The 144,179-nt window shown below is 44.1% G+C and overlaps 1 protein-coding gene across 1 annotated transcript; it reads right to left on the bottom strand.

Moving 5' to 3' along the window:
- Positions 1–71,415: 71,415 nt before the first annotated feature.
- Positions 71,416–143,834, bottom strand: LOC124789965 (alpha-amylase 1-like). The gene is made up of 11 exons (XM_047257500.1): positions 143,607–143,834; positions 131,704–131,855; positions 126,748–126,916; positions 109,645–109,760; positions 97,969–98,099; positions 88,074–88,196; positions 86,454–86,578; positions 79,476–79,692; positions 79,094–79,209; positions 77,025–77,180; positions 71,416–71,661 (listed from the first exon to the last, which is right to left on the bottom strand). The coding sequence occupies exons 1-11, from the start codon at positions 143,793–143,795 to the stop codon at positions 71,521–71,523; spliced, it is 1,635 nt and encodes a 544-aa protein (XP_047113456.1). The 5' UTR covers positions 143,796–143,834; the 3' UTR covers positions 71,416–71,520.
- Between the last annotated feature and the right edge of the window lie 345 nt (positions 143,835–144,179).

The raw sequence follows: 144,179 nt of genomic DNA, 5'->3' as shown, positions 1-144,179 counted from the left end.
GTGTTGCCGCTAGAGGGGACGAGACGGGGTGGTTACACTGTGTATAAATGTAACTGCCGGCCGTGGTGGCCAAGCGGTTAAAGGCGCTACAGTCTGGAACCGCGCGGCCGCTACGGTCGCAGGTTCGAATCCTGCCTCGGGCATGGATGTGTGTGATGTCCTTAGGTTAGTTAGGTTTAAGTAGTTCTAAGTTCTAGGGGACTGATGACCTTAGAAGTTAAGTCCCATAGTGCTCAGAGCCATTTGAACCATTTTTTGAAATGTAACTGTTTGCGCACTCTTCACTGGGACATGAGTGCACCTTGCTGCACTCGCTGAACAGTGTTTCTAAGGTGTTCAGCCTGACAGAGTTGCCTCTAAACACGTATCCGAGACTGGTTGATTGAAGGCGTATGCGACACTCATCGGTGAAGAGAACGTGATGCCAATCGTGAGCGGTCCATTAGGCATGATGTTGAGCCCATCTGCAACGTGCTGCATGGTGTCGTGGTTGCAAAGATAGGTCTTGCCATGGACGGCAGGAGTGACGTTGCGCATCATAGAGCCTATTGCGCACAGTTTGAGTCGTAACACCACTTCCTGTGGCTGCACGAAAAGCATTACTCAACATGTTGGCGTTACTGTCAGGGTTCCTCCGAGCCATAATCCGTAGGTAGCGACCATGTACTGCAGTAGTAGCCCTTGGGTGGCCTAAGCGAGGCATGTCATCGACAGTTCCTGTCTCTCTGCATCTCCTCAATGTCCTAACAATATCCCTTTGGTTCACTCCGAGACGCCTAGACACTCCCCTTGTTCAGAGCCCTTCCTGGGACAAAGTAACAACGCGGACGCCATCGAACCGCGGTACTGACCTCTTAGGCATGGTTGAAGTACAGACAACACGAGCCGTACCTTCTTCCTGGTGGAATGACTAAAACTGATCGGCTGTCGTGTAAGTAGGCTATTTAGGTTTTCGCATTGGTAACGCCACGTAGCGCTCTGTATGAAAATCACTGGCTGTGCTGTGTGCAGTCTGTGGCTAGTTTGCATTGTTGTCTGCCATTGTAGTGGTGGGCAGCTGGATGTTAACAGCGCGTAGCATTGCGCAGTTGGAGGCGAGCCGCCAGCAGTGGTGGATGTGGGGAAGTGAGATGGCGGGTTTTTGAGAATGAATAATCTGGAGGTGTGTCCATCAGAAACAGTACATTTGTAAGAATGGATGTCATGAACTGCTATATATATTATGACTATTAAGGCAAATACATTGTTTGTTCTCTATTAAAATCTTTCATTTGCTAACTATGCCTATCAATAGTTAGTGCCTTCCGTAGTTTGAATCTTTTATTTAGCTGGCAGTAGTGGCGCTCGCTGTATTGCAGTAGTTCGAATAACGAAGATTTTTGTGAGGTAAGCGATTTGTGAAACGTATAGGTTAATTTAGTCAGTGCCATTCTCTTGTAGGGATTACTGAAAGTCAGATTGCTTTGCGCTAAAAATATTGTGTGTCAGTTTAAGCACAGTCATGTATAATTTTTCTAAGGGGACGTTTCAGTCGGAACCCCTCCGTCCAATAGGCGTTGCTCATGCATGGTTGTTCACATCTTTGGGCGGTTTTGGTGGCATCTCTAAAACAGTCAAAGGGACTGTTCTGCGATACAATATCCACAGTCAACGTCTGTCTTCAGGAGTTCTGGGAAACAGGGTGCTGCAGAAGTTTTTTTTGATATGTATATGTAGGCCACCCCCATTGTGTGGAAGGCCTCATTGACTCACTCATCCAGTCTGGCGTTTGTCAGTACCTTCGCAGGAAGGGTTTTGCAATGAGAGTACATAGGGACCAGATTGGTGCCTATAGCGGAGCGAACAGTAAGACTAAAGTTTGTAGTAGCAATATTACTGATGCTGTCTGCAAGAGGACTATTACAGATGAGCTTGTATCACAACACCTGGACTCTATTCAAATTAGGTTCCATTTCATGTAAATAAAGAACTGTATTAACCTATGTTCGCATTTGTGTTGTAGAAAGAGGATACGGATCACACATAACAAACATCCGCTCGCTTGCTTCCTTCTGGTACAAGGCTCTATAGGCTGGATCTGTCAGTATAGGCTGGATCTGTCATTCGGGTTGATTTATAGTAATGCTCCCTGTTTACGAGATATTGTGCTGTTCCAAGGTATGTATCTCCGGAAAATATAAGCTGCGATCAAAACTTTTCCCTTCCAAGGTCGTAGAGTCAAGAATCTTTGTGCCTATCAGTCAAAATCGCCGTGAACATTGAGACACTCATCCCACCGGCGAACCGTGGTGAAGATAACCATTTGGTGAAACGCTGTGTCCTACTGCGTGAACAAGTCAGTAGTTACCTGGCGCACGTCTTCGTCTGTCGTGAATCGTCAGCTCTTCAAGTCCTTTTTTAAGCAACCGAAGGTGTGGTAACTGCATGGGGAGAGATCAGGGCTATAGGGTGGGTACTCGAACCTGTCCCACTAGAGTTGGCGTAGCGATATTTGCGATATGGGAACGTACATCACCATGAAGCAGCAGCACCCCTTTGGAACTTGGCGCACCATTCCTCAACGGTGGGTTTCGACAGGCTTGCTGCCCCATACACATTCTTCAGTCTCGTCTTTCCACAGCCAAGGAAAGAGTAATTGGACGCCGATCCTGTTTGGACGCATTTGGTAATAGCGTCGCCATAGTTCACGTTTCCTTATTTATCTCACGACACGAAGGCCACACTAATCCCTTGACAACATGTCGGTGATTATAAAGGTGGACCATTGATCGTGACCAGGCCAAATTTCTCACGGAATAAGCGTCAAACGAAAAAACTACAAAGAACGAAACTCGTCTAGCTTGAAGGGGGAAACCAGATGGCGCTATCGTTGGCCTGCCAGATGGCGCTGCCATAGGTCAAAAGGATATCAACCGCGTTTTTTAAAATAGGAACCCCTATTTTTTTATTACATATTCGTGTAGTATGTAAAGAAATATGAATGTTTGAGTTGGACCACTTTTTTCGCTTTGTGATAGATGGCGCTGTAATAGTCACAAAAGTATAAGTACGTGGTATCACGTAACATTCCGCCAGTGCGGACGGTATTTGCTTCGTGATACATTACCCGTGTTAAAATGGACCGTTTACCAAATGCAGAAAAGGTCGATATTTAGCCACATGTAAAACGTCAACCAATACCTGCAACAAATGATGAGGCCCAAGTAGGTGTTTCAGCTGCTTTCGCAGCTAATCCTCACGTCAGTAGCGGACAGATTGCGCTAGAATCGGGAATCTCAAAAAGGTCGGTATTGAGAATGCCACATCAACATCGATTGCACCTGTACCATATTTCTATGCACCAGGAATTTCGTCGCGACGACGGTTTTTCTGCCACTGGGCACAAGAGAAATTACGGGACGATGACAGATTTTTTGCACGCGTTGTATTTAGCGACGAAGCGTCATTCACCAACAGCGGTAACGTAAACCGACATAATATGCACTATTGGACAACGGAAAATCCACGTTGGCTGCGACAAGTGGAACATAAGCGACCTTGGCGGGTTAATGTATGCTGCGGCATTATAGGAGGAAGGATAATTGGCCCCCATTTTGTCAATGGCAATCTAAATGGTGCAATTTATGCTGATTTCCTTCGTAATGTTCTATCGATGTTACTACAAGATGTTTCACTGCATGACAGAATAGCCATGTACTTCCAACATGATGGATGACCAGCGCATAGCTCGCGTGCCGTTGAAGCGATATTGAATAGCACATTTCATGATAGGTGGATTGGTCGTCGAAGCACCATACCATGGCCCGCACTTTCACCGGATCAGACGTCCCCGGATTTTGCTATCGTGATCCACCGACAACGCCTGACAACGTGCGTCAGCGCATTGTCAATGCATGTGCGAACATTACGGAAGGCGAACTAGTCGCTGCTGAGAGGAATGTCGTTACACGTATTACCAAATGCATTGAGGTTGACGGACATCATTTTGAGCATTTATTGCATTAATGTGGTATTTACAGGTAATCACGGTGTAACAGCATGCTTTCTCATAAATGATAAGTTCACAAAGGCACATGTATCACACTGGAAGAACCGAAATAAAATGTTCAAACGTACCTACGTTCTGTATTTTAATTTGAAAAAAAGACCTACCTGTTACAAACTGTTCGTCTAAAATTGTGAGCCATATGTTTGTGACTATTACAGTGCCATCTATCACAAAGCGAAAAAAGTGGTCCAACTAAAATATTCATATTTCTTTACGTACTACACGAATATGTAATAAAAAATGGGGGGTTCCTATTTTAAAAAAACGCAGTTGATATCCGTTTGACCTATGGCAGCGCCATCTAGCGGGCCAACCATAGCGCCATCTGGTTCGCCCCTTAAAGCTAGACAAGTTTCGTTCTTCGTAGTTTTTTTCGGTTGACGCTTATTTCGTGAGATGTTTGGCCCGGTCACGATCAATGGAGCACCCTGTATATCCGCATCGGAGTTATGTTACATTGCATATACGCTGTAGCAACTTCCTCCAACGTGAAATTTTTGAGCACACTTTTCGTCTCTACAAGAACGCGATGTTTAAAGTGTTGACTTGAGGTGTGTTTACACCTGCGCGCCTTGCGGCTAATCGCCGTACGGCTGTAGCTTCTCCCACACAGAAGCAGAAGCAGACATGTGGGTCCATGCCCCTTCCTCAATACGTGTGTGCGAGTGATTGCATTGACACGTTTGTTTACACGGGGCGCCAGTATTTCCGCGTGGGTCATGCTACAGTCACGCGGTGACTAGCTGCAGGGCGCACAGGTTTAAACGCACTTTTGCACACACACACACACACACACACACACACACACACACACACACACCACTCTCAAAACACAAACGCGCTGTAGTCACATCGATATACGGATTACAAAGGCGACCCAGAAGCCACGATATGGTATATGTAGAGGGTAAGTACTGCACCTACTACCTGCTATCTATCTATCTACCTATATCCGGATCCCGCACCAGCTACTGCCGGGTCTGGGTGCTGACGAGTCCTCTCCGTTTGGCTCTGTCCTCCCACCACTTTTCTTCCTCCACTTGCTGCCAGGTCGCACCTCTCCTTTCTACAGAATTCTCACTCCCATTTTCCACCGTGTTCTTGGGCGCCCTCTATGTCTTTTCCCATCCATCTTTAGTTCTTCCATAATTTTGGGGAGTCTCTGCCCATGAATCCTCTTAACATGTCCATACCATCTTAATCTCTTTCTTTCAATTTCTTCTCTCATACTTTCTTGTTTAAGGTCCTTTCTAATCTCTACATTCCTTACTCTGTCCATTCTTGTTTTTCCCTTAACTGCTCCGAGAAATTTCATTTCCCCTGCCTTCAGTCTGCTCCAGTCCCTTTCTGTCAGTGTCCATGTTTCTCCACCATAGGTGACAATAGGGATGTAATAATTCTTATACATAAGGAGTTTTGCTTTTTCTGAAACTTCCTTATTCCAAATCAGGTGTTTCATTGTTTGGTAGAAATTGCCTCCCTTCTGTAACCTCCTATTAATTTCGTTGGTTATTCTTCCATCCCTAGATATTTCACTCCCTAAATTAGTGAAACTTTCTACCATTTTGAGGCGTTCTCCATTTAAGGTAATATCCCTTTCTCTCTTCCAAATACCATTAGTTCACTCTTATCTTTATTTACTTTTAATCCACATCTTTTATTATTTCCTTCCACGCATCAAGTTGAAAATGTACATCTAGCTCTTTATCACCCCATATTACCATATCATTTACAAAAGTCATCTTTTTGTCTTTTTCCTTTACTATATCTATAACTCCCTATTCATTCCCTCAAAAAATGATTCAAATGGCTCTGAGCACTATGGGGCTTAACATCTATGGTCATCAGTCCCCTAGAACTTAGAACTACTTAAACCTAACTAACCTAAGGACATCACACAACACCCAGTCATCACGAGGCAGAGAAAATCCCTGACCCCGCCGGGAATCGAACCCGCGAACCCGGGCGTGGGAAGCGAGAACGCTACCGCACGACCACGAGCTGCGGACCATTCCCTCCATCACAACATTAAAAAGTGTAGGAGATAGAATATTTCCTTTCTCAAGTCCTTGTCTTATTTCGAAGTATTCAGAGATCTCCAATGGTGTTCTAATTCTACGATTGTGACCTCTGTACATTGTCTTTATTACATTAATGTATCCATCTTCTATGTCTATCTTCTTCATTTCTTACCAGAGTCTTTCCTTGTTAACTGAGTCATATCCCTTTTCTATGTCTATAAAAACCACCTACTATCCTCTACATTTCTCGTTGTGGTCATTATGCGATATTATGCAGCGCACCCACAAGACTTGGTGTGCGAACTGCGAGAGCAGAGGTGCTGACGTCAACCGCTACTTGTACAACGCCGCCCTCACCTCGCAACAGGCCGCCTATCTGGGAATCAATCTCTACGGCTCGATTCCGCTGAGCTCTTCTGGCAAGTGCACTGCAATCAAGGCCTCAGCCGTGACCCCTGCCCTGGAGGTGCTCGACCCATGTTTACGGAACGCTTCTATCTTTGGCACCTGATCACAACTGCGATGCGATAATCGCTCAACACCGGCCGTGATCTTCAACATCGCTGCTATATTAGATGAGAAACTATTACGCTGTTTCTATTTCTAACCAACACTAGTACATTCCTCATAATGCATTCGCAAATATGGTTTCAAGGATCTCCGTTTCAGGTACGCTGTAAATTCAGCCTAATCCCATGAACTAATATTCTCGTTTTATACTGTCCTCTTAAATGCTGAAGGCATGCAGTTAGGGTGCGACTGTTGTCTAAGTATTTTCAGAGTGCCTCCTCCTACAACAGATCTCAATATCTTCGGAACAAATACCTTCTGTTAAGTGCTTCCCCCTCGTCAGAGCCTAAATTAATGTAAAGTACACTACTGGCCATTAAAATTGCTACACCACGAAGTTGACGTGCGACAGACGCGAAATTTAGCTGACAGGAAGAAGATGCTGTGATATGCAAATGATTAGCTTTTCAGAGCATTCACACAAGGTTGGAGCCGGTGGCGTCACCTACAACCTGCTAACACGAGCAAAGTTTCCAACCGATTTCTCATATACAAACAGCAGTTGACCGACGTTGCCTGGTGAAACGTTGTTGTGATGCCTCGTGTAAGGAGGAGAAATGCGTACCATCACGTTTCCGACTTTGATAAAGGTCGGATTGTAGCCTATAGCGATTGCGGTTTATCGTATCGCGACGCGGCTGCTTGCGTTGGTCGAGATCCAATGACTGCTAGCAGAATATGGAATCGGTGGGTTCAGGAAGGTAATACGGAACGTCGTGCTGGATCCCAACGGCCTCGTATCACTAGCAGTCGAGATGACAGGCATCTTATCCGCATGGCTGTAACGGATTGTGCAGCCACGTCTCGATCCCTGAGTCAACAGATGGGGACGTTTGCAAGACAACAACCACGTGCACGAACAGTTCGACAACGTTTGCAGCAGCATGGACTATCAGCTCGGAGACCGTGGCTGCGGTTACCCTTGACGCTGCATCACAGACAGGAGCGCCTGCGATGGTGTACTCAACGACGAACCTGGGTGCACGAATGGCAAAACGTCATTATTTCGGACGAATCCAGGTTCTGTTTACAGCACCATGATGGTCGCATCCGTGTTTGTCGACATCGCGGTGAACGCACATTGGAAGCGTGTATTCGTCATCGCCATACTTGCGTATCACACGGCGTGATGGAATGGGGTGCCATTGGTCACACGTCTCGGTCACCTCTTGTTCGCATTGTCGGCACTTTGAACAGTGGACGTTACATTTCAGATGTGTTACGACCCGTGGCTCTACACTTCATTCGATCCCTGCGAAACCCTACATTTCAGCAGGATAATGCACGAACGCATGTTACAGGTCCTGTACGGGCCTTTCTGGATACAGAAAATGTTCGACTGCTGCCCTGGCCAGCACATTCTCCATATCTCTCACCAATTGAATAGGTCTGGTCAATGGTGGCCGAGCAACTGGCTCGTCACAATACGCCAGTCACTACTCTTGATGAACTGTGGTATCGTGTTGAAGCTGCATGGACAGCTGTACCTGCACACGCCATCCAAGCTCTGTTTGACTCAATGCCCAGACGTATCAAGGCCGTTATTTCGCCCATAGGTGGTTGTTCTGGGTACTGATTTCTCAGGACCTATGCACCTAAATTGCGTGAAAATGTAATCACGTGTCAGTTGTTGTATAATATATTTGTCCAATGAATACTCGTTCATCATCTGCATTTCTTCTTGGTGTAGCAATTTTAATGGCCAGTAGTGTTGCATGGGGGCTTAATTAAATATAATGCTAATAATTTTAATTTTAGTACCTGTCTGTCCGGTTACGACTAGTATTACTCCGCAATCTGACTGACAAAGAATGAAAGGAAATTTCCGTTAACACAATTAATTAATTAAGTCCGCAGCAACTATAAAAGCTACGAAACAACAAAGCACAAGTGTAACTGTTCTGTGTGTGGAAGTGTGATTCAATGTACACATCTGGCACGGTTCTTCCTCAATACGACTAGATGCTTTAAACGCCATTTACAATGAAGTAGTTAAAAAAAAAACAGAAACACTATGATTGCACAAAGAAATCAGAATTACACTCTGATACATGAAAACAAGCCAGATGCTTTGTTGACTGAACCTGTGACCAAGAAGCGTTGTTATTTAGGAAATTTGAAATACAAAAAAATTTTTTTACCTTCATATATATTGACGAAAAATACGCTCTGATCATTACAACATCCCCATTCGAAGAGCGTCGGCTGTCTACCCCATCAGAACAACTGCACACGACATGCTCACAACTAGTACTGCTATCGACATTCTCTCAACAAGCACTGCCCACGGCAACCTCCGAACTACCACCGCCCACTGCAACTTCCGAACTACCACTGCCAGTGGAGGCGGCTGAATAATACTCTTTGGCGCAATCTCTGGCGCTGTGACTCAGTGTAGCCAGCTTTCAGTGTACAAAAACCTAGACTTTGTGTGAATTTCTGGAAATTATAAATAATGATATTGGAAGTAGTAAAAGTCAAAGTCTTTATTCTCACTATCAGAGCCCAAACATTAGCCTAGTTAAGCAGAGATCAGTAATACCCCCTCCCACAACCCCCATTCTTTAAGAAATCGAATTCCCATCTATAAAATAGCTTCAAATGTCTGATTAATTCACAAATGAGTTAGTGTGTTGAATATTTTACGATTATCGTGTAAGACGTTCATGGTTGAAGACACTGTAGTTTCTCCGCAACTCATTGTTTATACACTGTATCTCCCGAACTATGTCTCATAGGATAATATAATTTTGCAGGTCAATTCAGAGTTATATGTTGATACCGTCTCCAGAACGTGTTAACCGTAGAGTTAGTAATAAAGAAGTTATAAATTAAATCGTCGTGCCTGATGTTCAATCTTTACTACACGAACAGTAAAACTGTACTAAGAGATGGACTGTTTCCTTTCATTAGCCTGTGGAAGATTTTAGCAAGAAAATTTTTGAAAAGATTAAAAATTATGTGTAAAGTTCGTTGGAAATTGCTAAGTGCTCTTATTATCAAATACTGGATGAATACAGTGTGGGTATTTTCGAACTGTGAGCTAAGCTGCCTCATGACATACACTCTGTTTCTAACTTTATTGATTATCTAATTGTGTTAAACCTATAACATAAGATTATACCTTTTAATAGGCTGATTACGATAGCATTTTACTTTTTCTAAAATTCGGTAGATAATTACGTGAAATACGGTTAATCGAATTGTTGTTGCCCTGGGAAGCTTTTAGAAAGGCAACCTTCGACTATGAGTGGGTACTGTGTTACCGTCTTATCTATTCAGTAATATAGACAGAGAACTACATAAATGCTCTCGGGCGTCCATGTAAATACTAAAACAGAATGGGTGTGCAGGGATTTGAAACTTGAACTTCCTGAATACGAGCCAGGGTGGTTATCACATACTTGATTCCATCAATTTAATTCTCCTGCAGATGAGATCCCAAGGCCACGAAGACATCTGAACTGCCAAGCGTAGAGTATAACACTGACAGTCATGGTAACTTGTCTTTTCCGGTTGTTTTGAAGCCTTCAGCGCCACAACGCTAAAAAGGGAGAATTGGAAATTAACGTGCCTCGAACATCAAAATATACTATGTTCACAACATGCCCATTTCATTTAGGAACAATACTGGCACAGTTCAACTAGTACATATAATGGATAGATGGAAAAGGTAAACGAAGAGGCAGATAAGGCTAGCCCATTTTATTTCGAACTTACACAGGAAAAAGTTTACAAGTGTATTTCCCAGGTGTGAGGAAGAGGAGCGACTATAATCCAGGTAAAATTTTTTGCAACTACGTAGTTACACTATAGCCACTAAAACTTGTCGAAAGTCCATTAAACTTTGAATGAAATAACTTCGTAATTGATCTTTCAGAGAGCCGAGTTTGGAGGGCTAGCCACCAGTCGATCATAGTTGTTTCTCGAGTGCCGCGTGTTGGCTGTATTGCTGGTACACTGACCCCCTCCTACCCCCGCCCCCTTCCACCCAACACGGCAGTTGGTCAGCCACAAAGTTCTTTCATTCAAGCTATACCACGCACACAACACAGGGCCCTCGTATGTACGAGTATGTTATATACTGCCAGCAACAGTTACACTGCAGACACTTCCTTCGAAAGGACGCTTTACTTTAAAACTGTCACAATGGCACCAGTCCACACCAAAACTGGATAAGGAGCTGATGGACCTGCATTTAGAAACCTTCAGAAACCAAATCGTATAGTGCCTTACCGAAGTTTTTACCACTACCGTTAGGTACCGTTAATGTCACGATTACACTGAACAAAGAGGGTCCTAACCAGTTACTTCTTACTTGATTTCTCCGGCTTCATAATGCGGTAAAATGTTACGAAACTATCTACTTAGAGTGCTCGCGACAATTAGTGACAACTGAACCTAATTACGATTCTGATAATGTACCAGATTCAATGACATAATAACCAGTTATTGACGAGAGGAACATACATTCTCTGTTTTCAGCTTTCGAGTTCCTTCAACTAGCCAAATTCTTTAAATAGTCATATACACAAAAACCTCTGAGGCACTAGTCATAGACGGGCAGCCAACCTGCAAACTTTTTCCTTCTGCTGCAGAGTAAGGTCCCTCCAGCCCTCGCATTTAGCTGCGGCTTGTGATATGTGGGATTTCGGGTGAGAAGATTTGGGATCGGGTCACCCTAATGGAAGGACTGGGGTCCCCACATAACTGCATTCATTATCTTTAATACATGATATATTTAATGCATAAAAAATTCTCTGCAATTCCCTGCTATAAGTAATGGAGCATTATTACTTGCTAGGACAATCAGTGGTCCAAAGACGGCAAAGATTTTGGTTAGGTGCTGTATAGATAGACCTCTAGTGACGACGTGACTGGGAATTAAAAAAAAAAAAAAATTGGAAAACCCATCTACCACCACCAAGGTGTGGAAGTCGCCCCCCCCCCCCCCTCTCCCTCCAGGAAAGGTTCTACGTAGTCCACTAAAAGACGATCCACGGGTCTGCTCTTTTGGGTAGACTCGAGAAGACCCTTGTGTGAGTTAGGAGTTCCCTTGTTTGCATCACTAACACCTCCCTCCCCTCCAAAAACCGTCGTATATCCTCAAATACAGACGTCAAAACCACAATTATCATTTTAGCCAAGACCTTATAGAAATCTATATGACCGGCCACCGGCGAGCTATAAAAGTACCTAAAAACAGCGGAAACCAGAGGCAAAATAGTTTTCAACGTGAGGTCGCCTTCCCCATTTGACACACAATACCCTTATTCGGAACATACCCGTCTATGTGCTAGCCACTTAAAAGCCTTTTCTTATTTGTTCTCATTTGCAAAATATGTGAGTCTTCTTCTTGTCTCTGCTCGAGATCGCTAAATAGTTCAGGAACTTCAGTCAACTCAGCACCTCGCAAGGAACTTTGCCACCGTCTTCCACATATTGTGTCGAGTCACAATCTTCAAAGATGCGACTTAAAGCATCGACTCGGGTTTTGTCAGCATCCCTGATATGATGAACCTTAAAACGAAGTGCGGAGATGCAGATGCCCAACGAACAACCCAACTAGTTTTTCTGCGGTGGGCCAATACCCAACTCAACGCCTCGGGCACAAATTCCCTATGCTCTAGGCAGAACTTAAACTTGTTCAAGGCGAAGAGAACTACTAAAACTTCCCACTCAAAAAATGAATATTTTAATTCGGCGCGATGCGCAGGTGACGGGACGCCGCCGCCTCCCCCCCCCCCCCCCCCCCCCCGCCCCCCCCCCTCCCGATGTACTGGTAAGAGTACCGCCGCTACCCCTGAATTGGATGCGTCGGTCTGGATAATAAAGGGGTCTCCGAAATCCAGGATAACATAGGAGGGCTACTACTAAGGGCAGCTTTAACTGCCTCAAACGAAGCTTAACGACTCTCCCCCTAAAGTAAGGGCTCGCCTTTGTTGCGCAAGTTATTCAAGAGCGCCGCCAACTGGACGAAAATAGCAACGAACTTTCGAAAGAAAATCGGCACTCCAAAAAATCTCGCCTCTCCATTCTTGCTCTTAGGGGTGGGGAGGGGGTGTCGGGGAGGGGGAGTCATGCAGGGAACGTGTCCGCTCCTGATCATTTCGGACACTTTTAGCTGAAACCAGATGACCCAAAAAGGATGTACAAGGAAGAGCCTAGGTAATCTTAGAAGGCTTAAAAATAGGCCTGGCCTCCATAAGACGTAAAAAAAAAAACTTCAAGGTTGTCCAAGGCTCCGCGAACGTGGCACTGTAAGCCACCATATCATTAAGATAGCTACAAGCGGATATGAACTTAAGATCCCCCAAACATGGTCCTAAAGACGAGACCATACGAAAGGAACCAGATTAAACTCGCAAGAGTTCGAATCAGTACAAAGGGCAGTTGCCTGTTTGGAATCTTCGGTAAAGGGTATCTGACGGTGGGCTTGATTGAGGACCAGCATAGAGAGCCAACGGGCACCCACGAACCAGGTGAAGCAATTCTGGAGGTCGGGCGACTGAACTGATTGCAAGGCGATCTTCTAGTTCAGTGCCCCATAATTGACGACTGGCCAATAAACGCCACTCTGTCCTTTAGGAACAAGAAAAATGAGTGAAGCATAGGGAGAAGTCGAAGGTCTAATGACACCATCCCGGAGCGTGTTATTAATTAGCCCGCGCAAAATCTACATCTTGGGTGGGGATAGTCCATAGGGATCCTGACGAACAGGAGTATGATCAACCAAGCGAATCTTATATCGAATCTTGCTAGTGACACGTAGTTTATTACTCAGGACGTCGGGAAATTGGGATAGCACTCTCAACAGTTGCCTGGACTCGCCGAGTTCCAGATAGTCGCAAACTTGGACGACCACAACCGCACATCGGTTGTGTACGCCGACACGAACACTATGCTACGCTTTCATTAGGGCAAAAGTTGAAATAAGAGGCACGAGCTTGATAATAAAAAACCAGACCGGTCCACTCACCGAAATCACAGCCGATTGTGAAGATAACTGACAAATTCTTAGCAAAGACAAAGTTGACAGGCCGTGTAAAATCCAGTATGCCTAACTTCCGCCGAAACTCTCCTACCAGAGCTAACTCTTGTCCATTAACCACACGACATGTCTGAGATTGGCGGCACGCAGGACGTATTCTACATAAATTCCAAACTTTGAGGAACCAGTTTAATCAAGTAGTGAAACAGAACTCCTACAATCCAAAATAGCACATACAGGCTCGTTATTCAAGTGGGTACACACATAAGGAAACATCGGATTTTTCACTGCTCTAATGTGGGAGCAATTCTTAACAGGATGACAGGTATATGTTCCCACCAGTGTCCTAGGCGTCAGATGCCCGGGCCGCGCCCCGCTTCACCGTACGTGACCGCACAAAATGTCTGTCACCACACCTGAGACAGACCTTGGGCTTAACCTTCCGAATGCAAAGCGCGCCGACCCACTTGCCGGTTCCCCTCAGACGGAGTAACTAGGCGACCGCCTGCCTCCCGTTGCTCATAGCAAATCTTAAACCTTCCCTCTCGGCAACCAAGCTATCTAATTCCACTAAGGTGGGAGGTTACCTAGAAAAATCCACAAGTAGCCAGTCCCGAAGCTTTGTCTTCTGATATTATCTTACCCACATCACCGTCAACTACCTGCAACGCCAGATCTAGAAGAGCATTGCTTCTACATCTACATCTACATCTACATTTAAGTGCCTGACACAGGGTTCATCGCACCATCTTCACAATTCTCTGTTATTCCAATCTTGTATAGCGCGCGGAATGAATGAACATCTATATCTTTCCGAACGAGCTCTGATTTCCCTTATTTTATCGTGGTGATCGTTCCTCGCTATGCAGGTCGGTGTCAATAAAATATTTTCGCGTTCGGAGGAGAAAGTTGGTGATTGGAATTTCGTGAGAAGATTCCGGCGCAACGAAAAACGCCATTCTTTTAATGATTTCCAGCCCAAATCCTGTATCACTTCTGTGACACTCTCTCCCATATTTCGCGATAATACAAAATGTGCTGCCTTTCTTTGAACTTTTTCGATGTACTCAGTCAGTCCTACCTGGTAAGGATCCCACACCGCCCAGCAGTATTCTAAAAGAGGACGGACAAGCGTAGTGTAGGCAGTCTCTTTAGTAGGTCTGTTACATTTTCTAAGTGTCCTGCCAATAAAACGCAGTCTTTGGTTAGCCTTCCCACAACATTTTCTATGTTTTCCTTCCAATTTAAGTTGTTCATAATTGTAATACCTAGGTATTTAGTTGAATTTACGGCTTTTAGATCAGATTGATTTATCATATTACCGAAGTTTAACGAGTTCCTTTTACCACTCATGTGGATTTCCTCACACTTTTCGTTATTTAGGGTCAACTGCCAATTTTCGCACCATTCATATACCTTTTCTAAATCGTTTTGGAGCTTGTTTTCATCTTCTGATGATTTTATTAGTCGATAAATGACAGCGTCATCTGGAAACAACCGAAGACGGCTACTCATATTGTCTCCCAAATCGTTTATATAGATAAGGAACAGTAAAGGGCCTATAACATTACCTTGGGGAACGCCAGAAATCACTTCTGTTTTACTCGATGACTTTCCGTCGATTACTACGAACCGTGAACACTCTGACAGGAAATCACAAATTCAGTCACATGACTGAGACGATATTCCATAAGCACGCAATTTCACTACGAGCCGCTTGTGTGGTACAGTGTGAAAAGCCTTGCGGATATCCAGAAATACGGAATCAATCTGAAATCCCTTGTCAATAGCACTCAGCACTTCATGTGAATAAAGAGCTATTCGTGTTTCACAGGAACCATGTTTTCTACACCCATGTTGACTGTGTGTCAAAAAACAGTTTTCTTCGAGGTAATTGAAAATGTTTGTACACAACCAAAATCCTGCTGCATATCGACGTTGATGACATGGGCCTGTAATTTAGTGGATTACTCGTACAACCTTTCTTGAATATTGGTGTGACCTGTGCAACTTTCCAGGCTTTGGGTACGGATCTTTCGTCGAGCGAACGGTTGTATATGATTGTTAAGTATGGAACTAATGCATCAGCATACTCCGGAAGGAACCTAATTGGTATACAGTCTGGACCAGAAGACTTGCTTTTATTAAGCTATTTGAGTTGCTTCACTACTCCGAGGATATTTAGTTCTACGTTACTCATGTTGGCAGCTGTTCTCGATTCGAATTCTGGAATATTTTCTTCGTCTTCTTTTGTGAAGGCATTTCGGAAGGCTGTGTTTAGTAACTCTGCTTTGATCTCATTATTTAGGCAAGGTCTCGTGCTGGTAATGCACATGCTAAAAACGCTTGCGCTCTTAATCATGTCTGATCCGGGGTGACAACGTCAGTTGAATACTGCACTGCCTCATATTACGAAGGGATCCTTCACTCTGCATAATTTCAGAGAAAATCTTCCTTAAAATCCCTGGGTTAATGGGTAAAGAAGCTGAAAAACAATGCATGTCAAATGCACAATGCATCAGCACAAACCGTTAACCATAACACAAATTCAACCTGTTCAAGTTGCTCGCTAGAAATCTCGTTAATTGTTTGCAGCATATGCAAAGTGTTGTTTCGCAACGTAGAAAAAGCATATCCGGAGATCACATTCACTAGTCGCTCGATTTCCTGCCCACTCTATCTAGTGCAAGAAGACTCACAAACTCACAGCTACCTGTAGTTCCCTAAATTGACTAAATAAGCTGTCAACGGCAGCACTTTCGTCGGGATTTAGGAATGCCTGCTTTAAATTGGCAAGACGTGTGACGCAATGTGTGACCTGTACCTGAACGCTGTACACCCGTTTGAGCATAGGCTGACTGTCCCCTAAGAAATTCACATTTCCCCACAGTCCTGCCAACGCCGCTGGATCGTCACCGAGCACAACACCTACCTCAGCAGTGGAGCGCACGCTGAGGTCCAACACTTTGCCCATGGTGGCGCGCAAAAGAGCAGCCAGTCCAGGCACTGCGCCCTCGTCCGATTGCTGCCTAATTCGTAACTTGTACAAAAAGTGGTCTTTCTTGTGGTAGCCTACCCCTGGGACGACCTGGCTTCTGTGCTGGCGATTGTACCTGGAAAACAGTACGTAATTTACCAAATACAGCTTACAGTTAACACGACTAAGGTAGTAACTGAGAACGCTGTTGCAAGAGCAGAAGGATGGTCACTCCGCCCCCGCCCCTGTCCACCACTGGTTCTTCCCAGAAAAGGGAAAATAACCGTTCCCTGGGGTACCAGTTGATAAGTAAGAATTCGGCGTCACCATACTGGTAGCACTGGTGTCTGACATAACTGTTTCAGAGTTCATCATCTTTGATACGGAAGTTACGTTTATTCAAGCTTTCAAAAGGATCAGCAGTAAAACTGACTGAGCAGACTTAAGAAAAATGACCTTTAAACAGCTGCCACTAATTATGAACTTGTAATATACCTAATATACAAAGACTTAATGAAAAATGCGATTCCATGACATTGTGTAGTATAATACCACACTTTAAAATGATAGGTATTGAGGTGATTCGTGAATTTCATAAAAATGACACTAAACTGGAGACTAATTAGCATGTTGTGTTGTTGTTGTTGTGGTCTTCAGTCCTGAGACTGGTTTGATGCAGCTCTCCATGCTACTCTATCCTGTGCAAGCTTTTTCAACTCCCAGTACCTACTGCAACCTACATCCTTCTGAATCTGCTTAGTGTATTCATCTCTTGGTCTCCCTCTACGATTTTTACCCTCCACGCTGCCCTCCAATACTAAATTGGTGATCCCTTGATGCCTCAGAACATGTCCTACCAACCGATCCCTTCTTCTGGCCAAGTTGTGCCACAAACTTCTCTTCTCCCCAATCCTATTCAATACTTTCTCATTAGTTATCTGATCTACCCATCTAATCTTCACATTTCGAAAGCTTCTATTCTCTTCTTGTCCAAACTATTTATCGTCCATGTTTCACTTCCATACATGGCTACACTCCATACAGATACTTTCAGAAATGACTTCCTGACACTTAAATCTATACTCGATGTTAACAAATTTCTCTTCTTCGGAAACGCTTTCCTTGCCATTGCCAGTCTACATTTTATATCCTCTCTACTTCGTCCATCATAATTAGCATACACTATTACAAAATAAAACAAACGACGATGCATTTTAACAAACTGTGGCATTCATTGCAGTAGTGGGAAATACTTGAATTAGTGAAAATGGTAGAAATATAAAATATGGTATTAGTCCCCAACTGTAATTATTCAAATAATTGGAGTTTTACGAATGTAGTTTACTCATTCAAGAAGTTATTCTGTCGCTTGCAAATGAAGGCACATATTGCAAGACTAAAATTTAGGATGAAAGCTGAAAAGAACATTCAGTCTTAATGACTTTATTAATTAAACTCGTTTCGTTGTAACCAAATATACGCCTAATTATAAAACTCTAGGCATCTGTTACAAATTCTGTCAATCAAAACCTCGCTTTACACTCTTAACTTCAATTACTGTTAAGAATGGGAGTCGTTGTGTAATTGGCATGTATTAATTAATTTTGTGAAGTTCATTATTGTACTCATATTTAGATGGAATTTTCACATTTAAAAACATTTTTACATTAGAAATTTCGCATATTATTCAATTCTGCAATTTTAGACGTATTATTCTGTGTAATCAGAACATCTTAGCTTTGGAACTTTTAATTGTAAATACGATGAAAAATATGTTGACATTATTAAGTAATAATGGTCCAAGTGACCATCCACTATTGAGAATATATAAATAGGGAAGGAGCGAGGCTGCTGCGACTGGCAGTTTGAGCTGATATCTCGATGCGTAACCGGTGTTAGTTACTTGAATATTATTTCACTAAGGTTTAAAGTTGTGAAAAAGTATGTTTCTTGATTTGTGAACCAGTCAGTTGTTTTACGAAGACTTACTGTACAACTCGGCCTCTTTGCAATGTGTTATGATGGATTTGATCAGCTGTTACGAACGGAAGAATAAATGTTTAAAAACTGGATCCGATCACAATCATTGTAAACCACACAATTCATGAAGATCCAGGCAATCTACGAATATTTCAGTTATGTGGAGAAAAATTTCGTTTTAACCTTCTACTTATGATTCTAGATAACATCAGAAGATAAGTCAGTTCACCTGTCTTCGAAGTTTTGAGGATTACCTTACTGACGAGTAGATAATAATTAAGTAGAAGTGTTAAAACCTCACTGTCACTCAGTAGACAGCAAAGGTGCAGAACTTTAAAAACAATGAACAGTCACTGTACAGTTCGCTACAGTTATACAAAATTCACTCATCATATCTGAAGTAAATATTTTTAAGCAATTGTTATTGCTTATGAACCAACTGTCACTCAGTAGACAGCAAAATATAGAATACAGAATTTTAAAAAAATTAACAGTCACTTATTAAGCAGCTACAGTTAGCCAAAAGTCAGTGATCCTATTTTAAGCAAATGACTTTTAAACAGCTGCCACACATTATGAAACCACTTTTATGTAGTATACACACAAAGTACAGAATTTTAAAATGATTAGTAGTCACTGAATATGCAGCTACAGTTAAACAAAATTCACTGATCAAGTTTTAAGCAAATGGTGATTAAACAGCTACTATTAATTATGAACACACTGTCATTCAGTAGACAGAAAAATGAAGAATTTAAGAAATAATGGACATTCACTGAATAGGGAGCTACAGTTAGCCAAAATATACTGATCAGTTTTAACCAAAGTTGCTATTAATTATTAGTGGTGGTTCCATAAACCCCACTTAAAGTAGTAGATAAGTTTTGCTATTTGGGCAGAAGAATAACTGATGATAGCCGAAGTAGCGAGGATATGAAATGCAGACTGGAAATGGCAAGAAAAGCGTTTCTGAAGAAGAGAAATTTATTAACATCGAGTATAAATTTAAGTGTCAGGCAGTCCTTTCTGAAAGTATCTGTATGGAGTGTAGTCATGTATGGAAGTGAAACATGGACTATAAAATAGTTTACACAAGAAGAGAATACAAGCTTTTGAAATGTGGTTTTAAACAAGAATGCTGAAGATTAGATGGGTAGATCACGTAACTAATGAGGAGATACTGAACAGAACTGGGGAGAAGAGAAACTTGTGGTACAATCTGACTAAAAGAAAGGATCGGTTGTTAGGGCACAGTCTGATGTATCAGGTGATCAATAGTTTAGTACTGGAGGGAAGCACGAGGAGTAACAATCATTGAGGGAGACCAAGAGATGAATACAGCAAACAGATTGAGAAGGATGTAGGTTGCAGTAGCTACTCGGAGACGAAGAAGTCTTGCACAGGATAGAGTAGCATGGAGAGCTGCATGAAACCAATCTTTCGACTGAAGATCACAACAACATGTTAATACACAAAATGTCGTACACGTTACATCAAGACCTGAAAGAAAAACCGTTCATAGCTTGACACGAATACCTTCCGCATCACACGTTTGAGTGGAAAACATGCTTACATTACATCACTTGAGTAACAATCTGCAAAAAACAACGGTAATAAAACCGAGTTCAAACACTCATATAGAAAACTGATCGGTGCACAGTAGACACTATACCGTTATACAAAATAATATATGGCTTTCTGTACTGCTGTTGTATGCTCTTTACATAATGTAAAAAATACCGGTCTGAACAGTTACACGACTTATAAAAGTAGGTCTGACATATGGAAATGGTGCTTCTGTTGCCAAACATGACAAGAGTGATATCACAAACAAGCGCGTTTCAGAGAGTGTAATACAGGCTCTGTCACTGATGGATTCTCTAACTACTCCAGCCAGATACATCCCATCCCTCATTGTCGCGCTGCGGGTTGCATGCACCACAGGCAAGGCTGTATTCACAAGAGTCTTGGTAAGAGTCTAACAGAGGTCGTCTTCGACAGGGGAACTTCGTTGTCACACCAACCGCAGACACCAACCAGGCACGACAGTAGTAAGTGGGCCTCTTCAGCGCACTCTTAGGCAATTTTGGGTTAGACAATTTAGCGAGCAAACCCAACGCACCCACAAAATTAAAATTGAAGAAACACTCTCGACGAAGCACGAAAGGCCCGCCGAAAAGTTACTTCAGAATCATACAACGAACTCTAGATCATGAAATTCATTATGGCTCGGTTATGGAATGCTGTAGAAAAAATTATACGTTGATGGTGACAAATGTTCCTGCTTTTTTTGTTCAGACACGAGTGTTACGCTCAAGGAGAAACATGAGGTACAACGTTAGTAAGACGACAGAGACAGATTATGTGGAAATCTATGAGCTTGTATGCACATAGCCAGTATAGGTATGCGTTAGGTAGTACAGTTTCATAAAAGAGTCGAATGTCACAGATATATCGAACGAAGGTGTTCTAGTTCAAGATACATTGAGCTTTCCTGTGAATGATCTGCTACGGTAAAATGACTGTAATAAACGACGTTTGTACAGTTTTCTTTTCCGTGTGAGAAGGGAAGGGCCTTCTACATTTCTGGAAGACATGGAGAGGCATTGATCCCATCTTCAATATTGCAGTTATCTGCTCAGACCAGTTTAGCTTTTCAGATATTATTACTCCTAGACTCTTTACTAATGTCATGTCACAGATTACGCGGCATCTCCCGCCGGAGGTTTGAGTCCTTCCTTGGGCATCTGCTGTGTGTGTGTTGTTCTTAGCATAAGTTAGTTTAAGCAGTGTGTAAGTCCCTTAAGAATTCACACACATTTCAACATTTTTTACTAACGAAGGAACGTTAAACCGCGAACTTCCTGCCACCTTATTGCTACAATAAGGTAAAGTTAAGCAATCAGTAAATACATTATGCGGGCTTTCCAAAATAATAAATGAAATTAAATGATGCTGGTGGCCCTCAACTACGTACCCTCAGAACCAGAGTTGAAATACTAAAAGTTTTGGCTGGTTTCGTTGTCTAGGGCCTGGGATACGTAGATGCCGCATTACAGGCCAAATACTGCTGAGTCTACAGTATACGATGGGAATACGCACATGAATCGAATGGTCGAAGGTTTCTGTCACTCGGCAATTGCGAATTATGAATGTAACATATAAACTTATAAATGAAAGATTGCAATTAAATAAAGTCTGCAGGTACTATCTTAACGACTTTAAATGATGAGTACTATAGGAGAAGTACTTTTGAGAATGCGGTATATTTCTGCAAAACACTTATTGGTGTCGATGGTCCAGCAATTAAAGAAAATATAAGTTGAATAACAGGGAAACAATAGATTCCTACTTCGCGTAATTAGTTACGAACAACAACACAGCTCGCGAGATATTCACTTCTGAACGCATACTACGGCTTCACTGCAGAAGCCACGGAAATCACACAAGACCACAGGTCAGCACTCCAAAATATTCCTATCCTCCGCGACCACGCGCAAACTGCTCCACTGTCCAAGTCTTTCTGCCGACTCCGCGTCCGTCGCGCCGTCGCGTCCAGAACTTCCCATGTCCTGTGCCGTACTCTCCATCGCACTGCCCAAAACTACCTCGTGTCCTCCCCCCCCCCCCCCACTTCCATACAGTCTCACCACTAACGAGCCCTCTGATTGGCATGAATGATCCCTCCATGTCTCCAAGCCAACGCACACTCACAAACAAACTCGTATTTAAGCACATACGAAATACTGGATTTACATTTAAATACTTAAAATTAAACAAATATCCTACAGCTGGACAAAAAACACTCTCTAACACACATTATTAAATATATAAACAAATTAAATACACATATATCAAAGGAATAGCTGCAAACGGAAGGCCATTAGCCTAATGTCTGTGCTTTCTAAAATACAGTAAATATTTAACCAATTTCTTCATGAATACTATATATCGGATATAAACAAAGACATAGATGAATAAAAATATTTATAAGTGAATAAATATATTTATAAGCACACTGCTACTGTTTGTTCGTGGAACTGTGAGCAACTTATGGCCTGAGGCAATCGATAGTAATCAGCCACTTTGACTTCGAATAACTAATGTACTATTTAAGTTACATGTCTGTAATTCAAACCAGTTTAAGTTTACACTAATAACTTGAAATACTTGAAATTAAATAAATTTTCCTACGGCTGGAACATAAACACGCTCTAACACACATTATTAAATATACAAAGAAATTAAATAAACACACATCAATCGTATAGCAACAAAAGGTAGGCCAGTATCCTAATGTCTCTGTGCTTTCTAAAACAGTAAATATTTAACCAGTTTCTTCATGAATAGCATATATCGGATATAAACAAAGGCGTAGATGAATAACGATATGAAGTATGCTGCTACCGTTTTGTCGTGTAACTGAGGAGTACTTATGGCCTGACGCGATCGATAGTAATCGGCGACTTTGACCTCCAATAACTCATCTACTATTCGAGTTACATGCATGTAATTGATACCAATGTAGGTTTACACTAATAGCTTTCTGAAGACACGTCGATCGATGAAATCGGATGAAGCGTTTATATTTTGTAAAATCGTTGCTGGGTGTTACTTGTATAATTTACCGTCAGATACTAAACTTTACACTAATAAAGATATTGAAAATTTGATTACATCATCAGAATCGTGCAAATAATGGTAATGTTCATGTTTCTCTTTGCGGTATCATGATTCATCGACATCTACATCTACATTTATACTCCGCAAGCCACTGAACGGTGTGTGGCGGATGGCACTTTACGTGCCACTGTCATTACCTATCTTTCCTGTTCCAGTCGCACATGGTTCGCGTGAAGAAGGACTGTCTGAAAGCCTCCGTGCGCGCTCTAATCTCTCTAATTTTACATTCGTGATCTCCTCGGGAGGTATAAGTATGGGGAAGCAATATATTCGATACCTCATCCAGAAACGCACACTCTCGAAACCTGGCGAGCAAGCTACACCGCGATGCAGAGCGCCTCTCTTGCACAGTCTGCCACTTGGGTTTGCTAAACATCTCCGTAACGCTATCACGCTTACCAAATAACCCTGTGACGAAACGCGCCGGTCTTCTTTGGATCTTCTCTGTCTCCTCTGTCAACCCGACCTGGTACGGATCCCACACTGATGAGAAATACTCAAGCATAGGTCGAACGAGTGTTTTGTAAGCCACCTCCTTTGTTGATGGACTACATTTTCTAAGGACTCTCCCAATGAATCTCAACCTGGCACTCGTCTTGCTAACAATTAATTTTATATGATCATTCCACTTCAAATCGTTCCATTCATCTGGCTACTATTAATTTCTATACAAACTGTGAAATGCTGCCATTAAGGTTTCACAAAGTCCGCCATCTTTGCACTCTCGGGATACAAGTCTGTTTCATCGACACAGCGTCACCATGGAATTCCCAGCCACGCGGTCAGGCTGGACCCCTCTTGCTTCGGCCAACGCCGGCACCACGTGGTTGCTGCCGGGCCGTGGCTTTGACGAGCGTCCTGTGCGGCCGCCTCAACTCCGAACACAGAATATTTCCAAGGCGGCAAAACTCGCCCGTTACGTGACAAGTACTGTGGCTGACGATACGTAGAATGGTACAGAAGCTCCCCTTGCGAACAGGCAGTCAGTTTTACGTTACATGCTACAAGACATAATGGGACGTAGTCAGAGCGATGGGGATTTGTAGCCTGTACGAAACAGCCCAAGATTGATGTAGGCGTGCTTGTTGGCCCTTTCAAGCCGGCGCCGTGATTGTTGCGTCGTGCGCTGCGGACGAGCTCCAGTCCCGCCCAGCCGTGGCCGCAGTACGGCGCTCTTCTCGCACTGCCCGTGGCGCTACTGTGTCCTGCTTTCACACTCGTAGCGTTGTCGCAGTTATTGTTGTTGTTATTGTGGTCTTCAGTCCTGAGACTGGTTTGATACAGCTCTCCATGCTACTCTATTCTGTGCAAGCTTCTTCATCTCCCAGTACCTACTGCAAACTGCATACTTCTAAATCTGCTAAGTGTATTCATCCCTTGGTCTCCCTCTACGATTTTTACCCTCCACGCTGCCCTCCAATACTAAATTGGTGATCCCTTGATGCCTCAGAACATGTCCTACCAAACTCCATACAAATAATTACAGAAATGTCGCAGTTATTCGACTTTATACTATATATTTATTTGGGAAAATATTTATACAAATCACACATGTTTTTGATGTTGTGGGTCATGTCTGTGCTCAAATCCAGTTCTGGGGACGTCAGTGGAACAGCTGTAGCAGCACTTGTACCTGACACAGAAGCGGCTACAATAGATACTTCGTGTTCATCGTCAGATTCGGACGATGATTCGCTTTCATTTTCAAAGTCACTACCCAGTATGAGAGAAAGAGCTTCCTCCACAGTTTATCTCTTATCTGTCATATCACTTCTAATAGAAACTAACTGACGTTAACAACACGTCACTTCAGATTAGAAACAAGGCGGCAAATGAGCAGTTGATCACGTTGAACAAAGCCGCTAGATGGTGCGCTGGTCAAACTTCGACACAAATCGAGAGTAGTGAATCGGAAAAATATGACGCGAGGCGGAACTGCTACAGCAGTCCCCGTGCTGGCAGCACATTCGCTCCCGACCGTAGCGAAAGGGTTAGAGCCATTGTCACGACGAAAGGAAATAAATGACGTCGTAGGTTGAAACAAATAAAATGGACAGTGACTGGGAAAAAGACTCGTGGTTCCGAACAGACGTAGCATATGGCTACGTTTATTCAAGGAAGTAAGGTAAACTATAAAGCCTTCAAAGTAGTTTCGACATGCAGGAGCAAAGTGGAAGAGACGTTTCCCTCCGCGTCGTTAATATGCTGTTCCAATTTAACATCATCCTGAGCAGTGGTTCCCTTTCTGCAGCGTTTGGAAACTGGAATTTTAATTACGGACATTCTGTGTTTCACAGTCCACCCCGATAGCTGAGTGGTCAGGGCAGCGGTCTGTCACGAAAAGGGGCCTCGGTTAGATTCCCGGCTGGGTCGGAGATTTTCGCCACTCTGGGACTGGGTGTTGTGTTGCCATTATCATTTCATCATCTCCAGTGGAAGGCAACGGGAAACTACCACTGGAATCACTTCCCTAGACGCTCATCAGGCGGACCTCTCTGACGAAGCTTCCCCCGTGACAAGACCTGTCGTAAGACAGAACACAAAGTTTGCTTATAACAGAAAGAGAATTCAATATTTCGATGAATAATAAATACAATGAATGATAGTAATAGGTATTTAAAATGTTAAAATAACTTGTACTAAAATCATGTATCGTAGGCATGCGTCTTACTACAATGTAGGAGTTCTGAGAAGACGAAATCATACGTAAGCTGTAAACTTATTGTTCCGCAGTTGCTTGGAGCCAAAAATATGGCGAGGACCCCACTTCCAACATTATTTCTCTCGCGAAATAAACTGAAGCAAAAATGCATTACTTACAATGACTGAACAAACATTAACTACAAAAAAGGCTCTGAGCACTATGGGACTTAACATCTGAGGTCATCAGTCCCCTAGAACTTAGAACTACTTAAACCTAACTAACCTAAGAACATCACACACATCCATGCCCGAGGCAGGATTCGAACCTGCGACCGTAGCGGTCGCGCAGTTCCGGACTGAAGCGCCTAGAACCGCTTGGCCACCACGGCCGGCCATTAACTACAAATGATTACTCAACGAAACTAATGTTTACCTTATTTAAGTTGCATCACATTACGTGAGCGGCCTGATACCTAAGCACACTTTTTCATCCATACGTACGCTTAAATGTGCTGTGGGAACAGTCGAATTTTGCGTCCTCGTATGGAGATTCCGACCAAAAGGAATATGACTACAGAAGGCGAGAAAATCTCGCATCGGTAAAACAAGCTCTAGGCGACGCCTCGCGTCAGCGATTTAACATTATTTTTACAATGGTAACTTCTCTGTCATCAATTACGGGGAGGTTTACTATCTTTTGGTTCAAAAAATCGATTTTTTAAAATTGCACTTTTGGATCCATGAAAGTGTTTAGAATCCACCCCTGAAACGGTTTTTCCGAATACGGAACAGAAATGTTTGTTATTCGCGGTTGAACAAAAAAAATGCACCTGCCTGAAATCGGCCTTTTCCACGCACCAGTTTTTTTCTTTCGGAGGTGGAGTTATTGCACCGGTGCTTGGAAGGAAACACACAAAATTCAAATGAAAGATTGAACGTGTGTGTTTCGATATTAGCCCCCAAGCATTTACATTCTGGTGCGAAGACTATGGAGATCGCGAATTTCCTGGCAGTAAGCAGCTTCAACGAATGGTATTCAGCAATTCTGAAGACCATCGCAACGATGGACGCCACCCTGGGACTCTATTCGACGCAGTTCGCCAAGCATTCGGACGACCACCGGACTCAAGTGGCCGAAAACCGCTTGTCACCGGCCGTACGAGCGGCTCTGGAGCAGCGCAGGATGGCCCAGATCGAGCAGAACGCCCTCTGTGAGGAAGAGGAAGGACTAGTTTATGGACCCGGAATAGCAGATTGAACGCAAGTTGCATAATATTGCATTTCTATGTAGTCAAAACTTCGAACGAGTTTTTCTCGAAATGACTATTTTTTTTTTTTTTTTTTTTTTTTTTTATAGCGCGGTCCGGTAACTTCAAATCTACTAAAGCGATTGGCATGTTTCTTTGTTTCCGACGAAACTAACTAAATTGTCACGGAGTTGTACTACTTTTATTCCGATCCATCAACTATAAATACTTTTACTTGGCCGACGAAGCCAAGAGAAGAAACGCCCTATCTCTCAGCACAGCAGCGCCCTCCCACGCAGTCAATATAGAGCCGTGGACGGAAGTGCTCTGCCCCATTTCTTGACCTCGGCTGAAGCGGCCAACATCAGCCAGTTGGACTAGTGTTATTCAGGCCTCAAATGGAAAGGCTCAACATTGTACTTCAAGAGAACAGTTTGTTAATCAATGTATCAGGTGATGATTTAATAGTCAGTGAAAGCTGAAAATTATGAAGCAGTCCTGTGGGAAAGGATTGTATCAACTTAAGTAACTCTTTTCATCATTCATGTAGTAAACTCCTTCATCCGAACAGGCCTTGGTAGGCCCAAAGGTACCGACCGGCAGCCATGTCATCCTCAGCCTACAGGCGTCATTCAATGTGGAGATGGATGGGCATGTGGTCAACACACCGCTCTCCCAGCCGTAAGTCAGTTTACGAGACCGGAGCCGCTACCTCTCAATCAAGTAGCTTCTCAACTTGCCTCACAAGGGCTGAGTGTACCCCGCTTGCCAACAGCGCTCGGCAGACCGGATAGTTACCCATCCAAGTGCTAGCCCATCTCGACAGCGCTTAACTTCGGTGATCTGACGGGAACCGGCGTAACCACTGCGGCAAGGCCGTTTGCATTCATGTAGTAAAGGGGACTAGTATTCCTTATGAAACTTCCTGGCAGATTAAAACTGTGTGCCCGACCGAGACTCGAACTCGGGACCTTTGCCTTTCGCGGGCATATCAGCGCACACTCCGCTGCAGAGTGAAAATCTCATTCCAGTATTCCTTATGTTTTAGCTAAAATAAGTCATCCCCCAGAGCAATCAAACAAACCATATTTATTGCTATGAAGATGGCATCTGTTCTTTCGGACATGACCGAAAGAACAGATGCCGTCTTCATATCGTTTAAGGCTAACCGGCTGATGACCTTCTTCAGTCCGGATGCACACGATTTGCCTGAACTTGTACGGGACTCGGTAGATTGTCTGCCGCGAGTAATGAGCATAATGGCAGGGGCACTACGAATGTAGTGTGTGGACTGTAAGTTGAGAATGTGGGTCTTACAGGGAGAGTGCCGGCGATAAATCCCTAGAATCGCAGTATCCTCTGTGCCCTCGGTTTCTCAGATGGGTAGGGCGTCTGCCCTGTAAGCAGGAGATCCCGGGTTCGAGTGGAGGTCAGGGCACACATTTTCAACTGTCCCCCATGATGTATATCAACGCCCTTCTGCATCTCATGGTATTGATTTAATTGTAATTTCATATTTATTGCTGGACGATTGTAGTTTCATCTGGCCATAACAATATGTCCATCAGAAAAGAAAACATAGACTACAACATCGGCTTATGCTTAAGTTTCTCAGTATTCCACGGCGAAGAGTATATAAGTATGTCCCATACTGTATTAGATAAACTAAACAATGCATGATAGCCGGGCCTTACATGCTACCTCCATCTGTCCCAAGGCATACAGGTGAAATCTGCTGACGAGACTGTGTGTGGCTGTCAGGAAGAAGCGTGGCGGTAAGCTGTAGAATGGAGAGTATTTGCCGCAGCTGATTCTGCACACGCCTCTTTTTAGGGCAACCAACTTTTGTCTCTCTCCCTCCATATTCTCCTGACATGGCACCCAGTGACTTCTCGCCTCAGGTGAAGAAACCAGTGCGTGACAGGCTTTTCCAGAGTTAGGTGATTTCCGAGGTAGAAGGTTTCCTGAACTGCTGAAGTGCGGACTTCGGCAATCAAGGTCTCAGCCAAGTAATCGACCATTGATGTAAAATGTGCAGTGACGCATTGGAGGGTGCATGTCTAGAATAGAATTAGCACCAAGATTCATGTCCGTTGTTTAATCCTTAGAGGTAAGTATTAAAATGTTGTGACTACGCCTCGCGTTAGTAGCAAGATAGGTAGAGGTTAAGGTATTGTACGAACAGCGGGTGTAGTTGAATGCGGTTGGGCGGAAGTGTGGCGGCGAGTATGCTGACCAGCGGTTGGGTGCTGTTGCCAGAGGGGAACAGCAGCCAAGATAAACATCAGCAAGCAGTCAGACAGGGAGAGAGGGAGAGAGAGAGAGAGAGAGAGAGAGAGTGTTAGCAGGCGCCGCTGGGCAGAAGCCGGCCGCCTGCTTCCGTTCGCAGGGTCACGGGGGCAAAGCCCGGACGCAACAGACTAGAAATGACTCGGTAGTTCCGGTACACTACATAGACGATGAAGTAAGCGGTAGGCTCACTGTTAGTATTGGTAGAATTGGTAGGGAAGGAAACATAAATGAATGTGTAAGATAGAAAATGGCCGACGACTTCTGTTTTTAGAATGAAATTAGAACTATATTAATACCTTCAGCGGTTGACCGGCGTTGATATACAGGGTGTTACAAAAAGGTACGGCCAAACTTTCGGGAAAGATTCCTCACCCACAAAGAAAGAAAATATGTTGTGTGGACATGTTTCCGGAAACGCTTACTTTCCATGTTAGAGCTCATTTTATTTCTTCTCTTCAAATCACATCAATCATGGAATGGAAATACACAGCAACAGAACGTACCAGCGTGACTTCAAACACTTTGTTACAGAAAATGTTCAAAATGTATATTGTATTTGATAATACAGAAGTAGAAACGTTAAATAAGGCATTAAAGTTTAATATTGAGCCGTCATTTAACAAGAAGATCGCGAAAGAAGTAATTGCCCTCACTAAAATGACAACAGAAATTGCCAAATTAAATAATAATGAAACCGGGCATGTCGGTCATAAGCTACATAAAATAGTAAAAAATGAACTAAATAAGCGAAGTAGTGTTAATCATAAGACTAGAGCAGACCGACTAACTGCTGATTCTATAAATAAAAAACTTAATGAATTGAAAGCTATTGCTACAAAAGCGGATAAGGGGAATACGGTCGTAATATTAAAAGAGGAGGAGTATATTTCGAAGACCTTAGCGTTTTTTGTCGAAAATAGCATCACGGAAATTCCGAAAGACATAACAGCCAATTTCCAAATTAAACTAAAAAATGTTCTTAAACGCACACACTTCCTGCTGACAGAAGCCGAAAAAAGAAGATGTGTTATCATGAATCCAACGGGCCCCAAATTAAGATCACAGGTGAAGATACATAAAGATCTGCATCCGGTTCGTCCGATTGTTAACGGTCGAAATAGTCCAGCATATAAAATAACGAAATTGTTGAACCAAATTCTGAAAAAGACTTACGTGTATAAAAATAACTATTCGGTGCGTGGTAGTATGACCATGATAGGTGAAATTAAAGACACGCCAGTCACTGACACTTCCCGTTTGGTTTCGTTGGATGTTAAGAACTTATACTCCAGTGTTCCGGTTAACGAAACTATAGAAATCATTAAGAGACATTTCCTTAAATACGGTAAAATTTCAACGCAAGAGACAATTGAATTTATTGAATTCCTACAGCTCATTACAAGTTTTAATTAGTTTACGTTTAATAACAAATTTTATATTCAGGACGATGGGTTAGCCATGGGGTCCAGTATTTCAGGAACTATGGCGGACATTTTTATCAACGACCTTGAAGATAAAGTTCTAAATTCTGACGATAACATTATGGATAAAATTGTTTATTACAAACGTTATGTTGACGACACTCTGTTACTTGTCGATGGTTCCCGTGAGGACATTGAGGAAATAGTAAAAAAGTTCAACGACGTACATAATAAAGTAGAATTTACCGTGGAGTATGAAACTGACAATTGTTTACAGTTCCTCGACCTGAATATAAAAAAGCAGGGCAACAAACATGCGTTCTCCGTTTATAGAAAACAAACTACGACTGATGCCGTGATCCCGAATGGTTCATGCCATCCGCAGGCTTATAAAGAAGCTGCTTTCCGTAGTCTCGTGCATAGGGCAGTCAATATACCTATGAGCGAAAAAGATAGGGAGACTGAAATTAATACCGTTAAGAGAATAGCGATGAAAACAGTTACAGAATAGATATGGTTAAAAATCTGTTACGAAAAAGTAATAAGCGCAAAAAGAAAAAACCTGATGGAGAGAAAGTGAAAATTATCACGATGCCATACTACGGAACAGTCTCACAAAAGATAGCAAATATTTTTAAGCCATACGATGTTAAAATGGCTATTCAGACTAATAACCTAGTGAGGTATAGCCTTAAGCACGATATTGGCGAGAAGAGAAATAAGTTTGAAAGATCGGGAGTTTATAAGATTCAGTGTAGAACTTGTGATGCAAAATATATAGGGCAGACAGGAAGATCATTCGCGATCCGGCATAAAGAAGATAAAGATGCGTTCAGGTTAGGAAATTATGACAAATCAGCTGTTGCGAACCATATATATGAAACAGGCCATCCCCCTAATAGCATAGAAGATAACGTGGAAATAGTGCATGTAGAAAAGAAAGGGAGGAAAGTTGATTTACTAGAGGAATTCGAGATAGCTATCCATGAAAAGAAACAAAGCAATGTTCTAAATGCACAAGATAACTTTAAAGAAATGAGATTTTTTAGCGGGTTTTTAGTATTATTTTAGGGTAGGTATGCGACTTTAAACTTGTAGCATGTCACTGACGGAGTTGCGAGAGGCTGACGATGGCAGACCAATGCAGTAAGGAAATAAGGCGCCCAATAGCATAGCGCTACCGTCAAGCACACGGCTGTAACCACGCCACAACTCCTAGGCACGTCAGTCCACAACAGCTCCTGAGCCGGCGCAGTGCGACAGCATACTTGGTAGCTATGGGACGGCCATCGACTTTTGTCAACAACTTCAATGTAAGACGAGGACCCACAGTCCAATATACTTTTAATTCTGTTTTACTCTATGGACTTCCCAACTATTTGTGATGGTATTTTGTCTTTTTAGTCCGTTTAATTTCATGACTATCTGATGATGAGAGCATTGTCTCTTGAAACGCGTTGTTAAAATATATGTATAAGAACCGCGGTTGAATGCTAACAGTGATAACCAGCGTTGGTTATGATGTAACAGCCGATCAGTATGCAACCCACCCAACATACATCTAACACGGCTACGACTTTAACTGACAAAATCTACTGAGAAAACCAACGTTATCTACTCGTACGTAATGGTACTCTCAGGTTTCCCACGGCAGTTTCACAACTCTAAGCACAACAGAGTTTTCAGTACGCAAGGCTCTGAGGGTGCAATTTCTCCCAATGTATTACTAGTATTGTAAGTAGGCGCAACGTCATTTTCCTTTCTTTCATCCATTTCATTCATCATAAATAGGAAACAGTTCCAAATTGATATCGTCGGAAATGGTAAATAAGATACTAAAACGGAAACGTAATAAAGTTGGTTTAAATAAGAGTAAGTGGTGCAAATGGAAGTAAATTGATTGTTTTCTGTTTATCTGTAAATGACTCTATTTTGGCGCGGAGTGACGAGAAACTTTTTACAGTGTCGATGGAAGCACGCTCTATGAGTAATATCACGAAAGAAAGATGTGGATTACGCCAACATGGAACAGCACCGGAGACAGTTTAAATTATGACCCGAAAGCGGAAATTTCAAACTCTTCCAGACCAGCCTGCTACTCACGGAAATCATGTCGAAAACAATGGTTGTGAAAAATGAATGGAACGTAATGTCGTGTCTTGGTTATTTAGTTAGATAGTTACACGTTCCATAGATCATTTTAACAATTCTTTTATTGAAATAATTTGGAACTAGTCAGTTTCAGGACATGTGTACGATTAGTGTTAACACTGATGAATACATTATTATTTGTAGTCCTACTCGTGGAGCTGCATTTATTCTTTTTTCTGGCTACCAGTTTTTAAGTAGAAAGTCATCAATACAATGGAAGTTGTTGTCCAGGGAAAATAATTTTAAATTAGATTTAAAACTTGCTTGGCGGGCTGTCAGACATTTTATGGTATAGTGCAAAATACCAAAAATTTTTAATGCTTCATATTGAACTACTTTCTAAGAGTGACAGATTTGAAAATCTGAATAAAGGTAAGTTTTTCCTCTAGTTTTGTAGGGTATGTACATCACTCTCTTCCCAAATAGCTCTTCCCAAATAGTGATACATTATTTATTCCGATTTTGATTAGCGAATATATGTACTGTGACGGCACAGTTAGGTGCCTATGTCCTTGAAGAGGTAGCTACATGACGTCCGTTCGTGAGCACCACATATTGTTCTTCCTGCTCGCTTTTGTGTATTCAGTACCTTCTTTCAAAGTAATGAATTACCATAGCAAAGTGTACCGTTATTGAGTGGAGATATGCTAAATATGTCAGGAGGTTAATACGTTCGTTTCCAAGATGAGCAATTGTACGAAGAGCAAAAGTAGCTGAACGCAATTGTTTGATAAGCTCAGTAACATGCTTCTTCCAGTTCACGTTTTGATCAGTTTGTACACCCAAAAATTTGGAGCATTCTCCCCTATTTACTGACTGCTGCTCATGTGCTACATCCCTCCATAGCTGTTAACCATAACTGCTGCAGACATACTAGACTTTGAGTCTTATCTGCAACAACAACATTTGATCATGCGGCACAAGTTGCGGCAGGAAATATGTTGAGCGGTTACAAAAATTTTTTATCATCTGTCTTGGTTTGTACTGAAGAGGAACACAAGTTGTAATTCAACAAGGAGCAACGGCACTATTGGAGCGCTAATGGTTCTTACTGGACAGGGAAGACTATCCTAATCCCGAAGAAGGAATACATTTTATGTTGCGCATTGAGAAATTTAATTTCAAGAATTAAGATTAACGAATAAGAAGAGGGAAAAAGGGAAAAACACGTTTAATAATATATCGTGAGTAAAAGAATGTAGTCGAGGTCGCTAAGGTACACGCTCGATTCAGACATAAGCCTGTTCCAATACCACTGGTAGAAAACTTTCAGCACCAGTATTTGCATCTACATCTACATCTACATTTATACTCCGCAAGCCACCCAACGGTGTGTGGCGGAGGTCACTTTACGTGCCACTGTCATTACCTCCCTTTCCTGTTCCAGTCGCGTATGGTTCGCGGGAAGAACGACTGTCTGAAAGCCTCCGTGTGCGCTCTAATCTCTCTAATTTTACATTCGTGATCTCCTCGGGAGGTATAAGTAGGGAGAACCAATATATTCGATACCTCATCCAGAAACGCACCCTCTCGATACCTGGCGAGCAAGCTACACCGCGATGCAGAGCGCCTCTCTTGCAGAGTCTGCCACTTGAGTTTATTAAACATCTCCGTAACGCTATCACGATTACCAAATAACCCTGTGACGAAACGTGCCGCTCTTCTTTGGATCTTCTCTATCTCCTCCGTCAAACCGATCTGGTACGGATCCCACACTGATGAGCAATACTCAAGTATAGGTCGAACGAGTGTTTGGCCGGCAAATATAGGAGAGAGGGTGGCGTAAGGTTCCTTACCAGTTTTTGTGCTAACGTCCTGGGTTAACTTGCAAACCCCTACGCATTGACTTAATACGGATATGGTGTCTGTTCTTTCGGACTCTTACGGGACTTGGTAAGAATGTCTTCCATGAGTAATGAGTGTGTTGGTGGGGGACAGTACGAATGTGGTGTGTGGACATACAAGGTGAGAATATGGGTCTCAGGGGAGCTGTGCGCGAGATAGTCCCTGCAGTCGCACTATCCTCTGTGCCCTCGGTGGTTCAGATGGATAGAGCTTGTGCCATGTAAGTAGGAGATCCCGGGTTCGAGTCCCGGTCGTGGCACTCATTTTCACTTGTCCCTGTTGATATATATCAACGTCCGTCAGCAGCTGAAGATATTAATATAATTCTAATTTCATTCTACGCATTGAGGCTCCTCCCGCCGGAGGTTCGAGTCCTCCTTCGGGCATGGGTGTGTGTGTGTGTGTGTGTGTGTGTCCTTAGCGTAAGTTAGTTTAAGTAGTGAGTAAGTCTAGAAACTAATGACCTCAGCAGTTGGGTCTCTTAGGAACTCACACACATTTGGACATTTTCTACGCATTGACCCATGAAGTGAGAACCATAATAAACTTTCTTGAGACTGAGAAACTTATGTTCATGAATGAGCATGGTTTTAGAAAGCATAACTCGTGCGAAACTCAGCTTTCCCTTTTCTCACATGACATTGCAAACTATGGATGAAGTGCAACAGGCAGAGTTCGTATTTCTAGATATCCGGAAAGCGTTTGCCCCGGTTTACCACTGCAGGCTGTTAACGAAGATACGAGCATATGGAATAGATTCACAGGTATGTTAGTAGCTCGAAGAGTTCTTAAGTAACAGAACCCAGTATGTTGTCCTCGACGGCGAATGTTTATCAGAGACAGGGGTATCGCCAGGAGCGGCCCAGGGAAGTGTAGTAGCACTGCTGTTGTTCTCTGTATACGGAAATGATTTGGCGGACAGGGTGGGCAGCAATCTGCTGTTGTTTGCTGATGACGCTGTGGAGTACGGTGAGGTGTCAAAGTTGAGTGTAAGAGGATACAAGACGACGTAGACAAAATTTCTAGTTGATGCGATGAATGGCAGCTTGCCCTACATGTGGAAAAATGTAACTTAACGAGGATGAGTAGGAAGATCAAACCTGTAATGTGCAGATACGAGGGGCGTTTGAAAAGTCCGTGCAAAAGTAAAAAATACTTACGTGTTTGGGGTAAACCTTTTGTATTTTTCGACATAGTATCCTTTTAGACTTACACACTACGTCCAACGCTGTTCTAATTTGTTGATCCCTTCAGAATAATAGGAATTCTCCAAGTCTGCAAAATAGCTATTAGTTGCTGCAATCACCTTCTCGTTTGAATAAAATCTTTGTCCTGCCAGACATTTCTTCAGATTGGGGGAGCAAATAGTAGTCCGAGGGAGCCAAGTCTGGAGAATAGGGGGGATGTGAAAAGAGTTGCAGTCCTATTTCCAGTGATTTTGCGACCACAGCTGCAGAGGTGTGCGCTGGTGTATTGTCGTGATGGAAAAGGACTTTTTTGCGGTCCAATCGCCGGCGTCTTTCTTGCAGCTCGGTTTTTAAACGATCCGATAACGATGAATAATATGCACCTGTAATAGTTTTACCCTTTTCCAGATAGTCGATGAGGATTATCTCTTTTGAATCCCAGAAGATAGTCGCCATAACCTTCCCGGCCGAAGCAATTGTCTTCGCTTTTTTAGGTGCAGATTCTCCTTTGGTAACCCATTGTTTAGATTTTTTATGGTGTCAGGAGTATAGTAATGTATCGATGTTTCTTCCACAGTGACGAAACGACGCTTAAAGTCCGATTCTTCCTGAACAGCGGCAAACCATCCGTTTTTGGTCAAGCGTGAGCAATCGCGGAACGTATCTTGCAGATAGCTTTCTCATGTCCAAATGTTTTTGCAAAATATTATGTACCCGTTCATTCGAGATGCCTTCAGCACTAGCAATCTCGCGCACCTCAAGTCTTCTGTCATCCATCTCAATATCATGTACTTTATCAATGATTTCTGGAGTCGTAACCTCCACAGGGCGTCCAGAACGTTCAGCATCACTTGTGCCCATATGGCCAATTCGAAAATTTTTAAACCACATATAAACTGTTCTAATCGAAGGTGCAGAGTCACTGTAATGTTTATGAAGCTTCTCTTTAGTCTCCTGAGGCGTTTTGACTGTCATAAAGTAATGTTTAATCACCACACGATTTTTTTTTGTCCATTTTTGGACAATTTCTCGACTTCCTTGATTCACACGAATGCCAAACACAATGAAATTGACCGATATGGCTGAAACTTGGTATGCGTTCTTTCTACAGATGCTACGAACTAAACATGACCTCGATATGCGCCAGTGTCATCCTCGACCGTCGCCTCTCTTGGACCCCCCACCTCCGGACGATCCAAGCCAAGGCACGATCCCGACTCTGTCTCCTCAAACTCCTTTCTGGTTGTACTTGGGGTCTGGACCCCTCCACCATCCTCCATACCTATAAATCCCTCATTCGCCCTATCCTTTTCTACGCCCACCCTGCCTGGATCTCCGCTCCCCCTACCTTTTACAAATCCCTTCAGATCCTAGAACGCCATGCTCTTCGCCTCGCCTATCGCATCCGTCTCCCTTCCCTCACACGGATCCTGTATGACCTTATTCCCTTCCCCCACTTCCTCCTTTTCCTCGAATACGGATCCTCTACACCTCCCGTAAACTCAATCCTCCTCACCCGCTGGTCTCTCCCATCCTCTCCCGCCCTCGTCCGCTGCCGCGCCTGCACTTCCACGTCCCACCTGCTCTCCATCTCTCCACTCTCCATACCCTCTCCCAAGGTGGCTTCCGCCAGCTCCCCCTCCCTGATGATGCCCTCCTCCCCTCCATCTACCCCTCCTACCAACTCTGATCCTCCCTCCCTCCTCCTGTGTTTTGTTCCTATGGGCACTCTCTCCCCCTTCCCTCCCTCCCCCCTTTCTCCCCACGCCTCCCCCAGGCTTCCCATATCCCCATTCCTCCGCTCCTCCTCCCATCTCCTCTGCCACTGGCATCTTTGCTCACCCCTCTCTCTCCCCCTGCCCCTTCTTCCCCTCTCGGCAGGTCCCCGGACTCGCACACGCTACGTGGTCATTCGCGCGCTGGATATCATCGCCATCAGTTTCTCGTGTGTGTGCGCGTTCGTGTTTGTGACTTAGTGTTCACCGTCACACTCCAACGTTCACCTGTGCCGTCGAATCATCAGTGTTTGTGCGCCGTGCCAACGTGTTTCAGTGTAATTTTCGTCAAGTGTGTATGGCTCCACGTTTTGTCTTTCTGTGTCTACTGTTTTTTGCCCATCACTATATCTACTATGTATCTTCGTCATGTTTTTCTCATTGTCGACTGGAAGGCTGAAGAGCAGCGTAGGATGCTGCTGTCAGCCAACCTCTGTGTAGGTATGAAAATTACAATAAAGGAAAAAAAAAAACTTTCAGAGGAGGGCTGCTAGATTTGTTACCGGCAGGTGCGAACAACACCCAAGTGTTACGGGGACGCTTCGGTAACTCAAATGGGAGTCCCTGAAGGGAAGGCGACGTTCTTTTCCAGAAACACTGCCGAGAAAATTTAGAAAACCGGCGTTTGAAGCTGACTGCCGAACGATTCTACTGCCGCCAACATACATTGCGCGTGAGGAACGCGGAGATAAGATTCGAGAAACTAGGGCTCATATGGAGGCGTGCAGGTCATTGTTTCTCCGTCGCTCTATCTGAGAGTGGAACAGGGGAGGGAATAACTCATAATGGTTGAGGGTACCATCCGCCACGCACCGTATGGTGGCCTACAGAGTATCTATGCACACGCAAATGCAGATCTGTAACATTTTTTATCGTGATCCGTCCATCGTATAGGGACGGTATGCCCATCGGCCCCTTTGGTGGGTTGCGAGGGAGTAAATTGTGCACCAGCACCGGGTTCGCCCTCTCCCTCGTCTGCATCCATAACAACCCAAAGCCAGCCCTACTCTGCACGGGCACTGATCGCAGTCACCCAGACGACACAGGTACGTACTTGAGACTTCGTAACAGGTCGGAAGAAAGCAATGGGAAAGCACCTCCACTAGGACTTCGCCTAGAATGGCGATGCAAGATTCCTGAGTCTGCTCCGCTGAGCTCGTCTACTGAGAATGGGACCATCTTAACTTTGATGTGTGTCTTAGCTATTGTTTTGTCTTCGGTCTCTGATATGCAGTTAATACGAGACGTGAACAGAGAACTGAACTGGTAATCATATGCAGGGTGGCCCCACTTAAACGTTTCACTGCAGGTATCTCTAGAAATACAGTAGATATTGAAGAATGACTTTTCGCGGGTATGAATGTAAGGTGGGATCTCGTGAAAGTACTGTGAGACATTCTCAAACGTAAGCAAATATTAGTTTTAAAACAAATTTTTTTGATAAAAGACACCTCCTACTATTTCTTACGCAATCAACGACGTGAAAAATCACAAAAAGGATGGCGTTGGCTACATAACAATACTTCTTATGTACAGAGAAATCGACGCTTGAAACAAACGAAACACGCCGCTACTGTACATCCCGAGACGTAAGTGTGAACTGCACGTTGCTCACAATCGCGATGTAATTGACGTATGTAATCTTACCTTCACTGTTATCACGAGGGCCGAAAATTATAATAAGGCTTCCTGCTACAACCATTGGCAAGTACATAACGGTTTCCGTCTTGCGTGTGTTATTTACCTACGTACACACTATGGAACAGTACCGGTCAGAGCGCTAAACAAACAACCAACAGGGCTAGAACTAACGTATTGCGATGCAACAAACGCCATTCTTTTTGCCACTCCGCGCAGCCTTTCATCAGTTCCTGTCTTACATCCATACCCGTCTGTTTTCAATATCTATTGTTGTTGCAGAGATATTTGCGCTTAAACCATTTGTGGACTATCCTATTTATCATTTCTCAAGTCAACATCCCCTTTTCTCAACACACAATAATAGTAGAGGGATGAATGAGGTGTCCTTTGAAAGGTTTCTTAACCGGCTTCTGATACAGAATACCGATTTAGCGCTAAAACTTACTATCTATGGAAAATTTTAACATAAAAGAGGTTTTTAATGATCGTAGGCAAAAGGGCATCATGGATGCCAAACTACATACATATATTTTACGAAGCTAACTTATTCATCATCAATAAGAGACTCACTTTTTATGCTATTTGTATTACATGTCTTATTACAAAAACCATTTTATTTGTTTGAAAGTATTTGTTAACTGTATAATTTGTATACAGTATTATCATAAGTAAAACCGAGACCATTTTGGTAGTCCATTAACTCTGTCCGTCATACAGAATGAATTTTGTAAACGAATATACTTTCCAAAACGATAAACAAGTATGTCATTGTCATCTTGAATAGTGATTTACCTATTGCCTCTCGTGTTTACTGTAGCAGAAAATGTTTGTCGAGTTAAAATCATATGTTATGTGGCTCTAATGACAGTCTCTGTTCTCTGCCCGTCGTGCAAGCCGGAACAAGCATTCCGGATGCAAAACACCTTTTTGGACACATGGGAATATATATGCAAGGATGTGTCATAAATTCATGATTGCTATTTCACGTTGTTTGGTTCATTTTTAAAGATGGTTTCTCTTTAGTTCAACAATTACCCTTGTCTCAACGACTACACTTATTTCAAATACTGTCATCACTTACAGATATAAAAGTGCGAAAGTTTAGCACGGGTCCGCTGGTGACGAAATATTCAACAAGACTGTGTGTAAAAATGACTGAAGTTCACGGTGAACAAACTTTGTGTCTTAAGTTTTTCTTTGCTTGAATGAAAATAATGAGGTGTTCTGTTTTTGTAATTACTAATGAAGGTGTAAATACGAATTTTTTATTTAATACAGTGTTACAAGCGAAGTCAAGTTACATGCAGTTTTTAACTTCTGGGAGAACTGCTGTGTCTTCTATTACAAAGACACTTCAAGTCCGTTGCACCCTCGTAAGTATTAATTACAAAAATTTTACGTTTTTGGTGGTAACTAATTTTTCAGCAGTTCGTGGTGTCCGCTCCTATAGCTGAATGGCCAGCGAGACGGAATGCCGTCCTATGGGACCCGGGTTCGATTCCCGGCTAGGTCGGGGATTTTCTCCGCTCAGGGGCTCCGTGTTGTGTTGTCTTCATCATCCTCATCCGGCGCTCAGGTCGCCCAATGTGGCGTCGAATGTAATAAGACCTGCACCAAGGCGGCCGGACCTGCCCCGTAAGGGGCCTCCCGGCCAATGACGCCAGACGCTCATTTCCATACCAGTTCGTGGTCGAACGTATGAAGAAAAGTTTATGTGACTATATCAACTATATTGTAACGATCTAATATATTAATATTACGCTTTTATCACCATAGATGGGTTTTCAGTGCTTACGATCGCAGTACTGCCAACTGAGACACAGCCAGAATTCATTCTTAGAATTTCTCTAAGGAGAACTTTCTTTTTATCCTAGAGACTGCTGCAGCCTCATCAACACTGATCAGCCAGAACATTATGGTCACCGACCTACTATCGATATAAACCCGTCCAGGCGATAGCGTTGTCATATGGCAAGCAATGACTACTAGTCACACATATGCACAGTGCATGTAGTATCAGAAAGCGTGCTGTCCGCGTGTAGAATGGGGAACGCGTGCGATATACGAGGGCAGTTCAATAAGTATTGCAACACATTTTTTTTCTCGGCCAATTTTGGTTGAAAAAACCGGAAATTTCCTGTGGAATATTTTCAAACATTCCCGCTTCGTCTCGTATAGTTTCATTGACTTCCGACAGGTGGCAGCGCTGTACGGAGCTGTTAAAATGGCGTCTGTAACGGATATGCATTGCAAACAACGGGCAGTGATCGAGTTTCTTTTGGCGGAAAACCAGGGCATCTCAGATATTCATAGGCGCTTGCAGACTGTCTACGGTGATCTGGAAGTGGACAAAAGCACGGTGAGTCGTTGGGCAAAGCGTGTGTCATCATCGTCGCAAGGTCAAGCAAGGCTGTCTGATTTCCCGCGTGCGGGCCGGCCGTGCACAGCTGTGACTCCTGCAATGGCGGAGCGTGCGAACACACTCGTTCGAGATGATCGACGGATCACCATCAAACAACTCAGTGCTCAACTTGACATCTCTGTTGGTAGTGCTGTCACAATTGTTCACCAGTTGGGATATTCAAAGGTTTGTTCCCGCTGGGTCCGTCGTTGTCTAACCGAACACCATAAAGAGCAAAGGAGAACCATCTGTGCGGAATTGCTTGCTCGTCATGTGGCTGAGGGTGACAATTTCTTGCCACTCCCCTACCAAGAAAATGTTTAAAGCCATACCCTCAGCCGGTAAAGTCATGGTTACAGTGTTCTGGGACGCTGACGGGGTTATTCTGTTCGATGTCCTTCCCCATGGTCAAAAGATCAACTCTGAAGTGTATTGCGCTACTCTTCAGAAATTGAAGAAACGACTTCAGCGTGTTCGTAGGCACAAAAATCTGAACGAACTTCTCCTTTTTCATGACAACGCAAGACCTCACACAAGTCTTCGCACCCGAGAGGAGCTCACAAAACTTCAGTGGACTGTTCTTCCTCACGCACCCTACAGCCCCGATCTCGCACCGTCGGATTTCCATATGTTTGGCCCAATGAAGGACGCAATCCGTGGGAGGCACTACGCGGATGATGAAGAAGTTATTGATGCAGTACGACGTTGGCTCCGACATCGACCAGTGGAATGGTACCGTTCTGGCATACAGGCCCTCATTTCAAGGTGGCGTAAGGCCGTAGCATTGAATGGAGATTTCGTTGAAAAATAGTGTTGTGTAGCTAAAAGATTGGGGAATAACCTGGTGTATTTCAATGCTGCATAAAACAACCCCTGTTTCAGAAAAAAAATGTGTTGCATTACTTATTGAACTGCCCTCGTATCTGAGTTTGACCGAGGGCAAACCGTGATGGCACGAGCATTTCTTGAAACTGCACGTCTTGTCGGGTGTTCGAGGAGTGGTGTGGTGAATGTCTTCAACACGTGGCGAAACCAAGGTGAAACTACATCCAGACGTTGTGGAGTTGGGCGGTCACACCTCATTACAGATGTCTGACACCATCGGCCGGTCAGACTGGTAAAATAGAGCAGGCAGCGAAATGCAGCGGAACTACAGTCAGACATTAATGCTGGGCATAATACAAGTATGTCTGAACAAATAGCGCGCCGAACACTCCTACCAATGGGCCTCCACAGATGATGACCCATGCGTGTGCCAATGCTAACACTACGACATAGGCAACTAGGAGTAAAAAGGGCACTTGACGTTGGCGCAGTAGCTGAGCATTGCGTGGTCAGAAGAACCCCAATACCTTCTTCATCACGCCCATGGGAGAGCGCGAATCCGTCTTCCAGGGGAACAACTCCTTGACACCTGTACTGGCGGAACAGAGACAAGCTAGTACCGATGCCATTTCGCTATGGGGAACATTTACGTGGATGTCCATGGGTCCAGTGGGGTTCGTGTGGAGGGCCAAGTAGTATCGTACACTGGTTGCAGATCACGTACAGTCCTTCATGACTATCATCTTACCTGATGACAGTGTCATTTGCCGACAAAATAACGCGCCTTGTCACAACGCCAGTAGTGTGATGGAGTGGTTCGAAGAACACAGTGGCGAGATCCAATTAATGTGTTGCACCTCCCCCCCCCCCCCCCAAGTAGCCAGACGTGACATCTGGGATGTGCCTGAAAGTGTCCTCAGAGCTCATCGCTCCCCCCCACGGAACGTACGGGTATTAGGTGACGTGTGTGCACACGTGGTGTCCGACACGTCGCCTCTGCCATTCGTGCCAAAGATGGACACACCGGCTATCACGTAGGTCGTCACATTGTTCTGGTTGATCAGTGTATACACGTCTTACACTGTTATAGAGTCTGTGTTGAATTGGTTTATATGTCTAGCAACGAGAATTGTCAGGTTCAGTTAACACTGTTTTCTTTGGCGATGGCGGCCAGGCACGCTGTATAATAGCAGTTGCAGTTACGACTACGTCACGCTTCAACTACGACACGGTAAGGCCTCAGACTTCCACGCTGCTTCAGCATTCTGACAATAGTTCGAGCGCCGATGCTGGAATAAATTTTCGTTCGAGAGTGAGAGAAATACTATTTTAATCTGTAACACTTTTGCAAGTCCTTTGCCCGCATCTCGTGGTCGTGCGGTAGCGTTCTCGCTTCCCACGCCCGGGTTCCCGGGTTCGATTCCCGGCGGGGTCAGGGATTTTCTCTGCCTCGTGATGGCTGGGTGTTGTGTGCTGTCCTTAGGTTAGTTAGGTTTAAGTAGTTCTAAGTTCTAGGGGACTTATGACCACAGCAGTTGAGTCCCATAGTGCTCAGAGCCATTTGAACCATTTTTTGCAAGTCCTTTATGTGTATTCACAAGTCCTTTATCCACATTCGTGGATGTAAAAATTTTGTAAACCACTTGTACCGTCCCCAATAGAAATATTACAAAAACTGGAAAGTGGCATTCGAAAAAAATTAATATTGGATAATACGTGAACATTTTCGAGTGAGAAGAACATAAAAGATGCACTCTCACAATAATGGTTCACGTAGATAGAAGAGGAACCATCTTTTGTCTCTCTCTTGTCTTCGATGCGAGTAGTCGGACATCTTGGCGAGTGCTGTTGAATGTAAGTATGATTGTATTTGTAATCAGATAATATATTAGTTTCATGCTATTATTCACTTTCAATATTAAGAGGTGAGCCCTATCTTATGTCCGCTTCCTTTGAGTATCAGTAACTCAAGTTATTTTCAGCGCAACAATTGCAGCCGCCGTTGCAGCCACAGCCGCCATTACGTGGCAGTTTTAATTTATGAAATTAGGGGAAGCGAATTTAATCGCCCGCTTCAGTTATAATACACAGTTTTTCCACAGCTGCAACGGAATACATAGCTTTAAGATTTTTATTTTCAGTTTAACAGTCGAGATCCAGAGAAACGACTCAGACTACAATGCGTTACGAATGAAATTGGCGAGAAATTATTCCCTCGCGCGTGTGTGGGCAAATGCAAATAATAATCAGAGATCTCATGTTTGAGCAGAAACGTTTGGCCGAGGCAAGAACCTAACAAAGTTTGTTTCATTTTTCAACTTATATGTAACGTGCTACAAGATCAGTGTGTCTTACAATTATTAACGTGATTAATGCTTTTACTAAGGATTAACTTTCATTGAACAAACCGTCTTACAAAAAGCAATTTCATTCAAATCAAAGACAAAATCAAAATTAAACTAATAACCAAATTAGCAATTAGTTTTGAGAAAAGCTCACCACATAATAACGACATTCATATAAAAAGAAAGAGAAAAATATTTTATATTATCGTGAATCACGTGAGACACTTTAAGCTGTTCGGTACGGCGGGAATCTGACGGTAGGCTTGGGCTTCTCTTCAGTTTTCCTCTACTGAAGCCTGACCACCTTTCGCTTCTTTCACTACGAGCATGGAAGCCAGCCATACCTACATATTAATAAAACATACCTCGGCATATTGCTCATCTTTTTCTTGTTGACTTCTTCACCCCGAAGACTGGTTTCTCCACCCTAGTCCAGCTTTTGCAGGCCTCTTCCTCTCCAGATGACTACTGATACGTACATACATTCGAACCTGCTTATTTTATTCATCCCTTAAGCCCCCTCTGTAATTTTTTACCTCTCATACTCGCTGCATTACCAAACTATCCCCCTGCGGGTCTGGGGTAAGAATAGGCCCGAGGTATTCCTGCCCGTCGTAAGAGGCGACTAAAAGGAGTTTGAACCGTTTCGGCCTTCCATGTGATGGTCCCCCTTGCGGTTTGACCTCCATTTTTCAAAATTCTACAGAAGTACGAGCCTCTTGAGGAAGGACGCCTTACGTGGTGTCTCACTGGTCCTCAGTGCACTAAGACCTTGGCACTCAGCATTGTACCGGCGTTGTAACCACACCCACTATTTCTCAAATTGGGCCTAAACGCCTGATGGGTTGCACAAGTTACGCCCCTAGTGCGTCCCCATCTGCAGCTACGATCATGATGGACTTTCCATGCACCCGATATCCAGCACGGTAGCCAGCCCATTGTGGTGGGGTCGTCATGTACCCTCTAGGTTGTAGCCCCCTGACAACACAGGGATCGTACTGCCGATACCTGAGCTGCACCCTCCCCACGTCGGCCAAGGAGTAGATGCCCGTCCCCTTGGGGCATCAGGACTCCCGGCAATGGTCATCCTGCCAGGTGGCCCTTGCTGAGGCGGGGTGGCGCCCGTGGGGAGAGCCCCTGGTCGGAGTGGGTGGTATCGGGGCGGACGTTTCGCAGATGAAACGCCAACATGTATCGGGTCGCTCTGCGGCCGAGTCTTTTAAAAAGGAAGGTACTGTCTCTGGTTCTGGTTCTCCTGCCCTTTCTCCCTTGGCCACTCCCTGGGAGGAATGACAGGCCCGTCAGCTTGGGGCGAAGTACTTCCCCTACTATTTAGTCTGTTCTCGGACCGATGGGGGGACGTTCGCCACCTCCAAGCCCATGTTCTTTGTCCAGCACATCGAGGACATCTTCGGGGAAATCGAGGCTATCAGTAAAATGCGTTTGGGGTCCGTTCTTATAAAGACCACCTCCGCCACTCAGTCGGCGGCGCTCCAGGCGTGCGACCGACTAGGGGACATCCCAGTGTCCATTGTCCCGCATCTGGCACTGAATAGGATGCAGGGGGTTATTTTTCATCGTGACCTCCTGCTACAATCTGATGAGGAGCTCAGGGCCAACCTGGAGTGCCGAGGCGTGCATTTCGTCCGGCAGTCCAGCGCGGCCCCAAAGACCGTCGCATCGACACCAGGGCCTTTATCCTCGCCTTCAAGGGGGACATTCTCCCGGAGAAGGTAAAGGTGATGTGCTACCGGTGCGACGTGCGACCTTACGTCCGGCCTCCTATGCGCTGCTTTCGGTGTTTGCGCTTTGGGCACATGTCGTCACAGTGTGAGGCTGAGCCCCTTTGTGGCGATTGTGGACATCCTCTTCGTGAGGAACATACATGCACCCCACCACCTTGGTGCATCAATGGTCCTGGCATCCACTCGCCTAGATCTTTAGACTGCCCCGCCTATCAGATGGAGAAGAAGATTCAAGAATTAAAAACTTTGGATCGCCTCTCTTATTCTGAGGCCAGGAAGAAGTATGACCACCTCCATCCCGTGACGTTGACAACTACGTTTGCCTCAGTTGTGTCCACTCCTTCCACAGTATCCTCACCCCCTATCGTGTCCCCCCTCCACCTCCTCACCCCATCTAGTGTCTATGCCTCCACCTCCCAAATCCCTCCCTTCCAAATCCTCCTCCCTTGTGGCCCCTGCCCCCTCTGCCCTAGGGTCCACCCTTCCTCCTCCTACCCCTCCGCCGCCAGAGAAGCGATCCTCTTCTCAGGCAGCCATTGGGGAACCATTCCGGGACCTGGTTTCCGAGGTCTGGCGTTCCAAAACGGACCCCGCGCGTGAGGACCTTCTTCGGGTCCAGCCCACCATCCCCGTGCCTCATCGGACTTCCCAGAAGGCCTACAAGAAGAAGTCTTTATCCCCCTCTCCACGCCGGCGTGTTTCGTCTGACGCTCCATCCGTGAGCCGCTGCTCTTGGCCGTCCTCAGTTTCGCCGGGATGCTCTGCTGCCAGGCGCTCAACTGGCCTCTCGTCGGCAAATGATGCTGCCCCTCCTAGGCAACCCGGGAAAGCGGCCGCAGCTGGCGACGACTCGATGGAACAGGATCCGCCTCCCGCCGGTTGTAGCGTTGTTCCCTCGAAACCTGGCCCTCTGCGGCTGTCGAGGTGACCAGCTCTTCACCCGTTTCGTTCCCCCTTTTTCCCGACTAGCGATGGCTTTGTTACATTGGAACATAAGGGGTATTCGATCTAATCAGGAGGAATTACAACTGATCCTCCGCCTGCACTGTCTGCTCGTCCTTCGCCTCCAGGAAACCAAATTGCGCCCAACTGCCCGTATTGCTTTTCCCCACTATACCTCGGAGCGGTCTGACCTCACCCCTGTGGACGGTATTCCAGCTCATGGTGGGGTCATGTTGCTCGTTCGGGACGATGTCTATTACCATCCCATCCCATTGACCACCCCACTCCAAGCAATAGCTGTCTGTATTACTCTTTCTGCCTTTTCTTTTTCCGTTTGTACCGTATACACTCCGTCGTCATCTGCAGTTAGGTGGGCTGACATGATGCACCTGATTGTTCAGCTTCCTCCGCCGTTTTCATTGTTTGGCGACTTCAATGCCCATCATCCCCTTTGGGGCTCTCCTGCATCCTGTCAAAGAGGCTCCCTCTTGGCGGATGTCTTCAACCATCTCAATCTTGTCTGCCTGAATACTGGCGCCCCGACTTTCCTCTTGGACTCTACTCATACCTACTCCCACTTGGACCTCTCGATCTGTTCTACCACTCTTGCCTATCGGTTCGAGTGGTATGTCCTTTCTGACACCTATTCGAGCGACCACTTCCCCTGTGTCGTTCGTCTCATGCACCACACCCCATCCCCACATCCTTCGAGCTGGAACATACCAAAAGCTGACTGGGGACTTTTCTCCTCCCTGGCGACCTTTCCGGACCACGATTTTCTCAGTTGTGACAGTCAGGTCGAATACGTCACGGCTGTTATCATCCATGCTGCCGAACGTTCCATCCCTCGTACTACCTCTTCTTCACGTCGCGTTTCCGTCCCCTGGTGGAATGAGGCTTCTAGAGACGCTATCCGTGCTCGACGACGTGCTTTATGCACGTTTCGCCGCCATCCTACGTTGGCGAATTGTATTGGATACAAACGACTCCGAGCGCAATGCCGTAGAGTCATCAAAGACAGCAAAAAAGCTTGTTGGGCCTCTTTCACCAGCTCCTTTAACAGTTTTACCCCCTCTTCTGGCGTCTGGGGTGGCCTGCGCCGGCTGTCAGGCACTAAGGCCCACTCCTCGGTACGGGCCTGACTTCAGGTGATGAGGTCCTTGTTGATCCTGTGGATGTCTCCAACGCCTTCGGCCGCTTTTTCGCGGAGGTTTCAAGCTCCGCCCATTACCACCCTGCCTTCCTTCCCAGGAAAGAGGCAGAAGAGGCTCGGCGACCTTCCTTCCACTCAATGAATCTGGAAAATTATAATGCCCCCTTTACTATGCGGGAACTCGAACGCGCACTTGCACTGTCCCGGTCCTCTGCTCCGGGGCTGGATGCCATTCACGTTCAGATGCTGGCCCACTTTTCTCCGGCAGGCAAAAGCTTCCTTCTTCGTACCTACAATCGCGTTTGGACCGAAGGTCAAGTCCCCATGCGTTGGCGTGACGCAGTCGTTGTTCCTATATCCAAACCCGGGAAGGATAGACACCTTCCTTCTAGTTACCGCCCCATTTCTCTTACAAGCTGTGTCTGTAAGGTGATGGAGCGCATGGTTAACGCTCGGTTAGTTTGGATCCTTGAATCTCGACGGCTACTTACCAATGTTCAATGCGGCTTTCGTCGCCGCCGCTCCGCTGTTGACCACCTTGTGACCTTGTCGACAATCATGAACAACTTTTTGCGAAAGCGTCAAACGGTAGCCATGTTCTTCGATTTGGAGAAGGCTTATGATACCTGTTAGAGAGGAGGTATCCTCCGCACTATGCACAGGTGGGGTTTACGCGGTCGCCTGCCCCTTTTTATTGATTCCTTTTTAACAAATCGAAAGTTTAGGGTACGTGTGGGTTCCGTATTGTCCGATGTCTTCCCCCAGGAGAACAGAGTGCCTCAGGGCTCCGTCTTCAGCGTAGCCCTTTTTGCCATAGCGATCAATACAATTATGGATTGCATTCCACCTAATGTCTCAGGCCCTCTTTTTGTCGATGACTTCACGATCTACTGCAGTGCCCAGAGAACATGCCTCCTGGAGCGCTGCCTTCAGCGTTGTCTAGACAGCCTATACTCATGGAGTGTGGCAAATGGCTTCCAGTTCTCTGAAGAGAAGACGGTTTGCATCAACTTTTGGCGATATAAAGCGTTCCTTCCGCCATCCTTACATCTCGGTCCCGTTGTTCTCCCATTCGTTGACACAACTAAGTTTCTAGGGCTCACACTGGACAGGAAACTTTGTTGGTCTCCGCACGTCTCTTATTTGGCTGCCCGTTGTACACCTTCCCTTAATGCCCTCAGAGTTCTTAATGGTTCATCTTGGGGAGCGGATCACACTGTCCTGCTTCGCCTGTATCGGTCCATAGTCCAATCAAAGCTGGATAATGGGAGCCTCGTCTGCTCGTCTGCTCGGCCATCTCTCTTACGCCGTCTCAACTCCATTCACCATTGGGGGTTACGTCTTGCGACTGGAGCATTCTACACTAGTCCTGTCGAGAGTCTTTATGCTGAAGCTGCCGAATTACCATTGACCTACCGCCGCGACGTACTGCTTTGTCGGTATGCCTGCCGGTTGTTGTCAATGCCTGACCACCCCTCTTATCAGTCCTTCTTCGCCGATTCTCTCGACCGTCAGTATGGGTTGTATGTGTCTGCCCTGCTGCCCCCTGGAGTCCGCTTTCGTCGCCTGCTTCGACAATTGGATTTTGTCCTCCCTACCATCTTCAGAGAGGGTGAGAGCCCGACACCACCGTGGCTCCAGGCTCCGGTTCATATTTATCTCGACCTCAACTCGCTCCCGAAGGAGGATACTCCGGCTGCAGTGTATTGCTCACAGTTTGTCGAACTTCGTGCTCGACTTGCTGGTCACACCTTTATTTACACCGATGGCTCCAAAACTGACGATGGTGTCGGCTGTGCCTTTGTCGTCGGGGACGTCACCTTTAAATACCGGCTCCTCGACCAGTGTTCCAGCTTTATGGCCGAGCTTTTTGCTGTCCATCAGGCCGTTCAGTATGCCCGCCGCCACCGCCATTCATCGTATGTACTCTGCTCTGATTCACACAGTGCTCTTCAGAGCCTTGGAGTTCCATATCCGGTCCATCCCTTGGTGCAACGGATCCAGCAGTCCCTGCATTCTTCTGCTGCTGATGGCTCTCCTGTCAGCTTTTTGTGGGTTCCCGGCCATGTAGGAGTGCCTGGGAATGAGGCTGCTGATGCTGCAGCCAAGGCTACAGTCCTCCTGCCTCGGCCAGCCTCCCATTGTGTCCTGTCATCTGACATTAGTGGGGTTGTTTGTAAGAGGCTTGTGTCTTTGTGGTGGGATACTTGGTCATCACTTCAAGGAAACAAGCTCCGGGCAGTAAAACCGTTCCGAACTGCTTGGACAACCTCCTCCCGATCATCTCAGCGAGAAGAGATCCTACTGACCAGGTTGCGGATTGGGCATTGCCGGTTTAGCCACCGCTACCTGCTCTCCGGTGACCCAGCCCCACAGTGACCTTGTGGTCATGCATTAACAGTGCGCCATGTTTTATTGTCGTGTCCCCGTTTTAGTCAATCTCGTGTTGTCCTGTCTCTGCCATCTACTTTACAGGATATTTTAGCTGATGACGCTCGAGCAACTGCTCGTGTTCTTCGTTTCATTACTTTGACTGGCTTGTCCAAAGACATCTAACTCCTTCACTTATTTTATCTGCATCTTTGTAAGAACTTTCTGGGGTCCCCCCCCCCCCCTTGAGTTTTACTAGATTCTATGTGCTCTAACAATTGTGACTGGGCGCTAATGACCTCATTAGATGAGCGCCCTTAAACCCCCCCCCCCCCCCCAAAAAAAAAACCAAACTAGCTATTTCTCGATCCCTCAATAAGAATCCTGTCAGCCGATCCCTTCGTTTAGTCAAATTGCGGCACAATTTTTGCCTCCAGTTCGATGCAGTGCCTCTTTATTAATTACTCGATCTACTCACTTAATCTTTATCATTCTTCTGTAACAATATATTTCAAAAACTTCTCTTCTATTTTTATCTGGTTAGTGTCCACGTTTCACTTTCGAGCAAAACTAAATGCCAGACAAATACCTATACAAAATCCTTAATTAGACTTAAATTTATAATAGATATTAAAAGTTTCACTTTTTCAGAAGGTCTTTTCTTTCTACTGTAAGTCTGTATTTTATATCCTCTGTACTTCGGCCACAAACAGTTTTAAGGCCTAATGACAAAGACAATCTATTACTTTTAGCCTATCATTTTCTAGTCTAATTCCTTCACTGTCGACTTATTTAATTCGGCTGCATTCCACTTCCCTTGTTTTAAGTCTGTTTCCGTTCGTATTACAACTTCTTTTCGAGACACTGTCCATTCCCATCAACTGTTCTTCCAAGTCATTTGCTGCCTCTGCCAGAACCACAGTCTCACTTGCAAACCTGAAACTTTTATTTCTTCTCCCTGAACTTATTAACCCTTCCCAAATTTCCCATTCTCTTTCTTCAATGCTCGCTCAGAGTGAAAACAGAACGACGTGGGTGACAGTGTACAACGCTGCCTCACTCCCTTCCCAACAGTGGGTCTTTTTCACGTCCTTTGACTCTTTTAACTGCAATCTGGTTTCTGTACAAGTTTTAACTAACGTTTCACCCCCAATATTTTACACTTGTTACCTTAAGAATTTCAGAATGTATTCCAGTGAAAATTAACAAAAACATTCTGAAAATATACAAATGCTCTAAATGTATCCTTTCTTTGATCTATTTAATAACATAAGTTGTAGGTATGTGTATGTAGACTTTTCCAGCGTATACTACTGCCGAAATCTTATCGGGCTTTCATCTGGCTAGCTGCACTGAAATTCAGCTACGTGTTGATGAGTGTCACTGGTGATGTTTCAAAATTAAGTGACCTTTTATATGTATACACCGAAGCGGTAGCTGCCTCGCTCCACCCTTCCGCCTGGCGCGAAGTTCGGCATCCCGTGGTGGCCAGAGGACCGCCATTCAGACTTGCGGATCGTCAACCGCTGGGCGTTGCCTCACCCTACAGCCACTAATGCAAGGTTCCACCGGAACTTAGCATTTGGGCTCCGTCCCTACAGAACGAGACTGTCATGAAGCGTTGCCTCAACCAATTCTTTAAAAAGCTCTCGCAAAAGTCACGAGCTCTGCACAACACATTTGTTTTACAACGTAGTCAGGTTAAGTGTGCATTAATTTTCTATTTGCTGCTTCTACTTTGGAAAACACAGAAATTTGAAGACGAACGATTCACTTGTAGTAGCCCTATACATCCTTACTTTGTGTTTTCATTTATCGCAGACACAGATAGTGATGTTTTCCTTAACGTGTTAATAAATGGAACACATTAACGTACCTGGCACTCTAAATGCCTGGAGCGAAAAATTAACATCCACATTTTTTAATACGTGGATCTGTTATCGCTGATTTATTTTAATATAAACAGTTGACAACAATAACACTCATCCCTCTGCGTCTGTGAAAATTTGCGCCACTTAAGAAAGTAAACAGTTCACCTCAGTACACAGACGTATTAAGGTCAAAAGCAATTAAGGTGGATACCATTTTGACTTCCGACAGAGGTACAAGAGAATCTATCCTATTCTTTCGCAATATAACTGAAGAAGGTCTTAGGGACAACAGAAAAATTTGATCTCAGGAAATCATTCGACACTGTCAACTGGAACAACTTAATGAAAATCCCATAAATGATTAAACTAGACATAGAGACGGATCAGTAACTGGGGAACTGTAAAAAGAACAAGCATAGCGATAAAGATAACGAATATATGAAGCAAGTTGATGTAATTAAAAGCCTTAGATGGAGTTACAATCTGTCATCACCCCTGTTCAGCAACTACAAAAATTATGCAATAAACGAATACAAAGGGTACTGCACAGGTGTCAGAATAAATGGAGAAAGAAAGTGGGTGCTTCGGTATGAGGATGACGTAGATGTGATAGCTCCAGATGAAAGAAATCTCCAATGAATCTTAGAAGTTACAGACATAGTACTAAGGAGTGGGTAAGCTACACAATAAAAAAAGACAAAAATCCTCGTATTCTCCAAGAAGTCAGAAGAAATAAACATTAAAATAATAGGAAATAAATTAAACAAACTAGTCACACGAACATTTAGAAAGTAAGATACTTGAAGATGGAAAAAACAAAGAAGTCATAAAACAAAGAATTAGAGAAGCAAAAGCAATAATCAAGAATAAAAGAAAGAATTTTGGTCAAAAAACATAAATAATGAAGTACGGAAAGCAGTGGTCAAGAGATGCATTAACAATGAGTACTTTATGGCTGTAGAACTTTGACAATAAGCAAAAATGAAATGATGTCTCTTAAAGTATTTGAGGCATCATGTATTTGCAGACGTGTCTCAAAGTAGTTTTATTCCTCACATCATTAAGAGGTACAGGCTACAGTAAAGGCAGACGGACAATTTCCGTGATCCCACCGGGAATCTATCCCCGACCTCTCCAGTTTCCAGACACGCGCTTTATCACAACGCTAGCAGGCCCGACCTTTTAAAGATAAAGTGGTCAGATGAAACCAGCTGCCAGGAAGCCATGCAAAGGATTTTTGAAGGAATGTGACTTAGGAGAACAATAGAGCGAATAACACGAGTAAATTGGTCACACAATGGCACATGAGTTCCTCCTGAATATCCTAGGGCAGTGCTCAGCAAACGGCGGCTCGCGAATCACAGCGTGGATCTTTCAGGAAACACCACTTGAGGGCGCCAGCGTACAGGATTAAAGCCCCTGCCCACAGTCAATTTGAAGAATTTTTAGGTGAGCTGCAGAGTGAATACGCAGATCTTCTGCTACTTAACAAGGTACGTAAGTTATCAACAGGAGGTGTGTTGCTTCCTCACTAACAGTAACTAAAGCATATCTCCTTCACATCGGTTTTCAGTTCAAATGGTTCAAATGGCTCTGAGCACTATGGGACTTAACATATGAGGTCATCAGTCCCCTAGAACTTAGAACTACTTAAACCTAACTAACGTAAGGACAGCACACACAGCCATGCCCGAGTCAGGATTCGAACCTGCGACCGTAGCAGTCACACGGTTCTCGGTTTTCAGTGTCTAGAATCAACGAACGATCAGTGAATCTAAATCACCATAATCCTAAAGTACAGGAGAAAGGAAACACAATTGTTTCGATGTTGCAACGAGTTAAATCATTCGAACACATACCTTTCTTTTTGTTGTACATTTTGAAAGCGAAACTTTGATTCACTTTCTGAGATTGTTGGATTTAAAAAAAGCAACGAATTTTGGAGATACAAATGTAAACGTCTTTGTGCTTATATGCGAAAACTGGAGAAAAGCGAACGTGAATCTACTTGTTGGCTGACAGCACAAGTGGTCTTCTTTGAAAGATCTAAAGAAGAAAGATATGTTGATTTTTAACGCCTGGGATAGTATTTCCGGCCTACACAATCAGCTTCAAAAATTTAGTTGGCCATTCCTTCCCTATTCAGGTCTACATATTCACGAGAATAATCATTTTCAAGTGTCAACTTTATAAAGAATTAAAAAAAAATGGTTCAAATAGCTCTGAGCACTATGGGACTTAACATATGAGGTCATCAGTCCCCTAGAACTTAGAACTACTTAAACCTAACTAACATAAGGACAGCACACACATCCATGCTCCAGGCAGGATTCGAACCTGCGACCGTAGCAGTCGCGCGGTTCCGGACTGAAGCGCCCACAACCGCTCGACCACCGCGGCCGGCTATGAAGAGTAAATTGACATGTCTTATTGATGAGAACCCGGAATCGTGCCTAAAATTAAAAATTAAACACAAATTTGACTTAAACAAATTTTCCAAGGTGTGAGGCAAGTGACAACAGTATGGTTTGTCGTTGCCATGATTTAATTCAATGCGTACCTTACAAATTTAATTTTATCAATGTACAATACCATTATTAAGTATGATATCCAGTTTCATTCAACACATTTATAGTTTTATACAACCTAAAAATTTAATTAACGCATATTCACTGAATTTTTGTAGTATTCTGAAGTGGAAGAAGATGCAGTGAAGAGTATTGAGAAAGGTGAGGACATATAGAGATAGACAAAGCAAGTACACAAGACGAGTATGGGTGGGAGAGTTGGAAGGGGTCGACCTCAGCGAAAGTACCTGAGTCAAATTGGGGATGCATCTAGTGCATCCAATTAAGTTAATAAGAATGTACCTACCTATAAAGTTTAAGTTTAAAAAATTAGCTCTCAAAATATATCTCAGGCGTTGCATTGTTGATATTTGGTTCTTTTGACTAATGAGTTTGTCGATCACTGTCCTAGGGGGAACGTTTCATGGTCAGATTTTCCGAAGGAGACAGTGGTTGGTATTTTCAAAACAAGTTATAGGCTACATGATTCAGCAGTCTCTAACTATGCAGAAATGAAGAAGTTGGCTTCTAGTATATCCAGATGGATAGCTGCCAATCAATCGATAGACTGATAATGATGAAGAAGTAGGAACATTCTACATCAACTGAAGAAAATGTTTACTACCACAGTCGTTAATGTATCCATATAGGCACATACACACTCAGCACTGCCGACATGCTGCGATATGGAATTCATTTTGTTGTTATGTACAAAGACTCAATATTGATATACTACGAACTTTATGTTTTGAGCCCAAACGAAATATTTTTATTAAGATTCGTGACAAATGGTTCAAATGGCTTTGAGCACTATGGGACTCAACATCTTAGGTCATAAGTCCCCTAGAACCTAGAACTACTTAAACCTAACTAACCTAAGGACATCACACACACCCATGCCCGAGGCAGGATTTGAACCTGCGACCGTAGCAGCCTCGCGGTTCCGGACTGCAGCTCCAGAACCGCACGGCCACCGCGGCCAGCGATTCGTGACAGACTGCATTAGTTCCGCTTATTGTAAACGCAGATATTCGTAACTCATTCTGTAGTTGATTATGTAATGAAAATCAGAAGAAGGGTAACATAAAGATATCGCCATCCTTCAACATTTACGTACGCACTAGGCAATATTTACAAAAGAGAAATAATTATGTGACAGTGGTGTGTGAAGAAGACACGGTTTGCTGTTTTAACGCTCTGCGCGGCATCTGGCGTCAATCTTGTGAACTACATACTCGCTGCGTACCACACTGTCGGTGGTGCCATCTGCCGCGTGATACCCAAAGCTACTGGGCACGATCCAAAAAACCTTTAGGCGCTGCGCAAACACGAGCAAACATCTCCCAGCTGCTGCCGTTCGTTAGCTTTGGCAGCATCTGTTGGTTACTTCGCTTTCGTGCTGAAGCCTCGCCCATGACAACCGATGGTTCTGAGGAAAATCTCTCTTACTTCTATTACACAAGTACGATATGTGTTTAGAAGTAGATTATCAGAATCTATTACAGCGCCATCTATCACAAAGCGAAAAAAGTGATCCAACTAAAACATTCATATTTCCTTACGTACTACACGAATACGTAATAAAAATGGGGGTTCCTATTTTTAAAAAACGCAGTTGATATCCGTTTGAACTATGGCAGCGTCATCTAGCGGGCCAACCATAGCGCCATCTTGTTTCCCCCTTCAAGCTAGACGAGTTTCGTTCTTTAATAGTTTTTTCGGTTGATGCTTATTTCGTGAGATATTTGGCCCGGTCACTATCAATGGACCACCCTGTATACACAACATTTCTATCCTGCTCTCCAGTTGACATATGCAGATAAGTCTCATCAATGTTACATAGGTCGTTTTTTTTTCGAATAGGTAGTGTCAGTGGTAAGGGTCAACTCAAGGACGGGATACAAATTTTAGTTGTGTCGGGCGTTCCGCCTTTAATATTGCTAGTACAGATTCGAAAAAATCCACTTGATACTAGTGCTAGGAAACGAAAGAAGAACGACAGCTGCGAAATTTCTATTACTTACTGGAGTTCGCGAAAACATACGTAATGGTGTAACACAACAATGAAATACGTCAAATAGTCAAATAAAGTAAAATATAAAAAATGGAAAAAGTGAACGTACCAAACGGGAATATATTAAAAGAACCGAAGCTCGCCTAGAAAGACATCAACAAAAATCACATACACAACAAACAAAACATTTCCAATACACACACACACATACACGCACATACACATTCACCCCTCACCCCCCTTCCTAATGTGAAAGTAGCTAACATACTCATATTTCGGACGGTATGTTTGCCCATCACGTTTAACTAAACATTTAAATGGGCAGCGTGTTTGGGGAATACCACGCCTCCACGAATATTTTTCTGACTTAGAAGTGTGAGAATCCGGCGTTTCGCCTTCCCTACAAGAGATTTCACCGCTGAGCAATAAACCTCTATGCTATTTGTGCAAGCCCTTGTGGGTAATGATCTGAACTCAATATTGTGATTAACTGCGAGATGTTGATAACCCCTTTTCCCTAAATCCTTATGTTAAGAAAAACCGTCTGAAATTACAATGGAGCCCACTGCAACGTGATCTTCAATTGAGCTGACCCAAACTTCCTTCCTTCGTTTGGGTACTACTTTAAACATTACATCGTCACACTCTTGACCTGAAACTAGAGCTCCCCAAACCCATAATCCCACTGGAACTTCCCCCCCCCCCCCCCCCCCCCCCGTTGTACTTTCTTCTGCCAAAATGCGACTAGTTCAAAAAATGGTTCAAATGGCTCTGAGCACTATGGGACTTAACAGCTGTGGTCATCAGTCCCCTAGAACTTCTTAAACCTAACTAACCTAAGGACATCACACACATCCATGCCCGAGGCAGGATTCGAACCTTCGACCGTAGCAGTCGCGCGGTTCCGGACTGCGCGGCTAGTACCGCGAGACCACCGCGGCCGGCCACAATGCGACTAGTCATTTCGACCATAGCACTCCCCCACCCACCCCCACCCCCCCCAACGGCCTTACGGCCCAACCATCCCCTCTGTTTCATGTATTCCTCACAACAAACTTCCCTACTAAAAGAATTCCAATCTTCAACTGTACGCTTACTCACACGACATTCATGGACACACAGCCACATAGGATATCTCAGACACGAACAGCACCTGATTTTCACAATGTCTCTCAAGGCGAGCTTAGATTTTTCGAATCACGTCCCTCGTCTAATGGATCGCCGCAGCCTATCTTTGCTGCAGGGCAATAAGTCGTGTGTACGGCGACGAGATACACTTGTGAGGCGCATATGTTCGCCGCACTCACGACATCGATCATACTCGGCAACGAGACCACACATTTGTAAAAAACAAATCAACACGTCTACGACCATAGCTTCTCTCAAATCACCCAGGTTCATCGGAACAGATAAATCCATACCTACAAACGAAAATGATACTGAAAATTGTCCTAAAATAACAGACTAATATTCCAAATTACCTCAGTATCACTAAGAATGAAATTAAGTAGCGAATGAATTGCAAACAACCAATTATTTAAATAAATGCACTCGAAGAATATTTTGAGCAATATGTAGCGATCTCTTTTAAAATAACATTCAGATATTTTAATGTACAATGACAGCGCTTATCCGGAACACAGAACAGCTGAAAGTGAAGACATTATTATCTATGAATAATGTATAACGTCATTGGGAAAAGCTGACGGGTTGTATCCGCTGCTCCACTAGACCCAGACAACTTCCTCAGACGAACCTTGAAAAACTGTTCAAAATGGTTCGAATGGCTCTGAGCACTATGGGACTTAACTGCTAAGGTCATCAGTCCCCTAGAACTTAGAACTACTTAAACCTAACTAACCTAAGGACATCACACACATCCATCCCCGAGGCAGGATTCGAACCTGCGACCGTAGCAGTCGCGCGGTTCCAGACTGCAGCGCCTGGAACCGCTCGGCCACCCCAGCCGGCGATAAACTGTCTAGAACTAGGTGAGTGCGTTGTGAAATCACATTACCATGAATATAACTGCCGTGTCGAAGATCTCAATATTCATTAACGATATATGCCTGTGAGTATTTCTGTTTTGTGTCCGCAGAAATGTGTAACCGATGTGATGCATGTGCTTTTGGGTGCAATTAATTGGCAGAACGAAAATGTTTGTCGACGGTTTACCTTCCGATTGCTATCGTTGCTCCGCGCTTGTACTGCATTTCACGTTTGTGTTAAGATATCTCTGAGTGGAGACGGGAACGCTCATGTTGCTCGCCGTTTGACTCATTTCAAACTGTTGCTCGGCAACGGCGTGGGTTCCTGGAGAGATCACTGTATTGTCGAAAACGTGTCATGTAGCGTGTGGTCTGTAGAGAAGTGCGCAAAGCCACCGCGGAAAGGTCACCCTAGTACCAGAAGAAAAAAAAAAGGAAAAAGTGAGGAAAAAGTAAAATGCAAAGAAAAAGTGGAAAAGTTTGTAAGATGGTCAGTCAAGAGAAGTACTTCGCAATGTTAAAACAATTAAAGCTTGTTATGGAAATTATTCTGAGGTAAAGATACACAAATCACTTCCATCACTTATCTGGGTCAAAGATCTTCTAGCCGACCGTTGTGGCCGAGCGGTTCTAGGAGCTTCATCCCGGAACCGCGCTGCTGATACGGTCGCAGGTTCGAATCCTGCCTCGGGCATGGTTGTGTGTGATGTCCTTCGGTTAGTTAGGCTTAAGTAGTTCTATGTATAGGGGACTGATGACCTCAGATGTTAAGTCCCATAGTGCTTAGAGCCATTTGAATCATCTGAAAGATCTTCTCGTATTTTGTATGCAGGCCGAGTTCCTTCGACAGGTTTTTTCCCGCGGCCATGGAATATTTGAGATGAATTATCTTAAATATATCAAAAATCCGCCTCAGATGTGAAATGCTTCTGGTCTTTACCCAGGTTCCAGCTAAAGTAATCTAGCCTTCTTCAGAAGCTAGATTACTCTAGCTGAAAGCTGGGTAACGACCAGTAACATTTCGCAACTGAGGCGGATTTTTTATATATTAATTTATCACAGTTGCTGACAGGGCTGTATCATGTTAAAAATTCTTATATGAAACTTCTACTTATATTTCATGTACCAAATAATCAGTACGTTATTCCCTTTTCGTTGACTGGTACGGCTGTCCCGTACATACTGTGATATCCACTTCAGAATGTACTACAAGTTATATGGTTTTGTTAGAGTTTCATAATACACTACTCGCCATTAAAATTGCTACAGCACGAAGATGACGTGCTAGAGACGTGAAATTTAACCGACAGGAAGAAGATGCTGTGGTATGCAAATGATTAGCTTTTTAGACCACTCACACAAGGTTGGCGCCGGTGGCGACACCTACAACGTGCTGACATGTGGAAAGTTTCCAACCGATTTCTCATACACAAACAGCAGTTGACCGGCGTTGCCTGGTGAAACGTTGTTGTGATGCCTCGTGTAAGCAGGTGAAATGCGTACCATCACGTTTCCGACTTCGATAAAGGTCGGATCGTAGCCTATCGCCATTGCGGTTTATCGTATCGCGACACTGCTGCTCGCGTTGGTCGAGATTCAATGACTGTTAGCAGAATATGGAATCGGTGGGTTCAGGGGGGTAATATGGAACGCCGTGCTGCATCCCAACGGCCTCGTATCACTAGCAGTCGAGATGACAGGCATCTTATTCACAAGGCTGTAACGGATCGTGCAGTCACGTCTCGATCCCTGAGTCAACAGATGGGGACGTTTGCAAGACAACAACCATCTGCACGAACAGTTCCACGACGTTTGCAGCAGCATGGACTATCAGCTCGGGACTATGGCTGCGGTTAGCCTTGACGCTGCATCACAGACAGGAGAGCCTGGCATGGTGTACTCAACGACGAACCTCGGTGCACAAATGGCAAAACGTCATTTTTTCGGATGAATCCAGGTTCAGTTTACAGCATCATGGTGGTCGCATCCGTGTTTGGCGACATCGCGGTGAACGCCTGTATTCGTCATCGCCATACTGGAGTATCACCCGGCGTTATGGTATGGGGTGCCATTGGTTACACGCCTCGGTCACTTCTTGTTCACATTGACGGCACTTTGAACAGTGGACGTTACATTTCAGATGTGTTACGACCCGTGGCTCTACCCTTCATTCGATCCCTACGGAACCCTACGTTCCAGCAGGATAATGCACGATCGCATGTTGCAGGTCGTGTACGGGCCGTTCTGGCTACAGAAAATGTTCGACTGCTGCTCTTGCCAGTACATTCTCCAGATCTCTCACCAACTGAAAACGTCTGGTCAATGGCGGCCGGGAAACTGGCTCGTCACAACACGCCAGTCACTACTCTTGATCAACTGTGGTATCGTGTTCAACCTGCATGGGCAGCTGTACCTGTACACGCCATCCAAGCTCTGACTCAATGCCCAGGCGTATCAAGGCCGTTATTACGGCCAGAGTTCGTGGTTCTGGGTACTGATTTCACAAAATCAATGCACCCAAATTGCGTAAAAATGTAATCTCATATCAGGTCTAGTATAATATATCTGTACAATGCATTTCTTCTTGGAGTAGGAATTTTAATGGCCAGTAGTGTACATATAGTCATCACGTTCAATTGTAGTTTTCCAGGTTCGGCCGAATATTTGACAGTTGTCGTGAAAGTTGATTGTGCTTACCTTTTTATTTGAAATCTAGCTGACAAACCCGGTATCGCTCGGGTATTCATTTTGCCAATTTTATATTGGAAACGAAAACGAAAACAGAATGTCTTTGTAGTCTGATATCGAAAAAATTTCTTTTCAGTATATTCGTGAAAACGCCTTTGAAATTATGATAACGTCATATAAAAAATATGCATAATGTACAAAAGTATAAGTACAGTATCCTGAACAGTTTCTGCAAGCTGGACGCAGCTGCTTCGCATGTCTACAGCGCCGTTTTATAACGTCTTTATGGCAACGCCTCTTTATGGCTCTCTATAGACGGCTATTGTGTTCGCCTACAGCCGTTGGCGCTCTGCAATTGAAATTTGTCAAAAGCGCTGCAGGCGTCCGAGATTTCCATAAGCTGACTCGACTTTAGGAGTGTCTTACTAGTAAAGAATGAACGTATTGAAACTCACGCACGATACGGCGTTTCTCACGCATTTCAATGCTTATGATGTCATATCTCTTAAACTATGAGTCCTATAATGATCTGTTTGTGTAGATAGATTCAGCGGCGTATGTCAATACTGTCTGTGAAACATGTTACGAATAGACTTAGTATCACAGGAGTAAAAAATTTAAAGGTCATGCGTGATGCGGCAGTTTTCCATGCGTCTCATTGCTTATGACGTCGTATGTTCTGAACTATGATGCACTATGGGATCAAAAGTATCCGGACATCGCCAAAAATATGCGTTTTTCATATTAGGCGCATTGTGCTGTCACCTATTGCCAGGAACTCCATATCAGCGACCACAAGAGTCATTAGACCTCGCGAGAGAGTAGAATGGGACACTCCGCGGAACTCACGGACTTCGAACGTGGTCAGGTTCACTTCAGTCATACATCTATGCGCGAGATTTCCACACTCCCAAGCATCCACAGATCCACTGTTTCCGATGTGATAGTGAAGTGGAAACCTGAAGGGACACGTACAGCACAAAAGCGCACAGACCAACCTCGTTTGTTGACTGACAGAGACCGCCGACAGTTGAAGAGGGTTGTAATGTCCAATAGGCAGATATGTATCCAGACCATCACACAGGAATTCCAAATTGCATCAGGATCCACTGCAAGTACTATGACAGTTAGGCGGGAGGTGAGAAAACATGGATATTATGGTCGAGCGGCTGCTCATAAGCGGCACATCACGCCGGTAAATGCCAAACGACGCCTCGCTTGGTGTAAGGAGCGTAAATATTGGACGACTGAACAGTGGAAAGACGTTGTGTGGACTGACGAATCACGGAACACAATGTGGCGATCCGATGGCAGGGTGTGGGTATGGCGAATGCCCGGTGAACGTCATTTGCCGACAGTAAAATTCGGTGGCGCTGGTGTTTTGGTGTGGTCGTGCTTTTCGTGGAGGGACTTGCACCCCTTGTTGTTTTCCGTGGCACTATCACAGCACAGACCTACATTGATGTTTTAAGCACCTTCTTGCTTCCCACTGTAGAAGAGCAATTCGGAGATGGCGACTGCATCTTTCAGCATGATCGAGTAACTGTTTATAATGCACGGCCTGTGGCGAAGTGGTTACACTACAATAACATCCCTGTAATGGACTGGCCTGCACAGGGTACTGACCTGAATCCAATAGAACACCTTTGGGATGTTTTGGAAGGCCGACTTCGTGTCAGGCCTCACCGATCGACATCGATACCTCTCCTCAGTGCAGCACTCCGTGAAGAATGGGCAGCACCTGATTGAAACGTATGCCTGTGAGAGTGGAAGCTGTCATCAGGTCTAAGGGTGGGCCAACACCATACTTAATTCCAGCATTGCCGATGGAGGGCGCCACGAACTTGCAAGTCATTTTCAGCCAGGTGTCCGGATACTTTTGATCACATAGTGTAGGTAGGTGGTTCTTGCCTGACAGTTAGGGACATGTGTACCAATTTTGGTAGAAAATGGTCCAGTGGTTTAGTAGGAACTGAGGAAAACACACACACACACACACACACACACACACACACACACAAAATCAACTTTTGCATGTGTGGATAAAATTTAATATATCTGTATGCGTATGTTATCAAATGGTTCAAATGTCTGTGAGCACTATGGGACTTAACATCTGAGGTCATCAGTCCCCAAGAACTAAGAAGTACTTAAACCTGACTAACCTAAGGACATCACACACATCCATGCCCGAGGCAGGATTCGAACCTGCGACTGTAGCGGTGGCGCGGTTCCAGACTGAAGCGCCTAGAACCGCTCGGCCACACCGGCTGGCGTATGTTATCAGTCATGGATAATTTATACAACAGCTGTGGATATCCTGTGAAGACAAACAAGTCGAAGTGGAAGATACTGTCATGATGCATTTCATTCGCGTCATTGCTGTACAGGAGCTAACCTGTTATTGCCGACGGCTACGCCTGTCAGCCACCCTAACTGTTTTATACTCTTACTACCGCAGTCTCGCAGCCTCTAGCACTTTACAAAGCAATCCGGCGTGCAACATCGCTGTTGTTTTGTGGGTGGCGAATGGCGTTTTCCTCGCTGTGGCGCCGCCTTCGACATCTGCTGGAGGTTTTAATGCTGTATTGTTTCTTACCTCTAACTTGCGACTTCATATTCCCGACGCTGACGAAGTGATTTTACAGTTAATTTATGATCAATAAATTCTCAATAATTCTCACCAAGATCTGCTATTGGGTTAGCAAAATAATTTTTTTCCCTCTAGTGATAATGGTCTACGCATGAGCTACAACTGTTTATAACTGTAAATCTATGATAGAGAACATAAGGCGCAATTATGCCAGAATTTCCTCTAGGCACTAATGTCTCGGTGATCCTGTAGCATTATTCCCCACATGTTACTCAAAAACTCGGTTGAGGAGTATAAGATGCAAAATGTTATAACTTATGGCTTAATAGCGCGCTGTCCACGTACAGATTGCAGCACAGTAGCGAGTCTACGTTGCATGCAATCCACAAGACCTTGGTATGTTTCCAGAGATGTCTGGCACCACATTTCTAGGTATAGATCATGCAGTTAAATTATAGGCAGGTGGTTTTTGCACACGGACCCGATGACCAACAGCATCCTGAATGTGTTCCACTCGGTACAAATCAGGCGATTTGGGTACCAAAATACAAACATCAAAAAAGGTTTTGCATCACCCCGGTTCCGAGAACTCCTGAAGACAGACGTTGACTGTGGATATTGTATCACCGACACAGTCGCTTTGACTGTTCAGATATGTCACTAAAACCGCCCAAAGTTGTAAACAACCATGCATGAACAGCGCCTATTAGACGGAGGGAGTCCGACAGCCGATCAGTTCCAGTCATTCCACCAGGAAGGAGGTACACGGCTCGTGTTGTCTGTTGTTCAACTACGCCTAGACGGTCAATGGCGTCCGCATTGTTACTTTGTGCCAGGAAATGCTCTCAACAAGGGAAGTGTCCAGGAGTCTCGGAGTGAACCAAAGCGAAGTTGTTCGGACATGGAGGAGATCCAGAGAGACAGGAACTGAAGATGACATGCCTCTCTCAGGCCGCCCTTTGGCTACTACTGCAGTGGATGACCACTACCTACGGATTATGGCTCGGAGATACTCTGACAACAACGCCACCATGCTGAATAATGCTTTTCGCGCAGCCACACATCATCGTATTACGACTCAAACTGTGCGCAATAGCCTGCATGATGCGCAGCTTCACTTCCGACTTCCATGGCGAGGTCCGTCTTTGCAACCACGACACCATGCAGGGCGGTACAAATGGGCCCAGCAACATGACGAATGGACCGCTCAGGACTGTAATCACGTTCTCTTCATCGATGATAGTCGCATATGCTTTCAACCAGACAACCGTCGGGGACGTGATTAAGGAAGCTGTAGAAATACAACTAGCCGACAACCTGCTAAGCCGTGACGAAGGATTTCATCTTGACAATGCTTGGAAACCGCTTGTTTCACACCTTCGTTCGGAAAGAATTTCTGCATCTTCACTTCCGACCGATGTCACCACTTTTAAAGATTAATTATTCATTTACAAGCACGGTAGATTCGTAGCAGCACTATTTTGTTTGCACTCTGCGCTTGTATGTTTATCTTTGCTATATACATCTTATCTATGACTAACGCAGTAGTGGCGACTTTGATATCTTTGACGCATGCGCTTTCAATCCTCAGCAGCTTTGTATCACGTGACTCTCCGTATAAATAGGCACGCGCAATCGCTATGAACTCAGTCTCCGACTCGCCTTGAAGATGGCTGGGAGGTTTCTAGCCGAAATATCGCAAGAAGAATTGTCGCTGTCCCGAGTGCACGCCCGAAAGATGATGGAACGTCGGAGACGTGTTTGGAGGCAACCCGGTCAGGCTGGACGCCTTAGACACATTTTCCAGCGAGTGCAGCGAGGTTGAGGCTTCCTGCTGTTTTGAGGTGGCATTATGTGGGGCCGACGTACGCCACTGGTGGTCAAGGAAGGCGCCGTAACGACTGTACGATACGTGAATGCCATCCTCCGTCCGATAGTGCAACGATAGCGACAGTATATTGGCGAGGCATTCGTCTTCATGGACGACAATTCGCGCCCCCATCGTGCACGTCTTGTGAATGACTTCCTTCAGGATAACGACACTGCTCGCTAGCTTGGCCACCATGTTCTCCAAAGATGAACCCTATCGAACATACCTGGGATAGATTGGAAAGGGCTGTTTATGTACAACGTGAGCCAACAACCACTTGGAGAGGTCTACGTCGAATCGCCGTTGAGGTGTGGGACAATCTAGACCAACAGTGTTTTGATGAACTTATGGATAGTGTGCCACAACGAATACAGGGATGCATCGATGCAAGAGAACGTGCTGCTGGATATTAGAGGTACCGATGTATAGAGCAATCTGGACCACCACTTCTGGAGGTGTCGCTGTATGGTGGTACAACATGCAATGTGTCGTTTCCATGTGTAATAAAAATGGGGTAAATGATGTTTATGTTGATCTCTATTGCAATTTTCTGTACAGATTCCGGAAATCTCCAAACCGAGGTGATGCAAAACTTTTTGTGATGTTTATATCAAGACTAACTATCATGCTCTTCAAACCAAGGTAGTAAGAGTCTGGGCTCCTTACATGGACAGCTGTCACGTTCGAAGATGCCATCCCTGTCTGGGAAGAAACCAAGAATGAAGGTATGCGGGTGCTCTGTATTAATGTTCGTTAAGTTCACAGCTGTCATGGTACCTTCGGTTACTAGCACAGGTACCACGGCGGCTCAGATCAGTGCCTCTCATGGTATAATACTGCCCACCAACAGCCTACATCCCAAGTGCGGTGCATGTTTCGAGTAACATGGATGACAGCGTCTGGGACAAGTCCATCGACCTGGTGTAGCAAGAAACTTAACCAACCTGAGCAGGCACACGTTTCCATTCATACACCTCCCAACATCGATGATTCGATGCCCACTGCAATCGTAATGAGGACGTACTTCGGCCAACAATGCACTGGAGCGGATCAAATAAATGGGAAAACGAGTGCTATGAGGCAGTCGGAAACAGGTTATCGGGCTGAGACCAAGCGAAAGTGGGACACAAGGCTTGGCGAGGGCTACAAATAGTCAAAACAGCCGTTTGTTAAAGGAATGCACCTCAGTGCAAACAAGCAAGCAGTACTGCGTGAAACAGCCACAGAAGTCGGTGTGGGACGTACGGCGAACGTATCCGCTAGGACAGTGCGGTGAAATTTGCCGTTAATGGACTATGGCAGCAGACTACCGACATGATTGCCTTTGCTAACAGCGCGACATAGACTGCAGAGCTCTCCTGGTCTCGTTACCGTGTTGGCTGTACCATAGACGACTCGAAAACCATGGCTGGTTAAATGATTCCCGATTTCAGTCGCTAAGAGCTAATGACAGCGTTCGCCCGTCATCAGACCGCACAAAACCTTGCACCAAGATTGTGAACAAAGCGCTGTGGACGCTGATGGTGGCTCTAGAATGGTGTGGGCTGTGTTTACATGGAACTAACTGGGTCCTTCGGTCCAGCTGAACCGATCGTTGACTGGAAATGGTTATGTGCAGATACATGGAGACAATTTGCAGCCATTAAAGAGACCGAATTTTTATGAATGACACTGTGCCATTTCACTGAGCCACGGCTGTTCGCGATTGGTTTGAAAAACATTCTAGAAAATTCGAGCGAATGATTTGGCCACCTCCTCCCAGCATCGAATATTTATGGGACATAATCGAGAGGTCACTTCGTGCACAAAATCCTGCATTGGCAACACTTTTACAATTACGGACGGCTGTAGAGGCGACATGGCTACTACACTATGCCGGGCAAAAAGAAGTCCGACACGATCCTAGGAGCTGTCCTATGACTTCCGTCACATCACTGCAAAACCGGGCTGATTTTGCTGAAGCCCATCTATTTCAAGATAGTCAGGCCTACAATTATTAGATTTTATGAAATCAGTATTAAACTGGTGATTTTTAAAGTTTTATTTTAAAAGTTTTGCTTTTCTAAATTGTTCAAGTTTTATTTTAATTTGTTTGCTTATTCTGAATTGCTTGCATTACTAAAATGTCAAAGTTAATAGTAGCATTGAGCATATACTGCGGCGGGGTGGGATTGGTGGGACTCGTTTTGCGATTTATGTAATGTCCGCCTACCTCAGTATGGTGTCCATTCACCACCATTTGCTCTGCATTCGTAGGTACTATGTAGACGATGAGAAAAGCATCGTTAAAGAAAACCACCGTCCATAGTTACGATTACAAATTCCGCGTAACTCCAGTAACAAGAATAAACCTGTAAATCTCTATTAATAACTGGCAAAGTGGGTGCTTCCTCCCATCATTGAAAATGTTTCTTTGTAGATACTGATGTTTTATCATGGTCCTTTTCATTATGTCACGAAGCCCACATTTACGTTGGTAGTACATCTACTACTAGTTCGTGCAGCTTATATCACACGTAAGACAGCCAGAAATGTCCCAAGTTCAGCCCGAAATATTACGAGATTCACACAGCCAACACACTGTTACAAAACGAGTTCACATTCGGTCCTTTTCAGTGGATTCTTCGAAAGAAGACGCACGCCAAAATGTTCTGTGCATGCATACGGAACACGCCACGCAGAATATTCACAAAGGCCGATAGCTTCACACACGGTTTATTCTGCAACCAACATTCCAAAACCTCTCAAAACTTCACCGAAATGTCCGTAATTGCATCTGCTAGCACGGCGATATAAACCGAGCGCGATTTAACCGTCATTTCTTCATCTTACAGATAATTTTCTCGGACTGACTGAACGCCATCGCTCACAGGGCATATAACTCATTCAATTTCGCGGGAAAGACTTCTCTCTCATTGGTTGATCAAAATGATCATCCAATCAGATTAACCTTTCATGATCAATTTCGAACGCAACCCGCTTTACTCTAATCAGCATTCGCAGATGCATCTACGTCATTTCATATTGCACAATTTCACAAAATGTTCCACAAAACCAAACGAAACGAAAGTGAAAAGAAAACTATGTTTGAAATATACTTTAGAACTAAGTATCCCCTTACTATTTTTCTGGCTGCCTTATTACAAAAGCAAACGCTGTTAGACATACGTCATCCACCAGTTAGGTGGATTCATCGTTTTCAGGACATCCTCGATACGTAACACTTGCTAGTTACGGATGGTGTAATACATTACAAAATTGAAAATTTGACATATGTACCCACATACGCACTCACATTCACTCTCATCTACTCCCATCCTAACACAAAATATAAATATCAACTTTTAAACTATTATTTTCATTACGAAAGCAAAATTATTAAAAGTTTAGAATTAAAATTCTTTAAAAATAACTTCTGCGCACTGAGAGTGCTGTTAGTATTTTCAAATGACAAAGAAACTTAAACTGTCCTGATTCCTATCTAAATCTACTTTACTAAAAGTAGTTTTTAATAGGTTTTTTTATATTTTCAAAAATATTAAAGTTATCTGCATGAAAATTTTACACACTCTTCTTCTAAATTATAAAAGTTCCTATACCAAATTTGAAAACAAACAGATCATATTTACCATAGTTTCTTAGGTGAGATGAATAAATAATCTTAGGCCGGTATTACACCACCAAATTTCTTTGTCAAAGGCGTGATCAAATGTTCTGTCAAATATATTTGACAAAGATCTTTGACGTAGCGCTAGAAGGGGCATTACACTGTCATCAACAATGCTTTCGAACTCATTGATGGGGACATGCTGCGCCGAGTGTGGGAGGAACTTAATTATCGGCTTGATGTCTGCCGAATCACTAAAGGGGCACATATCGAACATTTGTGAATGCCTAAAAAAACTTTTTGAGTTTTTGTATGTGTGTGCAAAGCATTGTGAAAATATCTCAAATAATAAAGTTATTGTAGAGCTGTGAAATCGCTTCTATCATTTGTAATAACCCTGTATTTACTGGCAATGTTTATAAAAACACTGCAGATGACAGAACGCTGCAGCAATGCTAGGGCTCCACGTGGTAACATTTCACATTGCATTGAACTGAAGACAAGCAACTTCTTTGATCAAATCTACAACGAGGCCCTAGATTTGATCAAATATTTGACGACATTTGACAAAGTTCCCTATTACACCATCAAATTTATTTGACAAAGATATTTGACAAACATATTGGACAAAGAAATTTGATAGTGTAATACCGGCCTTAGTACGCTCCACACAGAGCAGTTCTCACGGTGCACACACTGCGACAGACAGGATTATGACGCCAGTAGCCTACTACACAATGGCCGGGCCTGGTGACTTCATTCCCAGCCTCCAATACACCTTTACCTAACGGAATAAAACTTACTGCAAAGCTCTGCAGCCATGTAAATAGCTGCGACGTTACAGTACAACTGAGTTTTCCTAGTCTGTCGAGGAAGCAGTATCATAAAAAGTTGTAGAACGAGTCAATACATATGGCAAAGTGTCATGAATACCAAGCTCATGGAAACAGTTTTTCACTTCGCATTTCAATGCAGTAAAAACTAGACTTTATTGTGCACAGACTAGTAAATGATACAGTTCACAGTGATCAATGGTTTATGCAAGGTGGAGCAACACAGGGGTGTCTGGTTAGCGGCACGGGTTCTCCGTGGTGGTCGTGGTGGTGACCTCGGTGGTCGACTCGCAGCCGCAGGGGTCCGTCGTGTGGCCGCTGTCGCTGGTGGATCCAGTGGGCGCAGCTGTAGTCAGGCCGCCGGATCCAGACATAGCCTGTAACAAGAAGACAGGTCTGTGTCAGTCACTGGCCAGAGATGAACTTAATGCTCACTCAGTCAGGTGTGATATTAGGAGATGGCGGGAGGAGCTGTTCTTGTGGGATCTGAAAAGTGAATATCTAAGGACATGGCGTGGAAATACAGTGTGTTGTTGGGGGCATTGCTATACAAGTAGTACTCAAAAGATATCTACGTTTACAGTTGAGAAAGCATTTGATAAATTATACTGGAATACATTCGTTAAAATTCCGAAGTCAGCAAGGATAAAGTATTGAGAGTAGAAGGTTATTTGGAACTTGTACAGAAATCAGACTGTAATTACAAGAGTCATATGACATGAAAGACAAGCAGTGCTTGAGATGGGAGAGAGACAGGGCTGTAGCTTACCCACATTTTATACAATCTGTCCACCGAGCAAGCAGTAAACGAAACCAAAAAGGAATTCGGAAAGCGAATTGCAGTTCAGGGAGAGGAAGTAAAAACTGTCAGGTTTTCCGTCGATAATTTAATTCTGTCACGGGTTGCAAAGGACTTGCGACGGCAGTGGAATGGAATGAATAGTGAGTTGAAATGACGCTATAAGAAGCACGTCCACCAAAATAAAACAAGGGTAATTGAATGCAGTCGTGTTAAATCAGTCGATGTCCAGGGACTGAGATTAGGAAATCAGGCACTAAAAGCAATACATGAATTTTACTAGGTGGTCGAAAGGGAGAGGATGTAAAATTCAGGCTAACTATAGCACGAAGATCATTTCTGGAGGCAAATGTAAGAGTAAGAGTTAGACAGTAGAAGCTTTACAAACATGGTGCTAGAGAATATTATATGGACAGTTAGACTAACTAATGAGTAGGTAGTAAATAGAATTGAAAAAAAAAAAAATTGTGGAATAATTTGACTAATGGAACGAATCGGTTAATAGGAGACGCCTTGAGGTGTGGAGGAATGGACAGTCTACATGTACATCTACGTGATTACTCTGCTATTCACAATAAAGCGCCTGGCAGAGAGTCAATGAACCAACTTGAAGCTGTCTCTCTACTGTTCTACTCTTGAACGGCGCGAGGGAAAAACGAGCACTTAAATTTTTCTGTACGAGCCCTGATTTCTCTTACTTTATGGTAATGATCATTTCTCCCTATGTAGGTGGTTGCCAACAGAACGTTTTCGCAATCGGAGGAGAAAACTGGTGACTGAAATTTCATGAGAAGATCCCGTTGTAACGAAAAACGCCTTTGTTATAATGAATGCCACTCCAATTTACGTATTATGTCTACGGAACTATCTCCCCTGTTTCGCGATAATACAAAACGAGCTTCCTTCTTCGAACTTTTTCAATGTCATCCGTCAGTCTCACCTGATGCAGATCCCACACCACACAGCAGTACTCCAGAATAGGGCGGACAAGTGTGGTGTAAGCAGTCTGTTGCACCTTCTAAGTGTTCTGCCATTGAATCGCAGTCTTTGGTTTGCTCTACCCACAACATTATCTATGTGATCCTTCCAATTTAGGTAATTCCTAACTGTAATCCCTAAGTATTTAGCCGAATTTACAGCCTTCAGATTTGTTTGACTTATCGTGTAATTAATTTAGCTGATTTCTTTTATCACCCATGTGAATAACTTCACACATTTCCTTATTCATTGTCAACTGCCACTTTTCGCACCATACACATATCTTATCTAAATCATTTTGCAAGTCGTTTTGATCATCTGATGACTTTACAAGACGGTAAAAGACAGCGTCATCTGCAAACATTCTAAGACGGCTACTCAGATTGTCTCCCATGTCGTTAATATAGATCAGGAACAATAGAGGGCCTATAACACGTCCTTGGCAAACGCCGGATATTACTTCTTTTTCACTCGATGACTTTCCGTCTATTACGAACTGTGACCTTTCTGACAGGAAATGACGAATCCAGTCGCACAACTGAGGCGATACTCCGTAGGCACGCAGTTTGGTTAGAAGACGCTTGTGAGGAACAGTATCGAAAGCCTTCTGGAAATGTAAAAATATGGAATCAATTTGACATCCGCTGTCGATAGCACTCATTACTTCATGAGTATAAAGAGCTACTTGCGTTTCGCAAGAACGATATTTTTTGAATCCGTGCTGACTGTGTGTTAATCAATCGTTTTTTTGAGGTAATTCATAATGTTCGAACACAGTATATGTTCCAAAACCCTACTGCAAATCGACGTTAGGTGATATGGGCCTGTAATTCAGCGGATTACTCCTTTTTCCTTTTTGGATAGTGGTGTGACTTGACCAATTTTCCAGTCTTTAAGTACGGATCTTTCTGTGAGTAAGCGGTTGTATGTAATAGCTAAATACGGAGCTATTGTATCAGCATACTCAGAAAGGAACCTGACTGGTATACAATCTCGACCAGAGACCTTAGCTTTATTAAACGATTTTAGCTGCTTTGTTACACCCAGAATTTCGACTTCTATGTTTGTCATCTAAACAGTTGTTCTTGATTGTAATTCAGGAATGTTTGCTTCGTCTCCTTTGGAGGAGTTTCGGAAAACCGTGTTTAATAACTCTGCTTCAGTGGCACTGTCATCAGTGACTCAACCGTTGTTATCGCACAGTGGGGGAATTGATTGGTCTTGCCACTGGTGTGCTTTATGTATGACCAGAATCTCTTTGGGTTTTCTGCCAGATTCCGAGACAGAGTTTCGTTTTGGAAATTATTAAAAGGATCTCGTATAGAAGTACACGCTGTATTTCGAACTTCAGCAAAACTTTGCCAATCTTGGGGATTTTTCGTTCTTTTAAATTTGGCACCCTGTTTTTCGTTGCTTCTGCAAACAGCAATCTGACCCGTTTTGTGTACCATGTGGGATCAGTACCATCACTTATTAATTTATGTGGTATATATCTCTCAATTGCCGTCTTGCAAAGATTGCAAAAGCGAGGGTAAAACTGCAGACGGCAACAAATCGACGAATACAGTAAGCAGCTCCAAACGTATGTAGTGTGTAGCAGTTGGTCGAAGATGAAGAGGCTTGCACAGTATAGATGAACCCAGAAAGCTGCATCAAACATGTCTTCAGAATCAAGACCGTAACAGAAAAAAATCATAAAATTTTAATTACCACCTCTAAAAATAAAAGTACGTAATTTATTTACTATTTCTCTTGGCACATATGTGAATTCCATAAACATACAAAAATCCCCACGCTACAATACTACAAGTGGCCGTTACAAGATCGAAACAAAATAGCGCGACCCACTGATAAAGTGGAGGACCATTCGTTTTCTGCATTTGAGATCAAATCTGCAAATGTGGTAATGCACAGTATCGATGGACAATCTTAAGGCACAGTGGATAGGTCGCGCAGATGCTTCAGACAAGTATGAATGACAAGGAACGAAGTAACAGACGATCTCTCTTTGAATAGACGGGAATCGCAAGACAATTATGGATCCTATTGACCGAAGACAGGCGTATCACAATGGAGGCGGTAGCGGAAAAAGCGTAAATCAGTCAGGGTATACTTTTCAACATACTGAACACGAAGTCAACCGGATGGGCTCCGTGACTGGCCACATCCACTCAGCAACACCATCAAACCGAGAGGCATCAGCCGGATTATTCTAGGTGTGTCAAGCTAATCCAGGTGGCCTCTTGAGCCGCCTAATCACGGTCAACGACTGCTGGATGCAGCCCTGTGATCCAGAGACGTTTCAGCAAAGCAAGCGGTGTAAACGTGTGGATTCACCACAAAAAGTGAAACACAAACATGTTAGGACAAGGCGTGCTAATTGTTGTTTGTGGGTGCTGTGGTATGAAGTTAATAGATTAGTCTCGTCAGGGGCAAATCGACATAGGAATTTATTACCAAAGCTTATGAAGAGGTTACGCGAGGCTGTCAACACGAAGTGTCGCAGGAAACTGACCAAGGGGGTATATTTCCAACATGACACTGCCACAACAGTTCCTTCGAAGGACACACTCACACGTCGCTTCAAAAAAATGGTTCAGATGGGTCTGAGCACTATGGGACTTAACATATGAGGTCATCAGTCCCCTAGAACTTAGAACTACTTAAACCTAACCAACCTAAGCACATCACACACGTCCATGCCCGAGGCAGGATTCGAACCTGCGACCGTAGCAGTCACGCGGTTCCGGACTGAAGCGCCTAGAACCGCACGGCCACCGCGGCCGGCTCACGCCGCTTCTTTGGTCAATTAAAATTTGCCTCATCCCTCGTATTCTCCTGGCGTGACACCGAATGATATATTCCTCTATTCTCGGATGAAGATGCTACAGAGTGGTATGCGTTTCTAGAGTGACGACGAGGTGATTTCCGAGGATGAAACCTTTCCGTAGCAGCCGAATTGGAGGCTTCTACAACCAAAGTCTCCGCCAAGTGCCGGCCGCGGTGGGCGTGCGGTTCTGGCGCTGCAGTCCGGAACCGCGGGACTGCTACGGTCGCAGGTTCGAATCCTGCCTCGGGCGTGGGTGTGTGTGATGTCCTTAGGTTAGTTAGGCTGAAGTAGTTCTAAGTTCTAGGGGACTTATGACCTAGGATGTTGAGTCCCATAGTGCTCAGAGCCATTTGAACCATCTCCGCCAAGTCATACATCATTGTCAGCAACGACTCACTAGGTAGGGTGAATATGTACATGTATAGAAAGTCTCTCGCGATCATCAGTTTTCGTGGTCGCAGCTTGATATTTTTCAGGTGATGATTAAAACTTTATGACAACGGCTTATTAAACAGTAAATGAAAATAATGAAACGCGCCGTGAAACGGACCGAGTAGGAACTACTCAATGAGCAAGAACCTACTGATTCAGTAACAAATGAATCCAACGTCCTAGACAAAGTGACTTACTGCGGCGAGCGTGTATAACTGAAGGAAGACAAAGAGAGATAAAGGTTGAATGTTTCGTCGACATGGGGGCCATTAGAGACGGAGCGTAAGGCTGCGCCCTTCCAAAGGAGCTGTGCCGGCATTAGCATGGAGTGATTTAGGGAAATCACCGAAAATCTAAATATTGACGCTCGGAACCAGGTTTGAACCAACATCCTACCGAATGCAAGTCCAGTGTGCTAACCATTGCGCCAAGCTCGGTGTATAGGACTGAAGAGTCTACGGGGCAGTAAATAAATGTCGCGTGACTAGGGCCTCCCATCGGGTAGACCGTTCGCCACTTTGGAGACTTGCGCGTCGATGGGGAAGAAATGATTATGATTAGAACAACCCAACACCCAGTCCCTCAGCGGAGAAATTCTCTGACCCAGCCGGGAATCGAACCCGGGCCCTTAGGATTGACATTCTGTTGCGCTGACCACTCAGCTACCGGAGACGGTCTACCGGGCAGCACGTCGCACTTACGTTCACGTGGATGGCAATGGTGCCCTCCTCGTCCGTGGTGAGGATCTCGAAGGTGGCCGTGCCGTCGCTGTTGACGGTGACGGTTTTGCCCGAGCAGCCCGTGTCCGTCGGCTCACCAGAGATGACGTCACAGTAGTCTCCAGCAGGCAGGCACGTCTGAAAATTAGCAAAGACGGACACGCTTCAAGAAAAATTGTACAGTTTTCGTATAACCAAGTTGTTTGCTTATTATTTCAGTCTGAAACCCCAACACTGGGAACAGCTCCCACGTAGAAGAGAGCTCAGTGGAATAGGCATACTGATTCACAATGCAAACCGATTTAACGCATGGCACCACGAATGCAGAGATGTGACGTGTTTTGGAAGTTAACAGAAAAATCTTATCATCTTCCTTAGAGGGCACAAACTGCGAGACAAAAATACTATGAATTTCACTGGAAGAATTTTTTCATACTTTAAAGCAATGCTGTAACAGAACCAGTGTTATATTCCAGGTAATGTTGTCATCAACACCACAAAATTAATATCGGGAAATAAGTAGATGCAAACTATCGGCTGACTGATTGGTTTTACATTTATGAAGCATTCCGTTAACGGCGTGTGTTGGCGACTGTTCTTCGCAAGAGATATTTTCACGATGATAACTTGAACGAATTATCGTAATAAATACGATGCTGAACGTAGTTGCAGCAAAATAACGACGCCAGGTGCAAAGAGGATGTAAGATGTAGAATGGCATCAATAAGAAAAGCGTTCCTGAAAAAGAGAACTTTCTGGACGTCGAATATAAATTTAAATGTTAAGAAATCTCTTTTTGAAAATATTTGGCTCGTAGTGAAACGTGGACTATAAATCAAACAGAAAACACCACTGAATTGAACTATTTGAAATATAGTGTTATAAAAGAATACTGAAGATTACTGAGTAGATCAAGGAATTACTGAGGAAATACTGTATGAAAATAGAAAAAAAAGTGTCTTACTTGAGAGTTTAACTAAAAGAAGGGGTAGAGTGATAAGACACATCCTGGAATATGAAGTATCCGTTAATTTGTGATGGAGGGAATGGTGGATCAGGGAAAATATTGTAGAGGGGGACCATGCCTCGACTACTGTCGGCAGATTCAGCGGGATGTAGGTTGTTTTACTTACGAAGAGATTAAGAGACCTGTACAGCTTATAGCTGCTTGGAGTGGTGTATCACGCCAGTCTTCGATTCGAGGAGCACAACATGTCTTTTCAGGGCAGTAATTGTCCTGCGTAGAGTGTTTTATTTTCTTATTAATCAGCTAGGATCACCTAACAATCTCAATTCTTCCTCTTTCCTAGCTGTTTTCTATTTTTCCAGTGCTTCTTGATATTTTCCTCATGTTGTCTTTTCCTCTCTTTTGCATATGTTGTTCCAGATTTCTTATTTCTTCTGTCCTGAAAGCCTTCCAAATTTAATATTTCATTCTTAAAAATGTTTATGTCTAGCGTTTCCGATTCGTTTATACTCTTTCTTTCTAGATCTTTCCTTATTTCTGTAATAGATGCTATTGTCTATTTCTTTTTCCAGAACTACTGGAATATTTGTTTCCTGAGCCTGTTCTAATTAACTTTTGAAATAAATACTTTATTTAGTGGTCTTTCGCTATTAGAGAATTTCGCCCCCTAGAGCACTTCGTAGCTTGAATATGCCTAAGGGTGTTACATTGCTAATACCAAAAAGTTGAGAAAGAAAGTATTTATTATTTCAAAAACAGAAGAGACTAATCAAGAGAATGATTTCCCTGAAGAAATTTGTAGCGGTTGTGGACCCATATATACAAAAGAGTAACGACATGTGCTTGTGATATCTGCGTTCATTATCCCATGAGAGACTTTCATTTGTTACTCCGATCTAAAGCACCAAAAATTGTGTTTTAAACAGATGAGTACACACAAGTACGAACCACAACGTTCATTGAATTCATTGGTGCATAGTTTATAGTCAGAGCCACACATAATAGTCCTGAAATTTTGTGAGAGACAGTGATGCAACAATTCCATTCCAATGTGCCGACAAGGCATGAATGATCAGTTACTAACCGTCAGCGTCTCCTGAAGGTCCACATTGTCGTCGTTGATGACGATGAATCCCTTGTCTTCGCGGCAGAATGCTATCTGGTTGTTGTCGTTGTCCCACCAGTTCGTGGCGTTCGTTCCTGAAACACCAAACGCCGTAGCGCTCTGCTCAGTCTCTCGTACAGGGCAACGTAGGGCTCCGCCAGTGACAGCTCATAAATAAAAGCAGAAGATCCTTAGTAAGAATTACTAGTACGACGAGTTGTAAATCGTTTTGCAGTGTTTGTAGGTAAAAACAGCCGGAAGAACTAGAAGAGTGTCTGACATCCAAGACGCGAACATGAGTACTGCAAGCCGGGAGTAAGTTACTTTAATGTGATAGTTTCACACATAAAAGAGAACTAACCCTCGGTGGCGATCCTGAAGGTTAGCATATTGTAGATGGGTCGCCAGCGGTGCTCGCAGACCCAGTTTTCGTCACACGAGCCGTCCTCATTGAAAGTGGGCGAGATGGTGTTCTGGTTTTCGTCCATGGGTGGTCCAGCTTCGGTGTCCGTGAAGGCAAAGCTGGACATGAGACGAGGTGCGCCGAAGGGCCACGCCAGCATAAAGGCGACCGCCATCTATAAAAAACCAGACATTTACATGACGATGATGATGATGAGGTCCCATACTCCGAGGAGAGTAAGGCACGATGCGGGAGACTCGCACCGCCGACTAGGCAAGGTCCAAGCGGAGGTGGTTTGCCATTGCCTTCCTGCGTCCGTAATGGGGGTGAATGATGATGATGATGAAGACGACACAGCAACACCCAGTCATCTCGAGGCAGGAAAAATCTCTGACCACGCCGGGAATCGTACTCGTCTACAAATATTAGGTTGATGCATAAGTTCATAGTGTTTTTATTTTGCATGTTGGTATTCCGGTTGCTATGGACCCGCCAGGGTAGCAGAGAGCGTTAACGACGAGGGCCGATGTGTCGGCCAGCCTGGATGTGGTTTTTAGGCCGTTTTCCACATCCCGCTAGGCGAATACCGGGCTGGTCCCCATGTTCCGCCTCAGTTACACGGCTCGCAGACATCTGAACACTTTCGCGCTATTCCATGGATTACACTCGACGCAGACAGTTGGGGTACACTAATTCCGTCCCAGGGGGTATACGGGGTGGCGGCAGGAAGGGCATCCGGCCACCCCTTAAACATTAACATGCCAAATGCGATTAACGATGGCTGATCCTGCGTAACTGCGTGACAAGGCTCAAGCGATAGAATAGAATTCCGGTTGCTATGTTTTTTTTTTTGTGGATTGACATTTTTTATTTGTAGTTCACTGTTGCTATCTAAGTTTACATATAGTCTCCGCCATGGACAGGGGACATCGGCTGGTTACGTAACTGTCAATGTCAATTAAATTCACCAACAGCTGTGTAGCTTAAAATGCTATTTTATTTTATTTTGAAGGCTACCAGTTTCAGCATTTCATTATGCCATCTTCAGGCCGCATACGCATCTCTCCAATTAAACTAAAATGTCATATGGAGTCATATAGAGTCATATAGTAGATGGACTAAAAAGAGCAGTTATAGTAGAAAATAAAACCATGTATAAATCGTGTACTGTAAATATATCGAAGAGATTCGGACTGGACGGTGTTGATCAACAGTTACCTCTCCCTGGAGTAGACGCTACATAGAATACATTTTGCGTTTGTTGTTCCGTTCGCTACGGCTTTGCATCTATCGCTAACGAAACACAGAAACAGGAATCACGTTACAGCCGCAAGAATAAAGTTTCTAGTCAGTGTGTTGTCCCATGTTCCGAATCGTCTAATGAAACAATAAGATTACTTAAATGTGTACCTTTTACTCAACTGTAAGGTTGTGTTTGTCTCAACAGATCAATAAACAGGCCATGCAGTGGTGAGAATTAAGCAAAAACTAAGCACTATTGTAACGACTGAATTCACGACATCCAGAGATTTATGGCTCTATACAACATTTTCGTTTATTTGGAGACGGGGCATAATGAAATGCTGAAACTGGTAGCCTTCAAAATAAAATAAAGTAACATCTTAAGCTACACGGCTGTTTGTGAATTTCATTGACATTGACAATAAGTTTGCATTGAAACGTCCCCTTTGAAAAATTATGAATGACTCTGCTGGTAAACTTCTACGTTATTTGATACTCAAACAGCTGAGCAAAACTCAACGTACTCAAACAGTTTTCTCTTTACTTATTCTGATCACCACTAAACTGACACACATTATTTTTTGTGCAACGCAATCTGACTTTCAAGAATTCCTACAAAAGAATGGCCCTAAGTAACACAATAACCTATACCTTTCATGAATCACTTACCTCACAAAAATCTACGTTACTCGCACTACTGCAATACAGTGATGGCCAATACTGACAGCTAAATAAAAGATTCAAACTACTGAAGGCACTAACTACTGGTAGGCATAGTTAGCAAATGAAAGATTTTGATAGAGAACAAACAATGTATTTACCTTAATAATGTTCAAAAGTCATCATATATACATCTATCAATTCATGACATCCATCTTTACAAATTTCCTTTTTCTGGCGGACACACGTCCAGATCGTCCGCTTATAGTAACCTCTCAAAACTCTGCCGTATCTCTCTCTCCACATCCATCACCGCTGGCGGCTCACCTCCAACTGCCCAACGCTACGTGCTGTTCACATCCATATGCTGTGTATATCTGCTGGATGTAGTAAGTGGGTAATTTCCCCACCACCAAAAAAAAATTATTATGTGTCGTGTACTATTTTGTGTAATGTAATATTTTGGATACACACCTTTTATTAACCTGACACGTTCCATATCATTACGAAGTGTCGTATTCATGATCTATGGAACAAGTACTAATCTAATCTAATCTGCCCAACACTACACTAGTGAATATTTCAAGAATGAGTACAACCAGCCACAGACTGCACACAGCACAGTCAGTGATTTTCATACAGAGTGCTACGTGGCGTTACCATCATAAAAACCTAAAAACCTAAACAGCCTACTTAAAACATATTGTTTTATGATTTGATGATAGAGAGTGGACCTGTGGATGCTAGAGAATGGAGTGCCAAATGGAGACATCGGAACGTTTCTAACGTATTCTTCCGTATGAGTTCATTAGAAGGGTGATAGCAACAAAGGCAGCCACAAATATTTGCACATGTATGGCAATAACGCCTTTGTGCAGAGCTTGGGAAGAAAGTAGTTCCTCGTTTTAAGGAGAATCGTTTCGACGTTAGTTACTCCCCACGTTCAGGAAGACATTCGAGGCTTGATGAACATCGCTTAATGTACAGGCTTATTACAAATGATTGAAGCGATTTCAAAGCTCTACAATAACTTTATGATTTGAGATATTTTCACAATGCTTTGCACACACATACAAAAACTCAAAAAGTTTTTTTAGGCATTCACAAATGTTCGATATTTGCCGCTTTAATGATTCGGCGGACATCAAGCCGATAATCAAGTTCCTCCCACACTCGGCGCAGCATGTCCCCATCAATGAGTTGAAAGCATCGTTGATGCGAGCTCGCAGTTCTGGCACGTTTCTTGGTAGAGGAGGTTTAAACACTAAATCTTTCACATAACCCCACAGAAAGAAATCGCATGGGGTTAAGTCGGGAGGGCGTGGAGGCCATGACATGAATTGCTGATCATGATCTCCACCACGACCGACCCATCGGTTTTCCAATCTCCTGTTTAAGAAATGCCGAACATCACGATGGAAGTGCGGTGGAGCACCATCCTGTTGAAAGATGATGTCGGCGCTGTCGGTCTCCAGTTGTGGAATGAGCCAATTTTCCAGCATGTACAGATACACGTGTCCTGTAACGTTTTTTTCGCAGAAGAAAAAGGGGCCGTAAACTTTAAGCCGTGAGATTGCACAAAACACATTTACTTTTGGTGAATTGCGAATTTGCTGCACGAATGCGTGAGGATTCTCTACCGCCCAGTTTCGCACATTGTGTCTGTTCACTTCACCATTAAGAAAAAATGTTGCTTCGTCACTGAAAACAAGTTTCGCACTGAACGCATCCTCTTCCATGAGCTGTTGCAACCGCGCCGAAAATTCAAAGCGTTTGACTTTGACATCGGGTGCCAGGGCTTGTAGCAATTGTAAACGGTAAGGCTTCTGCTTTAGCCTTTTCCGTAAGATTTTCCAAACCGTCGGCTGTGGTACGTTTAGCTCCCTGCTTGCTTTATTCGTCGACTTCCGCGGGCTACGCGTGAAACCTGCCCGCACGCGTTCAACCGTTTCTTCGCTCACTGCAGGCCGACCCGTTGATTTCCCCTTACAGAGGCATCCAGAAGCTTTAAACTGCGCATACTATCACCGAATGAAGTTAGCATTTGGTGGATCTTTGTTGAACTTCGTCCTGAAGTGTCGTTGCACTGTTATGACTGACTGATGTGAGTGCATTTCAAGCACGACATACGCTTTCTCGGCTCCTGTCGCCATTTTGTCTCACTGCGCTCTCGAGCGCTCTGGCGGCAGAAACCTGAAGTGCGGCTTCAGCCGAACAAAACTTTATGAGTTTTTCTACGTATCTGTAGCGTGTCGTGACCATATGTCAATGAATGGAGCTACAGTGAATTTATGAAATCGCTTCAATCATTTGTAATAGCCCTGTATTTATCCGCAATAATCCACATCAGTGAACTGTATATCTGGCAGTTATGACGAGCGGTGATCATGCCATCATCGTTCAACATTTACATGTTGTGGGGAAGGTTCAAGAATCTGGTGTACGGCTACCGCATGCTCTAAGCCAAAATCACAAAAATCAGCGGATGGCCTGTGTGCGTCTCTGCTTAGTCATCATCAATCAGCTCACGAACAACGCCGACCACTCCAATGCGGTATCGTTACTGCTGACGAGAAACGGTGTCTCCATGTTAACATTAGGAAAAGAAAGGAATTGTTTCCCCCGAACAAAGCAGCATCTCTCCCTAAAAAAGACCTGCGCGCATCCACAAAAGATAATGTTACGCATCTGGTGGAAAAGTCACCGTATGGTGTACTATGAATTGCTTCACCGAGGTGTTACCACCACTCATGACGTTTATTGTCAACAACTGAGGCGTCTTGCAGGCGCAGTCCGAGAACAGCGAACAGGAAGACTGCATAACTGATGGCACTCCACGATAACGCCTGTCCGCTTTCTGCTACACTGACAAAAAACACTATACACGAGTTCGTTTTGGAAGTTATTCCGTACCCATATTATTCACCTGATCTTGCGCCTTCAGATTTTAACCGTTTCCGATCTCTATCGAACAACCTTCAAGGAACTTCCTTTCCGGATGAAAATGCGTTCCGAACATGTCTCGGCGAGTTCGTCGTTTCAAAACCACGTGATATCTGCAGTCGCGGAATCGGGAAGTTACCGCAGCATTGGTATAGTGTTTAAATTGTGAAGGAGAATATATTATTGATGACAAAAGTCTCTGTTACGTGCACTTATGGAAAAGCGCTACAAACTTATCTATGAACCCAGGACATCTACCTCTGCAGATACACCTACATCTACATCTACATGTGCATTGATATCGACATTTACATCTCCGTTTACGTATAGCGTCCACAAGAAATCTTGATGCGCGTGGATGAGGGTACTTCATCTACCACACCCATTTCCCGCCTACCCCGTTCCATTCGTTAATGATGTGCGGTGACAACGGTTGCCGCTAGCAATATGCTTGACCTCCAATTTTTCTTATTTTTACAATGCTGTTCAGTTTGAGTTATGCATGAGGAAGGAATCAGTACGTTGTTTCACACATCTTGTAACTCACGTTCTTGGAGTTTGAACAGTAAACATTTCCGGATGAAGCTACTTCATCTACCACACTCATTTCCCGCCTACCCCGTTCCATTCGTCAATCATGCACAGTGACAACGATTGTCGCTAACAATATGCTTGAAATTCAATTTTTTCTTATTTTTACAATCCTGATCAGTTCGAGTTATACACGAGGAAGGAATCAGTACGTTGTTTCACACATCTTGTAACTCGCGTTTTTGTAATTCCGTGACGCCTGACTCCTCATTGCCACAGGAATGGGATAGGCGTAACTGTGAAGGTCTCGTCCTAGCTAAACAAGCCCGCAATGAAATCTGCTGTTACCAGTGGTCAATCTAGCTCAAGGTAGACTTCAGATTCGCGCTTCCCTTCCGCCCGCCCCCCGCTATGCTGAAATCACACCATTAGCTTTTGCTTAATTCTCAGCACTCCGTGGCCTGTTTATTGATCTGTTGAGACAAACACAACTTTACAATTAAGTAAAAGGTACACATTTCAATAATATTATTTTTTCATTACACGATTCGGAACATGGGACAACACACTGACTAGAATCTTTATTCTTGCGGCAGTAACGCGATTCCTGTTTCTGTTTCTCGATAGCGATCGATGCAAAGCCGTAGCGAACGGAACAACAAACGCAAAATGTATTCCATGTAGCGTCTATTTCAGGGAGAGGCAACTGTTGCTCAACGCCGTCCAGTCCGAATCTCTTCGTGATATTTACGGTACACGATTAAATTATACATGGTTGTATTTTCTAGTATAACTGCCTCTTTTTAGCCCATCAACTATCTTTTCCTTTATTTTCTAGAATGAAACAAAAAAATGTAGTTAGCAGTTCAAAGGAGAGTCACTGAACAAAAAACGTGAGAGGACCAAGCACTTTATGTTGACCAACATGTGCCAGAACCAAGAACAATATTGGAAGTGTCCAGACAAACTATCTACCATTGCTGATTAATTGTACGAAAGTACACATCGAAGTAATGTCCTCATGGTGGCAGCTCGGCGTAAGTGTAGCTACAAAAAAGATGAACGTTAATACGACAAGCGAGTCACGACCATGAAGTATTATCTCTCGCGAGTATTAGCGCAAATAATGCTTATGTTTTAGTTTCGCTGTAAATTAGATGGTAAGTTCGTTTCACTTGTGTTTGGGAGAGTGCGAAAGCGGGATCGCAGTGTGTACGCCAAAAATAAAACTTGAAGATCCAAACATGTGTAACTAAACAACTATACTGTTGACATGTGGAATAATCGGGTCTACTGCCGGATGTCTGTGTCGCTCTGGACAATATTTCGGCCACGTAACTCGTTGCACCTGAAGAAGGCAACGAGTTTCGTGGCCGAAACATTGTCCAGAGCGACACAAACATTCCGGCAGTAGACCCGATTATTCCACATGTCAAGATCTCGCCGGGAAAGCCTGAAGAGTTACAACTATACTGTTATTTGGTTGACTGTAAATCATCATTTTGGTAGAAGAATGACTAATGTGTAAGGCCAATATGTCAGCTAATATCAACCACGAACCTTGTACTGGCGCGGCACCTTGTACGTCAGAATTTGGTCACCTCCAGCTCCGTGTCCTCTCTGGTTATCGTGGTTGTCCACGAAGACGACGACGTTCTCGTCGGACTCCATAGCCCAGGCTTCACCTGCAGGGAAATTTTATCGTTATTATCTATAAAGGATCCTCTACGCTTGTTCTGTTCTCATCATGTGTTGTCGGGTTTACAAAAAAAGGTGTGATTAATGATATTCTTATAAAATGCATTTAGTCTTTTGCTTTCGTGTGCAAAGAGGAATACGTTTCGTGGTTGTCTAACACGCAAACACCCTACGTGTAGATGTCCGTACGAGAAACGCGACACTTTTAAATTCACACCGCAAGTTTGGAATGTTTGCCTTTCTGTTTTATCTATAGTTGAACTGCACGCTAATCTTACCAGGAATTGGAGCTTTTTTAAAGCTGAATGGTAAGTTAGCTGAAATGAGTGGATTTCGTGGTATGAATACTGACCTGCCTATTTCTTTTCCGCGAAATATTGCCGCACCTCTGACATTGTTTAGAAACTTTTTTGCCAGGGTATACAGGGAACACTGAGAGAATTTAGGAATTCTGTCGGGAAGTTTAGGCTTTTGTCTTGGTTTATCACTGCAGCAATAGATTTTAATGTTTTTCTCCACCGGTACCTTATACCACATTCAGTGATATGTTTGTTGAACTACGCCATTTTTTGTTGCTAAAATTGTTCGCTCTACAAGTGAAAACACCCTATCGATCAGTTGTTCCTCTGTCTTTGCTACACTGTACTACTCGTTAAGATATGTGCTGTTACGAAATTGCATAGCATAACAGTCGAGGATATTCTAGAATATACGACAAACTTTCGCAAAATCTCGAGAATATTATAGAACAATCTCACATTTTATTCATTGAAAAATGTAATGATGCGAAAGAGACAATTGATGTCCTGGTGATGGTGGCCACTTCAGACTCTGTTATCTTCACAACAGCTGGGACTGTACAACCACAGTGGTGCACAACGGGGAACCAGACTCAAAAATCAAGTCTTACAGTCCTCTGTCAAATTATTTTCAGTGTTCCGTACAACACACCTCATTATCTTCTACTTCCTCTTCCATTCGTATAGTATTGCTTTCAAGTTACCTTTCCTTGCAGAGTACAATCATGTCCGAATAATTATATAAATTTTAGCTCATAGTGAACAATTGTTCCTCGGACAAGAAACTGTGAAACTATAAGGGGCTGAGGAGGAAAGGAAGAAGATGCGGGAGGGTTAACTGTAGTAAAACGTAGGAAGTATATTCTGGCACACACCGTTAGTTTGTGAAGTATTGACGGAGGCATCGTTGCAGTATCAACAGACCTCTGCACAACCTAGTAGTGCGGTGGCATGAACTCTGTATCCAGCGTGGCTGTAAGCCAATACTCCTATCGCAGCCAGACGGCGTGTCACATACATTATACTGCATAACATCAAGACGAAGCCAAATATCAAGTTTTCATTCTGTCGTTTACTTGACTACTCTGATAGAACTGATTCAGCTCTGACGGGCTCAAGAAGGTGTTCTCAGGTGCTGTAAGGTCTTAGAGGAAATAGTTCTGTGAATGAGTAAGGCACTTACCGAAGTTGTAGAACCACTTGAGCGGGTTGTTCTGACGGAATCCTCTGCCGATCTCTGAGCTGTAGCGGAACTCGATGACACGGCCCATGTCTGTGTACTCCGACTCGGACACTGCCTCGTTACCTGTTAGCAGAGAAAATGGATTGGCAAAGGCAAGTTGTAAAGTAGCACTTTTTCGTGCACATTTTTCACTCGTAGAATTAGCGGATCTGTTCACAAGCTGTGTGTTTTTGTCCCATAAAACAAAGCAGATTGTTTTATGAGCACCAAATTGAATTCTTTTTTTTTTCCTTTATCGTGATTTCCATTCCCCATCAGGGGCGGGCCGGCAGCAGCATAAGCGCTGCTCTTCAGCCGAGAGACATAAATAGACAGGAAGACATGTAAAACCATACAAAGAAGAAAACATGGCGGAATATGGAAACAATAAGGGGCGGAACAGAAGAAAAGAAAGCGGACAAAGCGGTGACTGTAAACCGGAGATAAAAATCTAAAAAAAAGTATGTTACACAAAAAACACACACTAGTTTAAAAGGCACCAGGCAAATTACGGCCGGAGCATAAAACTCGTAGAACGATGGAAACAGCCACTTGATGCAATGTGTAGCATCGAATAGTCATGGACGAAAAACAGGTCGAGCACACAATTAAAACCACGCCACTAGAGGACACTGAAAAAATACTAACACATCACACTGATAACGTATAAAAACCTGGTAGGATCTGCCGGGGGGGGGGGGGGGGGGGGAGACAAGGGAAAAAGGAGTAGGGGAAAAGGAGGCGAGGAGGAGGGGAGAGAAAGGGGGATGAGGTGGGGGGAGCGCTGATTGAGGGCCGGGGAGGGTCCAAATTGAAATCAAAATTTAAGTAAAATGTTTTTAAACTATTGAGGAAGGAGGGAGTAGATGTTAAATATTGTTTTTTTTTGTGTTTTAATGCCGCAAAAAATGTTTGGTGTACACCCTGGAGAAAGAAACGCTCAGCAAAAGTATAGACTGTCTAATTGTGAGCAGTAGGAGCGACGAGTGCCATCTGGCTTTGAAAGTTAGAAAACCACTGACAGCAGACGTGAATGCCATCTGTGAGTGAGTGACATGAACTCGGAACAGGAGCAGCGAGATTTAAATGTGAGAAGGCATATACAGACTGTAATTTCTTTGTTTACGTCAGAATAGGATTAATATAGATTTTTTGTGAACAACTGAGGAGAACGACTGAGAGATATCGCAGGATATGGACATCGAAAAAGATTTGTTCAGAGGTTAAAAACGAAAGTGACGCTGAAAATTGATAAAAAGTTTCGAGATGTTATAAATGAGAGTTGAAAAAATGGTTCAAATGGCTCTGAGCACTATGGGATTTAACATCTATAGTCATCAGTCCCCTAGAACTTTGAGCTAGTTAAACCTAACTACCCTAAGGACATCACACACACCCATGCCCGAGGCAGGATTCGAACCTGCGACCATAGCGGTCACGCGGTTCCAGACTGAAGCGCCTAGAACCGCTCGGCCACACCGGCCGGCAAATGAGAGTTGAAATTCATTCCAGACTGCAATACAGAGTAACTTACCAAAAGCACTTCTGTTTTTCTTTTTACAGATTGTATCCTGCTGTCTCTTCTTAAAACCATACTTCAGTTACAGCTTTGAAGGAGAAAATAATTTCTGGAGTTTGCTGTCGTTGTGAGTAATTAATTCCTTAATCGGAGAGCCATATTCCACTGAAGTGGGATCGAATACGACTTTCTTTTCAGAGAGCGACGTAGCTCGACGTCTTACCTTCAAGTAAGTAAAAATGAAAATTCCGTATCACGACAGCCGGCCGGAGTGACCGAGCGGTTCTAGTCGTTACACTCTGGAACCGCGTGACCGCTACGGTCGTAGGTTCGGATCCTGCCTCCGGCACAGATGTGTGTGATGTCCTTAGGTTAGTTAGGTTTAAGTAGTTCTAAGTTCTAGGGGACTGATGACCTCAGCAGTTAAGTCCCATAGTGCTCAGAGCCATTTGAACCCGTTTCACGATATAAGACGGAATGAGCAAGTTATATTGTCGCAGTTGCCCTCTGGTCTTGTTATGAGATTCCGGAAGAGAGAATGTGTGCTAGCCGGATGGTTTCTATTAGACACACAGCCGGACGCTCTTTTTATATGTGTAGTATTCTTCACGGAAGATGCAATTAGATGTTTCAAAAAACGAGCATACATTTGTCTGTAATGTGTGCACTGCAGCCTGTTTCGCTCTAACACCTCCACAGTAATATTAATATAAAAGAAAAGTGAAACTGTCGTTCTCACGAAACGTGGATCTGGGCCGGTATCCTGGTGACCGAATTTTTCAAATACACTGAAGAGCCAACGAAACTCTTACACCTGCCTTACATCGTGTAGGGCACCCGCGACCACGCAGAAGTGCCGCAACACTTTGTGGCATGGACTCGACTAATGTCTGAATTAGTGCTGGAGGGAACTGACACCATGAATACTGCAGGGCTGTCCATAAATCCGTAAGAGTACGAGAGGGTGGAGAACTCTTCTGAACAGCACGTTGCAAGACATCCCACATGTGCTTAACAATGTTCATGTGTGGGGAGTTTGGTGTCCAGCGTAGGTGTTTAAATCAGAAGACTATTCCTAGAGCCATCCTGTACTTGTGGGGTATTGCATTGTCCTGCTGGAAGTCCGTCGGAATGCACAATAGACATGTATGGATGCAGGATGCTTACGCACGTGTCACCTGTCAGAATCGTATCTAGACGTGTCAGGGGTCCCATATCACTCCAACAGCACACGCCCCACACCATTACAGAGTCTCCATCAGCTTGAACAGTCCCCTACTGACGTGCAGGTTCCGTGGATTCAAGAGGTTGTCTCCATACCCTTACACGTCCATCCGCTCGATACGATATGAAAAGACACTCGTCCGATCAGGCAATATGTTTTCAGTTATCAACAGTCCACTGTCGGTGTTGACGGACCCAGGCGAGGCGTAAAGGTTTGTACCGTGCAGTCATCAAAGGTACACGAGTCGATTTTCGGCTCCGAAAGCCCATATCGATGATGTTTCGTTGAAGGGTTCGCACGCTGACGCTTTTTGATGGCCCAGCACTGAAATCTGCAGCAATTTGCGGAAGGGTTGCATTTCTGTCACGTTGAACGATTCCCTTCAGTCGTCGTTGTTCCCGTCCTTGCAGGATCTTTTCCCGGTCGCAGCTATGTCGGAAATTTGATGTTCTACCGAATTCCTGATATTCACGGTACACTCGTGCAATGGTCGTACGGGAAATTCCCCTCTTCATCGCTACCTCGGAGATGCTGTGTCCCATCGCTCGTGCGCCGGCTATAACACCGCGGTCAAACTCACTTAAATCTTGATAACCTGCCATTGTAACAGCAGTAACCGATGTAACAACTGCGCCAGACACTTGATGTCTTATATAGACATTGCCAACCGCAGCGCCATATTCTTCCTGTTTGCGTATCCCTGTATTTGAATACGCATGCCTAAACCAGTTCCTTTAGCGCTTCGGTGTATTTTGCTGCATATAGTAATCCTTACAAGACTGGTCTGCTGTGGAGTTGGGGCTCTGAAAGAACATCTTCTGATGGTTCAACATCTCGTCGTTGGATGAAGTGTGTCATATCTTGAAATTTCGGACAAGGTCAAAGAACATTTTTAATGAGCGGGAAGGTCATTGGTGGTAACCAAGACTTGATGTTCATCTTTAATCGACTGGCTTTCCAGTTGTTTTGAAGCGATCTTCCACTGTAAGCTTGTATACTCCAATCTGTGCATATTTCACTTCGCAAGAGATGCTTCACAATTAGCAACCATAGTTCACGGAAATATGTATTCCAGCTGTCTTCGTTTTGATTGCCTACTTCTTTAGTAACCGGTTTTCGGCTAGTTTAAGGCGTTCCTCTTCCGTCTGTTCTATTTCAGTATCTGTCTCTTTGCATATACTTTACTGAATGTATTCGCAAAGTCACAGAACAAAGTATTGCTTGCACCTGTCGCGTAGATAGTATTTCAGAACATAATGATCATCTTTCAGTAAATAAGAGTATAAAATATGCTCTACATTTCTTTGTATACGTTGACTATAGATCGTCCGCCATCGTGTAGGGATAGCAGGACCGTTCTTTGCTTCTGTTCAGCTATTATTACTGCAAACATATAAGAAACGGAGAACGGTCAGTCAGGCCTTATGCCTCAAATGTAACCCCTGACTTTTCGCTTCGAGATTATCGTGCAGCCAGGAAGCTCCAGGATAGAGTGAGTGGTAAAGATCTGTCAGTAATTTATTATTCCGTACAGAAGTTCCAAGGTCGCTACCTTATAGTAGAGGATACTAGTCTCAGACATTCGTAGAGTAAGTGACATATTAACAAGTGTACTTATTCAGTAGGAAACTGTATTGAGGAACAGTGGTACATATAAGCTACAGGATATGTTCTGAGTGGTGACCATCTCTCATTTTCCGCCGTTGCATCTGTTTTAAATTCGGGATGAAATGCATCTGTTTCATCAGCTGGTATCATCGCCTGATAGTTTCCAATAGACGATTGTTCTTTCCCACTCTATCAATAATTGCTTCATAGTAGGTATATTCAGGGAGTTCTAACATACTTGTGTTGCACCAATAACAAAATAATTACGATTTCTCCTTTCCTGGTCGATCTGCAGCTTTACTTTAATTCTTCACAGTGCTATGCCCTAGGCGTATCTTCAGTTAACCACTTCTAGCATTCTAGGGTCATTTTCGAGATCAGCAAGTCACTTCTCGGGTTGGTCTACTTTTTATTTCATCCTCGGTGCTCTGTATCGTTTAATTCCTGCACATAGTTGATAGAATACAACATCGCTACTGAGTCCTGCCTCACCTGATTTACAATGGATAGGGATTTTTGTTTCTGCTATTTTTTTTTAATTCTCATGAAACTGGATTGCAGACTGTTTAATCCGTCATTTCTATTTAAAAATCATTGTAACCATATTTTATCCAAAAAACAATAACTTGATGCAACACACAAAAATAGACAGAACGTTTTCATTTCAGAAAAATATCCCACGTTCGAGGCATTGATTACTAGGTGCCTAAGTCGATTCACAAGAAGCGATTTCAAACGCCAACAGGAAGAATATCGTCTTATTAAGACGCCAATATGGACAATAACGAATATCGAGTAGAAACAGGATTACTAGCATGTGGGGTTTCATATTCTCTTATTTACACTATCACATCCTTATACAAAAGCAATGCGACTCTAATGTTTCAAACATTAATTGAAATCTTGCACGTTACACAGATAAACAAAATGGTTCAAATGGCTCTGAGCACTATGGGACTCAACTGCTGCTGTCATCAGTCCCCTAGAACTTAGAACTACTTAAACCTAACTAACCTAAGGACATCACACACATCCATGCCCGAGGCAGGATTGGAACCTGCGACCGTACAAGTCGCACGGTTCCGGACTGCACGCCTAGAACCGTGAGACCACCGCGGCCGGCAGATAAACTAAGTAAGCGATAGTAAATACATTCGTAGTGTCATACGACCCGTCAAGAGTCCTTTTATTGATTAGAGAATCCACTGAAGTGCAAGTTCAGGGATTATGTATATCGATTTACGAATGGAAAATACACACCATAAAGGAGTAGGAGGTTAGTGAAATTCCGGTATTGCAGGTAAAGTTGCTCAGAAGTAAGCTTGACAACAGAAAACAAGAGGACGAATGTGGAACTTGTTAGAGGTGAAGATGCCAAATATTAACTGAAGCCAGCCAGTGTGGCCGAGCGGTTCTAGGCGCTTCAGTCTGTAACCGCGTGACCACTACGGTCGCAGGTTCGAATCCTGCCTCGGGCATGGATGTCTGTGAGGTCCTTAGGTTAGTTAGGTTTAAGTAGTTCTAAGTTCTAGGGGACTGATGACCTCAGATGTTAAGTCCCATAGTGCTCAGAGCCATTTGAACCATTTTTATTAACTGAAACTAGGAAAAACACACGATGTCCACAAATAACTGAACAATTTCAAAGCCCTGCATTGTGAGAGGCAATTATTAGATATGAAAAGTATATCAAAGAAGTATGTTTCACATTTTTACTCGCACCGTAGATGTATTAGGCACGTGTAAGAAGACAAGCGGATACGCAATAGCCCTGTTCTCACCAAGATTTCAGAGTAATGTCTGACGTGACATTTTACATAGCCGCGGTAAGACTTCACCAAAATAAGCTCAAACTTCTTCGAGACGGTAATTTTTCTGTTTATGTTCAGTGTTGACCAAGCTATAACCTTACGAAGTCTTGCAGTAATATCGGGTGTAACCTCCATATAGTTTTATAAGATTTGGTAGGGCCATATGCGACGAATGAGTAACGATAGAAAAAAAAAGTAGATCGAAACAGAAAGTAGACCGAAACAAAGCTCTAATACACAGAAGATGACAACATTCGTACAGAAACAACGAACAGGACAAATATATTACAAATAGATAGAAACTGGCGGTGTGGTCCCATGCTACCACTCGTCGACCAAATTTTAATTCCTAAATTTGTTGTTGTTGTTCTGTCTTCAGTACGCATACTGGTTTGATGCAGCTCCCTGCGCTTTCTATCTTTTGCAAGCCTTTTCATCAGTGCATAACTATTGCAAACAACATCCTTCTTTTTTTATGAGCCTGGTTACTATATTCACGCTTAAGTCTCCCTCTACAATTTTTATCCACCCCACCTTCCCTTCCTGCATACACTCCCATCCTTTACCAAACTGACGATTTATTAATGCCTTAGAGAGTCTTGTCATCCAGTGCCTTTTTTAAATAAGTTCGCGGTAAATTTCTCATTAGTTACTGGTCACACTCACCCATTATTCAGCCTTCTACTGTAGTAGCACACTTGAAAAGCTTATATTCTCTTCATTCTGTCCAATTGCTCTTCCAAGTCCTTTGCTACCTCTGACAGGATTACAATGTTACTAGAAAAACCAAAGGATTTACTTTCTCTGTTAGCATTTATTCGATTCTTAAATTTTTCGTTGGTGTCCTATTCTGCTTGCTCACGTTATCGTCCACGTTTCACTCCCGCACACTTAAATTTATGTGTGGTGTCTGTTGTTTCGGACATGTTCGAAAGAGTAGACACCACATATAAAGAAGGCGAGGACGGCCAATGATCCCTTCACTGCAGATATACACTAATCTCCAACTCTTACGGGAATCGGCGAAATGCCGTGAGTTATGAGGATAATAGACAAGGTGCACTAATTAATAGTGTGTGGATAATTGACAACTTGGATCTGACGGGAGGCGTGCTAGGGTAGGCCGTGCAGTTGCGATAATTACAGTGTCCAGATGGACTAACGGTCATAGCATCTGTCTCGTAAGAAGCAGACTCGTGTTCGAATCTCGGCCTGGCACAAACTTTCAACTCCCCCCATTGATTTAAATCCACGCTCAGTTACAGCCGTTTCCTTTGTGAATTAAGTTTATATTACAAGTTTTCAGAAATGCTTTTCGTCTGCATTTTATATTCTCTCAGCTTCGGCAATTACCATTTATTTTGCTACCCCAATAGTAAAGCTCATCTGCTATCTTTAACGCCACATTTCCGAGCCGAAATCCTTCAGCACCACCCTTTAATTCAACTACACTCAACTGCCCTTGTTTTACTTTTGGTATTTCTGTAATATCATCTTATAATACTGTAAGACGTTGTGGTCTCCTGACCTTCATTGCTTACATATTCCGCCCTCACAATCATATTCCACACATCAAGACGCTTCATTCGAGCCCAAACTCGATAAGATAAAGTCAATGTTGTATGAATTCATGTAAACGATAGGCAAATAACTAGTAAATCGCAAATGCGCACTGAGATTGAAATACTCGAGGCTGGCGTACACACACACATTCCAGACACGACAGTCACATGAGCTTTTAGTTCGGGAGAGGCAGACCGCACGCCAGGATGCCAGGCCCTTCAGAGGACGAGTCAACCTATCTATGTCGTCCGGCGACCGTCCGTAGAGCAAACAGTATTTGCCCGAGTGAAAGGGAGAACGACCCTGTGTTCGGTTTAGAAGCAAATTCCGCTACATTGTGTGGGAGCGCCCAGCCTACGCATTCTTTACAAACATAGCACGCAGTTTCAGAGGTTTTCACAGGGAGACAGCAAACGCCAAACGCCGATCCTACAGATTTCCGGATTGGTCGCCTTAAACGAAACGCCATTCTCCCGTTTTAGAAGAGCAATGCTGATTGGTAGACGATATTCCTGACGCCTTGAGCTGAACGAGTAATGGAAGAGACCGAAAGATATACCCCTTCATGTCTGGTGTGGAGAGGGGCCATTCCGTTGTCGCTCTTGGAGCAAGAACAAGTAACGAGAGCGTGTGCATTCGTAGGTGTACTCAAAGAGCGAGGAACAAGTCTCTCCTCAGTACTTCACTGGGAGAGCACCTGTGTCGAGAGCGAATCAGAGTGTGACTCTATATTGAGTCCTTGCGATTAAGCGTTGCCACACTTATTGTGCGGTGTGAATGGACAGAGTTATAGTTAAACGCCTACGAGCGAATATTTGAGTGGGATCGCAGTGGACTGGTTATCTGACCGGTGTACCACACCAATAGTTAGACTAGGGGCGAATAGGAGTCCTTGACTTCATAAAGGTGTAGGGAGGGAGAGTTTGATTGGCGAAGGTCAATCCAGATAGAACGAGAGTTACCATATTTGTCAGCAGCGAGAGGCGCAGACAGCAGTCATCGCAACTTACGGTATTGTGCGCTACAGCTCTTGCGAGCCCCATATTTCCTCCACAACAGTACACTTCACTGCATTTCACTCGTGACAGCCTCGACCGTACCTAGCAACATTCTAACGGATAATTATTGAAGTTGAGTAGGCGCGGCTCTCAGCCATTCTGCCAAGTCAATAACAATCTTAAACTTTGTGTAGAAATTTCATTAGCGAATCCTATGCACATTCCGAAAAGAACGCAGCAATAACTTGTTCAGTTCATAACTAGAAGTGCCATTGTGTTTTCTCAGAATTTTTGCAAAATAAAATGATAACTTTCGTTAGTTTCCTGTTTTTCTTACACTAACTAGCACTACTCTAGTACCCAAGTATCCCACTAGTTACATAAGAAGTTTTGTGAATTTTTGTGTCATTTCCTTACAGCGGACGACTCCAGAAGATATTTATTGCTGAATGTTTTTCAGGCATTTCTCTTTAGAATGTTAGGAGCGTCTGTCTGACTTCTGTAGTAGTGTGCGGGCGGAAATTTCATCTTGCGGGAGCCACAGGGTAAAGGGTACATCTCAGATTAATCCGTTGCGCAGAATGACAGAATAGCACCCACACGCTCACAATATCTTTTGGAAGCACTATCCATTCCGCGCAACAGCTCCTCCAAGTCCTTCGCTAGCTATGACCAGATTACAAGGTTACCAGCAAATCCAAAGTTTTTACTTTCTCCATTCACATTTATTCCTTGGTTTCCAATTCTGCTTGCTCAAGGTACAGATTGAATAATGTCTCACTTCTTTAGCAACCACTGCTTCCTTTTCACGTCCTTCAATTCCTACAACAGATGACTGCAGTCTGGTTTCTGTTCAAGTTATAAATAATCTTTCGTTCGGTGTACCTTATCCCTGCTATCTCCAGAATTCGAAAGAGTTTACTGTAGTCAACATTGTTGTGTCTAAATGCTGTCTCTAAATTTACAAATGGTGAAAACTTACTTTTACCTTTCTTCAGTTTATTTTCTAAGGAAAGTATTGATTTAAAAAAAAAACTTACTAACCGTACCAGCTGAATTCATGTAACACAGAAAGAAAGGAATTGAGTTTTAAGGTGTCTGCATGGACGCAGAAGCTAAGCTACTAACTTACCGAAGTCGATGACCTCCTGGAAGATGAAGGGGCGGCTGCCCTCGGGGAAGCCGAAGTCAGTGTTGAGGTCGCTCACAGCGTCGTAGATGAGTTTCAGCTCCGAGGGCGTCATGTGTTTAGCAGAGTCCACCCTGTCAAGGACAATGCTGTACTTAAACATACGTCACTGCTTTACTGGACTTGGGAAGTTCGGCAAAGACATCCCGAAAGTACAGGTCAGACAGATTCACTTTCTTTTATAAAATAACAAGGAAAGGAATTTATTCAGCCTGTGTTCATATCACGTTTGGATATTGCACACATTTTGGTGACCTCTGTGACACTATATAGCAGCTGCAGTTTGACTTTCAGGCACTCAGATTTCGTGGAAGCAGCACATAATAATCATTTGCCCATCGCTGTCTTGGCTGTAATCGATACGTAACAGCATATGTGTGTGACGTGGAACATCGTGCCCACGGTCCGTTTTCTCTGCTCTGTACCCGAAGTCGAATGAGGAACAAATGCCACTTTAACGAAACTGGGGAATCACCGTAAGTTATACACGTACTGACAGTTGTACCAACTATGCGTCGCTAAACTGACGTGCTTATTCGGTTTCCTTATAAGCTTGTCATAAGCTTACCCTCTACATAGTATTTATATGAGCTCTGTGTAATTTTCTGTTGTATATTATGTTAGTCTGAAAACAGCGTTCGTGATTTTATAGTTGACGATTTCGAGACTTGTTCGATTGTCTCCATTTCTTGGATTCGTATAGTAACAGTCTGGCGTTACACTGTATCATTCGTATTCGGTGATTCGCTTAGAGAATGGATCGTGGGATGTGCATTAGAAGTCAATGATTTTATTTTACTTAAATATTATTCAATAATAGTGAAAATACTAATTACGAAATAACCTGAAACGTTGCTTTACTGTTCACCGCAGAAGGGAAGGGGCAGAGGGGGTTGCACAATAGAAAATTCCTGAATATAATCTCAGAACCTACCACAACACCCATATACTCGACTCCTTCCTGTACTAATCTTAGACCTGTGATGTCATTATGGAAGTTGTTTTCTGTCCTGCTGTTATATTCATACTTTTTACTATCTTTTAAGAAAATGGAAATATTGGTTATGACAGAGGAAATAAATGGATGTATATATATTGTAAAGCAAATGTCAAAATACACCTACACGTCGCTCTAAAACTAACGCCAATTATAACTTTTATAATACAATTCTGAATTCTGAAAATACTTCCCCTACTAGTTGCGTCACTCCCCAAATATGATTTAGTAAATCTTCAATGAATAGAGAAATGTAGAACAAACTATTTTCTTCATCTTTAAATCACTTAAGGCAGTAATCACGCATACGTGTAAAATAGCTGAACTCAGGTGTTTTAGTAACTCCATGTAGTAGGCCTAGTTTCCCAATTAACATTTTGTGCTTTTTATATTTCACTGCTGAGAACACTGTTTTTATAGCCCGTGTCATAGATGAGAAGTACTACATTGTATGCACTGAAATTTGTAAAAATCTAATGGAGATTCATTTGTACCGAACAACCTGTAGATTTTGTTAGCTGCTCTTTCAGTAAGGGGATAGGGGATCGATACTACTGTTTATTAACATCATGAATAACTTGCGAAAATGTAATAGTTGCAATAAATTACCACACTCACATTTCAAGGATTTCATATTTCTTTTCGCTTTCACAGATACTAAAAATTATTCATGTACGTAAGTAACTGTTTTAAGACTCGTGAAATGAATTCCGACCGCGATATATTATACAGAACGAGTGGTATAAAATGTCATTGCAACAGATACTTTGAAGCTTCCGAATAGCAAAAAGTGTTTGGGAGCTTCAGAGAAGGAGAAATATACATCCTCAAGTGTTTTTTTTAACTGCAGTTGATCGTGCAGTTTCCATATACTGCAGCTATCGCATTATACTCGTAGATCCTACAGTGTAAATGGGTAATCTTGTAGGAGACAAATGATGTATGAAATAGTTCGCATTTTGGTGGTGAATTGCGTCGTTAAGGTACGTCACCTAATATTCACTGTTCACTCCATTGTCATTAACAATATATTACGCACGTTTAGAAGTCCCACCCGTAACTATTGATGGAAGATTTTAGTATTGCTCGTTCTTGAACCAGTCTAGGTACTATTGCTTGTCAGTTACAAATAACATTGAAAGACTGTACTACCTCCAGCTAAGGAGGCGTTCCTAAATGGGAGAAGAGCAACGATGAGGTTTGGAATGGAAGGAACATGTCACAACTAGCGGTGTTTCAGACGCATTGGACTAGAATAAACAGCCACCTTTGCAATTCCAGGGTCGGACTTTGATTTTAGAATGGAGTCTGAGATTTGTCTTAGACAAAGGGTTGTGCACTTCTAGATAAAAACTGGAAATACAGACTACATTTAACCATCTAGTACTGTTCTATCTCTGTAATTGGTCTCATACCCTGACGAATATGGCACCGTTACGCCATGAAGCACCCGTTACATAACTCTCAAACTTAGCGGAGATGCTTATTACATAATAGGTATGAAATAATAAAACTTCCATTCCATTTGAAACTGATGTCTGTCACCACCACCAGTATGAGATAAGATCTACAAGGACACGAAACCTCTCTTGTATTTGCTGTTCCGCGGAAGCAAACAGCCTGCAGCATTTCTAGCATTTCCAGGCAAACAGCCTCCGAATGGAATCTTGAGGGGTATCTTGCCATTCGTGAAATACAGGCTGTGTTAGTTTATGAAGATTGACGCCTGGGGGGCGTTTTTGGTGGAGCTACAGTATGACGATTTGTATTATCCTGCTGGAAAGCGACATTTAGCACGCTACTCACGAAGGGTATGCAACAGGGTTTACCATTCTTGCCATGTACTGCCTTCTTTTAACAATTAGCATCTCATTCCGATGTCACATCCGATAGCTCCCATACCATTGTTTCAGTAGTTGGAGAGATGTGGGTCTCGAGAATCACCACTTCCTGTAGCCTATCACCAGATCATCTATGGACACGTTGGCATCGATATGACCGAGACAAACACAGGTGAGACTCATTACTGAACAACACAAAAGGCCGCACGATAAGAGTTGCAAAACCACCATAGACTGCGGAAGACGCTCATAAGTAAGCGTAGACTACGGTAGTAGAGTTGGTCAGTTGAGACCGTATCCCCGTTACATCGTTACCTGTGGGTTAGGTCTGCTGAATACCAATCGGTCGTCAGCACGTTTCGATCACTTGTTTGCGCATACGATCAGTGTCTTAGTAGATTCCCCTAGAAACTAGAAGACATATAAAGAGCCGCATTAGCTACGGAATATTTCTGCTCTACAGTTTTCTCCCTGTCTGTTACTTAAAAATGAACAGTATATATAGAAAAATTTAAACTGTCAATTTTTAGCTCAGGATTTATTCGAAAACGAAAATTGTTGATTTGTAACGCGAAACAAAGGTATATTGTAGAAAGATAAATACGGATTTATAATCTAGCGCTACAAAACGGAATTTCGTGGAAAAAAGATAAAATTAAGAAAAACCACAAAACAAAAACGTATCAAACATCTCTTCAATATTTTGTCGTGCTTAAATAAAACATGCTTCTGTAATTCATAAAAAACTTTCGCACTTCCCAGTAATAACGGGACACTTTAGTCTCTGACCATGCGGAAGAGCGTTACACGAAGTACAATATAATAACAATAATTATACAGACTTTTTGGTGCTTGTACATGTGAACTGTACTTTCATCAAAAGTAATTGCTTTGGTTTGACAAAAGAACAGAAGTTATGCGATCAGCTAATTTTTTGAACTATAAAATTAATTTTACATTTTTTAAGGATATAAAATACACAATGGACTAACATTGAAAGATGTGCGGTTGTAATTATGTGTGAAACAGACAAACAAACAAAAGAAAGACAAGCAGAGAGAAGTCGTCGGCTGCTGGTTTCTCCCTAATAAATTGGTTTATGTTTCCTTCCCTACCAATGCTACCAGTTCAAAAATGGTTCAAATGGCTCTCAGCACTATGGGACTTAACTTCTGAGGTCATCAGTCCCCTAGAAATGCTACCAGTACTACAGGTAATAGTACAATTTACTACGTCATTTATGTACTGTACCAGAACTAGCGAACAGTAGTTTTCGTAGAGCACAATTATACACCCAGTGTTCCACTTGAATCTTGCTCTACAACACACCAGTATTCGTTTCCTTGTGTACAATGCCACCCATAAGCGACACATTGAAATACGAGATCCGAAGCCAGCTTCCAGCAGTCTGTTCCCGACGGTTGGTCATGTAACTCTCCCTGTAACGTCTGCCCGAATTTCATCTGTTGCCATACGTCTAACCGCCAGGTCCAGTCAAACAATCCTTCAATCATATCGCGAAGTCATCCTTCTGGCAGGGTCTGCGCCTACTCTTATTTCGATTTGGATGTCCATCTAATCAGCACTCGTTACGTAGTCGTTACACTACAGTCCACTGCCCGTGCTATTTGCCGGTATGACACTCCCATTGGCCCTCACGCCAGTGATTCGATTTTTCTCGAAGTCCGAAAGATGACGATAAACTGCGCGTACACGTACGAGGTGCATTCAAGTTCTAAGGCCTCCGATTTTTTTTTCTAATTAACTACTCACCCGAAATCGATGAAACTGGCGTTACTTCTCGACGTAATAGCCCTGCAGACGTACACATTTTTCACAACGCTCACGCCATGATTGCATAGCAGCGGCGAAGGCTTCTTTAGGAGTCTGTTTTGACCACTGGAAAATCGCTGAGGCAATAGCAGCAAGGCTGGTGAATGTGCTGCCACGGAGAGTGTCTTTCATTGTTGGAAAAAGCCAAAAGTCACTAGGAGCCAGGTCGGGTGAGTAGGGAGCATGAGGAATCACTTCAAAGTTGTTATCACGAAGAAACTGTTGCGTAACGTTAGCTCGATGTGCGGGTGCGTTCTCTTGGTGAAACAGCACACGCGCAGCCTTTCCCGGACGTTTTTGTTGCAGTGCAGGAAGGAATTTGTTCTTCAAAATATTTTCGTGGGATGCACCTGTTACCGTAGTGCCCTTTAGAACGCAATGGGTAAGGATTACGCCCTCGCTGTCCCAGAACATGGACACCATCATTTTTTCAGCACTGGCGGTTACCCGAAATTTTTTGGGTGGCGGTGAATCTGTGTGCTTCCATTGAGCTGACTGGCGCTTTGTTTCTGGATTGAAAAATGGCATCCACGTCTCATCCATGGTCACAACCGACGAAAAGAAAGTCCCATTCATGCTGTCGTTGCGCGTCAACATTGCTCGGCAACATGCATCATGGTCAGCCGTGTGGTCGTCCGTCAGCATTCGTGGCACCCACCTTGATGACACTTTTCGCATTTTCAGGTCGTCATGCAGGATTGTGTGCACAGAACCCACAGAAATGCCACCTCTGGAGGCGATCTGTTCAACAGTCATTCGGCGATCCCCCAAAACAATTCTCTCCACTTTCTCGATCGTGTCGTCAGACCGGCTTGTTCGAGCCCAAGGTTGTTTCGGTTTGTTGTCACACGATGTTCTGCCTTCATTAAACTGTCGCACCCACGAACGCACTTTCGACACATCCATAACTCCATCACCACATGTCTCCTTCAACTGTCGATGAATTTCGATTGGTTTCACACCACGCAAATTCAGAAAACGAATGATTGCACGCTGTTCAAGTAAGGAAAACGTCGCCATTTTAAGTACTTAAAACAGTTCTCATTCTCGCCGCTGGCGGTAAAATTCCATCTGCCGTACGGTGCTGCCATCTCTGGGACGTATTGACAATGAACGCGGCCTCATTTTAAAACAATGCGCATGTTTCTATCTCTTTCCAGTCCGGAGGAAAAAAATCGGAGGCCTTAGAACTTGAATGCACCTCGTAGTCTTGGCATGGTGTGTTCAAGTAACGGTGGACGCATCCAATTGCCATTAATCACTCACGCCATTCCTCATCTGTACATGTGACTTTTTCCTCTACAGAAAATGCTGAAAACAACCTCGAGAAGCAAAATATTTATCAGTAAATCTCCTAGTGACGGAACCCTGGAGTGTCTCAGATACCGACAGTCTGCCTCGTGAGCTACAGTACCTAAGAACGATCTCCCAACAGAATGACTATTCTGACAGACAGATACGCCATGCATTTCGTTCCATGCAAGTTTAAAGCAGGGAGTCAGATGAAGATGCAAGGGCACCCTGTGTAACGGCGTTCTTGTCGTATTTTGGCGTTATGTCTTCACTAACAGATAGAATTCCCAAGGGACACGATACTCGGCTTCCAGCAAAATTGAGGTATTTGTTATGTTCGGTCAAAGACGATTTTAGCCTTAAGAGACGTGAGTACGTAAGATCCGATGCCATTGTGTGAAATCTTGGACAAGCCGAATCATGGAAGAACGTTACTCTGAACACCGTCGTCATACACGCCTAGGATAAGCTGATAAATCAGCTGTAGCGTAGTGTTGCCTGGACACGGGGGATCGCATGATTTGTGAGAAGACTGAAGTTTTATTCTCACAAGGGAACCTCCCCATCGCACCCCCCTCAGATTTAGTTATAATTTGGCACAGTGGATAGGCCTTAAAAAACTGAACACAGATCAATCGAGAAAACAGGAAGAAGTTGTGTGGAACTATGAAAAAAATAAGCAAAATATACAAACTGAGTAGTCCATGGGAAACATAGGCAACATCAAGGATGACGTGGGCACAGGAGCGCCGTGGTCACGTGGTTAGCGTGAGCAGTTGCGGAACGAGAGGTCCTCGGTTCAAATCTCCCCTTGAGTGAAAAGTTTACTTACATTATTTTTGCAAAATTATGATCTATCCGTTCGTTCATTGACGTCTCTGTTCACTGTAATAAGGTTAGTGTCTGTGTTTTGCGACCGCACCGCAAAACCGTGCGATTAGTAGACGAAAGGATGTGCCTCTCCAATGGGAACCGAAAACATTTGATCCAGGAAAACACGTCTGATATATTCTATACGACACTGGTGACGGCATGTGCTCACATGACAGGAATATGTTGTCGACCCACCTAACTTGTACACTTTGCGAATGGGTAAAAAGATTCTTCTACCTTTCCCGATTTAGGTTTTTTTGTGGATGTGATAATCACTCCCAAAAAAGTGATGAAAACATTAGAGTGTGTCACATAAACTGCAACAAATGGATGCAACAGTTTCCCAGTCGGACAGTTTTCTCTGTGCTCTGCCAAAACATATGTTTTTAACGTTTTAAAATTTTTCCGTGTGTAGACCGTCAAATCCTGCATATGTCCAAGCAAATCTGAACATGCCCTGGAATTTTGGAGAGCGAAATTGATTATGTGTGAGTGCCTGAACTCTGATAATTGTCTGAAAATAAAAATTTAAACTTTTTACTGGAGGGAAGACTTGAACCAAGGACCTCTTGTTCCGCAGCTGTTCACGCTAACCACGGGACCACGGCGCTCCTGTGCCCACGTCATCCTTGATGTTGCCTATGTTGAGCATGGACTACTCAGTTTGTATATTTTGCTTATTTTTTTCGTAGTTCCACACAACTTCTTCCTGTTTTCTCGATTGATCTGTGTTCAGTTTTTCAAGGCCTATCCACTGTGCCAAATTATAACTAAATCTGAGGGGGGTGCGATGGGGAGGTTCCCTTGTCAGTGTCATTTTTCCGCGACTGTCCTCTTAAAGAGGGCAATTTATCAACAGTGATGCAAGTTTTCAGTTAAGTGGCGCCTGGAATTAAATTAGAACAGGATTTAATTTGACTTTTGACACTGTGAGCGCGATTTTCCTCCAACTACGAGCGTCTTCCCACGCACATGTCATGTCTGCTCGCGATCTGATAAATTTCGGCGTCGTCGCCTGATTATTATCAATCGCGTCTTGTAGCAGTTACACAAGCAAAATACCACAACTTGAAGGTGACGAACAGTTGTGTCGACGACATATTGCTGGATTTGGACAGTGTGATCCGGCGGCAGCACTGAGAAGTGTATTTGCCGCTGGAGCGTAAGTTTGGTAGTGTTCGGCGAAGGAGTTCATGGTGTAACAATTCTCATTTCCGGCAGTGTATTACAATCAGATATTGGGTGCCTTCATACCGCCTGAGCTACAGTTGATCTTGTTGAATATAACAACTGTTAGGTGAAACACTGAAGATGTATGCCGGCCGGAGTGGCCGAGTGGTTCTAGGCGCTACTGTCTGGAACCGCGCGAGCGCTACGGTCGCAGATTTGAATCCTGCCTCGATCATGGATGTGTATAATGTCCTTAGGTTAGTTAGGTTTAATTAGTTCTAAGTTCTAGGGGACTGATGACCAAAGAAGTTAAGTCCCATAGTTCCCACAAGGGAACCTCCCCATCGCACCCCCCCTCAGATTTAGTTATAAGTTGGCAGAGTGGACAGGCCTTGAAAAACTGAACACAGATCAATCGAGAAAACAGGAAGAAGTTATGTGGAACTATGAAAAAAATAAGCAAAATACACAAACTGAGTAGTCCATGTGACATAAACAATATCAAGGAGAATGTGGGCGTAGGAGCGCCGTGGTCCCGTAGTAAGCGTGAGCAGCTGTGACACGAAAGGTCCTTGGTACAAATCTTCCCTTGAGTGAAAATTTTAATTTTTTGTTTTCAGACAATTGTATCTGTCAGTCTGATGCGAACACATTTTTGGTAGTAATTATCACATCCACAAGAGAACCTAAATCGGGCAAGGTGGAAGAATCTTTTTACCCATTCTCCAAGTGTACAAGTTAGGTAGGTCGACAACATATTACTATCATATGACGCTCATGCAGTCACCAGTATCGTATAGAATATATCAGACGTGTTTTCCTGTGGAGGAATTGGTTGACCTATGACCTTGCGATCAAATGTTTTCGGTTCCCATTGGAGAGACACGTCCTTTCGTCTACTAATCGCACGGTTTTGCGGTGCGGTCGCAAAACACAGACACTAAACTTATTACAGTGAACAGAGACGTCAATGAACGAACGGGAAGATCATAACTTTGCGAAAATAAAGCAAGTAAATTTTTCACTGGAGGGAGGACTTGAACCAAGGACCTCTGGATCGCCGCTGCTCACGCTAACCACGGGACCACGGCGCTGCTGAACTTCTGTCGTCCATGTTGTTGCCTATGTTGCGCAAAGACTACTCAGTTTGTAAATTTTGCTTATTTTTTTCATAGTTCCACACAACTTCTTCCTGTTTTCTCGATTGATCTGTGTTCAGTTTTCCAAGGCCTATCCACTGTGCCAATTTATAACTAAATCTGAGGGGGGTGCGATGGGGAGGTTCCCTTGTCAGAGCCATTTTTTTTGAACTGAAGATGTATAACGTCCAATACGTCGATGCGGTCTTTCAAAATAGAATTGTGGCTCCGAAACACGTTACAACGTAAATAGAAAATAAAATTTATGTCTATGGACGTTAATTAGTAATTCCTAACCTAGAACTCAAAACTTCCGAGCTGCTGGGCCATGGTCGATGTATAAAACTCTCCCCTGATGTTTCGTCTCCGACTGTGATCATGAAATAAAATTCAGCGAGACGAACGTCATATCTAAAACCTCGCATTATTATGCTCTCATGTATAGAGAGGCTACCGAGATTGATAAATACCGTAATAACTTTAACAGGAAAGACGAAGCTGTTAAACTGGATAAAATTTGGATGTCAGCGTTGCATCGCAAGCATGACGATCGGCCACTTCCTGTCGAGAATGTCGGCATTACCAGAAACAGTCTCATAGCCGACGCCACGTGATGGACAGCGGCGCCCTCTGTACTGCCTATATAATCAACGCTTCCTCGAGTTCTCTTCGCAGTTCGCCGCTTTACGTCGGAGGATGTCTCCCCCAGTCGGAGACGAAAAGTCAGGGGAGAGAATTGTACATCGACCACGCCGTATCAGCCCGGACGTTTTAAGTGAAAACAACACCGGCCGTAAAAGCGTACATTGTATCATCCTGACCTAGAAGTTACAGTCACTGACAGCCCAAGACTTAATGTCTATCAACAACGTATTTTAACAATATCATGAGAAGAGTAGTTGCTGCTCACCACATAGCAGAAGTGTCGTGTCGCAGATAGGCACGACAAAAAGACTGTTAGCAAGCAAGCTTTCAGCCAAAAAGGCCTTCACCAAAAACAGACAACACACACACACACACACACACACACACACACACACACACACACACACACACACATTGTCTCTGGTGACCTCAGCAGCAAGAGGCTGTCGTCATGTGTGTGTGAATTGCGTTTGCAAAATTGCGTGTGCGTATGTTATCCATTTCTGATAAAGGCCTTTTTGGCCGAAAGCTTGCTTGCTAACAGTCTTTTTGTTGTACCTGTCTGAGACTCAGCATCTCTGAGTAGCAACTATGCTTTTCATCATTTTGTCATTATTACATCCTGGATTTTCCGTTGTTTAAACACTTGTTTTAACTGATATGAAACTTCCTGGCAGATTAAAACTGTGTGCCCGACCGAGACTCGAACTCGGGACCTTTGCCATTCGCGGGCAAGTGCTCTACGACGAGGCACTGGCAGAAGTAAAGCTGTGAGTACCGGGCGTTAGTCGTGCTTCGGTAGCTCAGATGGTAGAGCACTTGCCCGCGAAAGGCAAAGGTCCCGAGTTCGAGTCTCGGTCGGGCACACAGTTTTAATCTGCCAGGAAGTTTCATATCAGCGCACACTCCGCTGCAGAGTGAAAATCTCATTCTACTTGTTTTAACTGTTTATGTATTGCATTTTCTGAGGTGGAGACTGGGATCCACCCCGGAATTTATCTCAACCGCCGTGAAAAACCACCTAAAAGCCAATCTCATTGTGGGTGTTGTACCAGACCTTTGGTCGCCATGTGTCGTACGGATTCATTCTGGATCAGACTTCAAAGGCTGCGCGCTGTGCCCTGAGTTATAAGGGTAGATCATTATCAGGTTGTAGCTCCCTGGCAGATTAAAACTGTGTGCCGAACCGAAACTCGAACTCGGGACCTTTGCCTTTCACGGGCAAGTGCTCTACCAACTGAGCTACCCATGCTCGACTCACGACCCGTTCTCACAGCTTTACTTCTGCCAGTACCTCTTCTCTTACCTTCCAAATTTCACAGAAGCTCTCCTGCGAATCTTGCAGAACTAGCACTCCTGGAAGAGAGGATATTGCGGAGACATGGCTTAGCCACAGCCTGGGGGATGTTTCCAAAATGAGATTTTCACTCTGCAGCAGAGTGTGCGCTGATATGAAACTTCCTGACAGATTAAAACTGTGTGCCGGACCGCCCCTCGAACTCGGGACCTTTGCCTTTCACGGGCAAGTGCTCTACCAGAATTGAAGCTGTGAGGACGGGTCGTGAGACAGGCTTGGGTAGCTCAGTTGGTAGAGCACTTGCCCGTGAAAGGCAAAGGTCCCGAGTTTGAGTCTCGGTCCGGCACCCAGTTTTAATCTTTAATCTGCCAGGAAGTTTCACATCAGCGCACACTCCACTGCAGAGTGAAATCTCATTAATTGTCAAGTTGTAACACCTTCCAAAAATAATCTGGTCTGAGGTGTCAGAGGAGCATTACACACGAGGTGCGTCTTTCTGTACGACCGCCACAGACTGTACGCATTGCTCACCTGAAACCGGCGACACCGAGCTCCACCAAGTGGTTGAGGTACTCGGACAGTTTCTGGCGCACGAACTCCTGCGACTGGTCCAGGTCGTGCAGCTCCACCAGCTCGCAGTCCCTTATCTGCAACAACGTGGGACGTTATCCTGTGCTAAAGTCGATTCTCGATAATCCAGAGTACGAAGGATCCCAGAAAAAAGTACGAACAATTCAGTTAGATTTAACAAAAGCGTGACTGGTCAAAGAAGAATCAAGGAAAATATGAAAAACACGTGTTCAAAATTAAAGCAACAAAGGAAAATTTTGCAAGGCTGCGTTCATTTTTCCTCAAAACCGTCCACACAGGTGATAGTAAAGCAGAAATAACGTCAAGAATACAGAACATAAACAACTACAACTTGCATAAAGATGGACAAAAATGTTCTTAACGGATTCGCACACACATTCCGACAGCTGGTTAATGCGCTCAGTATTAGAAGGGACCACCTCTGGCAGCAATACAGGCATGACAACGACGGGGCATGCAGCGAATGAAGTCATCAGTCTCATGTTGGGGCAATGACGCCCGTTCCTCCAGCAGAGCTGCTCGCGAGTCTTGGAGAGTGGTTGCTGGAAGCTGACATGATGCAGCCTGTCTCTCTAGTGCATCCCAGACATGCTCTATGGGATCAGATCGGGAGAGAGAACAGGCTGCGCTACGCGTGCAACATCTTCTGTTTCCAAGACAACATCAACCACTCGTGCTCTATGAAATCGAGCACTACTGTCCATCAGGGTCTGGGCCCAAAGCACCTCGCAATAATTGCAGATGAGGTCCTAAGATCTCATCACAATACCCGACAGAAGTTAAACCTTGCCGATTCACTCATACAACTTCGTGAAGAGGTGTTTGTGTGCCCACACCATTATCGATCATCCTTGATGTCCGTCTCAGTCCAAAGTGTTTGGACCCCGAAATCGTGTTCCACGTTCCCTCCAGATGCGAATCCGACGAGTATCACTCTCCAGACTAAACCGGGACTCATCTGTAGAAAGACCATTGGCCCACTGTTCGACCGTCTAGGTGGCACGTTGACGACTCGACTCTAAAAGTTCCCTTCTGTGAACACGTGACACAAGTACAAGTAAAGCAGGTCTCCGACAATAAAGAACATTTCACTGAAGTCCTGCGTACACCGTTTGTCTCTATACGAGGTGCATTCAAGTTCTAAGGCCGCCGATTTTTTTTCTCCAGACTGGAAAGAGATAGAAACATGCGCATTGTTTTAAAATGAGGCCGCGTTCATTGTCAATACGTCCCAGAGATGGCAGCACCGTACGGCAGATGGAATTTTACCGCCAGCGGCGAGAATGAGAACTGTTTTAAATACTTAAAATGGCGACGTTTTCCTTACTTGAACAGCGTGCAATCATTTGTTTTCTGAATTTGCGTGGTGTGAAACCAATTGAAATTCATCGACAGTTGAAGGAGACATGTGGTGATGGAGTTATGGATGTGTCGAAAGTGCGTTCGTGGGTGCGACAGTTTAATGAAGGCAGAACATCGTGTGACAACAAACCGAAACAACCTCGGGCTCGCACAAGCCGGCCTGACGACACGATCGGGAAAGTGGAGAGAACTGGTTTGGGGGATCGCCGAATGACTGTTGAACAGATCGCCTCCACAGTTGGCATTTCTGTGGGTTCTGTGCACACAATCCTGCATGACGACCTGAAAATGCGGAAAGTGTCATCCAGGTGGGTGCCACGAATGCTGACAAACGACCACACGGCTGCCTGTGTGGCATGTTGCCGAGCAATGTTGACGCGCAACGACAGCACGAATGGGAGTTTCGTTTCGTTGGTTGTGACAATGGATGAGACGTGGATGCCATTTTTCAATCTAGAAACAAAGCGCCAGTCAGCTCAATCGAAGCACACAGATTCACCGCCACCACAAATATTTCGGGTAACCGCCCGTGCTGAAAAAATTATGGTGTCCATGCTCTGGGACAGCGAGGGCGTAATCCTTACCCATTGCGTTCCAAAGGGCACTACGGTAACAGGTGCATCCTACGAAAATATTTTGAAGAACAAATTCCTTCCTGCACTGCAACAAAAACGTCGGGAAGAGCTGCGCGTGTGCTGTTTCACCAAGACAACGCACCCGCACATCGAGCTAAAGTTACGCAACAGTTTCTTCGTGATAACAACTTTGAAGTGATTCCTCATGTTACCTACTCACCTGACCTGGCTCCTAGTGACTTTTGGCTTTTTCTAACAATGAAAGACACTCTCCGTGGCCGCACATTCACCAGCCGTGCTGCTATTGCCTCAGCGATTTTCCAGCGGTCAAAAGAGACTCCCAAAGAAGCTTTTGCCGCTGCCATGGAATCGTGGCGTCAGCGTTGTGAAAAATGTGTACGTCTGCAGGGCGATTACGTCGAGAAGTAACGCCAGTTTCATCGATTTCGGGTGAGTAGTTAATTAGAAAAAAAATCGGAGGCCTTAAAAATAAGAACTTGAATGCACCTCGTACAATACGTCCAGTGGATGCTGCAGGGTCAGATGCGAGCTACCTTGCGGTACTGAGGTGGTGCCATCGTGCCCTTACACCAGATAACGGTTCTCTCTTTCTGATGTCACAAATTGACGGCCGGCGCTGACCTGGCCTGCGGGATACAGTTTCAGTCTCTATAAACTGTCACCACATCCGGGAACAAAAGAACGTTTTACGTTAACCCGTCGGCGACAACAGTTTGGGACTGTCCTGGTTCCATACTTCCCATACCCCTCCATCGCAGAGAGTCTGGTGTGCGTCTGGTCTGTTCCATACTGCACCCTCTGTGACTGTGTACACAGCAGTTGTGGATCAGGGGCTACCGGCAAACACTACGCCGTTTGATAGGTGCCCTGACGTCAACAGAAGTAATATCCGGCGTTCCCCAAGGAAGTGTTACAGGCCCTTTATTATTCCTGATCTATATTAACGACATAGGAGACAATCTGAGTAGCCGTCTTAGATTGTTTGCTGATGTCGTCATTTACCGTCTTGTAAAGTCATCAGATGATCAAAACGACTTGCGAAATGATTCAGATAAGATATCTGTATGGGGCGAAAAGTCGCAATTGACCCTGAATAAAGAAAAGTGCGAAGTTATTCACATGAGCACTAACAGAAATCCGCTAAATTTCGATTACGTGATAAGTCACACAAATCTGAGGGCTGTAAATTCAACTAAATTCTTAGGGATTACAATTACAAATAACCTAAATCGGAACGATCACATAGATAATGTTATGGGTAGAGCAAACCAAAGACTGCGATTCATTGGTAGAACACTTAGAAGGTGCAACAGGTCTGCCAAAGAGACTGCTTACACTACACTTGTCCGCCCTATTCTAGATTACTACTGTGTGGTGTGGGATCCGCATCAGGTGGGACTGACGGATGACATCGAAAAAGGACAAAGAAAGGCAGCTCGTTTTGTATTATCCTGAAATAGGGAAGATAGTGTCACAGACATAATAAGTGAATTGGAGTGCCAATCATTTAAAAAAAGGCGTTTCTCGTTGCGGCGGGATCTTCTCGTGAAATTTCAGTCACCAGTTTTCTCCTCCGATTGTGAAAACATTCTGTTGGGACCCACGTACATAGGGAGAAATGATCATCACGATAAAATAAGAGAAATAAGGGCTCGCACGGAAAAATTTAAGTGCTCGTTTTTCCCGCGTGCCGTTCGAGAGTGGAACGGTAGAGAGACAGCATGAAGTTGGCACATTGAACCCTCTGCCAGGCACTTTATTGTGAATAGCAGAGTTATGACGTAGATGTACATGTAGATCGTTGGCGTGGTTGTCCTTTGACCGGAATGCCACCTTCCGTGAGGAACGCGATCGTACGAACGTCTGTTGACAGTTTGTGTGATTATATTGCGAATTAGACACAGAACGGGTAAATAGTTGTTTGTTGCTTTAATTTGAGCACTAGTTCAACAGCGTCCCCTTCATAAATATTTCTGCTGTTTCAGTAACACTCGTATCTCTTTACAAAATAACAAGTTGAACTCTAAACAATTTTGTTATGTTTCATTAGCTTTTATTTAATGTTCCAAACGTATATACATATGTAATATATAATTTTATTTTGCAAAGACATCAGTGACCTATTTCTGCTTAATTGACCTCACTGCGCGACAAAAAATGTGATACATCATAGAGACATGGCCGGAATGCAATGTAACTTCGTACACATACATAGCTTCGACGGGTATCTGAATGTTGAGAGTTGCAGTTCTCTGTAACAGGTATAACTTCCACCAGTGAGCGTTAGTCTTCTTCTTGTTCAGTACCGTTAGGAGACAAAGGGTACAAAAGTTGCGTGAACAGCGTCAGATAATGAATAATCACTGTGAAGGACACGGAGGTGCCGCGTACTCGTATGAGAAAGCGTTATCAGCACCTGACAGAATTTGGAAGAGGCCTCATTGTGGGTTTCCATTTGGCCTGCAGGTCGAATAGTGTCCAGGTTTGTGGGACATTCGGATATGACAGCTACCTGATACTGGACTGCTTAGAAACGTGATGGCAAGGATACTGGTCTTAGCGTTCCTGTGGACCACGTCTGACTTTGAGGTTCTGCCGTGTGCGGAAAGATCCACAGACATGCATCTGTCAGTACATGCGCAAGACTAGCTCGGACATCAACTCCGCCCCAGTATCTAGGATAACGAAGACCAGTTACTACAGCTGGCGCGTCACGGCAGGATATAACGACTTTGTGTCGCCTTCCCAAACAGTCAGTGCTTCCAGGCCAGACGGAGCGCGGTTTCATACAGATAAGGGGTCTGCCAAGTTCTTTGTGGAGTTCACTCGATTTGTAATAACGTCATATACCCTCTCAGTGCCTGTGAGCGCTTAGCGTGAACATGAATAATTCGATACCATCGCGAATGTGAAATTAGTTTTCTCAACTCTGTCTTCATCACGAAGAAAGATGAAAATGTGGCGTAGGTGATTTTTAGCACCAGTCCAAATAAGAACGACCTTCGCAACTACGTAGTTGAAAGCACACTGCGAGCCACAAACAAGTCGTAGTCTTCGCTCTCTGTAGACGTGGATAAATACTTTTTCACATACGCTAGGATCTCATTTTACTTTATTACCTCTTCCACGTCTGTGTTTTTCCCTTTACTTTTCAGCTGTGTACATCTGTTCTCAGGATGTGTATATGAAACGTTTCCAGTGATGAGTTTGTCTGTTTTGGAGTCGCAGATGGAATCGTCTCTTCTTCTTCTTAAAAGCGATGTTGCAGGGTCCGCTTCCTTCCTCCTTATGATATGTTTCCTGCTGTCTAATTTTCCTGCGTCAGGACTGTTGCGTTGATGGCGTAATCCAGAATGTTTCCAGAATGTTTTCGCTGCATCTTATCCTTTTCCACTTCACATTTTTGGCCTCAACAGCCTGTTCTCTTTCTTCGAACGTCACTCATTTGTTCTTTTTGAAGCCACGTTTACTAGTGATTTATGTACTGTAGCACAGAGTGCAGTTGTGAGGAAACGGTAGAATGTCGTAAAAAGTTGGATGACGAAACATACACAGACACAGGTGACGAAACGATTAGAATTACCAAGTGTTACGCAGCCTTTAACTTCGAATTATCGAGTTTTGTCGGGCTTTCTTTCACAACTATCGTTTCGATTTACCGATTGTATCAAAGCACCAACGACAGCATCGATTTGTCGAGCTTATTTCGAGGTACAGGAAACCTATTTCGATTTGTAAATGAATTCGATTTATCGAGGTTCTAGTTAGCAAGAGTACACTTCACAAGTTTACGAGATGCCAGTTCTGTTTCTTTGGGCGGACTGATAACCAGGTAATTCCCTACAAGTATGGAACATAAACGTTCGTCAGACCCAAGAGTTAATCGTCCTATCATTCACTACAACTTCGGGCTAAGGAAGCAATTTTGGAGCACACACAGCGTTTCCCTCACATAGATATGAACATTTCATATATAACATGCATTATGTTCATTATCATCAGTGTTCTGCCAAAAGGCAGGTTTTCACATGGTTGTTCTCCAGGCTGTCCGGTCTTCTGCCATCCTCTTCAGGTCTGTATAATTTCCTTTTCCCTTTATATCGTCTATCATCTTGTATCTCCTTCTTCCTCTCAGTCTTCTCCCACAAACCAATCCTTCCAAAGCATCTGCTAGCAAGCACTCCCTTCACAATGAATGTCCCAACCAGTTCTTTTTCCTTTGTCTTACAACCTTCAGCAGACATTTTCTCTCACCAACCCTTTCCAATACTCTTTCATTACTCACTCTTTCCATCCAGCTTATTCCCTCCATTCTCCTCCACACGCACATCTCAAATATCTTGTAACCGGAAAAGGGAAATGTATCTGACAGCAAGAAAGAGTAGTGACCCAGAAACTATCAAAAATTATAAAAACTACTGTGTTATATTAAGAAAAGTTATTAAAAAATCCAGGAGTATGTGTATCATGTCTGAAATCAGCAACTCTGATAATAAAATTAAAACAATTTGGAATATTATTAAAAGAGAAACAGGTCAACCAAGAGCAGAGGAAGACAGTATTACCATCAAATTGAATGAAAACTTTACGAACAAAAAGTCAGAAGTTGAAAATATTTTTAATAATCATTTTCTAAATGTTGTGGATATAGTAGGATCCAGGTGTTCATTAGAAGATGCTAGGCTGTTAATGGAAGAGGCCATACCTATGCAATTTGATACAATTGAAATCTCACCCACTTCTCCCTCTGAAATTAGGAAAATAACAAACTTGCTTAAAAGCAAAAACTCACATGGAATTGATGGCATTTCCAGCAAAATACTAAAAGCTTGTTCTCAACAGATAAGTAAGATTCTCAGCCACCTGTGTAATAGCTCTCTGGAACAGGGCATTTTCCCTGATAGACTGAAATATGCTATTGTTATACCTTTGCATAAAAAGGGGGATAGATCTGATGTCAACAATTACCGTCCAATCTCCCTTCTAACAGCTTTATCCAAAATTTTTGAGAAAGTAATGTATTCAAGATTAGCTTCACATATCTGTAACAATGAAGTACTAACAAAATGTCAGTTTGGTTTCCAGAAAGGCTTCTCAACAGAAAATGCCATATATGCTTTCACCAGTCAAATTTTGAATGATCTGAATAACCGAACACCACCCATTGGGATTTTTTGTGATCTCTCAAAGGCTTTTGATTGTGTAAATCATGAAATTCTGCTAGACAAGCTCAAGTATTGTGGCATGAGTGGGACAGTGCACAAATGGTTTAATTCGTACCTAACTGGAAGACTTCAGAAAGTTGAAATAAGTAGTTCTCGTAACATGCAAAGATCAGCACATTCCTCAAACTGGGGAACTATCAAGAATGGGGTTCCACAAGGGTCAGTCTTGGGTCCTTTGTTGTTATTCTATATTCATGAAGAGGTAAAGTTAGTTCTCTTCGCTGATGATACAAGTATAGTAATCACACCTGAGAAACAAGAATTAACTGATGAAATTGTCAATACTGTCTTTCAGAAAATTACTAAGTGGTTCCTTGTAAACGGACTCTCACTGAATTTTGATAAGACACAGTACATACAGTTCCGTACAGTGAATGGTATGACGCCATTAATAAATATAGACCTTAATCAGAAGCATATAGCTAAGGTAGAATATTCCAAATTTTTAGGTATGTCCATTGATGAGAGATTAAATTGGAAGAAACACATTGATGATCTGCTGAAACGTTTGAGTTCAGCTACTTATGCAATAAGGGTCATTGCAAATTTTGGTGATAAACATCTTAGTAAATTAGCTTACTGTGCCTATTTTCACTCATTGCTTTCATATGGCATCATATTTTGGGGTAATTCATCACTGAGGAATAAAGTATTTATTGCACAAAAGCGTGTAATCAGAATAATAGCTGGAGTCCACCCAAGATCATCCTGCAGACATTTATTTAAGGATCTAGGGATATTCACAGTAGCTTCTCAGTATATATACTCTCTTATGAAATTTGTTATTAACAACCAAACCCAATTCAAAAGTAATAGCAGTGTGCATAACTACAACACTAGGAGAAAGGACGATCTTCACTATTCAAGATTAAATCTAACTTTGGCACAGAAAGGGGTGAATTATACTGGCACTAAAGTCTTTGGTCACTTACCAAATAGTATGAAAAGTCTGACAGATAACCAACAAGTATTTAAGAAGAAATTAAAAGAATTTCTTAATGACAACTCCTTCTACTCCATAGAGGAATTTTTAGATATAAATTAAGAAAAAAAAGAAAAAAAAAACAAAAATATTAAAAAAATAATAAAAAAATAAAAATAAAAATAAAAAATAAAGAAAAACAAAAAACACAAAAAAATTGTTATATTAACTTAAGTATGTTGCTAAATTAACCTAATTATGTCATGTATTGGAAAATTCGACTCGTTCCACATCATTACGAAATATCGTATTCATGATCCATGGAACTAGTATTAATCTAATCTAATCTCTAATCTAATCTAATCTTCTAACCTTTTTTCTTCCTCTCGTCTCAGCGTCCATGTTTCTGCCCCATATAGTGCCACACTCCAGACAAAACATTTGCCAAGCCTTTTCCTTAGTCCTTTATCTAATATGCCACGTAAGAGTCTCCTCTTTCTGTTGAATGCGTCCTTCGCTATGGCAATTCGGGTTTTCACCTCCTGGTGACATCTCAAGTCTTCAGTTATTGTGCTTCCGAGATATTTAAATTCACTTACTTGGCTAATGGTAGATTGTCCTATTTTAATATTGGACAGTCTGCGTCTTGTACTGATGACCATACTCTTTGTTTTTGCTGTGTTTCTTTGCATCCCATATTCCTCAGAAGCTTCATACAGATCCTTCAGCATGTTATTGACTGTCCGTTCACTTTCTGCCACTAATACCATGTCATCAGCATTATGTTAGAGACTATTTGGAAGAATGTGTACTGCCTTGATAAAATAACAATTGCTACAGTTGAACGGCAATCGTGATTCAGTATCTTGTTTGAGATTTGCTTATACCGTGAGACCTTAGTTTTAACATGAATAATTTGATAGCATCTCGAATGTGAAATTACTTCTCTCAACTCCGTCTTGATTACGAAGTACACTGAAAATATGGCGTAGGTGAATTTTAGCACCAGTCCATGTGAGAATGACCTTAGTAACTGCCTAGTGGAAAGTTCACTGCGCGCGACAGATTAGTCGTCATAGACGTGGAAAAATTTTATTTGATATACACTAGGATCTCATTTTTATTTGGGATGTAATGCCGCAGAACTAAATAATAAATATTCCCGATCCACCGGTTCTAACCAAGGTTTTCAGGACGTTTCCCTTGGTCGGCTACCAGTTTGCCTGGAATTTGATCGAATCATGGCTACAATAGGGGCAGAAAATAAAAAGTGTTAAAAAAATTCTGCGTAGTTTGGTGTCCTAATGCCCAATAAGGTAGAAGTTTATCAATTGTCAAGGTGAATTTTATATGCGTGTTACTATTCCAGTAGGTCGCTATTAATATGGTGAAAAAATAAGACAAGAAGAGGATAGACTAAACCTAGTACGACTAGTGAAATACAGAATGTGTCATTCAGGCCCATTAGTGTCATTGTTTACGTCCAAAATATTCGTTCGCCCTATTTATGAATCTGGAATGCAAGCTTGAATAATGCCGTCCAATCAAACTTGGAAGGTCATGTCTGCTAACAACAGACTGCTGGAGACGTAGGATATGACTTTCCTTCTGCTCATTACATGAAAATCTCAATGCAAAAACTCAGGGAACAATGCGCTACGTATGGACTCAACAGACTAAAATACTCGGCTACTACGAAATACCTCCATCAGCAGAACTTTAGACTTTCAGCTATCCGCGCTTCAAATACATAGAGGGTGATTCAGTCGCTCCTAATGATGTCGTTTTATGCAACCTGCAACGTTGCATCCGGCCTTCAAAAACCACGAACGGGATTTTCATATTCTCTTACATGCTATGCGCAAACTGTTTGTCCTAAGGAAAAAATGAGTAGGACCTTTTTGTAGCAAATTTAATGTAGTTAAGTACCGTACAGGAATACATTTTTGTTAAAGGCCGAAGTTCTCGTGTTATTGACAGAAAACATGCAACAGTGACCATCAAACGCAAACCCACTACAATTCTGAGCCCCCACCGTCAGGACTTCTAGTATGTTGTTCATGGCACTCCCTCCTACTGCTTTACAAATATTTGAGACTGCACGAATTATTTCCCACATTCGACCCTTTTTTGGTCTTCGTTGACGGGCCTTACTACACTGCTTGTAAGAGTCAAGTTAGGACCGAATTGTCAACGTAATTAGCTTTAAAAAAGTCATTTTCCATTTATTACCCTCACGAGCATGTTTCAGTTTACAATGCCGACAAAACACCCAACTATGCTGTTGGTATTATAGCCCAATCAATAGAGACCAAAAAAGGTCGAATATCGGGAATATTTCGCGTAGTTAGAAGTTTTTGTACAATGGAAGGAGGGTGTGCCACGAGAAACATTCTAGAAATCGTGAGTGGGGAGGGACGAATGTGGGGATGGAGGTGCGTTTGCAGGCCAGTTTGGTATGTTTTTATTGAATTACTCGAAAAGGGTGGCCTCCAGCGAAAAAGTATTCCGGTACCAAAATTAACTGCATTACATTTCCTACAGAAAAGATCCTGTTCATTTTTCTGTAAGGCTAATAGTATGCGCGTAGTGAGCGAGAGAATATGAAAATGTTATACGGCGATTTTCAAGGACAGACACAATATTGTGGGTCGGATACACCGGTAGGAGCAGCTGGATCACCTTGTATATGCCCTTCATCTCATTCTTGTAGCAACATCAGACATACTCCACCTGTCAATTGCAAACAAAAAAGAGCTGAACAAGAGCATTGATATATCAACAACGCCATCTGGAACATGGGATGATACAGCATAAGAAGAAAGAAGTGAAATCATCACATTAGCTAGCATAGAAACGCTATGATTGCAAAACAGGAATTATTACACTACTGGCCATTAAAATTGCTACACAACGAAGATGATGTGTTACAGACGCGAAATTTAACCGACAGCAAGAAGATGCTGTGATATGGAAATGATTAGCTTCTCAGAGCATTCACACAAGGTTGGCGCCGGTGGCGAAACATACAACGTGCTGACATGAGGAAAGTTTGCAACCGATTTCTCATACACAAACAGCAGTTGACCGGCGTTGCCTGGTGAAACGTTGTTGTGATGCCTCGTGTAAGGAGGAGAAATGCGTATCATCACGTTTCCCACTTTGATAAAGGTCGGATTGTAGCGTATCGCGATTGCGGTTTATCGTGTCGCGACATTGCTGCTCGCGTTGGTCGAGATCCAATGACTGTTAGCAGAATATGCAATCGGTGGGTTCAGGAGGGTAATACGGAACGCCAAGCTAGATCGCAACGGCCTCGTATCACTAGCAGTCGAGATGACAGGCATCTTATCCGCGTGGCTGTAACGGACCGTGCAGTCACGTCTCGATCGCTGAGTCAACAGATGGGGACGTTTGCAAGACAACAACAATCTGTACAAACAGTTCGACGACGTTTGCAGCAGCACGGACTATCAGCTGGGAGACCGTGGCTGCGGTTACCCTTGACGTTGCATCACAGACAGGAGCGCCTGCGATGGTGTACTCAACGACGAACCTGGGTGCACGAATGGCAAAACGTCATTTTTTCGGATGAATTCAGGTTCTGTTTACAGCATCATGGTGGTCGCATCCGTGTTTGGCAACATCGCGGTGAACGCACATTGAAAGCGTGTATTCGTTATCGCCGTACTGGCGTATCACCTGACGTGATGGTCTGGGGTGCCATTTGTTACACGTCTGTCACCTCTTGTTCGGATTAATGACAAACAGTGGACGCTACATTTCAGATGTGTTACGACCCGTGGCTCTACCCTTCATTCGCTCCCTCCGATACCCTACATTTCAGTACGCTAATGCACGACCGCATGTTGCAGGTCCTGTACGGACCTTTCTGGATACAGAAAATGTTCGACTGCTGCCCTGGGCAGTACATTCTCCAGATATCTCACCAACTGAAAATGTCTTGTCAGTCGTGGCCGAGCAACTGGCTCGTCACAACACGCCAGTCACTACTCTTGATGATCTGTGGTATCGTGTTGAAGCTGCATGGGCAGCCGTACCTGTACACGCCATCCAAGCTCTGGTTGACTCGATGCCCAGGCGTATCTAGGCCGTTATTACGGCCAACGGTGGTTGTTCTGGGTACTGATTTCTCAGGATCTATGCACCCAAATTGCTTGAAAATGTAATCACATGTCTGTTCTAGCATAATATATTTGTGCAATGAATATCCGTTTATCATCTGCATTTCTTCTTGTGTATCAATTTTAATGGCCAGTAGTGTAATATATCAGTCAGTTTATACAAAGCAACAGGACACAAAATCCTTGACATGAAACGAAGAGTCTCAGCTGTGGTTTTTATGCAGAGAAGTTTTTTTCTCAGCAGTAATGTAAATTTCGAGGTTAGTAAGTATATAAATATCAGTCTCCGATCCACTAGCATTAAACTTACTGAGGTCACAAAAGTCATTAGATACCTCCCAATATCGTGTCGGACCTCCTTTTCCCTGGCGTGATGCAGCATCTCGACGTGGCCTGGACTCAACAAGTTGCTGGAAGTCCTCTGCAGAAATATTGAGCCATGCTGCCTGTATAGCCGTCCATAATTACGAAAGTGGTTCGGGTGCATCATTTTATGTACGAACGGACCTGTCAATTATGTCCCATAAACGTTCGATAGGATTCACGTCGGGCGATCTGGGTGGCCAAATCATTCCCTCGAACTGTCCGGAATCGTCCTCAAACCAATCGCAAACAACTGCGGCCCGGTGACATTGCGCATTGTGATCATTAAAAATTCCATCATTGTTTGGGAAGATGAAGACTATGAAGGCTGAAAATGGTCTCCGGGAAGCCATACATAACCATTTACAACAGTAATCAGTCCAGTTGATCAGAGAACCCCGTCCATCTCATGTAAGTACAGCCCACATGATTATGAAGCCACCACCAGCTTCCACAGCGCATTGTTGACAGCTTGCGTCCATTTCTTCGTGGCTACCATCAGCTCTTACCAACCGGAATCGGAACTCACTGAAGAGAAAACGGTTTTTCAAGCGTCGAGGGTCCAACCTACATGGTCACGGAGCCAGTAGAGGCCCTGAAGGCGATGTCGTGCTGTTAACAGAGGCACTCGCGCCTGTGGTCTGCTGCTGTAGCCCCTTCATCCCAAATTTCGCCTCATTGTCCTAAAGAATACGTTCGTCGTACGTCCCACATTGATTTCTGCGGTTATTTCACACAGTGTTGCTTGTCTGTTAGTACTGACAACGCCACGTTAACTGCCGCCCGAGGTGGCCAAGCGCTTCTTGGCGCTACAGTGTGGAACCGCGCGACCGCTACGGTCGCAGGTTCGATTCCTGCCTCGGGCATGGACGTGTGTGATGTCCTTAGGTTAGTTAGGTTTAAGTAGTTCCAAGTTCTAGGGGACTGATGACCTCAGAAGTTAAGTCCCACAGTGCTCAGAGCCATTTGAACCATTTTCCACGCTAACACTACTGCTATCGGTCGTTAAATGAAGGCCGTCGGCCACCCGGAAATGTGGTTTTCTCGGCTTACACATGACATCTCGAAATCTTGAATTCCCTAAAAACTTTCGAAATGGAACGTCTCGTGCGTCTTGCTCCAACTGCCATTCAGCGTTCAAAGTCAGAAACCTTTTCGCATTTATCACCTGAGTACAAATGACGACTCCGCCAAAGCACTGCCCTTTTATACCTTGTGTACACCATACACGTGGCAAAAGAGGCGTTTTATAAGAAAAGGAGAATTTTCTGCAGCGGTCTCGACAGAGAACTGAGGAAGAGACTCACAAAATGTCTTGTATGAAGTGTTCATCCGTATCGCGCGGAAACATGGACTTTGAGGAAGAAAGACAGAGATGTGGACATGGTAGAGGATGGAATCAATAAGTTGGATGGGCACAGGAAAAAATAAAGAGGTACTGAGAAGAGTGGAAGAAAAAAGACAGGTACTAGATGTAATAAATAGAAGAAAAAGAAATTTGATTGGGCATTTATTAAGAAAGAATGACGGACTGATAAAAACAGTTTCAGAAGGTTATGCAGAAGGGAAGAGGAAGCGAAGAAGGAAGAGATTCCAGATACTGGATGACATGATGGACGGTACAACATACAGCAGCCTTAAGAAGGAAGCAAGGCATCGCAGAAAATGGAGATGGAAAGGACCTGCTAATATAGCAGAAAACTGATGATGGTGACGAGAGACTACCGCCATATGTATATGTGCATTTTGCTATTCCATGTCTTCTGTCACCTCAGTATACTGTGTCAACAGCAAATTAGAACAAAAGATTTACAGTAGACAGTGCAACAGCAGCATTAAATACAACTGTCGAAATTAGATATAATGAGATTGTTCAAGTTTCCACCAAGAGCTCACAATTTAAGCAAATGGCACACACGATATTTAATCAGAGTTTTGTTCCAATAATTTTAATTTTGAAACTTCCTGGCAGATTAAAACTGTGTGCCTGACCGAGACTCGAACTCGGGACCTTTGCCTTTCACTGCGAGCCCTCTACCAGGTTCGCAGGAGAGCTTCTGTAAAGTTTGGAAGGTAGGAGACGAGGTACTGGCGGAAGTAAAGCTGTGAGTACCGGGTGTGAGTCGTGCTTGGGTAGCTCAGATGGTAGAGCACTTGCCCGCGAAAGGCAAAGGTCCCGAGTTCGAGTCTCGGTCCGGCACACAGTTTTAATCTGCCAGGAAGTTTCATATCAGCACACACTCCGCTGCAGAGTGAAAATCTCATTCTGGAATTTTAATTTTAACAGAGCTGTAATTCGTATTAAATACTCGACAGTCCCCGAAAGTCAACTTTTGAGTCTAAACCCATTTGAAGTGAATGAATGAACATTTGAACCTACAAGAGAGAAAAAACCTTTAAGAGGGAGTTATTGATTGTAAATCTGATTATCCGATAACTTAGAATGAATTTCAACTTCACACGAGGGTAAGTCAATTATTACCCGCAAAGTAGTCACAAAATTTTATTGTAATCATATAGGAAACTTACAAGAACATCATTTTTCGACATAGTCTCCTTGCATTTCAACGCACTTGTTCCGTCGTTGCACGAGCTTCCTGATGTTCTCATAAAAGAAGGTTCTCGTTTGAGCTGCGAGCCAGGAATGCAACGCTTCTTTCACTGCTTCGTTCGAGGCAAATCGACGGCCATTTAATACCTGTTTGAGTGGACCAAACAAGTGACAGTGAGAAGGGGCAACAGCTGGACTATATGGAGGATGATCCAGTACTTCAAACTTGAGTTTCTGGAGCGTTTCAGCAGTGTGGGCAGCAGTATGCGGACGGGCATTGCCGTGCAACAACACAACACCTTTTGACAGCAATCCTCGGCGTTTGCTTCGAATTGCAGGCTTTAGCCTCACAGTAGGCATCTCATTGTAACGTACACTGTTTATTGCTGTGCCCCTTTCCCCATAATGTTCCAGTACTGGACCTTGGGCGTCCCAAAAAACCGTAAGCATCTGTTTTCCTGCGGACGGTTGGATCTTGATTTTTTTCTTGCACGGCGAATTTGGATGTTTCCATTCAATAACGTGCCGTTTACTCCCCGGCCCGTAATGATGGATCCTTGTTTCGTCACCAATGATGATCCTGTCCTACAAGTTGTCCCCTTCGTTACCATAGCGATCCAAATGTTTTTCGCAAATGTCCAAGCGCGCTTTTTTATGCAACAATGTGAGTTATTTTGGGACCCACCTTGCACAAACTCTACGAAACCAAAGTCTGTTGTGGATGATTTCTTAGGCAGAACCACGACTAATTTGCAGACAATGTGCCACTTCGTCAATAGTTAATCGTCTGTCTCAGAGAATCGTTTCACGTGAACGCTCAATGGTGTCTTCATTTGTAGCGGTAAACGGTCGTCCGGCTCCTTCATCGTACGTAACACTTGTGCGACCATTTCGGAAATTTTCAATCCATTCGAAAGACACTCCGTTGTGGTAAAACACTGTTCCCGTACTCTACCGAAAGTCTTCGATGAATTTCAGCTCCTGATATGCCTTACGACCAGAAAAAACGGATCACTAAATGTTGCTCTTCTTTGGTGCAAATAGACGGCGGAGCAGCCATGATTAACAGCACGGCAGCGATAACGGAACTAACCTAGCAGCTTGAAAATTGCAAAGATATAACAACAAATGAACAAAGCATGCGTCGTCAACGTAAAACGACAGTAGTACCAAAATAATCAAAAATATAACTAAATTGTGGATACTAATCGATTTACCCTCGTATGTTGAAAGGAAGGAGAAGTCACTATTTGTTTGTTATGTGAATCAGTACGTGAATGACCTAGAGTAACATTATCCGAATGTTTAAAGAAATCAGGTCTTGAATCAATAATTTTTGTATTTAGTTTTGTATTTAGAAGGTTTCAGAACTCGTTGTTGAAATACGCTGTGTGGCCAAATGTCACGGAAGGCACTGGATGTGATGCCAGTCCTAAGCTGCTGAAACCTATGCAAGGCATAGGTTTCTGACGCCTCACATTCAAACCGCAGGCAATATGAGGCACAGTCCATCGTCGACTGCCCCTTATGGTTTTACGCAGGTGACGTTTCGTCCGTTCGTCAAATCACTTTGTGGTCGCTCTGTATGGCGGTTTACGCGGCTAGAAACATTGTCGCTGCGATTTTGATGATCCACCTAAGATGCTCTTGGCCTCGCAAACCCGAATTCTTGTGTAACGTCCGATATGCTATGACCCATGCGTCTTACACCAATTATCAACCAACGTTCGTAGTTGCACTCTTCGGGTACCACGTCCACACTTGTGCACTAGCCGCAAAGTTTAAGTATCATAGAGTGCACCTCTTCAAATGAAACAACGCTTTGCATGCCTTTTGCCGACTCGTTTTACAGAGAAGGCGTAATCAGTAGGCTACGTACGTTGTTGGCGTCCTGGTAGTTGTTGACGAGGCAGTAGGGGTGGAAGTTGTCCTTGGTGTAGGGCACGTCTGGGTAGCTGTAGGCAGCGGTGTCGGGTATGGATCCCCCAGTGCCCACCTCTCCGTCCCAGGTACCCGTCATGTGGTTCAGGATGACGTCAGCGTAGATCCTGTAGAAAGTAATTTTTTCTTTATTGTTATTTCATGCCCCCTCGCTCCATGCAGCAGGGGGGCGGAGCTGTCAGAGGTACAGATAACCCCCTCTTCAACCAGAAGTACGTAGTACTAACACAGATGCTAAAAACGGATAAAAACAAGGAGGCACATGTACTATGAACTCTAAAATAATTGTAAAGGTGACACAGATGGGAGGAACATAAATAATAAAATTCTGTCTTGACGAATCGTTTTAAAACAGTGATAAAAATGTGGGGAGATAGCACAGTTAAAACGGTTGACAAATACTTGAACAAGACAATAATTGAAAAAAACACTGTGAAAACACTGAACACGACAGAAGAGACTCTGACCATTAAAAACAGAGCAACATGTATTGCCACTATAACTGGAAAAGGACCTGCCTTGAGACGGTAGATTGTAGAGGAAAAGAAGGTGTGGAATGGAGGGAGATGGGTGAGTGGTGATGATGAGGTTGGTGAACTGGGAAGAGGTGGTGAGCAAGATAGGGATGGCTGCAGAGGACAAGTAGAGAGGCCAACGAGTTGTAGTTTGGATAGTAAAGGGGATGGGGGTGTCAGGGAAGGGGAAAAGGGTGGAGTGTGGTAGGTGGCGCCTGTCTCACATCTCCAGGAACGCTACCGAGCGAACTCTTTTGGAACCAACGCGTTCAGTTTTTCCGGAAGACCCCAGAGAACCCACTATTGTGTGGTGCCAACCTGTACAAGAACTTCGTCCAAGGCGAACAGAAACCTCTTTGCTACCTGGTACGTGCTCTACAGGGTTGGCTATTCTGCCACACTAACAGACTACTTTTACTCCACAGAGCTAGATACAGAAATGTACCTTCTACGCTCTCATTCATAATTTTCACTCATCAGGTGAAAGGAGGAAAGATGTATATACTGACATACTGCACATAGATGTATTGAATATACGTGTGGGGCTCCGAGAATCACCAAAAATCTTTGTAAAATGTGAGGCGAAATAAAGGTAATATACCTTGTGGCCACTATACACACACTCAGCTGCTACGTCTTTTTTAAAATACAGTTTGAGCCTAGAATTGAGGCGCCAGAACTGTGTACATTACGTTAAATGTTAAACATAATGATGAAGAGGTTCATGTAGAGACCTTTCAGCATTACAAAGGAAAAACTGGATTTTAACGTCTGTAAAGCAGGTTCATAAACGAGAAAACTACTTTTTCTTGTTTCAATATTTCGGAGATAAAACTGTCACTAATTTGAAGTTAGTCATTCGTTTATGTTTTTGGATTGTTCAGCAAATTGTGCGTAAGACAACATCGATCAGTTCAAGCTTTTTAAGATGAAGCAAATCTTTCGACTCCGGTAGGGGCAAAATAGAATCCAAGTGGTCAAAACTTCTTCAAAACCGTACTGCTATCTGTCCGCCAGTGAGAAGTTGAGATTCTAACCGCTGTATTCTTCCGTGATCCAATTGTATCAGAAAGAGGAAAGTCCGTTCTTGAAAAAAAATTGAATATATAGAAACGAGAGATTATACAAAACTTAAAGACAAAGCATGAGAGAGATTACAGTCTCACGTAGTCGACGAGATAAAATTTTACGAAAATAAAATGTATTTTGTACGTAGTGTGCTCGATAAAACTACAAAAATGGCAGAAAGAACAAGCAAACGGAAACGAAGCTGTTATCAAAGCACAAACATTCGTTTTCACAGACGTACAATGTTTTCTGTGGTTCAGTTACACGATGAAAATGAATAATGATAGAAATTGAAAGAATAACTATGAAGGTTATCAGTCAGTGATAAAACTAGTTTTGTATATTAGCTAAAGTGGTTACAACTCTTTAGTCATTTTTCCAGAGCACATAAATGCTTTCTGGCTGATAGGCCCGTCATAACATAGTAGTTCTGTACAATGCTCTTACCAGGAACCCATTGAACTGAAGATATATATGGACTCTAGGCAAAGGAAATGAAGGATTAAACGTTACGATAACAAAGTAGTTACGAGGTGACAATTATTGAATTACATGAAATAAGATCGTCATAACTTTCGAACGGTTTGTGCTAGACGCTGAAACTGCACGGATGGGCGTGGGGCATGATCGGAAGTAGTGTCCCCATGCATGCGTGGTTTAGTGATGAAGCTCACTTTCACTTGGATGGGTTCGTCAATAAGCAAATTTGGTGCATTCGGGGGACTGAGAATCCACATTTCGCAAATAAGAAGTCTCTTCAGCCCCAACGGATGACTGTGTTGTGTACAATGTCCAGTCACGGAATAATCGGTGCGATATTCCTTGATGGCACGGTGACTACCAAACCGTACGTGAAGGTTTTGGAAGATGGGGTACCCAGAGCCCAATGGCACGGGCGTCGATTGGCCGTCATACCCTCCTGATCTGAACATATGCGTCTCATTTTTGTGGGGCTGTATTAAAGACAAGGTGTACAGGAATAACCCCAGAACCATTGTTGAGCTGAAAACAGCCATTCAAGTGGTCATAGACAGCATCGATGTTCCGACACTTCAGCGGGTCATACAGAATTTCGCCATTTGTGTTGGCCACATGACCGCTAATGATGGCAGACAAATCGAACATGTCGTACCCTAAATCCGAATATCTGTAGTGACGTGAGTACGAAGGTTTCCCGGCGTAAAAATTTTTCTCTGGAGAACATACAAAGAAGGCCCAGTTTCGTTTATTTTACAACACAAAAAAGTCTCGAGTTTTTCTGTGGGTCCCTATACGCAAAAACGTGTATACCTGTATGTTTTATGCAGTGTGACAATTATTGAACTACATGGAAAAAAAGGTAAACTAGTTACAAACTACGGCTTACACACACTTCATTCAACGTATAAACGTCACTACAGATAATATTCTTCTCGGGTGTGCAGCCGGATCATAACGTCATCATGACAATATTTCCGCGGTCCAACTGTCCGCCATCTTCAGGTAAGAGTGCTGGTACACGATCTCGCCGGAGCTGACTTCTCAGCGCAAGCGGCGGCCCCTATATAGGCCGCAGAAGGCCCACAACGCGTGCGCAAGAAGGTGCTGTAACTGCCCTCTAGAGCAAGTAAACATACAGCGCCCCAGTGGTGGAAACAGGCGAAATCGAGATATCGCTATCAGAAATTAAAAATTATTCCGACGATCGAAACACAGACCGTTGTTTTTTAATGTCTGATAACACCGGGTTCCAAACTTTACCTAAAAGGTAACCCCTGTCTCTCTTAATAAGATTATCAGATAATCGAATCTCTATGGGTTCTTTTAAAACACAGTCCCAATAGCGAGATGCAGGGGCAACCATTTGTGTCTCGTCATACAGCATTCTATGTCCCTTGGTGAGACAGTGCTCCGCTACTGCAGATTTCTCAGCTTGAAGCAGCCGTGTGTGCCGCTGATGCTCAACACATCGGTCTTGAATGGTCCGGATTGTCTAACCAATAGTATAAGCCTTGCCACAGTGACAAGGGATCTTGTACACACCGGGCTTCCTCAAACCCAAGTCATCCTCAACAGAGCCAAGAAGCGCTCTAATCTTGGCTGGCGGACGAAAGATGCTTTTGATATGATATCTTTTCAGAATTCTTCCTATCTTCGAGGAAATGCTCCCAGCAAAAGGCAGAAAAGCCAACGATTTGGAGGTATCTTCTGGTGGTTCAGTCGAAGGTCCAAACTGGAAAGCACGACGGATCTGTTTATCTGTATAGCCATTCTGCTTGAACACAACCTTGAGATGGTCCACTTCTTGTGTCAAGCTTTATCCATCTGAAATGGCATAAGCTCTTCTCGCCAACGTCCGCAGGACCCCCGTCCGTTGGGACGATGGATGGCAGCTAGAAGCATGCAGGTAACGGTACGTGTGCGTAGGCTTTCGATAAACACTGTGTTCCAGTGTCCCATCATCCTTTCTGTACACCAGAACATCCAGAAATGGAAGCATTCCATCACTTTCCACCTCCATGGTAAACTTGATGCTAGGACGCAAGGAATTAAAATGATCTAGGAGGCGGTCAAGAGCTTCTCTCCAATGAGGCCACACCATAAACGTATAGTCGACGTACCTCCAGAAACAGGTTGGTTTTAAAGGCGTCGTCTTCAGCGCCATGTCCTCAAAGTCCTCCATAAAAAGATTGGCGACTATTGGGGACAGTGGGCACCACATAGCCACTCCGTCAGTCTGTTCAAAACATTTGTCGTTGAATAAAAAGTACGTCGACGTCAGCACATGACGACAAAGCTTGGTCGTTTCCTCATCCAGTTTCTCACGAATTAATTGCAAGGATTCTTCCAGAGGAACGCGGGTAAAAAGCGACACGACATCACCTTCTCGCGCACTCGTTGTGGGTCTTCTGCGGCCTATATAGGGGCCGCCGCTTGCTCTGAGAAGTCAGTTCCGGCGAGATCCCGTACCAGCATTCTCACCTGAAGATGGCGGCCAGTTGCACCGCGGAAATATTGTGTCAAGATGACGTTATGATACGGCTGCACACCCGAGAAGAATATTATCTGTAGTGACGTTTACACGTTGAATAAAGTGTGTGTAAGCCGTAGTTTGTAAATAGTTTACTTTTTTTCCATGTAGTTCAATAATTGTCACACTGCATAAAACATAGAGGCATATGCGTTTTTGCGTATAGGGACCCAAAGAGAAAATCGTGACTTTTTCGTGTTGTAAAATAAACAAAGCGGGGCCGTCTTTGTATGTTCTCCAGAGAAAAATGCGACTTGCGTGATGCAGTCTAATATATGTTCGGTGCACAGTAGGCGCTTACCTGACACCCACGTCATTGCAGCGCTTCACCATGTCGGCGAAAGCGGCCTCGTCTCCGGAGCGCGTGACCAGGTTGTAGGAGACTGGCTGGTACCTCTCCCACCAGGGGCGGTTGCGCTGCGTGATGGCCAGGTTCTCTGTAGGGGGCGACACCTGCAACACAGCGATGACCTCTCACAGTTCTGCCCAAGAGGCGGCCAATCGCTGACTCCAGAAATCCTTGCACGTGTGCAGATGGTTGATACTGTCAGGTGATCTATGAATGCACTGTACGGACAGTCTGGACATCGAGAAAAGGTTCGCATACTTCATTTGAACGTCAGTGCACGAAATGGAAGGGTCTATTCTTACAGCCCACGGATTCTACACCAAATACGAGGGTCACTCCAAAAGAAATGCACACAATTTTTTTGAAATCCATCTTTTATTCTACATATTTGATAGTTTTACATTGTGTAGATACATCCTTTAGGAACAATATTTCATTTCTCCACATAATTTCCATCCCTCTTAACTGCCTTACCCCATCTTGGAACCAGCGCCCGTATACCCGCACGGCAAAATTCTGGACCAACCTGTTGGAGCCACTGTTTGGTAGCGTGCCCAAGGGACACATCATCTTCAAATCTTGTTCCACAAAGAAAGTCTTTCAGTTTCGCAAAGAGACGATAGTCACATGGAGCAAGGTCAGGACTGTAAAGCGGGTGTTTCAGTGTTGTCCATCCGCGTTTTGTGGTCGCTTCCATGGTTTTTTGACTGACACTCGGCCGTCCATTGTCGTGCAACAGCAAAACGTCCTGCTTTTGGCGATGTGGTCGAACACGACTCAGTCGAGTTCGAAGTTTCTTCAGTGTCGTCACATATGCATCAGAATTTATGGTGGTTACACTTGGCATGATGTCCACAAGCAAGAGTCCTTCGGAATCGAAAAACACCGTAGCCATAACTTTTACAGCAGAAGATGTGCTTTTGAAAATTTTTTTTCTTGGGTGAATTTGCATGATGCCACTCCATTGATTGCCTCTTCCTCTCTGGTGAAAAATGACGGAGCCATGTTACATCACCTGTCACAGTTCTTCCAAGAAATTCATCTCCACCATTCTCGTACTGTTCCAAAAGTTCGCTGCATACCGTTTTTCTTGTTTCTTTGTGAGCCACTGTCAACATCCTGGGAACCCACCTGGCACAAACCATTTTTAACGCCAACACTTTCAGTATTCTGCAAACACTTCCTTCCCCTATCCCAACGCAGCTTGACAATTCGTTCACTGTGATGCGTCTGTCAGCAGTCACCAACTCGTTAACTCTCTGCACATTGTCTGTAGTGTGTGCAGTACGAGGCCTGCCGCTGCGAGAACAATCCTCAATATTGCCGTGCGCGCTTTCATCACATAACCTACTTGCCCACCGACTAACTGTACTGCGATCGACAGCAGCATCTCCATACACCTTTTTCAACCTGTTGTGGACATTTTCCACTGTCTCGTTTTCACAGCACAGGGATTCCTTGACGAACGTCAACTGTAGCAGCCATCTTGAAGACATGCTGTGACGCCGCTACTCACGGGAACAGATTGAAATAAGTTTGAAAACAAGAGGGAAGGATGTATCTACACATTGTAAAACTTTCACACATGCAGAATGAAAACTGTATTTTTACAAAAATAGTGTGCATTTCTTTGGAGTGATCCTCGTACTTACACACACTTCATAAAAATTTCCACTAAACACCATGCATCGATTAATCTTAGACACTGGAAAAACCAACACGACAGTTTATTACAAAGTATCTCTTTGTTTAAATATCGTACATATCTATGGGAAAAATCTTCTGAGTTGTGGGGTCGTGTCATATTCCCCGTCAAGCTTTTTCAATACTCGACAGCATCGATTTTCCGTGTGCTGCGACAACCGTTTATACGTAGGTTGGAACTTAAATAATGGCAATATTGCTGTGGAGACACTATGCAATGGAATCTACAATTGTTGCTGATAGCACACGTTGTTGACATACCTACCTTATCTCCGAGCAGAAGGACTCGCCCGTACCACGTCACCGGAGTGCTCACAATCGAGGGAAACACAGTCACTTGTGAGCGAGCGGTCTAACGTAACTATGTTTTCGAAAAAGGAACAACGGAAAAAATGGAAATGAGCGTTTGACGCCATTGGCCGGGAGGGCCCTTTACGGGGCAAGTCCGGCTGCCTTGGTACAGGTCTCATTACATTCGACGCCACATTGAACGACCTGCGCGCCAGATGGGGATAAAATGATGATGAAGACAACATCCAGTCCCTGAGCGGAGAAAATTCCCGACCCAGTCGGGAATCAAACCCGGGCCCGTAGGATGGCAATACGTCATGCTGACCACTCAGCTATCGGGGCGGACAGCAACAACGGAGTTGGATCAAGACTGAATGTGCCAGAGGTCGTACAGCTCTACAGTGTCATAAAGGTCTTCAAGAGGCGTGCGGGGAATCGGCATTGCCTTACGGAACAGTGGCACGTTGGGTAAAAGCCTTCAACGAAGGTCGGCAAACTGTGGCAGACATGCATCGGGCAACTCGTCCTAGCGTCTCTTAAGAAGAAGTGCATGCTGTTCCCGCATTAGTGGACAGTGATCGACGCCATACGATTCGTGAGCTCGTCCACGAAACCGGATTAGCGCATACGACTGTGCTTCGCATCCTGAAGGAACACCTGGGCATGGGAAAACTTGCGTCGACGGGTTCCGCATGACTTGAGGGAAATGCAGAAATGGATGCGTTACGACGCTGCTCAGACGCACTTGGAGCGCTATGAGCGCGAATGAGAGGCTTTCTTATGCCGTAGCGTAACACTGGATGAGACGCGGTCCACATCGTACGAGCCAAAACTGAAACGCCAATCCAACGAATGGCGTTATTATGGGTCGCCGCGAAAGTCTGAAGTGCGTCAGAGCCCCAGTATGGTGAAAGTTATGGTGATTGTCGTGTGCGACTGTGATGGTGTTATCAAACGCATTGCGTTCCTCCACGGCTGACCGTCAATGCACAGTATTACTGTTTGGTTTTGGAGCATCATCCGCGACCAGCTTTGCGAAATAAGCGGCGACCCTTTCTGCGCAACCCACCTATCATTTTGCAAGACAATGTGCAGGCGCATACAGCGCAAGCTGTGGCTGCTCTGTTCGGTCGATGGGACTGGGAAGTACTGTACCATCCACCATACTCCCCGGACTTGTGTCCTTGACACTTTGATTTGATTCCGAAGATGAAGGAACCACTTCATCGCATTCGCTTCAGAACTGTTCCAGAGATTCGACAGGCAGTAAGTAGAACGCTCCATTCGCACCATCAACAGAGCAGGCTCTGCTAACGGTATACTACGCCTTCCACATCTCTGGCAATGGGTTCTAAACAACGCTGGTGACTACTTTGAAGGACAGTAACTGTTGCAAACACGGAACTCTTTTTGTATCGGTTGTGAATAATTAGTTGCCACTATTTAAGTTCCAACCCTCGACTCCGGTTTTCGACTGTGTTCAACCATCCAGGGGCACCAGTAGAATCCTGAAGAATATTCCAGCAGAGGAATCGAAACGTACGAGCATCGAAGAAGTTCGAAGAGGAATATGTCGCTGCATAACGACTCGGAAGATTTTACAAACAATAATAATGCCCACGAATGCCTGCACATTTACACGGATGACCTGAAAGAGTACGACCACCTCCTTAATAGCGTGCTGGTCCACCTTCCGAACGCAATAAGCAACCAATTCTGTGTTAAATGAAACTGAGAAGTGCATGGCAGGTTTCTGGAGGTATATAGCACCACATACCTACGGACTGGTGATTTTGGGCGCGATGGCAGCGTGCAATAGCGTCCCAGTTGTGTTCCATCGAGTTCAGTTCAGGCGAATTTGGTGGCCAAGTCAAAATGCGAGCTCACTGTCATGCATCTCAAACCACTGTAGGAAGTTTTTGTCATTATGATACGAACAGTTATCCTGCTGGAAGATGCCATCGGGAAGGACATCAAGGGTGAATGGTTACGACTGATCCGCAGTAATGTTCACATAGTCCACAGTTGTCATGGTGCTGCCAATTTTATCACAGATCCCTTGAAAGCCTAGGTGAGGGCTACCTGTAGCACAATGCTGCTCCTATCGACCTGTGTCCATGACACAGTGCCTGTTTTGAGTAAACGTTCGACCATCGACGTAGTATAACAAGAAAACATAATTCACCGAGTAGGTGACACATTTCCATTGAATCATGGTCCAGTCTCGATGACCCGGTGCCCACTGCATTTGTAATAGACAAATGCTGTTTAGTCAACGTGGAAGCATGCAGGAGACGTCTTCTTCTGGGCAGGAAGATGTCGCAAATGATAGAAAATAGGATTAAAACTCAAGCGAGATGTAGGAGGAGGAGGAGATTAGTTTTTAACGTCCCATCGACAACGAGGTCATTAGAGACGGAGCACAAGCTCGGATTAGGGAAGGATGGGGAAGGAAATCGGCGGTGCCCTTTCGAAGGAACCATCCCGGCATTTGCCTGAAGTGATCTAGGGAAATCACGGAAAACCTAAATCAGGATGATCGGACGCGGGATTGAACCGTCGTCCTCCCGAATGCGAGTCCAGTGTGCTAACCACTGCGCCACCTCGCTCGGTGCGAGATGTAGGATTGGAAATTCTTGTTACCAGCGATGCGGACGTGACCGGACGTAGCTTATGTGTAATGCTGAGTGTGCTAACAAGAGCTGACTATATCGCATCACGAGGCTCGGGTGCCGTCACAAGACGCAACCCTTGGACAGCTGCTTACGGCCTGTTCGTCACGTAGGCCTCACGTGCTACCTCGTGACACATTCGCTTTGCTCAAGAGTACTGGAAACTTCTAGCACAAGTGGTGTCTGATGCATTACCGCTATAAAAAGGCTAGCCGCCATATTGTTGAGAGAGTGATGGGAGTGATGGCAGTGATGGGGCAGCAGGTCGGTCGGTCAGATACGATTTATCTGGAGTTGAGATGCTGTGAGATCGCAGCGCATTGCTGCGTAACTACGAGGAGGTTTAGACTTATTCCCATGTAGTCAACACACAGTCCGGCGCGTGAGAAGTTACACTACTAAGAAGTCAGTTAGTCAACTTTGTATATAGACTTGTTTATAAAACGGATGTGCCAAGGGTGCTTCCAGTGTATATATCCTCATGCACTGATTTATAATTGTATCCAGTGTACCCTGAGATCCCAGCCGAGTTCCGTATTCCACCTCACCCTACAGCCCTCTTTTCAGTGGAGCAGGTGCACAGAAGGCAGCCCACGACCACGAGACCTCCTTTCAAGTAAGTTCTTTGACGCGCATTGTTGCAGTCCTACTCCCTCTCAGAACTCGTCAGTGGGACACGACAATGAGCAACACTGTACGCTGAACGATGTGCTTCAAAACGCTTCTGCCTACACCAGCACCGTGGACAAATCTGTGACAGATCACCACCTATCCTGCTTTTTACAGATCTGACCGCTCTTTGACTGTCACATCCTGAGATGAGACGAGTTCCTTCAGTACATTGTCGCCTTCTATTGGCTTCGCCGTCCTTCAGCGAATTTCCGTAGATGCTCACAACGGTAGCACTCGAACAGCCGACTAGCTTCGCCATATCCGAGATGGTCGTTCGCAGGCGCTGTGCGATAACTACACTGCTGGCCACCGTAAATGCAACACCAAGAAAGACAAGAGGTAGCACAACAAAATTTATTTTGTAGATAACATGTTGACCAAGTATCAGATGATTACGGTTACAGACGTCTGTGACATGTGGTTCCTGCCAGAATCAGTAGCCAGAGTAGCCGCCATTGTTGGAGATCACCGCTGCCACACGTCTCGGCATTGAGTCAAAGAGACGTTGGAAGTGTTCCTGGGGTACAGCAGCCCAAGCAGCTTCCACACGTTGCCAAAGATCATCTGGTGTGGCAGCTGGGGATGTAATCTGGGTCACTCGTTGAGCAACCATGGACCACATGTTTTCCATCGGCGAAAGATCCGGAGAGCGAGCCGGCCAGGGAAGCAATTCAATCTGGTTATTGACTAAGAATCTTTTGACAATGCGTGTCACGTGTGGTCGCGCATTATCCTGTTGAAATATGGCTGTGGCCGAGCCCTGAAGGTAAGGAAGGACAACTGGCTCCAGCACCTCGGATATGTAGTGCCGGCTATTCAAAGTACCGGCAATGCGTACTAGAGGCGTGCGAGAGTAATATCCAATACCGCCCCCTACCATAATACCCGGTGCAAGACCAGTGTGGCGGTGCATAATGCAGCTGTCCAGCATTCTCCTTCCACGGTGTCTCCACACTCGAATCCGACCATCGTGGTGCTGCAGACAGAAGCGTGCCTCGTCAGTAAAGACAACGTCATTCCATTCTGCCGTCCACATCCGTCTGTCATCACACCATTGGTGACGGAGACGTCTGTGGTTCTGCGTCAGTGGTAGACGAAGCAATGGACGTCTTGCGGACAGACCACTCTGCTGTAAACGGCGTCTAATGGTACGCGCAGACACTGGATGATGCGTTACAGACGCAATGTGCTGTGCTATGGTTCGGGATTTCACTGAGCGATCCGTCACTGCCATGCGCACAATTTGCCTATCAGCACGTGCAGTGGTGCACCGAGGTGAATGCGATCGACCACTTCGGTCCGTCGTACCCTCCTGCATCCGACGGTCACATATCCGCGTTACAGTTGTTTGGTTTCGTCCAACACGACTAGCGATTTCTCTGTATGATAATCCACAATCTCGGTAAGCCACTATCCTTCCTCTGTCGAACTTGGATACTTGATCAAAAGATGTTCGCTGTTGTCTACGAGGCATAACTGATCGTCTTGTGAAACAACCACAGGGTAAACACACGTGCCGAACGTACACTCGTCGAAATCGCCAAGCCTTAAATGGCGCTATGAGGTGGCGCCACAGGCGCGCTTGATGTGCGTCTGCGCTGAAATTCTAATCAGTTGCATATCTCATCGCTGCAAACTCATGGTGTAAATTTCACTTGATTCGGATGCTTCCTTCAGGGTGTTGCATTTACAATGGCCAGCAGTGTACTTTTGCATTTGTCAGATTCGCTTATGTCAGTGCATTTCCCCAGTTGCAGCCTTTGTCGTCGATAGAATGAGTACCTATTCGTCTCTCCTGCGCTTGTATACTATCTGATCAAACGTTTCTGGACACTAATATGGGATCTTTGCATTGATCGACTTAACTATGGCTTGAACTGTGCTGGGGACAATGAGGTTCAGGCATACTGTGCTGGGAACACTTTCAAGGAGGTTCAGAATGCCAGTAGAGAAGAGGCAACTTATTCTTCCTCAAAATCCGAAATCAGAGAAGGTACTAGTTTGCGACTGAGTGGATTGTCATGCTGATACTATCACGGTCTCCAGATGGCTCCTAAACTGTACTCAGCACACAGAGTTTTAAGATGTGTTCGTATCCTTCGCCTTTTAGCGGTTTCTTAAGCGCAACAAGGACTTCACAATCCAACCAAGAAAAACACTCCGTTACAGTAACGCCACTTTCTCAGAGCTTCACTGATGGCACTACACGTAATGGCAGGTAGAGGTGTCCAGGCATTCGCCAAACCCAAACCCTTCCATCGGGCTGCCACAGGGCACAGAATGATTCTGCACTCTTGACGACTCCATTTAGCCACTGTCCAGTGACGTCGCCGGCCGCGGTGGTCTCGCGGTTCTAGGCGCGCAGTCCGGAACCGTGCGACTGCTACGGTCGCAGGTTCGAATCCTGCCTCGGGCATGGATGTGTGTGATGTCCTTACGTTAGTTAGTTTTAAGTAGTTCTAAGTTCTAGGGGACTGATGACCATAGCAGTTGAGTCCCATAGTGCTCAGAGCCATTTGAACCATTTTTTTCCAGTGACGTCGTTCCTCACGCTGCTTTAAGCATCGCTTAGCGTTTAGTACAGAAACATATGGCTTATGAACAGCTGCTCGACTACTGTAGTCCATTATTTTTCACTTCCTCCGCACAGTCATTACTGGTCATGAGTGATTCCTCCAGCTGATCTCATGCGATTTTTTGCAAGTACCCTCCGTAATGCTCTATGGGCCGTTTCTATCAGTACAGGAGGTCTGGCAGGTCTTGGAATAGCTGTGGTTAATCCTTCGTACTTTCAGTTCGCAGTAACGTCGCAAACAGTCGTCTTGGGCTGCTTCAGATGGGTTAGAATGTTTCTGCACGATTTTTTTCCCAGGTGACGTCAAATCACTAACCTATGATCGAAGTCGCTGAAGTCTCCTGACCGCCCATTCTGCTATTACAGCTTCTCTATTAACAGCACAATACTGCGCCCCCCCCCCAACATCCTTTTATGACGTCTCCTCCTCTAATGACGTTTAGTCATCAATACCGATTTAGGGATGCTCGAATGATTTTTATCAGATGTTGTGTACCTTCATCATCGAGTCGCAGACTACACCACTAGGTGGCATTCAGTCTCACTACACTTCGAGCTCCTTTGTGTGATGACAAAAACCGTCATTACCTCATGAGTGACACAGTATAAGTGAAGGGTATTTCCACCATCCTGAGACGCTCTGTATGTTTGTTATGTCACACCAACTTCCACGTAATTGACAGGTACCTATTTGGCACGAGGTGATGGAACCGTCGTCACAACACACCTGTCAGTGTCTGACGTCACAGCATTATTGCTTTAATTGAAACATATAGGCCACACCCTTTCATATATACTGAGGAAACTCCCAGTTGCCCTGAGACACATCTGCTCTTGAAGTACATACTTTGCCACGATAGAACTTGCAACAGACCTTAATCTGTGTGACAGCTTCGGCATGCGAGAAGGCCTTTCCCGATCCCTGCTGGCCAACAGCTAAGAGTGCCATTAAGCAAACTTAAAAAAAATGCGCTTAAAAGCTGAATATCGAGGGAAAGTACCAGGCCAAGAATGGAACAAGCCGTCATTCGTCAATGTGTTGCGACTGATTTGCATGCCTTGGAAACCGCAAGCAGAAATTATGCTAACTGGTGAAACAAGTCTGAGGAGCTGGTTTCTGTGAACGTTCCAATGGGCCAGGGATTGTCTCATGGCAGCATAGATTCGTAAACAACAACAACAACAACAACGAGCTACAAATTTAACAAGTAAATGGAGTAAATTATCACATACATGTGCTTTATATTCCTCTACAGTTACGACTGTTGCAAACGAAGTAAAAAATCATGCTGATTGAAAACTTACATGATCTGAAGTCTGTGCTCTGAAAAGAAAAATAAAAATGTTTGTTCACTGGACAACTGACCTCATCTTATTTATCCGTTCTTAGAACTGATTGTGTGTGGTGTGTGTGTATGTGTGTGTGTGTGTGTGTGTGTGTGTGTGTGAAACCTTACGGGACTTAACTGCTAAAGTCATCAGTCCCTAAGCTTACACACTACTTAACCTAAATTATCCTAAGGACAAACACACACACACACCCATGCCCGAGGGAGGACTCGAACCTCCGCAGGGACCAGCCGCACAGTCCATGACTGCAACGCACTAGACCGCTCGGCTAATCCCGCGCGGCTTAGAACTGATTCAAGTAAAATAAACAGGTCTGCTTACTTTCAAACCAACATGATCCTTAACTTCTAAAGCTGTTGCCAACAACGAAGTATTTGGAGTTTCCTGACCAATCATGGAGTTCATTTCTTGAAAGTACCACGTGGTACATTCGTATTCGGGGTGGCTACAATTAAAGTGCAGCTAGTCATAGAGATCAACTGTGCGCTGTTATTATCGTATAGAAGTGGATTTTGGTAAATACTTTAATGCGTAAGGCCGAACAGATTCGTGCTGGAAAAGAATAGTTCCAAGTTCGGGCACCAGGTGCAAATCTGTTGCTGTGAATGCAAGAAAGACATACAGAGATGTTTCCATAATTATGTAATGGAATGGGAACAGGCCGCTGAGAGTAAAGGTCAAAGAAGTAAGAAAGAAATAATGCTGATTTCATTATTAACTGCCACTTACACAATTTGTTCAATACGAGCACCGGACTCCTCGATAAGATGATGTACAGGGCTAGATTTGCACCTAGTGGCCAAAATTGGAACTGCTTTTTCGAGTGTAAACACGTTAACATATCTACCAGTTTCGCTGCTATACGATAATTACAGCCCAGACTGGACCTCTGTCAGTAGATGCACCGTAATTACAGCTACCCAGTATGTCTCCCAACCCACATTCTGATATTTTCTCATTCAGCCTTTCCAGTTCTTTTCTGAAATTTGTCTGGGGCGAACTGAATTTCTCCCACTTTCTACAGGTGGCGATCGACAGTGCACAGTATGACTACTACAAGGTGAAATGTATTGCCAGCGTGTCTGAGGGGGTATCGTCAATATTTAGGCAAATGACAGGAACTGTTATTCGAAAGAAAAAAGTCTAGCAAACGTCGGCTATAAAATGCACACCTTAAGAGCTAAGAGGAGTTGTTCAGCAGAAGAAAGTGTTTCACAGTGCGAAGATGAACAAGTGGTCATAGCTCTTAAGGTATGCACTTCCGAGCCCGTGGTATCTGGACCCTTTTATTCTCTTTTGGCCCATACTAACTCTTCCCAAAGTATGGAAAGCAAAGAGCTTGCCGTAGAAGAGAATTGTGTCATAGTATCAAAGATTAAGACTTTTAAGGTACATATTTAGGAGTCCGTGTTTATAAGACTTTCTTGCATCGAATGGTCGTTCCTGTCGTACCTCTGAATATTGTCCATTCCTCCTGGGACATCCTGTAGATTAAACGAGCAACAAAATGGCTCTAAGCACTATGGCACAACATCTGAGGCCATCAGTCCGCTAAACGTGCATCAATATTTTTGGAGTTCTACAGGTTTCTTCGATATAGTGCGAAAAACCGTCAGTAGCATAGTGAGATAGTCAAATGTATTTCGCAATACTCAGTGTTACGTAAAAAATGTTGAGGACCCATTAACGGCGAGGCCGGCCGAAGTGGCTGAGCGGTTCTAGGCGCTTCAGTCTGGAACCGCGCGGCCGCTACGGTCGCAGGTTCGAATCCTGCTTCGGGCGTGGCTATGTGTAATGTCCTTAGGTTAGTTAGGTTTAAGTACTTCTCAGTTCTAGGGGACTGATGACCTCAGCTGTTAAGCTGTTAAGTCCCATAATGATCACAAGGGAACCTCCTCATGCCCCCCCCCCCCCCTCCCGTCAGATTTAGTTATAAGTTGGCACAGTGGATAGGCCTTGAAAAACTGAACATACATCAATCGAGAAAACAGGAAGTTGTGTGGAACTATGAAAAAAATAAGCAAAATATACAAACTGAGTAGTCCATGCGCAAGATAGGCAACATCAAGGAGAATGTGAGCTCAGGAGCGCCGTGGTCCCGTGGTTAGCGTGAGCAGTTGCGAAAGGAGAGGTCCTTGGTTCAAGTCTTCCCCCGAGTGAAAAGTTGTGATATTTTATTTTCAGACAATTATTATCTGTCCGACCGTCCGATGCGAGGTAACTACGCCGTAGTATGGGGATGTTACACCAAAACAAACATAGAAACTTGAACCAAGGACCTCTCCTTTCGCAACTGCTCACGCTAACCACGGGACCACGGCGCTCCTGAGCTCACATTCTCCTTGGTGTTGCCTATCTTGCGCATGGACTACTCAGTTTGTATATTTTGCTTATTTTTTTCATAGTTCCACAAAACTTCTTCCTGTTTTCTCGATTGATCTGTGTTCAGTTTTTCAAGGCCTATCCACTGTTTCAACTTATAACTAAATCTGAGGGGGGTGCGATGGGGAGGTTACCTTGTCAGAGCCATTTGAACCTTAACGGCGAGTCGTACTCCTTGTGAGGAGTCGTTTAGGCAACCCGCGACTCACCTGCACACCACCGAAGCCCTTGGGGCCGAGGAAGTTCTCGCACTCGGCGGCGATGTCGGCCCACTTCCACTCGAACAGGTGCACCATGGCCGTCCTGCCGGGCAGCCAGTAGGGGTCCTTCTGCGCCACGGCGGCCGCCACGACGGCGGCCAACACGAGGAGCGCTCCACGGGCCGCTGGTGTCTGCATGCTGGCTGGCGGGCTCCCAAGGTGCTGACGTCCTCCGCCCGCGGCCGCGTCTTCTTATACCGACGCGCGAAGGTCTGTCAATAGCGCGCCGGACCGCCGCCCCCCTCCTGACCAATCGCAGCGCGAGGCGGTGCCGCGCGCGGGGGGGCGGATCCGCCTTGTTTTCGCGACGAGCCGGCTCCTGTTGTCACGCGGCGAGCGTCGGCTGCTCTACATGCAGTCCCTCGCCCTCCGTGACACCTGGACAAACATTAGTTCAGCCTGTTCCCTCACCTCGCCTACGACTGTCGCGCACTGGCCCCTGTTTCCAGTAGCTGCTGTTCCGCTACTAGCAGATGCAGTGAGTAGCAGCAAAGTGCCGGTTGTCTGGAGAGAAAAGGCTGA

The sequence above is a fragment of the Schistocerca piceifrons genome, chromosome 3, assembly GCF_021461385.2.
Source record: "Schistocerca piceifrons isolate TAMUIC-IGC-003096 chromosome 3, iqSchPice1.1, whole genome shotgun sequence".
Lineage (NCBI taxonomy): Eukaryota > Metazoa > Arthropoda > Insecta > Orthoptera > Acrididae > Schistocerca > Schistocerca piceifrons.
The sequence above is the reverse complement of the archived record's forward strand: the minus strand, read 5'-3'. Positions and strand labels throughout refer to the sequence as shown.

What these genes read in the sequence shown, in the direction of transcription:
- LOC124789965 (XM_047257500.1), bottom strand. Translation starts at nt 143,795, where the DNA reads ATGCAGACACCAGCGGCCCGTGGAGCGCTCCTCGTGTTGGCCGCCGTC. An exon ending in AGGGCTTCGGTGGTGTGCAG is followed by an intron (nt 131,856 to 143,606) that starts GTGAGTCGCGGG and finishes GCTGTGTTGCAG; the next exon opens with GTGTCGCCCCCTACAGAGAA. An exon ending in CCAGGAGGTCATCGACTTCG is followed by an intron (nt 88,197 to 97,968) that starts GTAAGTTAGTAG and finishes CTCTGCTAACAG; the next exon opens with GTAACGAGGCAGTGTCCGAG.